The sequence below is a fragment of the Oncorhynchus kisutch genome, linkage group LG12 (assembly GCF_002021735.2).
Source record: "Oncorhynchus kisutch isolate 150728-3 linkage group LG12, Okis_V2, whole genome shotgun sequence".
NCBI classification, from domain to species: domain Eukaryota; kingdom Metazoa; phylum Chordata; class Actinopteri; order Salmoniformes; family Salmonidae; genus Oncorhynchus; species Oncorhynchus kisutch.
In genome coordinates this window covers 43,434,606-43,548,531 of record NC_034185.2, presented here as the reverse complement: position 1 = coordinate 43,548,531, position 113,926 = coordinate 43,434,606, and the positions used below count along the sequence as shown (strand labels likewise).

At 41.8% G+C, this 113,926-nt stretch overlaps 3 protein-coding genes across 3 annotated transcripts; 1 reads left to right on the top strand and 2 right to left on the bottom strand.

Annotated features, from left to right (window-relative positions):
* The first annotated feature begins 22,737 nt into the window (after positions 1–22,737).
* LOC109901027 (uncharacterized protein C4orf54-like) lies at positions 22,738–44,983 on the top strand. The gene is made up of 2 exons (XM_020497005.2): positions 22,738–27,688; positions 40,440–44,983. The coding sequence occupies exon 1, from the start codon at positions 23,076–23,078 to the stop codon at positions 27,666–27,668; it is 4,593 nt and encodes a 1,530-aa protein (XP_020352594.1). The 5' UTR covers positions 22,738–23,075; the 3' UTR covers positions 27,669–27,688; positions 40,440–44,983.
* A 2,392-nt stretch (positions 44,984–47,375) lies between these two features.
* Positions 47,376–90,622, bottom strand: LOC109901026 (microsomal triglyceride transfer protein-like). Its single transcript, XM_020497004.2, has 17 exons — positions 90,421–90,622; positions 88,376–88,566; positions 86,109–86,252; positions 83,922–84,029; positions 83,269–83,525; positions 82,771–82,921; positions 82,242–82,399; positions 81,686–81,854; positions 78,131–78,238; positions 77,381–77,593; positions 74,623–74,834; positions 63,557–63,654; positions 63,217–63,338; positions 59,698–59,925; positions 59,246–59,370; positions 48,560–48,730; positions 47,376–48,412 (listed from the first exon to the last, which is right to left on the bottom strand). The coding sequence occupies exons 1-17, from the start codon at positions 90,479–90,481 to the stop codon at positions 48,265–48,267; spliced, it is 2,664 nt and encodes an 887-aa protein (XP_020352593.1). The 5' UTR covers positions 90,482–90,622; the 3' UTR covers positions 47,376–48,264.
* A 968-nt stretch (positions 90,623–91,590) lies between these two features.
* Positions 91,591–95,016, bottom strand: LOC109900327 (protein TBATA-like). The gene is made up of 4 exons (XM_020496017.2): positions 94,635–95,016; positions 94,261–94,342; positions 93,313–93,469; positions 91,591–92,708 (listed from the first exon to the last, which is right to left on the bottom strand). The coding sequence occupies exons 1-4, from the start codon at positions 94,665–94,667 to the stop codon at positions 92,489–92,491; spliced, it is 492 nt and encodes a 163-aa protein (XP_020351606.1). The 5' UTR covers positions 94,668–95,016; the 3' UTR covers positions 91,591–92,488.
* Positions 95,017–113,926: the final 18,910 nt, after the last annotated feature.

Genomic DNA, 113,926 nt, shown 5'->3' with positions numbered 1-113,926 from the left:
CCTTCCTCACGATGCTGTCTGTGTGAGTGGACCAATTCAGTTTGTCTGTGATGTGTATGCCGAGGAACTTAAAACTTGCTACCCTCTCCACTACTGTTCCATCTATGTGGATGGGGGGGTGTTCCCTCTGCTGTTTCCTGAAGTCCACAGTCCATCTCCTTAGTTTTGTTGAGTGTGAGGTTATTTTCCTGACACCACACTCCGAGGGCCCTCACCTCCTCCCTGTAGGCCGTCTCGTCGTTGTTGGTAATCAAGCCTACCACTGTTGTGTCGTCCGCAAACTTGATGATTGAGTTGGAGGCGTGCGTGGCCACGCAGTCGTGGGTGAACAGGAGTACAGGAGAGTGCTCAGAACGCACCCTTGTGGGGCCCCAGTGTTGAGGATCAGCGGGGAGGAGATGTTGTTGCCTACCCTCACCACCTGGGGGCGGCCCGTCAGGAAGTCCAGTACCCAGTTGCACAGGGCGGGGTCGAGACCCGGGGTCTCGAGCTTGATGACGAGCTTGGAGGGTACTATGGTGTTGAATGCCGAGCTGTAGTCGATGAACAGCATTCTCACATAGGTATTCCTCTTGTCCAGATGGGTTAGGGCAGTGTGCAGTGTGGTTGAGATTGCATCGTCTGTGGAACTATTTGGGCGGTAAGCAAATTGGAGTGGGTCTATGGTGTCAGGTAGGGTGGAGGTGATATGGTCCTTGACTAGTCTCTCAAAGCACTTCATGATGACGGATGTGAGTGCTACGGGGCGGTAGTCGTTTAGCTCAGTTACCTTAGCTTTCTTGGGAACAGGAACAATGGTGGCCCTCTTGAAGCATGTGGGAACAGCAGACTGGTATAGGGATTGATTGAATATGTCCGTAAACACACCGGCCAGCTGGTCTGCGCATGCTCTGAGGGCGCGGCTGGGGATGCCGTCTGGGCCTGCAGCCTTGCGAGGGTTAACACGTTTAAATGTCTTACTCACTTCGGCTGCAGTGAAGGAGAGACCGCATGTTTTCATTGCAGGCCGTGTCAGTGACATCCTGGTCCGTGACTGGGCTGGGTTTCTTCCTGTAGTCCGTGATTGACTGTAGACCCTGCCACATGCCTCTTGTGTCTGAGGCGTTGAATTGAGATTCTACTTTGTCTCTGTACTGGCGCTTAGCTTGTTTGATAGCCTTGCGGAGGGAATAGCTGCACTGTTTGTATTCAGTCATGTTACCAGACACCTTGCCCTAATTAAAAGCAGTGGTTCGCGCCTTCAGTTTCACACGAATGCTGCCATCAATCCACGGTTTCTGGTTAGGGAATGTTTTAATCGTTGCTATGGGAACGACATCTTCAACGCACGTTCTAATAAACTCGCACACCGAATCAGCGTATTCGTCAATGTTGTTGTCTGACGCAATACGGAACATCTCCCAGTCCACGTGATGGAAGCAGTCTTGGTCAGACCAGCGTTGGACAGACCTCAGCGTGGGAGCTTCTTGTTTTAGTTTCTGTCTGTAGGCAGGGATCAACAAAATGGAGTCGTGGTCAGCTTTTCCGAAAGGGGGGCGGGGCAGGGCCTTATATGCGTCGCGGAAGTTAGAGTAACAATGATCCAGGGTCTTTCCACCCCTGGTTGCGCAATCGATATGCTGATAAAATTTAGGGAGTCTTGTTTTCAGATTAGCCTTGTTAAAATCCCCAGCTACAATGAATGCAGCCTCCGGATAAATCGTTTCCAGTTTGCAGAGAGTTAAATAAAGTTCGTTCAGAGCCATCGATGTGTCTGCTTGGGGGGGATATATACGGCTGTGATTATAATCGAAGAGAATTCTCTTGGTAGATAATGCGGTCTACATTTGATTGTGAGGAATTCTAAATCAGGTGAACAGAAGGATTTGAGTTCCTGTATGTTTCTTTCATCACACCATGTCACGTTAGTCATAAGGCATACGCCCCCGCCCCTCTTCTTACCAGAAAGATGTTTGTTTCTGTCGGCGCGATGCGTGGAGAAACCCACTGGCTGCACCGCTTCGGATAGCGTCTCTCCAGTTAGCCATGTTTCCGTGAAGCAGAGAACGTTACAGTTATGCTCTGGTTAGAGTCGCGTTGTTCAAACTGGCGAGAGCTTTCCGAACTACAGGTTAGCTGATGACCGGTTAGCTGAAGACCGCTAGCATAGCTGGTGGTTAGCTGGCTAGCTTCAGTTGAGGGGTTCCGAAGTAACTATAAATACTTTAGGAAAAATAGCTACATTGGGTGAGGCGGGTTGCAGGAGAGTATTTGGAAGCTTAGGTTTAGCAAAATGTTTTTAAAGAGATATGCGGAGAAAAAACGAAAAAGAAACGATATATACAGGGACACGACAGGACAGGACGACTTACTGCTACGCCATCTTGGTAGAACGGAACCTTGGTAGAGGTGAGGGCAGACACGGGGGAGGCCAGGGTGCTGTAACCCTGGATATAGCGGCAATAAAAGTTGGCGGACCCCAGGAAGAGTTGCAGCTGCACCCTGGACATAGGCTGGGGCCAATCTACCACCGCTTTCACATTCTCAGGATCCATCTTGATGCTCCCAGCAGAGATAATGTAGCCCAGAAAGGGAATGGTGGACCGATGGAACTCACACTTTTCCGCCTTAACAAATAACTGGTTCTCCAGAAGGCGCTGGGAAACCTGCCAGACATGGAGCACGTGTTCTTGGGGAGAGCGGGAGAAGACGAGGATGTCATCAATGTAGACGAAGCCGAACCGGTTCAGCATGTTGCGGAGAACGTCATTCACCAAAGCCTGGAACACGGCAGGGGTGTTGGTGAGGCCAAAGGGCATGACCAGATATTCATAGTGGCCACTGGCCGTATTGAAGGCGGTCTTCCACTCATCCCCCTTTGATATCCGCACCAGGTGGTAGGCGTTACGTAGATACAGCTTGGAGAACACCATGGCCCCCCAAGGAAATGAGTGGTAGTGGATAACGGTTCCTTACCGTGATGTTGTGGGGTCCCGGTAGTCAATGCACGGGCGCAGGGTCTTGTCCTTCTTCTCCACGAAGAGGAACACTGAGCCAGCGGGAGAGGAGGGACGGATAAATCCAGTAGCAAGGGAGTCCCCAATGTAGTCCTCCCCAATGTAGAGCTGGATTAGCTTCCGGGCAGCTTTCCTCCCGGAGAACTAGGCATCAAAAACTTTCCTCACCTCTCCCATGATCCCCTCCAGGCTCACGCATATGGACGGCTGTTCTTCCCATACAGTGGTAACCCAGGTGAGAGCCCTTCCAGACATCAGGGTGATGAGATAGGCTATTTTGGAGTAATCCGAGGGGATGGAGGAGGGCTGAAACTCAATAATGAAGGCACACTGAGCTAAAAATGCTAAGAGGTGCTCGGCTCTCCATTGAAGCGTTCCGGAGGAGGTAACCGGGGCTCCCGGGAAAGTGGAGTGGCTGGTGGGGCAGCGCTACTAACCTCCGAGTTGCTGAGGGGCAGTGGGGTTACCACCGTGGCAGGCTGCCCCCCAGATGAACCGCGGAATTGCTCCAGCAGCATGTTCATGGCACTCAGCCAACGTTTGGACTCCCTCCATCAGCCCACGAAGCTGACTCCGAGGCGGGCTCGGAGTCAGGACAGGCAAGGGTCAAAACCAGGAGGGCAAGAAAAGAGAGGGAGTCTTAACAAATCACATAATAAGTTACATGGACTCACTCTGTAAGAAATAATAGGGTTTGACACCCATTCCTCTGTCCCCCATACATACAACATGTATAAGGTCCCTCAGTCAAGTATTGAATTTCAAGCACAGATTCAATTACAAAGACCAGGGGAGCTTTTCCTCATAAGCTTCATAAAGAAGGGCAGCGATTAGTACATGGATAACCATAACAAATCAGACATTGAATATCTCTTTAAGCATGGTCAAGTTAATTTATTTTTTATGACATTTTTTATTTAAACTTGATTTAACTAGGCAAGTCAGTTAAGAACAAATTCGTATTTACAACGACGGCCTACCAAAAGGCAAAAGGTCTCCCACGGGGATGGGCGATTAAAGATACAAATATAGGACAAAACACATCACGATAAGAAAGACACAACAACACTACATAAAGAGGGACCTAAAGACAACAACATAGCATGACAGCAACACATGACAACACAGCATTGCTATCCACACCACATGACGACAACAATGTTAGCAACACAACATGGAAGCAGCACAACATAGTAGCAGCACAAAACATGGTACAAACATTATTGGGCACAGACAACAGCACAAAGGCAAGAAGGTAGAGACAATGTTACGGATACAGTTATCCTGTGTGTGTGTGTATCCTGTGTGTGTGTTTCTTTTCTCTCCTTCTCCCCTCACAGGTGAAAATCATCACTCCCCAATCAGTCAACAATCAATCATCAATCAGAAGACACACCTCCTCCTATTTCCTACCCTATCACAGTTCCTTCCCCATGGTTTAAAAACCCCATCATTTGTTTGCTTTAGAGCTCAATCTCTCTGTAAATGCCATGTCTGTAGGTCTCTGTGTTTCACTCTCGCTTTGTGTCTTAACCTCTCTTTTGTTTGAGCACCTCCAAATCACTTTGTCATCTCCTGTGAGTATTGTTTTTGGTTATGGTGTTTGTTTGTTGCTGGTGGGAAAAGGGGGATACCAAGACAAGTCGCACATGGGCATACACTACCCGTAGGTGAACTTTGTTAAATACACTAGTTAGAACTGGGCGGACCACCCACTGTATTTTTGGTTAGTTAGTTAGCTGTTGTTAAAGTAGGCTAGTCTAGCTTAGGGGTGTTTTTTAATTTGTTTCTTTCCTTGGGTCCAGCTCAGCCCCTTTTCCTGCTCCCCCCATTACCGTGTGTTTATAAATAAACTTTGAGTTTGACGGTAGATTTCAGTTGTCCTGGTTATTTCGTTCACACTTTTACTTTGTCACAATTCTAATTTGCATGAGTTATGTTACGGGTCTCATTACCATCCCCCCCTAGACTGTCGGGCCAAAAGGGATTCGTAACATAAGTGGGGGCTCATCCGGGATCTGTCATAACTGACACCCATGCCGCTCATGTAGATTGTTGTAGTGGTATAGTTCAGTGTTGAACGTCATAGCTGAAGTAGCATTAGTGTTTGCTATTTTCTTTGGCACTTGTGAAGTAGTGTAAAATGACAACTTTTGATTTGAAATCCTTTTTGGATAACCCTTCGGGAGGTTTTTGACAAATGTCGTAGAGTTGATTTAATGACCTTGGCTGACCATTATTCAGTATCGATTCCGCAGAGTTTAGTTAAGGCAGAGGTTAAACAGCTAGTATTAAATGTATTGTTGGAAGAGCAGGTGCTTGTGTTACCGCTGCCTGAGTGTACTACCCCTGTAGGGGATGTTGCTGCTCCTGTAAGCCCATTGGTGTCTGATAATGAGGGAGAGGCTAAAACACCAGCCACATTGTCCCGTTTTGATCCACTCTCCCCACTGTCAAATGGTGATGCCAGGAGGGATGTCCGTTTAGCACAGTTCCAACTGGAGGTGGAAGAGAGAGCTCAGACAACAATGCATCACGCGAAGCGGCCACAATAATTATGCTGTGGATGATGTATTAAACTACCTAGATACATCAAAGATAGTCTTCCTTCTGAATACAGCTCCAGGACAGGAATAAACTGTTCAGGAATGTTACCATGAGGCCATTGCTGATTTAAAAAAAGTTACAGAGTTCAATGGCTGTGATGGGAGAAAATGAAGGATGGATCAACAACATTGTAGTGAGTCCAAAATAATGGCTTAAATTGCAAATATACAGAACACAAATATTGTATTCTGGTTGGCCCTGTCCAGAGGTATCGTCGGACGGGGCCACAGTGTCTCCCGACCCATCCTGTCTCAGCCTCCAGTATTTATGCTGCAATAGTTTGTGTCGGGAGGCTAGGATCAGTCTGTTATATCTGGAGTATTTATCCTGTCTTATCCAGTGTCCTGTGTGAATTTAAGTAAGCTCCCTCTATCTCTCTCTCTTATTCTCTTTCTCGCCCTAGGACCATGCCTCGGGACTACCTGGCCTGATGACTCCTTGTGGTCCCCAGTCCACCTGGCTGTGCTGCTGCTCCAGTTTCAACTGTTCTGCCTGCGGCTATGGAACCCTGACATGTTCCCCGGACTTGCTACCTTGTAAATAAAAATGTGTTCTTAACTGACTTTCCTTGTTAAATTAAATTATAAAAAACTTAAGGCCTTAAGTTTTTTTTATTTAAACAAGGAAAGTCAGTTAAGAACACATTTTTATTTACAATGACAACCTACAAACAGTGGGTTAACTGCCTTGTTCAGGGGCAGAACGACTGATCTTCACCTTGTCAGCTCAGGGATTCGATCTAGCAACCTTTCGGTTACTGGCCCAACGCTCCAACAGCTAGGCTACCTGCCACCCCCATGTTTAGGGCAAATCAAACACAACACATCACTGAGTAACTGCTTCCTATATTCAAGCATAGTGGTGGCTGCATCATGGTATGTGTATGCTTGACATCGGCAAATGCTTGGGAGGTTTTCAGAAAAAAAAGAAACAGGATGCTGCTAAGCACAGGCAAAATCCTTGATGAAAACCGCTTGACACTGGGAGAGGAATTTACGTTTCATCAGGACAATAACCTTCAACAAGACCAACTGGAGTTGCTTAACATGAAAACAGTTCATGTTCCCGGACTTAAGTCTGCTTGAAAATATATGGCAAGACATGACATTTGCTGTCTAGTCATGAACCCCAACATCTTGACAGATCTTAAAGAATAATGGACAAATATTGCACAATCCAGTTGTGTAAAGCTCTTAGAGACTTACCCAAGAAGAATCACAGCTGTAATTGTTGCCAAAGGTGTTTCTAACATGTGATGTTACTCATTACTCATGTTACTCATTAGACAACTTTATTTTAGTTATTTCATTTCTATCAATCTTAAAAGCTTTGTTTTTTTGACTGTGTATTTTGTGTAGAACGTTGACATTTTTTTTTACAGTTAAATCCATTTTAATCCCACTTTAACATAAAATGTGAGGAAATCCAAAGGGTATGAATAATTTTGCGAGGCACTGTGTGCATATTTCATTCATTCATTCATTGACTTGTGGACAAAGCACTGTTTAAGTGGAAATGTTGTCCTAAAATGGATTTTGTACATATAGTCCACCACAAGGGGGAAGTAGATTGTAATATAAGGTATGGTTCACTGGAATACTCCAATTAGAGTAAAACCACACACTGTAAAATGTGCATACCATCAAAGAATGGGCCAGCAATTTTTTTTTTTTAATGAAGCAAATGCACCCCATGACATTTTCACATGCAAATAATCTTGATTCCTACAGTATGTTCTCAAAGAATGTGCTCAAGGAATTACATTCCATAAGGGAAACATTACAAGACAGCTGGGGTGTGTTCACTTCGCTTTCTACATAGTGTAATGGTTTGTACCGAATGACACGTTTCCCCAAAACAGCTCGTACAGTAATTACCCTCTGGGACCTACCATATTCACAACGTTTTTCAACTGATTGTTCTGTAGAGTACAGTTTACATTGAATTAAAATCAATTCAAATTTTTTTGGTCACATACTGTCACGCCCTGAAAGCTGTTTATTCTCTATGTTTGTTGTTGTTGGGGCGTGATAGTGACTAGGGTGGGTCATCTAGGTGAATTGTATTTCTATGTTGGCCTGATATGGTTCCAAATCAGAGGCAGCTGTATATCGTTGTCTCTGATTGGGGATCATGTTTATATAGCCATTTCCCCCATTGTGTTTGTGGATTCTTGTCTACAGTTAGTTGCCTATTTGCACACCAGTAGCGGCATGTTTCGTTTGTGCTTTATTGTTTTGTTCTATGAGTTTCGGTTTATAAAAAATATGTGGAACTCTACGCAGGCTGCACCTTGGGCTACTCATTACAACGATCGTGACAGAAGATCCCACCAAAAACGGACAAAGCAGCGTTGCCAGGAGGAGTGGACATGGGAGGACATCCTGGATGGAGAAGCTCTCCGGCCTGCGTCCAGGGTCCATCACCGTCCAAGAGAGCAGATGGAGGCAGCGAGAGAGGAAAGGCGACGATACGAGGAGTTAAGTTAACGACGGAAGCCCGAGGGGCAGCTCCAAAACACATTTGGGAGGGGTTACGCGGGGAGATTGGCGGAGTCAGGGTTTACCTGAGCCAACTCTCCGTGGGGAGCGTGTGACCGGTCAGGCACCATGTTATGCGGTGATTCTGCACTGTGTCTCCAGTGCGCATGCACAGCCGGTGCGTTCTATGCCAGCTCCTCGCACTTGCCGTGCGAAAGGGAGCATCCAGCCAGGACGGGTTGTGCCGAATCCGCGCTCCTGGTCTCCAGTACATCTCCTCTGTCCAGGATATCCTGCGCCGGCTCTACGCACTGTATCACCAGTGCGCCTTCACAGCACAGTACGTCCTGTGCCAGCGCCCCGCACTTGCTGGGCTAAAGTGAGCATCCAGCCAGGACGCGTTGTGCCAGCTCTGCGCTCTAGACCTCCAGTGCGCCTCCACAGTCCAGTACGTCTTGTGCCTCCTCTCCGAACTCGCCCTGAGGTGCGTGTCGTCAGCCCGGTGCCACCTGTACCGGTCCCACGCATCAGGCCTCCAGTGCGCCTCCACAGTCCATGATTAAATGCGGTGGTACGTGCTTTCAGTTTTGCGCGAATGCTGTCATCAAGCCACAGTTTCTGGTTAGGGAAGATTTTAAAGTCACAGTGGGTACAACATCTTCTTCTATACACTTCCTTGTAAACTCGCTCACAGAGTCAGCGTATATGTCAATGTCATTCTCTCAGGCTACCCAGAACATATCCCAGTCCACGTAATCAAATAAAAAAACATTGTCACATGTGCCAACCTTACGAGTGTCAGTATTCCCCTAGCGGTCATGATTTGGGGCTGTACAAATGTTTGATGAATTAGAATAATTGGTTATGCTTATTAATAGAAGGGGAGGGGTTATAAGACCCCCTCCCTCCTTACATTTATAGGGTCCTAGACTACATACAGATTAACAATATATATATCCAATTTATAGTTTTACAATTGTTCCACAGTTTTCTCAATCTCTCTCACACTCATTCACTCACTCTCTCATAATGTGTGACTGAGACAGAACTCTGCAGCGGAGTGTGGGAGATTAGACTACTCAGACATTCCACAATAAATCAACTTTGGGGAGGGGACATTTTTGCCTAGATTTTAGATAAACACAAACTATGTTTGTATAGCTATGACATAGTCAGTGACATCACTAAGGTGGGACTTTGGTTTAATAAAACAACTTGAGGCCTTTTGTTTGATGCAGAACTTAGTCAGCAACATTCGTGCTATGTTCCTGTTTGTCAACTTCTGTCTGCAATTACAGTAATAAAGGTTTTTGAATGATTTAATTAAAGATATTGTCATAATGCTAATTTCACCAATGAGTAACTGATAAGGAAACGAACCCTAACATGAGCCCCTAACCAACAATGCAGTTTAAAAAAAATATGGATAATTATAAGAAATAAAAGTAACAAGTAATTAAAGGGCAGCAGTAAAATGACAATAGCGAGACTACATACAGGGGGATACCGGTACAGAGTCAATGTGCTGGGGCACCGGTGTTGAGGTAATATGTACATGTAGGTAGAGTTATTAAAGTAACTATGCATAGATGATAACAACAGAGATTAGCAGCGGTGTAAAAGAGGGAGAGAGCGGGAGGGCAATGCAAATAGTCTGGGCTATTTGATTAGCTGTTCAGGAGTCTTATGGCTTGGGGGTAGAAGCTGTTTAGAAGCCTATTGGACCTAGATTTGGCGCTCCATTACTGCTTGCCATGCGGTAGCAGAGAAAACAGTCTATGACTAGGGTGGCTATAGTCTTTGACAATTTTTAGGGCCTTCTGACACCGCCTGGTATAGAGGTCCTGGATGGCAGGAAGCTTGGCCCCGGTGATGTATGAGGCCGATTGCACCAGCCTCTGTAGTGCCTTGCGGTCGGAGGCCGCAGTTGCCATACCAGGCAGTAATGCAACGGCCCCATTCTCTCGATGGTGCAGCTGTAGAACCTTTTGAGGATCTGAGGATCCATGCCAAATCTGTTCAGTCTCCTGAGGGGGAATAGGTTTTGTCGTGCCCTCTTCACGACTGTCTTGGTGTGCTTGGACCATGTTAGTTTGTTGGTGATGTGGACACCAATGAACTTGAAACTCTCAACCTGCTCCACTACAGCCCCGTCTATGAGGATGGGGGTGTAATCTGCCCTCCTTTTCCTGTAGTCCACAATAATTTCCTTTGTCTTGATCACGTTGAGGGAGAGGTTGTTGTCCTGGCACCACACGGCCATCTCTCTTACCTCCTCCCTATAGGTTGTCTCCTCATTGTCAGTGATCAGACCTACCACTGTTGTGTCATCGGCAAACTTAATGATGGTGTTGGAGTCGTGCCTGGCCGTGCAGTCATGAGTGAACAGGGAGTACAGGAGGGGACTGAGCACGCACCCCTGAGGGGCCCCCCTGTTGAGGATCTGACGCGCCCCCTACCACCTGGGGGCGGCCCGTCAGGAAGTCCAGGATCCAGTTGCAGAGGGAGGTGTTTGGTCCCAGGGTCCTTAGCTTATTGATGAGCTTTGAGGGCACTATGGTGTTGAAGCAATCTTGAAGCGTGGAATCTGATTGGTCAGACCAGAGTTGGATAGACCTAAGCACCGGCGCTTCCTGTTTTAGTTTCTGCCTAGAGGAGGCGATCAACAAGATGGAGTCATGGTCAGATTTGCCAAAAGGAAGGTGATGTAAGCATCGCGGAAGTCAGAGTAGCAATGGTCGAGCGTGTTACTCGCTCGTGTACTGCAATCGATATGCTGATAGAATTTAGATAGCCTTGTTCTCAAAGTAGCTTTGTTAAAATCCCCTGCTACACTAAATGCAGCCTCAGGATATATGGTTTCCAGTTTGCAAAAAGTTCAGTGAAGTTCCTTGATGGCCGTCTTGGTATCTGCTAGCGGGGGGGGGGGGGGGTATACACGGCTGTGACAATTTACCGAAGAGATTTCTCTTGAGAGATAATACGGTTGGCATTTGATTGTGAGAAATTCTAGGGCAGGTGAACAAAAGGACTTGAGTTCCTGTATGTTGTTACAATTACCCCATGAGTCGTTAATTATGAAACATACACCCTCGCCCTTCTTCTTACTGAAGAGATGTTTAAGTCCTGTGGGCAGGCTGCATTGAAAATCCCCCTGGCTGTACGGACTCCGACAGCATGTCCCCAGCTAGCCATGTTTCCGTGTGTTACAATCCCGGATATTTCTTTGGAAAGCAACTCTTGCCCTGATTTTGTCGACTTTGTTAACTAGGGATTGGACATTAGCGAGTAATGTCGGAAGCGGTGGGTGGTGTACGTGCATCTGAAGCCCCACTAGAAGATCGCTTCTGCACCCTCACCTCTGGCGGCGTTGTTTTGGGTCGACCTCTGGAATCAGTTCAAATGCCCTGGAAGGTGCAGGCAAAGGGTCCGCTTTCGGAAAGTCGTATTCCTGGTCGTAGTACTGGTAAGTTGACATATCCAATAGTTCTTCCCGGCTGTATGTAATAAAACGTAAGGTTTTCTGGGCTAATAATGTAAGAAATAATACATAAAAAACTAAATACTAAGGACTAGAAGTGAAGCTGCCATCTCTATCGGCGCCATCTTCTCCTCAACATTGCACACCGTTCTGTCATACTGAACACAACCCTGTACTACTCTCATGGAGGTATTTATAAATCATATTAGTTCCCATTCTTTTGTAATTGTAGCTTGCAGATTTTCTCGGAATCAACAGAATTTAGATAGGTTGTGATAACTTGAGACCAGTAATGAAAATTATGGACAAACTGATTTGGGAGCAACTTAACGTTAATAAATGGTTGAACATTCAAAGTTAAAGCCATGTATTTAGTAGTTAGTTTAGTTTAGAGTTTTTTAGTCACATGCACAGGGTCGTGGATGTAATGGCAGGGTACAGTGAACTTCTTAAGCTCTGAGCTCCAACAGTGCAGGTCAAAGTGAAGTGAATGAAACAATAATAATAAAAATAATAACAATATATACAAACATATTTACAACTGTAATAATGATAAATGTCCATTGCGGGGTGGGGGCAGGGTAAAATTTCAATTTTGGGGGGAAATAAAATGTCCATAGGGGAAGCAGTAGGGGGAGGGTGGAGGAGGAAATCTAGGGGGCTGGAATGGGACAGGGGAAGACCTGGCACCACACTGTCAGAGTGCCTACCTCCTCTCTGTAGGCCTTCTCGTCATTGTTGCTAATCAGGCCTACTACTGTTGGAACTGTGTGAGGCCAAGCAGTTGTGGCTATACAGGGACTGAGAGGGGGCTGAGGACGCACTTTTGTGGGTCCCCCATGCTGAGGATCAGTGTTGAGGAGGTGATGTTGCCTACCTTCACCACCTAGGAGTGGCCCGTCAGGAGGTCCCTGATCCAATGCATACGGAGGAGTTCAGTCCCAGGGCCGTGAGTTTTGTGGTGAGTTTAAAGAGCACTATTTTATTGAAGACCGAGCTGTATTCGGTGAACAGCATCCTCACATATGCATTCCTTTTAGTCCAGGTGGGCGAGGGCAGTGTGCAGTGCATTGGCGATTGTGTCGTCCATGGATCTGTCGGGTAGGCGAATTGGAGAGGTTTGAGTGTATCGGGGAGGGAGGAAGTGATGTGGTCTTTGACTAGCCTCTTGAGCACTTCATGATGACGGAGGGAGGTGTTTAGTCCCAGGGTCCTTAGAGTCGGTAGTCCTTCAGTTCACTTACTTTCCCTTTGAGGCACTGGAGGTACTCAAGTTTATGATTGAACATTGGCGAGAACTATGCTCGGTAATGGAGGACTAGTCGCTCGGCGCCTCAATCTCACTAATCTCACCTAAGACCCCCGTCTGCCTCTCCGTCGACGTCTTTGTTTCCTTCTCTCTGGTAGGACTCCCAGGCTACCCCGGCGCCTCACCAAAGGGGCTAGATCACCGTTCCGCCGTCTCCGGGAATTTGGGAAGGTCGGTTGGACGGTGAGTACACCGCGATTCATATTCCAATAGTTCTACCCCGGTGTATGAAGAAATGCACGAAACAAACTAGAAAATTTGAGAAAAACACACACAAAAACACTAGAAAAAGTAGAAACCTGCAATGTTTTGTAGGAGATCGAGGCAAGGCCACCACATTTGTAGGAGCCATCTTGCATCGGCGCCATCTAGGCCTACACATATGTACCGTGACTGTGTGAATTCAAATCCCAATCCCACTGCAATGTGGTGGCATTTATTTCCAGTCATTCTGTCCATTATTCCAACAAAACAATAACTATTTGTAGAACAATTTGTAAATATATGTAATAAGTAGCTAAACATATAGCCTAACACATACAGTACTTGAGGATTGCCCAACAGTGCCCTCTAGAGGTTGTTTTTCACTTTTATTTACCGTATTTACCTGGTAATTTAATCCTGTAGAAATGGGTAACAATTGGTAACTATTTGGTATCAAATGTTGCCTAGTAGTGCTTGTTGTAATGAATCCCAAAGAAACAAACAACTAATTAATATGTTATTATTACTGTGTAATTACCATGTTACCATGTCATGTCGTGGTACTTTTCTGTCCCTTAAAACAAATTGCTACCAGAATCAGTGTAAATAGTGGGAAATGTAGTGTTCATTAAATATATACAGTGGCTTGCAAAAGTGTTCACCCCCTTGGCATTTTTCCTATTTTGTTGCTGTAACGACGTTCTTCGTTTGAAATAGAGTCGGACCGAAATGCAGTGTAGTGGTTAATCATGACTTTAATGAACAAAGTGACACATGAAATAACTTATGAATACAAAAAAACAAACGGAACGTGAAACCTAATTACAGCCTATCTGTTGACACTACACAGAGACAGGAACAATCACCCACGAAATACAAAGTGAAACTCAGGCTACCTAAATACGGTTCCCAATCCGAGACAACGAGAATCACCTGACTCCAGATTGAGAACCGCCTCAGGCAGCCAAGCCTATACTAGACACACCCCTAATCAACCACAATCCCAATGCCTACAAAAACCCCAATAAGACAATACAATAACCCCATGTCACACCCTGGCCTGAACAAATAATTAAAGAAAACACAAAATACTAAGACCAAGGCGTGACAGTTGCCTTACAACCTGGAATTAAAATTGATTTTTGGGGGGGTTTGTGTCATTTGATTTAAGACAAAATAAATAAGACAAAAAAACAGAACTTGAGTGTGCACAACTATTCACCCCCCCAAAGTCAATACTTTGTAGGGCCACCTTTTGCACCACATTACAGCTGCACATTACAGGGCCACCACATTACAGCTGCAAATCTCTTGGGGTATGTCTCTATAAGCTTGGCACATCTAGCCATCGGGATTTTTGCCCATTCTTCAATGCAAAACTGCTACAGCTCCTTCAAGTTGGATGGGTTCCGCTGGTGTACAGCAATCTTTAAGTCATACCACAGATTCTCAATTGGATTGAGGTCTGGGCTTTGACTAGGTCATTCCAAGACATTTAAATGTTTCCCCTTAAAACACTCGAGTGTTGCTTTAGCAGTATGTTTAGGGTCATTTTCCTGCTGGAAGATGAACCCCGACCCAGTCTCAAATCTCTGGAAGACTGAAACAGATTTCCCTCTAGAATTCCCCCATATTTAGTGCCATCCATCGTTCTAACCAGTTTTCTAACCAGTTTCCCAGTCCCTGCCGATGAAAAACATCCCCACAGCATGATGCTGCCACCACCATGCTTCACTGAGTTCTCGGGATGATGAGAGGTGTTGGGTTTGCGCCAAACATAGCATTTTCCTTGATGGCCAAATAGCTCAATTTTAGTCTCATCTGACCAGAGTACCTTCTTCCATATGTTTGGGGAGTCTCCCACATGCCTTTTAACGAACACCAAACGTGTTTTTTTATTTAAGCAATGGATTTTTTTCTGGCCACTGTGGAGTGAACGGCTTAAAGTGTTCCTATGGACAGATACTCCAATCTCCGCTGTGGAGCTTGGCAGCTCCTTCAGGGTTATCTTTGGTCACTTTGTTGCCTCTCTGATTAATGCCCTCCTTGCCTGGTCCGTAAGTTTTGGTGGGCGGCCCCTTTTTACATTTTTGGAAATAAGTTATTTTTTATTATTTTACTTCACCAATTTGGACTATTTTGTGTATGTTCATGTTACATGAAATCCAACTAGAAATCAATTTAAATGACAGGTTGTAATGCAACAAAATAGGAAAAACACCATGGGGGTGAATTCAAGGCAATATATACACTAATATACACTGAACAAAAATATAAACACAACATGTAAAGTGTTGGTCCTATGATACATGAACTGAAATAAAATATCCCAGAAATTGTTCATGTGTACAAAAAGCTTATTTCTCTCAAAATGTATGCACAAATTTGTTTACATCCCTGTTAATGAGCATTTCTCCTTTGCCAAGATAATCCATCTACCTGATTAAACAGCATGATTATTACATACTGTAGGTGCAGATTGTGCTGGGGACAATAAAAGTCCAAAACAGGTTTATAGAAATGTTTGCAAATGTATTAAATGTAAAAAACAGAGATACCTTTTTTACAAAAAGCAAAATTAAGGCAGTTATGCAATTTTAAAAACATTACAATACATTCATAACAGATTTCACAACACACTAAGTGTGTGCCCTCAGGCCCCTACTCCACTACCACATATCTACAACACAAAATCCATATGTAGGTGTGTGTATAGTGTGTATCTTATCATGTTTGTGCATGCATGTGTCGGTGCCTATGTTTGTGTTGCCTCACAGTCCCCACTGTTCTATAAGGTGTATTTGTATCTGTCTTTTGAATCTGATTCTACTGCTTGAAAGAGTTCCATGTAGTCATGGCTCTATGCACTACTGTGCACCTCCCATAGTCTGTTATGGACTTGGGGACTGTGAAGAGACCTCTTGTGGCATGTCTTGTGGGGTATGCATGGGTGTCTGAGCTGTGTGCTAGTCGTTGCTTTCAACATGTCAATACCTCTCACAAATACAAGTAGTGATGAAGTCAATCTCTCCTCCACTTTGATCCAGGAGAGATTGACATGCATATTATTAATGTTTGCTCTCTGTGTACATCCAAGGGCCAGCAGTGTTGCCCTGTTCTGAGCCTATTGCAATTTTCCTAAGTCCCTCTTTGTGTGACAAGACTTGAGCCTGTAGGACCTGCCTTGTTGGTAGGTTAAGAAGGTAGAGCAGTGCTTTATTATGGACAGACTTCTCCCCATCTTATCTACAGTTGTATCCATATGTTTTGAGCATGACAGTTTACAATTCAGGGTTACTCCAAGCAGTTTAGTCACCTCAACTTGCTCAATTTCCACATGATTTATTACAATATTTATTTGAGGTTTAGGGTTATGTGAATGATTTGTCCCAAGTACAATGCTTTTAGTTTTTGCAATATTTAGGGATAACTTATTCCTTGCCCACCATTCTGAAACTAACTGCAGTTCTGGCCTGGTTTACATTATGTTTCCGAATGACATCACCAAGAGGTAAAATATTTAGTGAAAACAATAGTAGTCCTAAAACAGAGTCTTGAGGAACACCGAAATTTACAGTTGATTTGTCAGAAGACAAACCATCCACAGAGATAAACTGATATCTTTCTGACAGATCACTAACCTTTGATGATCTTCATCAGATGACACTCAAAGGACTTCATGTTACACAATACATGTTTGTTTTGTTCTATAGAGTGCATATTTATATCCCCAAATCTCATTTTACATTGGCGTGTTGTGTTCAGTAGTTCCAAAAACATCTGGTGATTTTGCAGAGAGCCACATCAATTTACAGAAATACTCATTATAAATGTTGATGAAAATACAAGTATTATACATGGAAATATAGATAGACTTCTCCTTAATGCAACCGCTGTGTCAGATTTCAAAAAAGCTTTACGGAAAATGCAACCATGCAATAATCTGAGTACGGCCCTCAGAGAACCAACAAGCCAAAAAGATATCGCCATATTGTGCAGTCAACAGAAGTCAGAAATAACATTATAAATATTCACTTACCTTTGATGATCTTCATCAGAATGCACTACCAGGAATCCCAGTTACACAATAAATGTTTGATTTGTTCGATAATGTCCATCATTTATGTTCAAATAGCTACTTTTGTTAGAGCGTAAACAAATCAAAACTCACGAAGCGCGTTCACTAGTTGCAGACGAAATGTCAAAAAGTTCCGTTACAGTCCTTAGAAACATGTCAAACGATGTATAGAATCAATCTTTAGGATGTTTTTAACATAAAACTTCAATAATATTCCAACCGGAGAATTCCTTTGTCTTCATAAAAGCAAATGGAACGGGAGCTACCTCTCATGTGAATGCGTGTGACTGCTGGCAGACCTCTGACTCATTTCCCTCTCATTCAGCCCCCCTTCATAGTAGAAGTCTCAAACAAGTTTCTAAAGACGGTTGACATCTAGTGGAAGCCTTAGGAAGTGCAACATGACCAACATCCCACTGTATCTTCAATAGGGGCTGAGTTGAAAATCGACCAACCTCAGATTTCCCACTTCCTGGTTGGATTTTTTCTCAGGTTTTTGCCTGCCATATGAGTTCTGTTATACTCACAGACATCATTCAAACTGTTTTAGAAACTTCAGAGTGTTTTCTATCCATATATACCAATAATATGTGTAACAGTATAACTTTAGACCGTCCTCTCGCCCATACCTGGGCGCGAACCAGGGACCCTCTGCACACATCAACAACAGTCACCCACGAAGCATCATTACTCATCGCTCCACAAAAGCCCGGGCCTTGCAGAGCAAGGGGAACTACTACTTCAAGGTCTCAGAGCAAGTGACGTCACCGATTGAAACGCTATTTAGTGCGCACCGCTAACTAAGCTAGCCATTTCACATCCGTTACATATGCATATATTAGCAACTGGGACTGAGGAGCAGGTAGTTTACTCTGGGCACCTCTGGCCACCTTATTCATCCAAGCTACTCAATACTGCCCCCAGCCATAAGAAGTTTTAAGTCAGGTTTCCTTGATATTACGAAAGGTGTTCTCCAAAGGTCGATTTTGGGCCCTGTACTATTTACTATCTATATAACAATAATGGTTTGTCTGTAAGTAATTGTAATCTCCACTTGTATTTGGATGATACAGTTGTGTATTCTGTAGCCCCTTCTGTTGACATAGCTCTTTCAGAACTCCAATCTGCTTTTTTTTTTGCTTTGCAGAAAGTTGAACTGAAAATGGTACTTAAATGCAGGTAAAATGAACTATATGTTATTTTCCAAAAAGCTTTAAAATGTATATGATGAAAATGCATATGTACATTGGGTGGTGCCCATATCTGGGTATCTAAATATCTTGGTATCTGAATTGATGAAAAGCTTTTTTTCAGAAAGTATATTGATGAGTTAAGAAGTCATGAATTAAAATGTGCTTCCTTTATAGGAATAGGGCATGCCATTCGTTAAATAGCAGAAAACACATATTTCAGTCGATATTCCTTCCAGCTTTAGACTATGGCGATATCTATTGTCTATATAAATGGAGATGCCACTGTGTCTAAGCCATTGGATGCAGTTTATCATGGCGCATGTTGCTGTATTACGGGCGATAGGTTCAGTACACATGACTAAATTCTGTAGGCTGGCCCTCTCTGAAGTCTTGTAGATCAATGCACTGCTGTCTTTTTGTTTATTAAGCAATCTTATGCAAACTTCCGTTATACCTTACTTACGTCATTGTTAAATTACAGAGATACGAGTTACCAGACCCGATCACAGCGATGGCTAACTCTAGAGGTCCCATTGATCACTACGTAATTATGCTGCCAGCAGCATACCACCCTGCATACCACTGCTGGCTGTGATTGGGGACACTGCACTGTGTAGGGTGCTGTCTTTCGGATGGGACGTTAAACGGGTGTCCTGACTCTCTGAGGTCATTAAAGATCCCATGGCACTTATTGTAAGAGTAGGGCTGTTAACCCTGGTGTCCTGGCTAAATTCCCAATCTGGCCCTCAAATCATCACGGTCACCTAATAATCTCCAGTTTACAATTGGCTCATTCATCCCCCTCCTCTCCCTGTAACTATTCCCCAGGTCGTGGCTGCAAATAAGAACGTGTTCTCAGTCAATTTACCTGGTAAAATAACAGATAAATAAATTAGGCAAATCTGCATTCAGTATGTATGTAACGATTTGCAGATCTTTCTGCACCTTGATGTTGTTACCGGTAGTGCAGTTCAAGTTGTTCAAGTTGTTAATGGAAGACCTCATTGTTGAGGAATGTGATTGCTTTTTAAATTGCTTTTAGTGTTGTGTTTTTATTACGTTTATTGAGGCATTGGTCTCAATTTGACTTCCTGCTAAAATAAAGCTACATTTAAAAATATTTAATGAATAAACAATGATAAGGCCAAACATTTTGGTTCGATATACAGTGTTGTTGTTCAGTTCCCTAAAGCGTCCATTGTACAACTGCACAAGACTGCCCCTTCCACAAGCTCTGGAGAAAATAGTTGTTGTATGTTCCAACACTGTATGACAGAAACTGATCAACTATGTTATGAGCTATTTTGATTTTGTAAATATATAGTCTCCGATGACAGACTTGCGTAGCTGGTTAACACACACACTGTCATGCCCGCTCTATCCCCTTGTACTGTTTGGATTCGGACCTGTTCACTGAACCCCTGCCTGTCCTGACCTTGAGCCTGTCTATCCCCTGGTACTGTTTGTACTCTGACCTGGTTTATGAACTTTCGCCTGTCCCCGACCTGCCTTTTGTCTACCCCTTTTGGTATAATAAATATCGGAGCTCAACCATCTGCCTCCTGTGTCTGCATTTGGGTCTCGCCTTCCATACAAGTCTTTCCATTTCAAGTATTTGAAATATAGATCTAAATTTGTGACATTTTAGTATAGTAAATGGAGCCATTTTAAATTGTTTTTGGTGTGAGAGAATCAAATCGGATTACACATTTTGTGACCTCTGACATAATGGTTCCTTCCCTTGCATTGATAAAAAATCTCATCAGATGAGTTTGAGTAAATTCATTCAGAAATCCATTGATCTTTTGAATGGGACTACATATCATTATGAACATTACCTACATTATAACATTATTTAGGTTATTCAAAAAAATATGATATACTTCCTGTGGAACATTTGCCCATGTGTTGGTGTATTTGTCTGTGTGTGTTTATGTGTGAGGGTTTAAAAGATCTCCACATAGACTGTTCAGGGCTTTGATTAATGTTGGTCATGATTTAACACCTGCTGTTTTAATGTGCCCACTGTAAGTAACTGATCCCAACATGCTTGCATGAGGGGCGTCCCCATTTTAAATAGCTGCCTAAATTTATCAGCTTTGTGGAGGTCATTTAAACATGTGGGTGTGTCAGAGAGTTAAAGAACCCACTCATAACTGACACCAAGACACCTTAGAGACAAATGCAGTCAAACCCCCACACCTCTCCCTCATGTTATCAAAGCTAGAGAGAAAGGTGGTGGGTGTCAAGAGTTTAAATATTCCCTATGAGTGACAGGAGCTGTTAGCTGGAGCTCCTCTCACATGCAGAATGTGGCCATGTTCCAGAGCATGAAAACTGTAATGTATCATGGGTAAGTTGTGACTGACTGATCTACAAATAATAATGAGTTGTTATTTATGATGCAATGTGATTTGTAGATTCGGCAGTTTCCTGCACCCCTTCACAGAACTGACCAGACAGTATAGGTGAAACAAAAGCAATATGGCTGAAACTAGGTGAAGGTATTGCATAACACCCACCCAGTCGCCTGTGATGACAAGTGAACGAGAGCAGAAGGGAGGGGGCAGAATTTTGGAATGGAATGAGGCCCGGTTCTACCCCCACACCCCTCAGTTTGATGTCAAGTTAGAAGCCAGAGGGACAGTCATTCCTTGTCACGAGGCTGTGCCTGTGCCTCATCTGCATATCCTGCTTACTTTCATTTATTGTGGTTTCGGAAAAATAAGAGGTATACAACTGTGTGTGTGTGTGTGTGTGTGTGTGGTCACAAAGGCTTACCAGGGCGTTAATAGCATCTTCATAAGCACTACATAAATGCCTCAGAAATCTTGTTTTGGAAAACAGCTGAGGGATGGGGCTGTAGAAATGTAACTCATTTATAAGCTATATTCTTCAAGAATCAATGGCTACTTAATGTTAATTTAAAATATCATCAATGTCTTATTTCTCCATTAGGCCTACTGATTCATTACTGAGCTCTGGCCACCAGTCAATGACTGAAAAGTTAGAGGAAGACAGATCAACAAAGGAGCTCAAACAATATAGCATCTATTCAGAAAATGTGCCAGGGAACATCAATGTTTTATATTTGAATAATGGTTATTCTGCAGAAATGTGTGTTTGATGTCCACTGTCCCCCGATAATGTTTTTGGCATTTCGGATGAAAACGTTTGAATACCACTGCTGTACAAATTTGGACATTTTTTTCATCATGTTTGTCACCAATATACAGTCAGGTCGATCGCAAAGTCCATACATACTGTATAAGATGAGAAAAACATATACTATTGTTGACGCATTGGATCGCAGTCCATGCTGTGAGTTCCACGATGGAACTTATTGGACAACCTCCCCGGTTCTCTTTATTTGCAGCTGTTGAAAATCGTGGGTGGAGCATTGATAGCATTCAGCTGTCAAAAAATAGTTGTAGTCCAATGTATTGCAGCTATCACATAAATACAGCGAATAAGAGCTGAAAACTATTTCGGTTTCTAATATCAAAGTAGTCTAGCAATTTTGTTAATTTGTTAGAGACATTGATGCTCTGCATTTCTGATCTCCCCTTTCTTTAGAAAATATTTCCTTCCGAAATGTATTTATTTACTTAGAAGGTATTTATTTCGAAAGTATAGAACGAAAGAAAGAAAGTTTTCTAGGAAAATTAGCTGTTCTTCTAGGAAAGGTGACGCACATTCCATGTCCTTAACTGCGCTTTGGGCATACAGAAGCTGACGCGACAATTATCTTGGAAATAGGAGGAAGCTACAGTAGCGTTATTAAAAACCCCTTTAAAATATTTCGAAAATATATATATATTTTTTTAACTTTTTAATTATGAGTTAAATTAGGACCTAATATTTTTCATAAAGAGTAGGCCTACTGTGCAGTCAGCGAGTACCTGTGCTGTGCGGCACTGAGATTTAGCTCCATGCACGGCTGATAAAAATAGCGCGTCTTCCATTCCGTCATCTTTTATAGCCTATGTGTCACATATGCAAGTGTTTAAGGCAACACTATAGAGCTTTGATGTTTACGTTTTAGTATCTAATACACTGCATGGGCGCACCAAATATTTATTAGAAAATACAGTAACACTTTGGGTATTCTGTGGCTGTGCATAATTCATTGTAATTTGGTACAGGGGAGATCATGTTCACGCGCATTCCACAAGGGTCCACATGGTCATTCGTCTCTCTCTCTCTCTCTCTCTCTCTCTCTCTTTCTCTCTCTCTCTCTCTCTCTCTCTCTCTCTCTCTCTCTCTCTCTCTCTCTCTCTCTCTCTCTCTCTCTCTCTCTCTCTCTCTCTCTCTCTCTCTCTCCCTCTCTCTCTCTCTCTCTCTCTCTCTCTCGATTGTGCACCGCTACGTTATCAAAGAGAGTAGCATCAAGGAGATTAGCATGTAGTCCTAAATTCGCACGCTGTGGCGAAGGTTTGACCCCAGCCTCTGCTAATGTAGCTGATATGTCATCCGAAATGTTACTCGAGCGTTATACAGACAACCGTCATCGAGAGAAGCGGTGAAGAGCAACAGCTCCATGCGCTGAGAACGGACAGCGGAATATTCAACAGAGTGCATTTGGAATTCCGAGGGCAACTAGACTGACCCCCCTCTCACTCTCCCTCCCTCCTTCACTCCAGTCTCTCCCTCGTGCAGAGTTTTCCGTCCTGTGTCAGGATAACATCGCTATAACAGAGCATTTCTGGCGGTAAGAAACGGCACAAATGGAAGCAGTTGAGAAAACTCTCACTTACCGAGACAACACCGGACCTTATAGAAAGCTGCTCCCTGGAAATAAAGACAAGGACAAGTGCAACCCTAAAACAAAAAGTGACGAATACAATTATGTTGATTTGAATGACTCAATTGATATGAAATCAGAGGTCACAAAAACGGTTAAAGTGGCTTTTACCGGTGACGGTAACCAACTGGCGGTATTCAAATGCAACAGTGATACGTCCGGAGAGAGGAGCCCCAGGATTCGCGAGATTGATGACAATGTGGATAAAATCTATGAGGTAAAATCCAAGGACAAGTCAGCAGATAGGCCTGTATCGGAAGATCCCCCCATGGACACGTCTTTGACAGAATTTAACAGCAATGTGGACTTGGAGAATGACAATATGACAGAACTCCAGAGCGAAATTGTGCCTCGTGATAATAATGTCCCCAGCGAGTGTGAGGAGTTACAATACACGGACATGTATTTGAACAGTAAATCCGAATCGGACGATTGTGAGAGCGTAGTATTGTCGGACCATTGTGCGCCTGATACCGTGATAGACGAATCGCACTACATTACAACGCACGAAATCCAACTGACAGAGCTTGACCATGATGTCGATTATGATTTTGGACGGGGAAGCTGTTGGGATATTGAGGACGATAATCTGGTTTATTCATTTGTGGATTATGCCTCTTTTGAAAGCGATGAAACAACAGAGGGGACTTTGATAGGCCTCGTGGATGGTAGGAGCCTGGCGAAAGTGAAAAGCAGTAAGGCGCAATATAATAATGTGCACCAAAGTGTTGCTGGTTGTGCAGTTGTCAGCACTGGGAGTGAGTTTTGTGACTCTGACAAATGCCCCAGCTCAGATGAAAGCATTTGTAAAAACCAAAATGGTAGTGGGAATTCAGCGGGGCAAATTCACCTGTCAATCAAGACCTCATCCACAGCGATAAACGACTATAACAATACAATTGAAAATGAAAACATTTGTTATCATACCAAGCATGTGGGAGACAGGAGTCACTTCTTTTTTACAAGCACTGACGCCAGAGCGGAAGCCTTGTGCGATAGATCCCAATATTTTATCCCAGCCCCGGGACGCCAACACTTTGCAACTAAATTAAGAGGGAAAGATGTTAACGAATATTCCAGCGGTGCGTCCAGTTCAATAAGTGAACTGGACGACGCTGATAAAGAAGTGCGTAATTTAACCGCGAAATCATTTAGGAGTTTAGCATGTCCCTATTTCGATGCTATACATTTGAGCACTTCAAGTGAGTCTTCAATGTCAGAATATGGGCTTGGTTTAAACAAGTGGTCAGCTTTCGTTGACCTTAAATATGGTAACATGTCACAGGGCAGAGAGCAAAATCTAATCGCCCAAAAGAGTGCAACTGCAACATTTGAAATGAGCAAGAACGCAGAGTATAAGAGTATAAATGGTATTGCCATAAGCAGTAAGAAAGGTCCCCAAACCAATATGTTTTCTTTGAATACAAAAATATCTAGTCCACAACATGCATCTTCCTCTACCCAAAACGTAGAGTTTACAGGCCCATTTGAACCAGGCAGTGAGGTTATCACTTTGACCAAGACATTGGATTTTCGCTGTAATGTTGAAGCGGGGTCACCTGAACGCGGGAAACCTCCCAAATATTCAGAAAATGCCTCAGGAGCACGTTCCATGGATGAAGTTCCCGGCACCTTGCCAGCAGAGCCAGAATATGAAGTGAACTACCAACACAGTGACGCGGGTGATAGCATGGAAGGCACACATAAGAAGGCAAGTTTCGCATCAAGTCTCTTAAAAAATGTAATATCCAAAAAAATGCAAGTTGAACAGGAGCGCAAGATGGAGAGGGGGGAGATACGGGACACGCATCCCACGCACTCCCCATGCTTTCAATGCAAGGATCAAGATGGGGTAAGAGAGAGGGATACAGAGAAAGGCGTGCATACTAGTCAAACCTCAGAATCGGGTTCGGGATACACAAGCAATTCTTCTGATGAACAAGGGGCTGTGGACCTTAGACCTAATTCCTGTGACCCCAAAGAAGAGCTTACTGAGGCATTAGAAAGCTTTCAGACTATAAATGAGGCACGATTAGATTTTCAAAAGGATGCATGCGAGCCCACAAGAGGATCCCTGAGCCATAGCCAAAACAGCGCATTCAAATCATGGAGGGATGGTGAGCCAGAGCCCCAAGAGAAACATGAAATTCGTACCATTTTAGATGGGACACCCTCGACAACAGATTATACGGGGGAAAGGGAGTTAGACTCCAGAGTTGTAAGTAGCAAGCTAACTAAATTGTCACACTTGTTTGTTCCAAGTTCCCAGCTTCTCCCCAAAGAAAATAAATTTAAAGAAAAGGTGTCAGACAGTACTTTAGTCGGTGCGCAAAAAGAGCAACGGGGGTACGGGGAGAGAAAGTTTAGACCTGACAACAATGCAGGAATCGTGAAAGGGTCAAAGGCACCCGAGATAAAAATACGTCTGAGGAGCGTAAAAGAAAACAAATGCAATCCACTAAATATTGACAAATTGTTAACCCCTAATATAAGTTATCCAATAAAGTCAGCAGCTGACTCCAAATGTCAGGTGCTGCCAGCGTCAGATAGAGTGCCACACTTTACGGTTAGGGATATAAGGGACAATAAGTGCAAGTTTCAGACGCCAATTCATCAGGTTAGAGACGTGCGTAAATTGGTCAAGAGTTCATATCGTTTAGTCTCAGTGGATAACAGCGAGAGTAAAGGCGCAGTCGCCTCTGCTGCTGCCTCATTACGCGAAGACAATAAAGGTTCTACGAAAGAATCCGATAAGAAATCGCCTCCCTCTTCAATTGTAATAAAATGTCAGTCTGTAAATACAAATAGCAGTACTAAACAGCGTGTGCTTGTAACCGAGGCTCCAAAGCGGAGACAAATTGAGAACGATAGGTCATCCCCCAAACCATCTCCAGAATGTGCCAAAAATGAACCCATGTCGCTGCACAGGGCGACGGGCAGACCTCCAATTGGCTTCGCAAAACAGCCAAACACAGATCAGTCCGAGGCTAAACAAAAGCAGGAAAAAATAGTCGAGGCAGGTGAACGCAAACCGGAGTCGAAAATACCAAAACAGGTGGCATTAGAGAAACTAAAGGCTGCCGTTAAAACAATGGAACAGCTTTATGTTTTTGACAGAAATGAATGGAAGCGCAAGAGCCAGGCTCCCTGGCCTATTACAGACAGTCATGTTCTGTCACTTATTGCTAGAGAGGAGCATGGTGGCCCCGAGGAGCCAGGTGCAGCAGGTGGCAGGGAGAGGCTTAGTACAGCGATAAACACAGACAGGTTGCCAGAAACATGCAACATTAAAGAAGAGAAAGGTTGTCTAAGAATAATCCATGTCCCATTAACAGAGGACACCTTTAAAACCCAGTCACATCAAAGTAAGACGTTTAGTAACAAAAGCGTGTTTAATTTGGCGAACAGCATTAAGACAGCTGTCAGTAGCAGCAGCTCTAATAGTTGGAATGGGCCACAAACCTGTTCTCCATCACATGCAACCTCTATGGTGAAAAGCATTAGCTCTAAGACCCCGAAAGCTCCACTGTCATTGAAAATATCCCCCCCAAAACGAGCCCTTGTAGACAGGGGAAGGTTCAAAAGCAGCCCCACCACAGAGACTCCACCACAGTCCATAAAATCTGGCAATCCAGACTCTGAAAACTACTTAACAATACCTGTAGAAGGCAGGAGTGTTGGTCAAATGAAACTGCCCATTCAAGAGCAGGTATTCCCAAGCAGCCCTGCCGCCAGTCAACCTGGCATCACCGACACCAAGAGACACAAGCATAATTCTATCCAGTCCCTCAAACAGTCCCCTGTTGTCATAGAGACGCGGGCCCCGGATACCGCCACTACCGCCACCATCTACCACCACTCTCGACCAGTGGTCAAGCAAGGAACGCCCCAGCCGCAGGTGTTCTGCTTCTCCCCCTCCATTGCCCCCTTGCCCACCACCCCTTCGGGGGGAGACCCCTTCCAGCGTATACAGAGGAAGATGCTCTTTGATCCCACCACCGGACAATACTACCTGGTAGACACGCCGATTGAGCCAGTCACCCAGTGTCTCTTCCACCCTGAGATTGGCCAGTATGTGGACATGCCCATGCCTATGCCTCCGCCACTGCCAGTGACCCCCATGTCCGTATCCCCCCTGGCACTGAACCCGGGAGGGATGTACGCACCCACCTACATGATCTACCCGGGGTTCCTCTCACCCACACTTGCTGCCCAGACGGTGATGGCACCACAGGTTGCAACCCACATGGTGTCCCAATTAGAGGAAGAGAGTGGGGAGACGGCTCAAGGGAAATACACCCTGGTGAAGGAGGGTAACATGATGGGGGCAGAGAGCCCCTACTACAGTGCTACGGGAGAGTCAGTGCCGGCATCAGTGCCCGTCACCCAGGGGAGTGCGGTGACGTCAGAAGGGAAACCAGCGGTCATCAGCATCACGTCGCAGCAACGCCCGAGAATCATCGCACCGCCCTCCTTTGATGGGACGACCATGAGCTTCGTGGTGGAGCACCGGTAACCACTAAGGGAATATACACAGTGAGTCACATTGGGTGTTTCCTTCTCACTCATGCTTGTACCACTTCAAAGCTGTACAGTCTGTGGCTGGAATACAACCTGAAATAACTCGTATAGATATATTATATTGACAACATGCAAAGAGCCCACTCTGTATTGGAATACCACCAAACATGGCATTAAAATGTTTACATAGTGTCTTAGTGTCATAGTGTTTCAACTCCACTTTTTGACCGCATAAAGAGCAGTTGAGTATTCTCTCTGTATGGCCCCGATTCCGAATTTGGAAATGAAGCCTTTCCTACGCACTTCTCAGTAGTTGGTATTCAGACTTGCCTTATCGGAACGGGCTTTACAGGGGTGGTTCCCTTGCGCGCGCTGAATAAATGTAATTCAACCGCTGAAAACCCTCCGACTTGCACGCCAACAGATTTTCTCGTGGAGTTTTCATTCATTAGGGTTTTCAGGTCATTTATCTTAAGCCATCCCTTTAAATACGGTGTTCTTTTTAGTTAGAATTTTAGCGACACTCAATAGAATATATAGAGATGACGGGTTCAGAATACTAGGGATCAATGAAAGAAAGCCATCTAAATAGGCTAAATGCATATCGTCTCCATTTCAGCACCAATTGGTAGATAAAAATACTCAGATCTTTATATTATTTAGTTTTAGGAAAATAATTATGAATCATAAAAAGCAGGTTGGAGATTATTTACTCACAAAATAAAGAAAACTTTGGTTTGATTAAAGATGCTCTGCCATTTCCCAAACTGGTCTCAAAGCATTTCGTATGATTCTGTATTTAAATAAGAGATACTCCATTTAGTATGATATGTAACGTTTGGTATGGTTACATAAGATAGTTGGTTAGTTTTGGCAAAATCTAAAGTAGTGTTGTTGGTCAGGGTGGATAGGTGGGCATATACAGGGAATGTTTAGCAACCCAAAGGACAACTTTAGAATTTTAGCTAATTAGCATATTTCCAACTACTTAGTCATTTGTATCTACTTTTCAACTACTTAAATTTTACCTTTATTTAACTAGGCAAGTCAGTTAAGAACAAATTCTTATTTTCAATGACGGCCTAGGAACAGTGGGTTAACTGCCTGTTCAGGGGCAGAATGACAGATTTGTACCTTGTCAGCTCGGGGGTTTGAACTTGCAACCTACTGGTTACTAGTCCAACGCTCTAGGCTACGCTGCCGCCCCTTAACAAGCTAGCCCTTCCCCTAACCCTAACCTTAACCCTTTTAGCTAACTCTTCCCCTAACCCCAACCTTAGCCCTATAATTATTTCGTAAATTCGTAACATATTGTACGTTTTGCAATTCATAACATATAATACGAATTGTAATTTGTAACATATCATACGTGTAATGGGTAGACATCCACAAATTAATACAGACCATACGAAACGTATGATTTACATACAGAATAATATTACATTCTCTGAGACCAGGTTGCAATTCTGATTGCAAAATTCTAAGAGTTGAGTTTGTGACAAAACAAGCAAGTATAGTGTAGAGAATCATTGTACAGCTGTGAAATATTTTTTCCATTACCAAAAGTATTTTCAGCTGTTTGAAACTGGTGTAAAAAAACGAAAGTGAAAGATGCAAAAATGAAACTTATGAACTGGAAGCATAGAAATAGAACACATATAACATATATAACGTTTCTTAGACTTGCTTTCAATGAGAATTACAGATACACACATAGTTATGTGAATTTGGTCAGATCACCCAAAAAGTTACATATTGCAGCTTTAATTCTGAAAATGGCCAAATTCAGTTCTTCGACCCATGATAATGTTGGAATATTAGTGTACATAGAATTATAATAGGGAGAATAGTGTACAATAGTAGGCTATACCCTCGTCTATTGCCTGCATTAACCATGACACGGCGAAGTACTGTGCCAGGCGTTGGGTTCAAACTGTTATGGCTTGGTCTGTGCTCCGCTCCATAATATTTTAATTAGCCTACATGTCTTTTCTTACATTATCAACTGATTCTCAGCAACAACCACCCCACCGTGACGGCGTTTACAGAGGAAGCAAATTAAGTTAAATGAAACAACTGTAAATGTAATGATAATGTAGGCTTTCCTAACTGAAGGGAACTAACAGTAAATTGACAGTTGAATATGTGCTGTTACTGACGGTCGATACTGACAGTGGCTAAATATTTAACGTGATATAAATAGGAAACAGAGAAAGCCAGGGTAGCCTATAATTCAGATATTCAAGAGTGCCCGACCCTGCAGGTTAGAAGGCTGTAAAATTTCAATTCTGCATAATGGCACAGCATTTCACAGCTTTTTACACTTGGAACCATCAGGATCACTCGACCTTATTCATGGTTTCCGTGCCCATAAAGGTGGTGGAATTATGAGAGAATTAAGTCAAGGTCAAAATACGATGTATCTGTAAACACACCTCCGCCACACCTTCATTTCTTAGATCTCCACCCCGAATGAATAGCAGGTGAATGGCATGCTTAAGTTCAAGGTCAGAATAGAGAGAAAAGTGCATAAAAATGGAATTATGGTGCATTTATGTGCACTTAACTTGGGTTGGAATCGGGCCTTATGAGCCTTATGAGAAATAATAGTTCAGATTTGGTTTGAGATTAGTGTGAAGAAATTAAGAAATGTACAATTCCCACCAAGTTGGTTAAAGATATTGAATGAAATCTTAAGCACCAAATTCATAACATATTGTACGAATTGGAATTCGTAACATATACGAATTGCAGGGGGGTATATTTTTTTGGTAAGTGGTTTTGCGACAGTTTTCATAAAGCCTTTAATTAATGCACCATTATTGCATTAGTATTAAAAGTGCCATGCCTCCCCCCGCCCTCCCATAAACTTTAAGATGAATGAGGAATTTTAGATATTATGAATTAGTATAATGAATGATGAGCCCAGATTGACTTGGCACTTTTCTTATAAGTCCCCTGAATTGTATTTTATTTTACATTGCTGTCTCCATTGGTATTTACTTGGTATTTACTAAGAAATTATATGGTAACAATGGGTACTTTCTGGTAATCACTTCAAATAAGTAAACAAAATTGGTAACTAATTATCTGGTAGCAGGTGTCTACGTGGTACCAGGTGTCTTAAACTCTGATGCCCTCTGGTGGCATTTTCTAAACAATGTATAATATTGTATGCTATCCTCACAAAGTACATTTTGGTTCCTAAACTATGTCCTACAACCACATGCTTAGTATTGTTAGAAAGGTAAGAACTGAGGAATTCTGATAAAAGTGTCAATGTGACTACTAGATACAGCAGGCCAAAAATCCTGAATTCCCCCCCCCCCCCCCCCCCCCCCCCCAACCAATTACTGTAAAAAAAAAAAATCTTTATTAACATAAATGTACGATCTTTAACCTAATGGTGGCTCTCTAAACATGCACAAATTCCCATAGGAAGGTCTGATTCCCAGTTTACCTACTAGACCAGTGGTTCCATGCTGTTTTTTTTTTTTAGGAACTTATTTTTTCAACATACTCTTGAATGTTGTAACAATAGAATGCACTAGTGGAATCCTCTTGTCATGTCAGTCATTGCATACCGTAGATAGTTATTTATAACTTTCCAGAAATGTCCATATCAAAATAGCCCATGTCAACTAAAGTTTTTTAGGTTTTTTAGCCTATAGATTTTGTTGGAATGTTCGAGTCACTCAAATTTCACATGAATACACATTAGACATGGCAAAATGTATAGAATTGCAAGATAATTTGCTTTAAAACTGGAACATTTTCTCTACACCTCTTGACAAAATGTGTAGAATTGCATAAAATAAGATTTTAAAACTGCAAAATGTTCTCTCCGTCAACAAGATCGGTGTGAACAGTTTCCAATATGTCATGAACAGTGCTTGTACCCATAGAAATAGATGTGGCATGTGCATGGGGGGAGCGGGATGCTCCCCTGTGCTGGAAGGGGGGCCTGAGTGAGAAAAACATTGGCAGCCCCTGCACTAGATAGCTGTATGTGATCACATGTCTCTTGGCCACTTTAAACCGGTTGCGTCTGGTTTGGGTAGTGAGTCACTGTGCCAAAATGGCTGAATGGATTTTCAAGCCTGACATCTTAAATTGAACCTAGCAATGAGGCCTTTCAAGGTATCCAGATTGTTTATTGAAATAAGATACAGACAGGTGAAGAAATGTCTAACTTATTTTCCAATTCACTTTCCCTATTGTAAAACAATTGAGATAGATCAACGGCACATGTGGAGAATGTGTAACCAATGTGAAATGGCTAGCTAGTTAGTGGTGTTGCGTGCTAATAGCGTTTCAATCGGTGACGTCACTCGCTCCGAGACCTTGAAGTAGTGGTTCTCCTTGCTCTGCAAGGGCCGTGGCTTTTGTGGAGCGATGGGTAACGATGCTTCGTGGGTGACTGGTGTTGATGTGTGCAGATGCAGATGTGTGCTGGGTTCAAGCCCAGGCAGGGGCGAGGGGACGGACGAAGGTTATACTGTTACAAATGCATACAAGGTAATGTGGGTGGAGAAGGAAATGCATTGCTTTTACAATGAACATCAAGGTATACCCTTTCCATGCATACTAAATGTTTGCAGTTTTGGTGACTTGAACGACATTGCATACTACGAATATAGGTCATGATTTATGGCCTTTATGGGGAGAGGTAGGGGTGGTGGTGTCACGCATGTCACGCCCTGACCTTAGAGAGCTTTTTATGTCTCTATTTTGGTTTGGTCAGGGTGTGATTTGGGTGGGCATTCTACGTTCTTTTTTCTATGTTTTTGTATTTCTTTGTTTTGGCCAGGTATGGTTCTCAATCAGGGACAGCTGTCTATCGTTGTCTCTGATTGGGAACCATACTTAGGTAGCTTTTTCCCACATGGTTTTTGTGGGTAGTTATTTTCTGTTTAGTGTTTTGCACCTTACAGGACTGTTTTGGTTTTGGTTTCGGTTTCGGTTATTCCCTTTGTTATTTTTGTTAGTGTTCAGTTTCAATAAAAAGCATGAACACTTACCACGCTGCGCTTTGGTCCAATTCCTCTTCTTCAGATGACGAAAACTGTTACAGTGGAGGGTTTCTTATGAAATTGCCAGCAGTAAGATTTGAGTTCAATTCCCAAAATGACAAGGGCTGTAGCTTTCAAATGATATGTCACTTTCTATTTTCAACAAAATAAATGTACAGGGCCCAAAACAACTGCTCAGAGTTTAACAGGCTAAGTAACATATGTGTACTTCATAGGTTATTGCTATAAGTAAGTATAAGTACCATCTAACAATTACATTTTGTAGTAAATATTTGGTAATCTGTGTGCAATTATATAAAGCTCAATTAAAAGGGCTTTTTGATTAATATTACATTTACACACATGCCATGTTCAGAACTCTCAAATGAATGCATTTCTAGTAAGAGACTGAAAATAAAAACGTTTTGATGTAGTTGTAGGAATGGAGGGTTCCATACTTTCTAATGTGTAATGAGTCATTCCTTTAGCCTTAGCAAATGTACAGTTGAAATAGGCCCCATAATTCCTTTACAACATGACATCTAATAGCTGGTACGAGGTCGTCAATGTTTGAGTCCCTGGATGTGGGCCAGCCCAGCGTTTAGAGGCATGTGGTTTTGTGCAGACGATTTGATGTACTACATTATGTCGGCCAGCATGTTTGAGTTGTGCCCGTAACAAATGGCAAACTGCTAGTTTTACGACACACCCCGGGGGTAATTCGACTCTGGGTGGGATCTGGTTGGACTTGTGGTCCGGGATAGACAGTTCCCTTTCTCTGCATTACACACTGGCGGGCTATTTCCATAGTACGAGTGTGTGTTTACAAGTTTATTCTCAGGGTTTGACACTTGTCACATAAAGGTGACCTGAACAATTGTGCTTTAACAGAGCCCTCATGCTGTCTAAGCTGATCGTTATTCCATGGACCACTGGCTGATTTAAACAATGAATAAGGTTGAGCAACCTGTTGGTTCCAAGTGGAATAAAATCTACTTAATTTTTTCCCAATAGAAATAGCACCATTCTCCATGCACTGTAATTACAGTCATATGGCAGCTAACTGAAGAATATTAACATATGTGACTCACCACCTGGATATGGTCTTATGTAGTAAAATGTGAAATGGTGGTTTTTACATTGGATAAAAGTAGAGATTCAGAGCTACAAAATGCTATATCATATACTGCATTTGAATAACAATGGGAAAGTAATTCTGCTTTGAAAATTGATCAACTTGTAAACTCACTTTTGAGAAAATGGCCTTTGAATGTTTAGCGAAGAGCTCTTCTTTGTCTACATCCATTCAGTATCGTTCACACCCTCTTAAGATTTTGCCCCACCCATCTTGTTTCAATCTCGGATCGCACACTTGATGCTCTGGCCGATGATTTGTTTACTTCTTGATAACATGAAAACAGCCTAATCAGCTCTACTGGCAACAATTCCATTACCCTTTTTTGCAGACGTTTACCGACACCGGCCGTATTCAACGGGTATTGTACACACATCACATAACGTTAGCTAACGAGCCAGCCAACTAATGTTAGCTAGTTAAACAACAATCAACAAAGTGCCAACACTGCCTAACATTAGACTCTAACTAGAAAAGCAAACAGCTCTGGGAAACTAATAATAACGTCTGCTAGGGAGCCAGCCAGCTAACGTTAACTAGCTAGCTAACAGTACACTTTACATAAAGACATATAGTTAGCTAGCCAGGTAAACAATGAACCTAGCTAGGTAAACAACGTTTAAGATCACCCACATCACGTAACGTTAGCTAACGTGCTAGCCAGATAGCGCCAGCTAGTTAAACAACAATGAACAAAGTGGCAATAATGCCACAGTGCTGGGAGCTAACCAACCAGGTCCAGTGTTAGCTAGCTAACATTAGGCTTCAACTAGAAAAGAAAATGGCTCTGTGAAACAAATAATAACGTCAGCTAGGGAGCAAGCCTAGCTTGAAATGAAACCACTTTCTGTCAAAATTAGAAACGTGTAATATCTGAAAATGTAGCTAGCGCTAGACTATCTTACCTGTATACATCATGGACGCGTCTCCCTGTTAGGAATGTCATACCACGGTTGCCCTTAGTTTTAAAGATGTAATCCAGAGACAGGTGTTTTCTCCATCTCTTTAGCTATCATACTCTAATTCCACTGATTTCAAAACTTGATCCTCCAGAAAATGGAGAGCAACACTTATGCAGCTCCACTACACAATACATTTTTTTTAAAGCAGTGTTCGACAGGATTACCAACGCAGACTGACGAGCTCAAATAGACAGACGCCTTCAATATGGCAGACCAATCCGAACTCCTCTCTCGGCATGTCCAGCCCAGCCAATAATGGCTAGTGGGAAGGTTGCTACCTTTTTCCGTGGCTTAACCAACAAGGCTTGTCATTTAGCAATTGTTTTCATATTTACAGATGGCATACAAGTTTGTTATTAAGGCACATAAATGTTCACATGTTCAAGAAGGCATTTCTGCCAAAAGTGCATTTCAATTAAAAAATATATATTTTAAATTCAAACAGCTCTCCTGTGAAGTTGCAACATTATGCTTAGTTTCCTGAATCGGGTCACTTATCAACTTTTCCACAATGGAGTTGATGAAATGCTGTCCTTATTAATCGCAAGGATGAAAATTGGAGCCCTAAGTTATAGGCTTCTGTAGCCATGCGCAAATAACATTAAAGGGGAAAACCTACGGAGTTGATTTGTGATTTCTAGTATGTTTTAATTATATGCCTCGACTTTTCAATGTATAACAAAAAATGGTATCATGTTAAACAATTTGCCATTTTCGGTAGCCACCATCAGTTATACCCACATACTGTATATTTATAACTGTCAGTTTAGTGTTCATTTCCTTAAATTTTGCATCATTCCATTACATACTTAGATTACCTTTCTTTCCTCTGTCACATTTGTGTGGTTGTTCCTGAGGATCGCTAGCAATAGTTGCTCATATTAGGTATGAGATAAATAATTTGGTATATAAGTATTACAAGTTCGACAGTAATTTGGGACATGTAGCCTACATATGTAGCAGTTTAAACTTGTTTGCCTGGCGCCGAGTTCATGACAACTAGAATGTTGTCACCACAGTTCCATGATTAGTGGGTATTATTAGAGTAGATTTATAGCTCTACTGTTCAACCCCCATTGTATACTTTGAATCAAACCACTGTAATTTTGACTCACCAATATATTTAGTGCGTAAAGTCTCTCCAAACCTGTTTTTTTTATATTCATGAATACTTTCCTGACAATAAATAGATAACATACAAGACCAAAGTATTTTTAAATCGACCAATTGGTGCTGAAAAGTAGACAAATATGCGTGTATTTAGGGCTATGTGACTTTCTTTAATTGATCCCTAATATTCTGAAACCGTTAACTACATATATTGTCTGTGGAGAAAATTCAAATTAAACGTACACCAAACTTAAAGGGATGGCTTTAGATAAATGTACACTTTACTTTACGCCAGTATTTCCACTAGTTACCTGGTGTTTGCTAGAAAATGATCTGGTAACAATACTTTCTGGTACTTACTTTAAATAATTATACACAATTGGTAGGCCTACTTGATGGTGCTTGTTTTAGTGAATTCTAAAGAAAGAAAAATGTTTTTCTGTGTTTTCAATTTACCCTATACTTTCGAGGTAAAGTATTCACAAAGCGTCTTAGAGGTGAGTGATGATGTGGAATCAGTTTTCTATTTTAGAAATCGTAATGTTTAAGATTATATTGACTGGTGGGACAATATAATCTTAAATCTGGCAATTTGAATAGCCAGATTGCTAAATAGTCAATGAATGGTACCAAAACTATCTCCACTGACTGTATCTTGCACTGACCCTACGCACACTCACTACTTTGACACTCCCACACAAAGCCCACACACATTCACATACACTATGCACAAACACATAACACACACACACATACATTCACATTACACACAGATGCGCACACTCACCCACTTTTACACTCATAATTTGTTGCTGCTACTCTGTTCTTTATATTGCTCTTATTATCTATCCTGATGCCGATTTTTATTTGTAGTTAAACATCACTGCACTAAAACCTTATAAAATAATGCACAACTAGCATTTTATAGGGACTCACAAAAAAGTGTTATCCTTAAGTACAGTACGTTGGAATAATGTTAATAGTAGGCCAGTAATCAAATCAAATCAAATTCTATATGTCACATGCGCCGAATCCAACAGGTGTAGAAATGTTTAGTGACATGTAATCTACAATATAGGCTATACAATGCCACACTAGCTAGGTTTCCATCCAATTGGCTGACAGATTTTCATGCGAATATTCTAAAATCTGCATAAATAAAATATGCCTATTTTCCCACCAGAGATGTGTTTCCATCAAATTGACTTGTTGCAGATAAAAGTATGTGCATGATGACGTAGTGCAGATAAAAATGACTTTAGCACTTAAATCCTCATGTACCAAATAAAAAATACAAGTTAAATGGGTTTCCATCGAATTTTCACATTCAAGGGAATGTGCCCACTGGTTTGCCAACAGCTTGCAGATACAGTGTGGGTATATGATGAGATTATTATGGTCAAAAGAGCAAGATTATTTTAATTTGTCAAATGGCAGCCAAGCATCGATCATCATGTTACCAGCATAAGACCCGCGATATTTATTAGAAAGGAGCATAAAGCTCACCACCTTGCACTTTCACCACCCTGTGAAGTTCATCATAATTTATTTAATCTGTGGCCTAATAAACTGAATGTTTTCCGGAGTCGTAGTGGGAGGACCACACAACATGTCATCGCGTGACTCCTTGTTTACTCCGATATGATGGTTATTATATAAATATTTGCATATAAGAAGAGCGTTTTCACTGTCATTTATTGCATTATTAAGACACAAAAAAATCCCACCTTGTCTATCGTATTTTGTTTTGTCGACATTTGGAAAGTTTATGACAAATTTGCTGTTTCCATCAGTTCTGTCATGACATTTTTTGTCCGGCATGTACTTTACGGGCATAAAAACGTTGGATGGATTCCTGGTTATTGTGACAAAATACAGTTTAAATGTTGAATATTTATTTCACACAATTTTATGAATTACGTCTACATTTAACTTAATTACATTTATGTAATTTGGGTTCCTCAATATTAAATTGATCATATATGTGAATGGAGATTTCTATTGGCACTGTCCTTCGTGTATTGACATTTGTGGATATATTGAAACTCAAAATCAATTCATAATTCTTCACCTCAATGCACCCTCTCCTACCCCTTCTGTCCTCATCTTCTCTTTCACACACACACACACACACACACACACACACACACACACACACACACACACACACACACACACACACACACACACACGTGTCGGTGTATTGAGACAATTGCGTGAGGGATACATGTCAGCTGGGTCAGTGGCAGGGGAGTCAGATGGGGTTGAGTTGTAGCATTGGGCACGGCTGGGATAGCGACGGGAGAGAAAAGGTCAGGCAATGTAAAGTATTTGTTGTGCTGAGGCAGGAGGAGGGCAGCTGCTGGGAGAGATCAAATGCTGGGGGGAGGGGGGGGAATAGGTGGGTGAGCGAGGCTGCAGCAGGTTAAACTTTTTATAGGTCGCCCCTCTCTCCAAAAAGGGGAGGTGGAGTGGTGCTGACCTCCAGCTCTTACATAAAGGGATAATATACTTTTACTTCGTTTTACTGTATATTTTAATGGTCACACTTTACATTAAGTTGCTCTTATTCCTGTATAATAACACCACACAAAACCTCACACCAAATATTTTGACCATGTCAAAAGACCATGTTATATGAAATGTTAGACCTATGTAATAACGCTGTAATTACTCAAGTAATAATGTTGTTTTATATTATAAGTTAATTTAGTAGTTGCTTTGTAATTGCATCATCAATTATCGGTACATCTGAACAAAACACATGTGGGACAGGTACAGGATGGCAATAACAACTACCGTAGTTGCACCAGGAACACACAATCCCTCCATCAGTGCTCAGACAGTCAGCAATAAGCTATGAGAACCTGGACTGAGGGCTTGTAAGCCTGTTGTAAGGCAGGTTCTCGTCAGAAATCACCGGCAACAATGTCGCCTATGGGCACAAACCCACCATCGTTGAACCAGACAGCAAAAAGTGCTTTTCACTGACGAGTCGCGGTTTTGTCTCACCAGGGGTGATGGTCGGATTCGCGTTTATAATCGAAGGAATGAGCGTTACACCGAGGCCTGTACTCTGGAGCGGGATCAATTTGGAGGTGGAGGATCTGTCATGGTCTGGGGCTGTGTGTCACAGCATCATCGGACTGAGCTTGTTGTCATTGCAGGCAATCTCAACACTGTGCGTTACAGGGACGACATCCTCCTCCCTCATGTGGTACCCTTTCTGCAGGCTCATCCTGACATGACCCTCCAGCATGACAATGCCACCAGCCATACTTCTCTTTCTGTGCGTGATTTCCAGCAAGACAGGAATGTCAGTGTTCTGCCATGGCCAGTGAAGAGCCCAGATCTCAGCCCCCTTTGTTCAGAGACACAATATTCAATTTCTGTTGGTCACATGTCTGTGGAAATTGTTCAGTTTATGTCTTAAATGTTGAATCTTGTTATGTTCATACGAATATTTACATGTTAAAAGTTTGCACAAGTGAAAATAAACGTAGTTGACAGTGAGAGGATGTTTCTTTTTTTGCTGAGTTTAGCATGAATAAATGAACCAAAATCACTTTTAAATGAAAATATGTAAATCATTATTTGAATATGTTGGTAACCCGTAACCCGTATAAAAAATACTTTGATAATACTTTGTCTCAGGCCTCTGACAACACCCATGCCAATATTTCCTCCAAACACCGGCTTCGAGGGCATTATCACTTATATAACAGCATGCTAGTACAATGTTATTGTTGTGGCATAATCCACTACAGCAGTGGATCCCAACCTTTTTTGGTAACTGTACCTGGAGTACTTTTTCGGTTGCTCTGCCTGGAGTACCCTAGAAGTACCCCCTCATGTGCATTTTACCTGTAAGCCTATGGTCTCATGAGTCTTGTCAAGTACCCCCTGTAGATAGGCCAAGTACCCCCAGGAGTCCTAGTACCCCTGGTTGGGAACCACTGTACTACAGCATGCACAATGTTCTGTGAAAAATATCTGGTTTTATCTTCATAAAGACGTCCCTAAAGCTAACATAATGGTGTCCTGTCACTTTGTCAATACTTGAATCAATACAATTAAATAACCTTAAAAAACCTTGTCCAAGCCAGAACAGCCTGTTTCTGTAGTGAGTGTGTGAGGTAGCTTGATGTAAGTACATCTGGACAGAATGCCAGTATATCACTGGGCCTTACCCCAAATTCATCTCCTTAATGTCAAGAGCCAAGCATGGGGTCCCATTTTCTTTTCTTTGCTATGACTCACCGGGGTTTGAACCCCAAACCAATGTCAGGGAGGACACTCCAATCACAAGGCCACTGAATTAGCCTGAATACAATTTCTTGACTAATTAGTATCACACAGGTATAATAGTTAATGTGAGTGTTAAATTCACTGAACCGTTGTTGCAAAAGTGGATGTGGTCAAAATATTGTGTGTGAGGTTTGCCAAGAAAACAAAAACAAATTCAAGCCTTTTCAAATTGACCCTTACCCTGATTAAGTTTTATAACATGTGTCCTGACCACAATCCTTTGTTGTTTTTCTACACAGGAGTGCTTCTTGGGGAGCCTGTCCAGTCATAAGTAGATATTTCATGGTAATCTTCTCACACCCTTCTTCGTACCCAGTCCACCAAATTCCACCTGAACCCACCATGTTTCCAAGCCCAACCACCTGCCACCATCACCGCCCCATCCAACTCTATCCTGCCGGTGGTCGTTGCAGCATGTCTGTATCTGTAAAGCTATGCCTACTACTTGTTTGTAAGGTAGCTAATTGCTTTGTAAGACTGCTTTCGGATCTGTATTTAGATTACAGACCATCCCTTTTTGTTCAAAAGCATTTGGATTCAGGCACTGCAATATTGTGATTCAAAAGGAAATAATGACTGTTTTCCTATTAAGATTCAACATTTTAGACACTTTATTGGGTCCACAAACCATGAATTCAGCATGTTTCCCTTCCTGTGAAGCAGGAATTCAGAACAAGATGTGTTTTGTTTCTCGCAGTTATTGTTGAAAAAATATATTGTAGCAAACAGTATCATTCATCATACAGTAGCATACAATGTACAAGCTGCTATGATTCATGGGAGAATAAGTCAAGATTTCGATTTAAATGGAAGGCCCATAAAAGTCACACGCGCGTGTGTGTGTGTGCGTGCGCGGGTGTGATTGCCCCAACAAAAATATTTAATCAGTAGACATAATCAGTAGACAATAGACATCAGTAGACCCTATTACACCATACATTGGGAAACATTTGCATTTGCAGGTGGGTCAATTCCAATTTAATACATCATATAAATTCAAAATCCAACCCAATTTTTTCTCTTTCTCTCTGAACTAGCTGCACCCATTGTTTCCTAATTTTGCAGGTAATGGCCACACAGTTATTGCATTGTGTGATTTGATGTGCTTTTATTTGACATTCGTATGGCACTCTCTTTGTATGCAAATAATATGAGGATAGACTTAAGAGAAAAGCTGGAGCCCTGGGACCTGCCACATATTTAGTGGTTGTTCAGGGTCAGAGGTTGGCTATATAGTGTATTTGGGGCAAACATTTCCCAAGTAGCTTTAGGCTTAGGGGAGCCAGCTATAGTTGAGACATTTTAGGGGATAACTTCCTCTATAGGTTTTGGCTAACTTTTACACTCATGTGTAAGAGGACAATGATATGGTGCCTGTGTGCACTGTAGGTGTGTAGTAATTGTGAGGTATTATGCATTATGTGAACAGACAACAGGCTGGCGTGCTACTTCAGCGATAGAAAGAGGGCATAGAAGTAGAATACAGAGAGCTCAGATAAATTAGAAATGCATCAGTCAATTCATACATGAGTATTTTTTATTTCAGTTTTCACAATGTTTTGGGTGGTTGCCTACTTGTAAACAGAAATGGGAAAGGAATTGTCTTTCCCTTTGATCCTTTTGTTAAATGGCAATTATTTAAAAAATAATGGATACTGCCAATTCATGCCCATTCTGAATACTTTTAGAATAATTCTGAATGCCAATTGTAAATAATGCTTATTCAAATCAGGACCATGGTTGGGTTGAATTCAAATTTAAATTCAGTCATTTCAGGTTATGATTTGAAATTAAATTAAAAACACTAATCTTGTTCTTTCCTTATGAACAATTATGCAGTGCAACAATAGACACTCATGCTTAGTGCAATGGTGCTTTCTTCATTTTTGAATATGCATACTGTAGGTTGCTGTTTTTCTTGTTTTACAAATTTGAACATACATACAAGGTATGTGGAGCTGCTGGTCAGTCTATGAACCTGAATTGTGTAAAAACATACATTTGAGTTTTCCGTCCGTGACAACATACTGTACAAAAATAGTACCCTGTGAGTTGATTCCACTGTAGAAGAAAGTATAGTCACAGTACAACCCACTGGGCCATGGATCTATAACATTTAAAAAATGTTCACCTGTTACAAAAGGGTGTATTAAATTGACTTATAGTATTTCACCTTCATCATGCAAACATTTGGATTCAAACGTCAAACATGATACCTTTCAAAATGTCAAACCAGAGAAGACTATGTATTTTTTTTATTGTATTTTATTCATTTCTTGTGTTGTTGGTTTTTATGAAATGGTTCATATACTGTGGTATGTAAACTGAATTTCCTTCTTAAGGGTTTGTAATTGCTGTTGGGCACGTTTGTGCACTTGGCAGGCCAGCTAAATTATTTTATTCACCAACCAATAGCAGTGCATACTATAACAGTTGAAAATTGGTTGATGATGTTTCTTGTCCTTCAAAAGGAAATTCGTTACACATTATCCTGATGAATTGTTGAATACTAGAATGTAGTCTAATTGAATTCTGACACAAAGTAGCACATTTTTCTGAACAGTACATTCACACTACTTACAGTGCCTCCAGAAACTATTGAATTTTCCAACATTTTTGTTGTGTTACAGCCTGCATTTAAAATGGGTTAAATTTAGGTTTTGTGTCACACACAATACCCAATAATGTCAAAGTGGAATAATGTTTTTAGAAATGTTTACTATTTCTTTTTTTCCAATTGCATGGGCTCACTCTGTGTGCAATAACAGTGTTTAACATGACTTTTTTAATGACTACATCCTCTCTGTACACCACACATACAATTTTCTGTAAGGTCCCTCAGTCGAGCAGTGAATTGGAAACACAAACCATGGAGTTTTCCCAATACCTCGCAAAGAAGGGCACCTGGCAGGTGGTAGATGGGTAGAAAAAAATCTGACATTGAATATCCCTTTGAGCATGGTGAAGTTATTAATTACACTTTGGATGGTGTATCAATACACTCAGTCACTACAAAGATACAGGCTTCCTTCCTAACTCTGTTGCCAGAGAGGAAGAAAACCGGTCAGGGATTTTACCATGATGCCAATGGTGACTTTAAAACAGTTACAAGGTTGAATGGCTGTGATAGGATAACATGGATAAACAACATTGTAGTTACTCCACAATACTAACCTAATTGACAGAGTGAAAATAAGGAAGCCTGTACAAAATAAAAATATTCCAACAAGGCACTAAAGTAATACTGTAAAAAATGTGGCAAAGCAGTTCACTTTAGGTCCTGAATACAAAGTGTTATGTTTGGGGCAAATCCAATACAACACATTACTAAGTACCCCTTTCCATCTTTTCAAGCATAGTGGTGGCTGCATCGTGGTATGGGTATGCTTGCTTTAAGGACCGGGGAGTTTTTCAGGATAAAAAAGAAACGTAACTGAACTAAGCAAAGGTTCAGTCTGCTTCCCATCAGACACTGGCAGATGACAATAACCTAAAACATAAAGCCAAATCTACACTGGAGTTGCTTACCAAGAAGACAGTGAATGTTCCTGACTGGCCGAGTTACAGTTTTGACTTAAATCTATGTCAAAATCTATGGCAAGACCTCAAAATGGTTGTCTAGCAATGATTAACAACCAATTTGACAGAGCTTGAATACTTTTTAAAAGAATAATGGGAACATGTTGCACAATCCAGGTGTGGAAACTCTTAGAGACTTACATAGAAAGACTCACAGCTGTAATTGCTGCCAAAAGTGCTTCTACAAAGTATTGACTCAGGGGTGTGAATACTTATGTAAATTAGATATTTCTTTATTTCATTTTCAATAAATTAGCAAACATTTCATAAACCATGTTTTCACTTTGTCATTAAGTGGTACCGTGTGTAGATGGATGAGAAAAAAAATCTATTTAATCAATTTTGAATTCTGTCTGTAACAGAAGAAAGGGTGGAATAAGTCATGGGTTATAAATACTGTAATGAAGGCACTGTGTAAATATGTGTATTTAATTTGGTAATGTTAGATGTTCTAGTCTAGCTGACTACAACAGAAATATGTTATTACACTGTCATTACCTTTGTCTCTTCATTGTATGTCCATTTCTGAAAAGTTACATTACATTTTAGCTCAACTTAGCTGATGTTAGAATTTCATAACTTACTGAGTTATAATTTGTCACTAACATGAACAGTCATGATATATGTTAAGCTTAGTCAAAGTGATAACATAATTTAGTAAAGAACTACCCAGACACACTGTAGCATAAATTATGAGTCATTGAATAAGAAATCTCAGTTTACAGCTTCACCTAAGCACAACATCCCTCCCAAAGCCCATAAATCTACTTGCTTTCATGTTCCCTGATGCCCAATGAAAGAAACATTCTGTGTAAATGCTTGCTTTTTGAAAGATGTTGATAAGAATTAAAGACTGATGGGGAAGTCATTTTGCGATGGGAGAAATGTACGTGAATGAATGCATGAGAAAGAATGGCACTATTATGATTGAGTGGCTACATTAGCCTTGGTGTCTGCAAGACAGTTATACAAAAGGGACATTATGTATGTATTGTGAAAGTATTATGCTTTACGTACTTAAGATGGTGGCCTAAGAAGGAGCACGAGACCGGGAGATCCATGCAGAGTTTGTTAGATGAAGCAGTGCCATGTTTGCACTTGCAAGGTGATGGTGATGAAATATGACAAGTAGACTGAGGTGAAAAGAACACGCTGTAGGCCCAAAAGCCTATAAGTGTTTGGAATAAATGAAATTGCAAGCTAATTAACATTGTCTGTTGCGTATGTTGCAGATCCTGGTTGTCTTGCTTGTGTCCATTTTCTTTGCTAAGGTACTTCCATAACATACTGACAGTGATCAAAGCTTTTGGAATTACAGCTATCTTTAAACACACTAAGTGGTGTCCCAACCAGTGTTTTTCTGGTCAATTTGTATAATTTCTGTTGCTGGTAATATGATGTCCCCCCAACCCTTTCCAGCAACTTTCTGCTCTACTGAATCTGCTCCTGAAAAATTGTATCCCGAGAAAAACAAGAGGAGCAAATTGATTTACTTGGAGAGACACATAAAAGTGTTGGAGTCTGCCGAAGGGTGCAAGGTTAGCTTTCTGATGGCCCTGAAACCTCACCCTGCCTGGGCTTAAGTTCAACCTGACAGTTTGCTGGTGTGTTTACATCGTTGCCATGGAGGCAGTGAGACTGGCAGACAACCCCTCGCTCCCAGCTGCTCTCTGTACTTCCTAAAGAATCTCCTATAAGGCCCTGTTGTTGTGCTTGGATGCCAACCGGGGGCTCTGATGTCACAACTGCGACACAAGGCCAGACACGATTTATTGCCTCACCCCGGTCAGCAAATGGGTGCACTACTCATTCAGTGCTCCTTCACACACACTCACTCACTCTCATATCATGCTGATTTCCAAATCAACCCCTGGCCCTTAATTCCTAGCCACTCCGTAGATCTGACAGGATTGGATAGGTGGAGGTGATATGGCGACATTTCCACCCAGCCAATCATAAGACAAGATGAAGCGATTTCCATGATGCTTATATCTCAGATTGACAAGACCGCCTACTGTAGGGGTTAGGGGTAAATTTGGCATCCAGAATCAATGCTCTCCCCTGGATGACATACTTTGCTTATGCTATATGCCATCAACACAAAGTGTCAAAAACATAACAGGACTTGGTTTCCCACATTTGATGTTTTTTTTATACTATAAATCATTACTAAAGCGCAACGTTAATAGGCTTGTGAAATTATTTTTAACCATATCCTGTAAACATACATTGCCTTCAGAAAGTATTCCTACCTATTGACTTATTCCACATTTTGTTGTGTTAAAGACTGAATTTCTCCCATTCTTCCTTGCAGATTTTCAAGCTCTGTTATAACAGGGGAGCTTTGGCTGGGCCACTCAAGGACTTTCACATTCTTGTTCTGAAGCCATTCCAGCATTGCTTTGGCTGTAATCTTCATTTGCACTCTGAAGCTGGTTCTCATTAAGGATTTGCCTGTACTTGGCTCCGTTATTTGTTCCCTCTAGCCCTTGCCAGTCTCTGCCCCTGAAAAGCATCCCCATGCTTCACATTAGGGTTGGTGTTAGATGGGTGATGAGCTGTGCCTGGTTTTCTCCAGACATAGTGCTTTGCATTCAGGCCACAGCGTAGTATTTGTCTCATCAGACCACAGAATCTTTTGCCTTATTCTCAAAGTCTTTCACATGCCTTTTTTGCAAACTGTTGTCATGTGCCTTTTTCACCGGAGTGGCTTCCGTCTGGCCACTCCCCCATAAAGTCCAGATTGGTGAAGTGCTGCAGAGACGGTCATGTTTTCTGGCAGGTTCTCCCTTCTCTGCCAAAGCACTCTCTAGTTCTGTCAGAGTTGTCATTTGGTTCTTGGTCACCTCCCTGACCAAGGTCCTTCTTGTCCGGTTGCTCAGTTTGGTCGGATGGCCAGCTCTAGGCAAAGTCTGGGTAGTTCCATATTTTTTCAATTTCCCAATGATGGAGACCACTGTGCTTTTGGAAACTATATACATGGTTTTCTACCCCAGATATATGCCTCATCACAATTCTATCATCTTGCAGATCTACACTGGCTTACCTGACAGTTCCTTGGAGTTCATGGTATAGTTTCTGGTCGGCTCCAATCAAGTTGTAGTGACATCTCAAGTATGATCAAAGGAAATTGGATGCATTGGAGCTATATTTGAAGTGTCAGAGCAAAGGGGCATGAATACTTATGTAAATTTGATCATTTATATTTCATTTTCAATACATTTGCAAAAACAATTTAAGACAGGTTTTCACTTTGTCATTATGGGGTATTGTGTGTAGATGGGTGAGAGAAAAATATTTAATCCATTCTTAATTCTGTCTGTAACAACAAAATGTGGAATAAATCAAGGGGTATGAATACTTTCTGAAGGCACTATCTGTAAATATCCCTTATGTACTGTACTTCTTCCCATAACTTTATACTATGATTGACATGCGTTAAAATTGTCAACCTGAACAAGCCACACAGAAAATCTATTATTAACTAAAAGACATGTCAGGTAAGCCAGTGTTCTTAGCTTAACCAAGTAGGCACAACGGCCAAGTGCAGGTCAGTAATGTTAGTGGGAAAGGTCAAAAGACAACCAGAATGGAAATTGTTTTTCATATCTTTTTTGAAAATAATCTTACACATACACACTAGTGTAATGCCAGAAAAGCACTGCATACTGTATGTACAATTTCTTATACACTTACAAGCCAATGGGGCATAGTGGTTCCAGTGCACTCTTTGTTGTTGGTACAAAGTACAAACCTAACAAACTGATCTCAAACTACGGTACAAAAAAATATATATCAAAGGTTTAATGTAATAATTATAATATTAAGTCACATTTCTTAGGGATACAGGACCAAATTATGTAAATAGGCCCAATTACAAATACCCATATTACCCATATAAATAGATATGCAAACAAATTCATAAAGTCACCAGAGAAATTCCTGATTTGAAATAAAAACATTGAATTAAGAATGTAAACATGTTTATGTTGTAAAAAAAATTAAATAAAATAAAAAAACTAAATTTCACGTTTTTTTGCCTGTGGTGCGATACAGTAGGTGTTCCTGGATAGCTTTAAAAAAGAATAATAAATAACTCTCCAGACAGAATTTCAAGTAGGACTCATTAAAAGAATAACCTTATTCCACTATTGTCACACTGTAAATAACGCATTGTGTTGTGGGATCGAAAGGGAGATAAATAGTAGTAAACAGCTAACAAGTTAGCCTCTAGTTAGCAATTTTTCAGTAAACTGAACTCCGACGTAAAGCGGTGAAAAAATTGGCCCATTTTCCAATCAGATCAACAAAAAAGGCACACATTTTACAATGGTCATATCTTAGCTAGCTAGCATCCATTTATCGCCTCATACAACACACTGTTTACACTGTGACGTAATAACAAAATAGAGTTGTTGATCCATAACTCTCTACACTCTGCAAAAGATCTTCCATCTTCTTACCGATGGATTGACCTGGAGAAGACTACCAGTCTGAGTCAAACACCCTCTTGCACATGTTGGAGTTCTCCTGGTGGAGAGGGAACTCTGAGCCAGGCAACAGCTGCTTGTGGCCCCTGCGTGACACGTAGCTCTTCCCCGATGGCAGGCTCTCGTATTTTGTTAGGGACTCACTGCAATAAGGGACTATGTCAATTCATGAGCTATGTTATCAGAGACAGCTCAGAGTGGAATTATAATGAGCCATTAACGCATTCATAATTGACTGAAAATACAATGTAGAATTCACTAGGCTGCAATTGGTCTTAGCCCTGGCCTACCTGAAGGGGAAGGTGGTCTTGTCCATCTGCATGCACACCAGGAAAGGGTACTCCGAGAACTGGACTGTGGTGGTAAAGTCTAGAGACGCCTCTGTCTCAAAGCTCACCTCCATCCCAGTGCGCACAAAGTCCATGTCCACAGTCACATTCCCAGTCACCACCATGGCTCCCCTGAAAATAGACACAATTACAAAAACTCATGGATGGATGAGAATAAATGGTTCATTTTCTCAAATGAAGATTCAATTGCATTTTGCAAGTCTTTGACCAGTAAAATGCCTTTTGACTCAACATAAAATGAACAGGTGGTGACTGATGGTAGACAGAGGTGTGACAAAATCTCTTTCAAATTTGAGAATGTCTGAATATGAAACCGCTATCGTCATATTAGTCTGCTTAAAATTTCTAATCAAAATGGCCACTGCCAAGCCATCTGAAAAACCTGTCTGTCTGTCTGTCTGTCTGTCTGTCTGTCTGTCTGTCTGTCTGTCTGTCTGTCTGTCTGTCTGTCTGTCTGTCTGTCTGTCTGTCTGTCTGTCTGTCTGTCTGTCTGTCTGGTCTGTCTGTCTGTCTGTCTGTCTGTGTCTGTATGTCTGTGTCTGTCTGTGTCTGTATGTCTGTGTCTGTCTGTCTGTCTGTCTGTTTGTCTGTGTCTGTCTGTCTGTCTGTCTGTCTGTCTGTCTGTCTGTCTGTCTGTCTGTCTGTCTGTCTGTCTGTCTGTCTGTCTGTCTGTCTGTCTGTGTCTGTCTGTGTCTGTCTGTCTGTCGAAGCATGCCTTGGCAAAGATGTTTGTTCTGTTCCTATAGATAGCCTGCTGGTCTATTATCAGAGGAGAGGAGGTACATTATGACTGCCCCTGATCCATACACCTGCCTCTGCCATTCCCCTCGTTGACTTTGACCCAACACAGAATGCCACCTAAAATGCCATTGCAAAACAAAGACCAAGAAAGCAGCAGAAGTCTATCTACAGTATCTGGATCAGTGTTCCTCGTTTAGGAAGTCATGAATCGAGCAAATGTCATTTCTTCAACTAGTATATTTGAAGGAACAATCCCAATGGCACTGTGATCAGACCAACCAAATCAGATCTTGGGTAACATAATTTTTACTAGACAAAACAACTTGACATTGTCGAGACAAGACCATTAGGCTCAAATAGGTGATTCAAGCACTGGAATTAAATGCCTCATGGTAGGATTGCTGATCTTTAATCAGTTTTGCCTTTTTGAATAAGATTACAACATGGACAGGGGAGACCTGATCCTAGTCGGAGATGCTTTGGGGGAATTCCGACCAGAGTTAAGCGTGTGTAAATGGAACCTAATTCCCTTTTATGCACTTTCCTCTCTATGAGTGTTCCAGCCTTTAAATGAGGATTAGCATTAGAATAGCATGCTATTCACCCGTTACTCGTTTGAGGTTTAGATCAAAGAAATAAAGGTGTGGCGGAGGTGTGTCTACACTGTATTCTGACCTTTACTCCCTCATAATTACACCACCTTTATATGCAATGAAATGATGAATAAGGTTGAGGAATCTGTCGGTTCCATGTGGAACATATAATTTATTTTTTCAGAAAGAATTAACACCATTGTCCATGCAATGTAATTTACAAAAATTGTTAAGAGCTATTGATAAGGGCTAGGTAAATGAGTAAACCATTTGGATAAGTGGATTGTAAATCTAAATTACAATTGTTTTAGATATATTTTACCTTATGAACACTGGAGACAAATGCAAAACCAGTCATATTGTCACGCCCTGGTCTTAGTATTCTGTGTTTTCTTTATTATTTTGGTCAGGCCAGGGTGTGACATGGGTTTATTTATGTGGTGTGTTTTGTCTTGGGGTTTTCGTAGGTATTGGGATTGTGGCTTAGTGGGGTGTTCTAGCATAGTCTATGGCTGTCTGGAGTGGTTCTCAATCAGAGGCAGGTGATTCTCGTTGTCTCTGATTGGGAACCATATTTAGGTAGCCTGGGTTTCACTGTGTGTTTGTGGGTGATTGTTCCTGTCTGTGTTTTGCACCAGATAGGGCTGTTTTGGGTTTTCACATTTCATTGTTTTGTAGTTTATTCATGTATAGTTTTCCTTTATTAAACAAACATGAATCATCACCACGCTGCGTTTTGGTCCGCCTCTACTTCACCACAAGAAAGCCGTTACACATATGGCAGCAAACTGAAGCATATCGACATATCAACTTTTCCACAGTGAAGTTGATGAAATGCTGGCCTTAAACTTGGGATGAAATTTGGAGACCTAGCTTTAGGCTTCTGTAGCCATTTTTGTATTTTTTATTTCACCTTTATTTAACCAGGTAGGCTAGTTGAGAACAAGTTCTCATTTGCAACTGCGACCTGGCCAAGATAAAGCATATCAGTGTGAACAGACAACACAGAGTTACACATGGAGTAAACAATTAACAAGTCAATAACACAGTAGAAAAAAAAGAGTCTATATACATTGTGTGCAAAAGGCATGAGGAGGTAGGCGAATAATTACAATTTTGCAGATTAACACTGGAGTGATAAATGATCAGATGGTCATGTACAGGTAGAGATATTGGTGTGCAAAAGAGCAGAAAAGTAAATAAATAAAAACAGTATGGAGATGACGTAGGTAGAAATGGGTGGGCTATTTACCGATAGACTATGTACAGCTGCAGCGATCGGTTAGCTGCTCAGATAGCAGATGTTTGAAGTTGGTGAGGGAGATAAAAGTCTCCAACTTCAGCGATTTTTGCAATTCGTTCCAGTCACAGGCAGCAGAGAACTGGAACGAAAGACGGCCAAATGAGGTGTTGGCTTTAGGGATGATCAGTGAGATACACCTGCTGGAGCGCGTGCTACGGGTGGGTGTTGCCATCATGACCAGTGAACTGAGATAAGGCGGAGCTTTACCTAGCATGGACTTGTAGATGACCTGGAGCCAGTGGGTCTGGCGACGAATATGTAGCGAGGGCCAGCCAACTAGAGCATACAGGTCTCAGTGGTTGGTGGTATAAGGTGCTTTAGTGACAAAACGGATGGCACTGTGATAAACTACATCCAGTTTGCTGAGTAGAGTGTTGGAAGCAATTTTGTAGATGACATCGCCAAAGTCGAGAATCGGTAGGATAGTCAGTTTTACTAGGGTAAGTTTGGCGGCGTGAGTGAAGGAGGCTTTGTTGCGGAATAGAAAGCCGACTCTAGATTTGATTTTCGATTGGAGATGTTTGATATGAGTCTGGAAGGAGAGTTTACAGTCTAGCCAGACACCTAGGTACTTACAGATGTCCACATATTCAAGGTCGGAACCATCCAGGGTGGTGATGCTAGTCAGGCGTGCGGGTGCAGGCAGCGAACGGTTGAAAAGCATGCATTTGATTTTACTAGCGTTTAAGAGCAGTTGGAGGCCACGGAAGGAGTGTTGTATGGCATTGAAGCTCGTTTGGAGGTTAGATAGCACAGTGTCCAAGGACGGGCCGGAAGTATATAGAATGGTGTCGTCTGCGTAGAGGTGGATCAGGGAATCGCCCGCAGCAAAGAGCAACATCATTGATATATACAGAGAAAAGAGTCGGCCCGAGAATTGAACCCTGTGGCACCCCCATAGAGACTGCCAGAGGACCGGACAGCATGCCCTCCGATTTGACACACTGAACTCTGTCTGCATAGTAGTTGGTGAACCAGGCAAGGCAGTCATCAGAAAAACCGAGGCTACTGAGTCTGCCGATAAGAATATGGTGATTGACAGAGTTGAAAGCCTTGGCTAGGTCGATGAAGACGGCTGCACAGTACTGTCTTCTATCGATGGCGGTTATGATATCGTTTAGTACCTTGAGCGTGGCTGAGGTGCACCTGTGACCGGCTCGGAAACCAGATTGCACAGCGGAGAAGGTACGGTGGGATTCGAGATGGTCAGTGACCTGTTTGTTGACTTGGCTTTCGAAGACCTTAGATAGGCAGGGCAGGATGGATATAGGCAGGGCAGGATGGATATAGGTCTGTAACAGTTTGAGTCCAGGGTGTCTCCCCCTTTGAAGAGGGGATGACTGCGGAAGCTTTCCAATCCTTGGGGATCTCAGATGATATGAAAGAGAGGTTGAATAGGTTGAACAGGTTGAATAGGGGTTGCGACAATGGCGGCAGATAGTTTCAGAAATAGAGGGTCCAGATTGTCAAGCCCAGCTGATTTGTACGGGTCCAGGTTTTGCAGCTCTTTCAGAACATCTGCTATCTGGATTTGGGTAAAGAACCTGGAGAGGCTTGGGTGAGTAGCTGCGGGGGGGGGGGGGGGGGGGGGGGCGGAGCTGTTGGCCGAGGTTGGAGTAGCCAGGCGGAAGGCATGGCCAGCCATTGAGAAATGATTGTTGAAGTTTTCGATAATCATGGATTTATCGGTGGTGACCGTGTTACCTAGCCTCAGTGCAGTGGGCAGCTGGGAGGAGGTGCTCTTGTTCTCCATGGACTTCACAGTGTCCCAGAACTTTTTGGAGTTGGAGCTACAGGATGCAAATTTCTGCCTGAAGAAGCTGGCCTTAGCTTTCCTGACTGACTGTGTGTATTGGTTCCTGACTTCCCTGAACAGTTGCATATCGCGGGGACTATTCGATGCTGTCCGCCACAGGATGTTTTTGTGCTGGTCGAGGGCAGTCAGGTCTGGAGTGAACCAAGGGCTATATCTGTTCTTAGTTCTGCATTTTTTGAACGGAGCATGCTTATCTAAAATGGTGAGGAAGTTACTTTTAAAGAATGACCAGGCATCCTCAACTGACGGGATAAGGTCAATGTCCTTCCAGGATACCCGGGCCAGGTCGATTAGAAAGGCCTGCTCACAGAAGTGTTTTAGGGAGCGTTTGACAGTGATGAGGGGTGGTCGTTTGACTGTGGCTCCGTAGCGGATACAGGCAATGAGGCAGTGATCGCTGAGATCCTGGTTGAAGACAGCGGAGGTGTATTTGGAGGGCCAGTTGGTCAGGATGACGTCTATGAGGGTGCCCTTGTTTACAGATTTAGGGTTGTACCTGGTGGGTTCCTTGATGATTTGTGTGAGATTGAGGGCATCTAGCTTAGATTGTAGGACTGCCGGGGTGTTAAGCATATCCCAGTTTAGGTCACCTAACAGAACAAACTCTGAAGCTAGATGGGGGGCGATCAATTCACAAATGGTGTCCAGGGCACAGCTGGGAGCTGAGGGGGATCGGTATAGCAGGCGGCAACAGTGAGAGACTTATTTCTGGAGAGAGTAATTTTCAAAATTAGTAGTTCGAACTGTTTGGGTATGGACCTGGAAAGTATGACATTACTTTGCAGGCTATCTCTGCAGTAGACTGTAACTCCTCCCCCTTTGGCAGTTCTATCTTGACGGAAAATGTTATAGTTGGATATGGAAATCTCAGAATTTTTGGTGGCCTTCCTGAGCCAGGATTCAGACACGGCAAGGACATCGGGGTTAGCAGAGGGTGCTAAAGCAGTGAGTAAAACAAACTTAGGGAGGAGGCTTCTGATGTTGACATGCATGAAACTAAGGCTTTTTCGATCACAGAAGTCAACAAATGAGGGTGCCTGGGGACATGCAGGGCCTGGGTTTACCTCCACATCACCCGCGGAACAGAGGAGGAGTAGTAGAGGGTGCGGCTAAAGGCTATCAAAACTGGTCGCCTAGAGCGTTGGGGACAGAGAATAAAAGGAGCAGATTTCTGGGCATGGTAGAATATATTCAGGGCATAATGCGCAGACAGGGGTATGGTGGGGTGCGGGTACAGCGGAGGTAAGCCCAGGCACTGGGTGATGATGAGAGAGGTTGTATCTCTGGACATGCTGGTTGCAATGGGTGAGGTCACCGCATGTGTGGGAGGTGGGACAAAGGAGGTATCAGGGGTATGAAGAGTGGAACTAGGGGCTCCATTGTAAACTAAAACAATGATAACTAACCTGAACAACAGTATACAAGGCATATTGACATTTGAGAGAGACATACAGCGAGGCATACAGTAATCACAGGTGTTGAATTGGGAGAGCTAGCATGAGCAAATGACAGTATAATGCCAAACCTACTGAGTTGATTTATGATTTCAAGAATGTTTCAATTATAATATACCTTTCACTGTATTTTTTACAATTTGTATTGTGTAAAATATTAGCCACTATCGGTAGCCACCATCAGTTATACCTACATACATTTATAACGGTCACTGACTTTAGTGTTAGTTTTCTTACATTTTGTATCATTCCATTACATCGTTAGTTTACCCATCTTTTCTGTGTCACATTAGCGTGGCTGTTCCTGAGGACCGCTGGCAATAGTGGATCATATACATAAATAAGAATTTGTTCTTAACTGACTTGCCTAGTTAAATAAAGGTAAATAAATATATTAAGCTAACATATTACAAGTTGTGCAATAATTTGGGACATGTAGCCTATTTTAATCATTCTGGAATGCAGACCAGCAGTTAAAACCTGGAGCTTGGCTCACGATGACTGGACCGTCTTCATCACAGTTCCATGATTGGTGAAAATTATTAGGGTAGATTTTTACATCTACTGTTCAACCCCAATTGTACACTTTTCTCACCTTCCAATATTTCAGGGATTTAACAATTGAATATGCCAACTTTCAGGATGAATCACCAATATATTTTGTGCGTAACAGACTCTCCAAATTTTTTTGGTGTATTATTCATAAATACTTTCCTAACCCTAAGTGATATACAAGATCAGAGTATTTCTTTCATCAACCAATTGGTGCTGAAAAGGACAAGAATATGCGTGTATTTACATGGTTTTCTTTCATTGATCCCTAATACTCTGAACCGATCTCGCCATATATTCTACTGAGTCTGTCGAGAAAATTCTAATTTAAAAAGGTACACCAAATTTAAAGGGATGGCTTTAGATAAATGTACTGAAAAACCTATTGAATGAAAACTCCAAGAGAAAATCTGTTGGCCAGCGGGAGTGTTCAAATTGATTCGGCGCACAAAAGGGAACCAAGCCTACCAAGCCTGTTACTACACACCAGGTAAGTCTGAATACCAACTTCTGAGAAGTGCGCAGGAAAGGCGTGTGAAGGAAAAGGTGTACATTTACTAAAATCCGGCCCTTTATGAATATGGTCCCTGATTCCTGTAAAGCCTTGGAACTGTAAAGCACCCATCTAGATTCTAACAATTCCATCTCCATTTTATCACTGGATGATGTCACATATTTATCTACTTGATCAGTTAGGGCGAGTGATGAGCTCTACAGCAGTCTCACAACTCAATCGCTGGTTGAAAACTGTTTTCTGCCCCTCCCAAAAGATAGAATTTGTAGATATTTGGCCCTCTTTCTGGGACTCACCCTCAAACAGGACCAAGCCTGGCCTGCTGAGGAGTGACGAACTCCATCCTAGCTGGAGGGGTGCTGCATGATGAATTGACTGTGTTAAATGAGGTTACACTAGGGACCATATCCCCCATGCATCCCGCAAAGGCAGAGGTGTTCCTAACATTTACGATAGCAAATTTCATGGGAAAGTCCACAGACCCACTCCAAAAGGCTTTTGGAGCCATCATCGACTCAGTGGGTTTTGTCCAACATGTCTCCGGACCTACTCACTGCCACAGATCATGATCATTAGAAAGCAAATTACAGACTCCTCTTTAAATCTGCGTATTTCTCCAAAGCTTAGTTGTCCTGAGTCTGCAAAACAATGCCAGGACCTAAGATCAAGGGAGACACTCAAGTTTTTGAATCCTATATCTCTTGGCCTCTAAACCTTCAAGCTGCATACTGGACCCTATTCCAACTAAACTACTGAAAGAGCAGCTTCCTGTACTTGGCCTCTCCTATTTTGAACATAAAAAGCGCTTCCCTATCCACCGGATGTGTACCAAACTCACTAAAAGTGGCAGTAATAAAGCCTCTCTTGAAAAAGCCAAACCTTGAGCCAGAAAATATTAAAAAACTATCGGCCTATATCGAATCTCCCATTCCTCTCAATTTCTTAAAAAAAAAAGCTGTTGCGCAACAACTCACTACCTTCCCGAAGACAATCAATTTAATACGAAATGCTTTAGTCTGGTTTTAGACCCCATTATTGCACTGAGATTGCACTCATAAAGGTGGTAAATTACCTTTTAATGGCGTCAGACCAAGCTCCTAGACCTTAGCGCTGCTTTTGATACCATCGATCACCACATTCTTTTGGAGGGATTGTAAACCCAAATATGTCTACACGGACAAGTTCTGGCCTGGTTTAGATATTATCTGTCGAAAGATATCAGTTTGTCTCTGTGAATGGTTTGTCCTCTGACAAATCAACTGTAAATTTCGGTGTTCCTCAAGGTTCAGTTTCAGGTCCACTATTGTTTTCACTATATATTTTACCTCTTGGTGATGTCATTCGGAAACATAATGCTAACTTTCACTGCTTTGCGGACGATACACAGCTGTACATTTCGATGAAACATGGTGAAGCCCCCAAATTCTCCTCCCTGGAAGCCTATGTTTCAGACTTAGACAAAAACTTAGACAAAACAGAAATGCTAGTCCTAGGTCCCAAGAAACAAAGAGATATTTTGTTGGATCTGACAATTAATCTTGATGGTTGTACATTAGTCTCGAATAGAACTGAAGGACCTCGGCGTTACTATGGAATCAGATCTCTCTTTTGACTTACAAAGAATATTTCAGCTTTTTTCCATTTTCGTAACATTGCAAAAATCAAAAACTTTCTGTACAAAAATGATGCAGAAAAATGTATCCATGCTTTTGTCACTTCTAGATTAGACTACTGCAATGCTCTACTGTCTGGCTACCCGGATAAAGCACTAAATAAACTTCAGTTAGTGCTAAACACGGCGGAAAATGTGATCAAATTACTCCAGTGCTAGTCTCTCTACACTGGCTTCCTGTTAAAGCTAGGGCTGATTTCAAGGTTTTACTGCTAACCTACAAAGCATTTACATGGGCTTGCTCCTACCTAACTTTCCAATTTGTCCTGCCGTACATACCTACACGTACGCTACGGTCACAAGACGCAGACCTCCTTACTGTCCTAGAATTTCTAAGCAAACAGCTGGAGGCAGGGCTTTCTCATATAGAGCTCCATTTTTATGGAATGTTCTGCCTATCCATGTAAGAGACGTAGACTCGGTCTTGACTTTAAGTCTTTATTGAAGCTTCATCTCTTCGGTAGGTACTATGATTGAGTGTAGTCTGGCCCAGGGGTGTGAAGGTGAACAGAAAGGCACTGGAGCGACGAACCGCCCTTGCTGTCTCTGCCTGGCCGGTTCCCCTCTCTCCACTGGGATTCTCTGCCTCAAACCCTATTATGGGGGCTGAGTCACTGGCTTACTGGTGCTCTTCCATGAATCACTTGAGCGGGTTGAGTCACTGATGTGATCTTCCTGTCCGGGTTGGCGCCCCCCTCGCCTTTGTGCCATGGCTGAGATCTTTGTGGGCTATACATGGCCTTGTAGTAGGTTGGTGGTTGAAGATATCCCTCTAGTGGTGTGGGGGCTGTGCTTTGGCAAAGTGGGTGAAATCCTGCCTGTTTGGCCCTGTCCGGGAGTATCGTCAGACAGGGCCACAGTGTCTCCCGACTGCTCCTGTCTCAGCCTCCAGTATTTATGCTGCAATAGTTTGTGTGTCGGGAGGCTAGGATCAGTCTTATATCTGGAGTATTTCTCCTGTCTCATCCGGTGTCCTGTGTGAATTTATGTATTCCCTCTCTCCTCTCCTCCTGGCTAGTTTCAACTGTTCTGCCTGCGGCTATGGAACCCTGACCTGTTCACTGGATGTGCTACCTTGTCCCGGACCTGCTGTTTTGGACTCTCTCTCTACTGCTGAATGGTCGGCTATGAAAAGCCAACTGACATTTACTCCTGAGGTGCTGTCCTGTTGCACCCTCTACAACCACTGATTATTATTATCTGACCCTGCTGGTCATCTATGAACATTTGAACATCTTGGCCATGTACTGTTATAATCTTCACCCGGCACTGCCAGAAGAGGACTGGCCACCCCTCAGAGCCTGGTTCCTCTCTAGGTTTCTCCCTCGGTTCTCGCCTTTCTAGGGAGTTTTTCCTAGCCACTGTTATTCTTCATATGCATTGCCTGCTGTTTGTGGTTTTAGGCTGGGTTTCTGTACAGCACTTTGTGACATTTCCTGATGTGAAAATGGCTTCATAAATACATTTGATTGATTGATATTCTCTGGTTGAAATGGCTATTGTGTTTGCATTAACAGGAAGCATCAATCAGTCAACTACTCTAATCTAGAGCTGAATGAAATGTCACCTTCACATATATCTGATGAGACAAGAATAGTCACGTCACCATTCGCGAACATGCTCTATGAATCAGTGTATGAAATGAATCAGTCGTCATTTTTAGATCAATCCTTAACGTCAATCCTCACCATTGTCAATCGTGTATTACCAATTGAGTTTGTAAATGTTGAGCATGTCGGCTTAAGCATAACTTATCTTTAAAATTCAGTTGTTCTATAACACGCATTGGATTGAATTTTGGCCTATTTCTCTAATCTGAGCCCACCAAAAACCTTTTGTCATTATCGTGCGATGATTATTAAAAACTATCCAATGATAAGCATGACTGAGTACAATCAGGCAACATATAAGAAGAATGATCAAATTGAAAAAGTGTTTCTGTTATCATCCTGCCCATCACTATTGAACCCAGGTTCCCTACCTGTTGTTGACGCTGGTCTTTGACTCCCTGTACCACAGGCTGACCTCCATGCCTCCTGAGATGTCGATGGCCAAGCCACCCTGGAACTCGGCATTGGCCTTCAGCCCAGACTGAAGCTGTATGACCTGAAAGAGAGAATGAGAAAACAGGAGTAAAATCACAATAGCTGCTTGCCCGTCCGGGCCAGTGAGTGCTAGTGTCAGAATGGTTTGAAACCAGGTGGCTGAAGAAGGCACTGACAACTCAAATGTGGCCTAGGCGGATACCAACACCTATAATAGTTTAATTGAGTCTATATGAAGAAAATAGTAAAAAAATTCTGAGATATCAGCGACTTTATATGATACAGTAGAACATTTAATTTGTGTGGTGTCATTAAAAAAATACACTTTAAATAAAGTTTGATTGATGGATTGACTGATTAGTTGATTAATTGATTTAAGGGTGCCAACCTGAGAGTGGTCAGTGAGCAGGATCAGGCCCTTTACCACGTTCATGGGCTCGCCGGACATGGAGAACATCTTGGACATGAGGTCACTGTAGCCCTTGAAGAAGGTCACAGGCCGCAGCTGGACGTCGAAAAGCAGAGCCGACATCCCAGCGAAGGACTCCAGGTCCTCCTCGCCTTCGTCCGGCTTGGCCGCGATCAGGGACTCCATGCCTTGGGCCTCAATTGCCACCTGGACAGCGAGAGATCAAATATGGCAGTCAGATCCTAACTGTCATCAAGTCGGCACTGTTGGTTGGTTCATCCTCCATTCTAAGGTGAAGTTGCCCCTAAATACTGATCTTGGATCAGTTTAGCATGTTCTCCAATAAAATAAGCTGTACCTACGGCAAACTTAACCTAAGAGCGTGCAAAATCTTAGCTTCTGCTCTTCTACATGATTAGATGTACAGTGGGTATCATAAGTATTCCCCCCCCTTTGGATTTCTTCACATTTTATTGTGTTACAAAGGTTTCTTTTTTTTGTTGCCAATGATCTACAGAAAATACTCTAATGTCAAAGTGAAAGAAAGAATTATATATTTTTTTTTACAAATTATTTGAACATAAAACACTTATGTTCCTTAGATAAGTATTCACCTCTGAGTCAATACATGTTAGAATCACTTATTTGGCAGCGATGACAGCTGTGAGTCTCTAAGAGCATTGCACACCAATATTTGCCCTATTCTTTTTTAAATTATTCAAACTCTGCCAAGATGTTGGGGATCATGGCTTGACAGCAATGTTCAAGTCTTGCCATAGATTTTCAAGCAGATTCAAGTCAAAACTGTAGCTTGGCCACTCAGGAACATTCACTGTCTTCTTGGCAACTCCAATGTAGATGTGGCCTTGTGTTGTAGGTTATTGTCCTTTTGAAAGATAAATTCCTCTTGCAGTGTTTGGTGTAAAGCAGACTGAAGCAGATTTTCCTCTAGGATTTTGCCTGTCCTTAGCACCATCGCTTTTCTTTTTATCCTAAAAACCTTCACAGTATTTGCCGATGTCAAGCATACCCATAACATGATGCAGCCACCACCATGTTTGAAAATGAGGCAGTTACTCAGTGATGTGTTTTGTTTCCCCCATACATTTGCAGTTAGGCCAAAAAAGTGTATTCCTTTGCAGTTTTTTTTGCAGTATTACTTTCGTGCCTTGTTGCATACAGGATGCATGTTTTGGAATATTTCTATTCCAAAAAGAATAAAAACTGTCAGACACTGCATTTTCCTAGAGGGAAACCTGGTTTGAGGGGGAAACCTTTCCACCAGACACTGGAAGATGGAATTCACCTTTCAGCAGGACAATAACCTAAAACACTTAAAAAGGTCAAATCTCCAATGGAGTTGCTTACCAAAAAGATAGTGAATGTTCTTGAGTGGCTAAGTTACATTTGGACATAAATCTGCTTCAAAATCTAATGGCAAGAGCTGAAAATGGTTGTCTAGCAATGATCAACAACCAACATGAACTTTGAAAATAATAAATTGGAAAATGTTGTACAATCCAGGTGTGGAAAGCTCTTCGAGACTTATCCAGAAAGACCCACAGCTGTAATCACTGCCATAGGTGATTCTAATGTGTACTGACTCAGGGGGTTGAATACTTATCTAATAAAGATATATTAGTGTTTTATTTTTCATATTATTTCTTTGTTTACAAATGTTAGAATCCCCCTTCCCCCCACTTTGACAGTCTTTTGTAGATCATTGACAAAAAATTACAATTAGGCCTCCCGGGTGGCGAGATTCTGGGTTTGAGCCCAGGCTCTGTCACAACCAGCCGTGACAGGGAGGCCCATGGGGCGGCACACAATTGGCCCAGCTTCGTCCGGGTTAGGGAGGGTTTGGCTGGCAGGGATATCCTTGTCTCATTGCGCACTAGCGACTCCTGTGGCAGGCCGGGCGCAGTGCACGCTGACCAGGTCGCCAGGTGTACGGTGTTTCCTCTGACACATTGGTGCGGCTGGCTTCCGGGTCGGATGGGCATTGTGTCAAAAAGCAGTGCGGCTTGGTTAGGTTGTGTTTCGGAGGACGCATGGCTCTCAACCTTAGCCTCTCCCGAGTCCGTATGGGAGTTACAACGATGAGACAAGACTAACTACTACCAATTGGATACCACAAAATTGGGGAGAAAAAAGGGGGTAATTTTTTTATGTCTTTTTTAGACAATTAAATTAATTTTAATCCCACTTTGTAACAACAAAATGCGGAAAAAGTCAAGGGATCTCCATATCCGGCTTCTTCACCTGCGGGATTGTCTAAGACCAGCCACCCGGACAGCTGATGAAACTGGGGAGTATTTCTGTCTGTAATAAAGCCCTTTTGTGGGGAAAAAAGTATTCTGATTGGCTCCCCAGTGGGTGGGCCTATGCCCTCCCAGGCCCACCCATGGCTGGGCACCTGCGCAGTCATGTGAAATCCATAGATTAGAGCCTAACAGACGTATTTCAATTGACTGATTTCCTTATATGAACTGTAAAATTCTTGAAATTGTTGAAAATTGTTACATGTTGATACTTTTGTTCAGTATAGTTAGCGCTAGATACCTGGCTAATAGCCAGCCCTTGAGATGCCTAGTTGACTGAAATATCTGTGACTATTTACCAGTTGTACACTCATTCTCCAAGTGTCAGGGGGTTTTTGTTTGGGGGATATCTGTTGACACGGCAGGAGACGAGGGATGTTTAGAAAATTCTGACTGTCAATTGCGTCTCTCTGCCACTTGCTACTGTAGGTCTCTGGTGAGCTAGTTTGTTTCACCTTTCTATGTCCTGGGCGGAGTTTCCCGTTGGACAGAGTAGTGAATTAATGCGCTGCCAACAAGCCAATTCTGGGGGAAAAGGCAAACATAACGAGCATACATGAATTACTCATGATTCCACTTGTTCGCAGAGGTAGGCATGATTAGCACTCAGATCAAGAAGCCTCCTGAGCATCGATCAATGCTGGGAACGCAATAATAAATGGGTAAACGATAATTAACTGAATAAAAAGGTGCGTAAACGCTTTTTCACAAATAAACAAGGTACGTAAATGGTGTTTACCCTCCACCTGGTTTGGTCTGGCAAACCCCATTCATAAACATAAATATCTTGCCAGGAAGAATTATTCTTTATAATAGCTACATTTGCCCGGCATTTTAGCTATCCAATTGACCTTTGTTGCGCCTAATCAGTCAGTTCTGTAGCTGCCTGGCAACAGTGTGGGTGGAATGAGTGAGCTCGCCTGGCAACCAGTCTGCATGTAAATTAGATCATATCTCATATTAACATGTTTGATATTTTCCTGTTCTCTTCTTGTTTTAATTAAAGTATTTTCAACTACAAACTTGAGAAAAGGTATTCCAGTACTTGAATTTCAGAGAGCCAAACTCAAGTACTTTAAGCACCTCAAACACCTTGTGAGAACCCTGGAATACTTTATGAAGGCACTGTAAATATAATAATTTCTTCATTATCAATTCACAAATTAATTCTCATTACCTGGAGGCCATGTAGCAGGGCGCCATTACTGGCTCCGTAGATGTTCATGTTGCTCCTCCTGAGGACCCCAGAGCCAGAGTACAGAATGTCCAGACTGTAGGTGGTAGTGGCATCAGCGGTACCTGCAGGAAGTTGATTTAGTGATAAATATAATTATACAGTACATAAAATGGAACCTGTGACTGTGTCTCATGGCAGCAATGACTAATCAACAAGACTATGAAATTGATCCATATATGATTATATCACATAGCTGTATTGATTATTCTTTCAAATGTACAAAAAAATCCTTAGTTTTTCATTTATATTGAACAGGAGAAAGGTGGAGGGGGCCACTTACGTGCCATGAAGCCAGAGAAAGCAGAGGATGACCCAACCTTGGAGAAGCGGTCATAGTTGTGGGAGATCATGTCCTTCATGGCTTGCCGTAGAATTTTGCTGGAAATTGGAGTGACCAATAGAAATGAAATGGTAAATAATGCATTGTGTCATTTCGGAGTCACTTTTATTGTAAATAAGAATATAATACTTCTACATTAATGTGGATGCTAGCATGATTACAGATAATTCTGAATGAATTATAATGATGACTGAGAAAGTTAGAGGCATAAATATCATACCTCCCAAAAATGCTAACCTCCCCTTTTATTGTAATGGTGAGCGGTTATGTCTTTGGGGTATGATATTTGTGCGTCCATAACTAACGCACTCATCATTATTCACGATTCATTCAAGATTATGCGTAATCACGCTAGAATCTACATTAACGTAGAAGTGTTTAGAAACATATTGTATTCTTATTTAAAAGTGACTTCAAAATGACAAAATACATTTACCTATATCTATTGGGCACAAAATAATATGAAACATCCAGCAAATGTATCCAACATGTTTGTAGAGTCACAAGCTTGATGCAATCATTGTGTGCTAGGAATATGGGACCAAATACTAAACTTTTGACGACTTCAATACACAAGACAACAATAAGCAACACAAACATTGGCACACAAACACGCATACACAAACACACTATACATGGATTTTGTACTGTAGATACAGTGGTGCAAAAACGTATTTAGTCAACCACCAATTGTGCAAGTTCTCCCACTTAAAAATTAATTTTTTCTTAATTTTCATCATAGGTACACTTAAACTATGACAGACAAAATGAGAAAAAAAATCCAGAAAATCACATTGTAGGATTTTTTATGAATTTATTTGCAAATTATGGTGGAAAATAAGTATTTGGTCAATAACAAAAGTTTCTCAATACTTTGTTATATACCCTTTGTTGGCAATGGCAGAGGTCAAACGTTTTCTGTAAGTCTTCACAAGGTTTTCACACACTGTTGCTGGTATTTTGGCCCATTCCTCCATGCCGATCTCCTCTAGAGCAGAGATGTTTTGGGGCTGTTGGACTTTCAACTCCCTCCAAAGATTTTCTATGGGGTTGAGATCTGGAGACTGGCTAGGCCACTCCAGGACCTTGAAATGCTTCTTACGAAGCCACTCCTTCGTTGCCCGGGCGGTGTGTTTGGGATCATTGTCATGCTGAAAGACGTTTCATCTTCAATGCCCTTGCTGATGGAAGGAGGTTTTCACTCAAAATCTTGCGATACATGGCCCCATTCATTCTTTCCTTTACACGGACCAGTCGTCCTGGTCCCTTTGCAGAAAAACAGCCCCAAAGCATGATGTTTCCACCTCCATGCTTCACAGTAGGTATGGTGTTCTTTGGATGCAACTCAGCATTCTTTGTCCTCCAAACACGACGAGTTGAGTTTTTACCCAAAAGTTATATTTTGGTTTCATCTGACCATATAACATTCTCCCAATCTTCTTCTGGATCATCCAAATGCTCTCTAGCAAACTTCAGACGGGCCTGGCTTAAGCAGGGGGACACGTCTTGCACTGCAGGATTTGAGTCCCTGGCGGCGTAGTGTGTTACTGATGGTAGGCTTTGTTACTTTGGTCCCAGCTCTCTGCAGGTCATTCACTAGGTCCCCCCGTATGGTTCTGGGATTTTTGCTCACCGTTCTTGTGATCATTTTGACCCCATGGGGTGAGATCTTGCGTGGAGCCCCAGATCGAGGGAGATTATCAGTGGTCTTGATGTCTTCCATTTCCTAATAATTGCTCCCAGAGTTGATTTCTTCAAACCAAGCTGCTTACCTATTGCAGATTCAGTCTTCCCAGCCGGGTGCAGGTCTACAATTTTGTTTCTGGTGTCCTTTGACAGCTCTTTGGTCTTGGCCATAGTGGAGTTTGGAGTGTGACTGTTTGAAGTTGTGGACAGGTGTCTTTTATACTGATAACAAGTTCAAACAGCTGCCATTAATACAGGTAACGAGTGGAGGACAGAGGAGCCTCTTAAAGAAGAAGTTACAGGTCTGTGAGAGCCAGAAATCTTGCTTGTTTGTAGGTGACCAAATACTTATTTTCCACCATAATTTGCAAATAAATTCATTAAAAATCCTACAATGTGATTTTCAGGATATTTTTCTCATTTTGGCTGTCATAGTTGAAGTGTACCTATGATGAAAATTACAGGCCTCTCATCTTTTTAAGTGGGAGAACTTGCACAATTGGTGGCTGACTAAATACTTTTTTGCCCCACTGTATGTGGTAGTGGTGGAGTATTGGCCTGAGGGCACACAGTGTTGTGGAATCTGTGAATGTATTGTAATGTTTTTAAAATTGTATAAACTGCCTTAATTTTGCTGGACCCCAGGAAGAGTAGCTGCTGCTTATGCTCTTTTCATGAGATAGACGGACCAGGTGAATCCAGGTTAAAGCTATGATCCTTTATTGATGTCACAATCAATAAATCTGTGAATGTATTGTAATGTTTTTAAAATTGTATAAACTGCCTTAATTTTGCTGGACCCCAGGAAGAGTAGCTGCTGCTTATGCTCTTTTCATGAGATAGACGGACCAGGTGAATCCAGGTTAAAGCTATGATCCTTTATTGATGTCACAATCAGTGTAGATGTAGGGGAGAAGACAGATTAAAAAATAATGTTTAAGCCTTGAGACAATTGAAACATGGATTGCGTATGTGTGCCATTCAGAGAGTGAATAGGCAACAAAATATTTAAGTGCCTTTGAACAGGGTATGGTAGAAGGCAGTGTTGTATTTGAGACCACCTAAAGCGAGACGGATTCAAGACCAATACCGGAGCAAATCGAGTCTGAGTCAAGACCAAGACCGGGGGGTCTCTGGGGAGATTAAGCTAGCTAGCTAGCTAATTCAGCCATTGGCTAGGCCATCAGAAGAATTGGATCCTGAGTTCGTAACCCCCAGAGCAATTGAACTTATCCCAGAGGCTGCTCTAAGACGCGGGTGAAGAAGATGTATTCGGAGTGGAGTTCTAGTGCGACTCAGGTGGCGGGCACACCCTCCACCGCTTCCGAGTATATTACTCGCTAATGTTCAGTCTCTGGACAATAAAGTAGACGAGCTCAGGGTGAGGATCTCCTTCCGGAGAGACATCAGGGACTGCAACATACTCTGTTTCACGGAACCATAGCTCTCTCGGGATATACTGTCCCCATCCACACAGCCAGCTGGGTTCTCAGTTCATTGCGCAGACAGGAATAAAGAACTCACCGGGGCGGGGGTGTATGTTTCATAATTAACTACTCACGGTGTGATTAAGGTCTATTCAACGCTGGTCTGACCAATCAGAATCCATGCCTCAAGATTGTTTTGATCACGTGGACTGGGATATGTTCCGGGTAGCCTCAGAGAATAACAAGGTGACTGAGTTCATCTGAAAGTGTACAGGGAATGTTGTTCCCACTGTGTTTATTAAAACCTACCCATACCAGAAACTGTGGATAAATGGCAGAATTCGCGCAAAACTGAAATCACAAACCACCACATTTAACCATGGCAAGGTGACTGAGAATATGGCTGAATACAAACAGTGTAGTTATTCCCTCCATAAGGTAATCAAACGGGCAAAACGTCCATACAGAGACAAAGTGGAGTTGCAATTCAACGGCCCCGACACGAGACTTATGTGGCAGGGTTTACAGACAATCACGGACTACAAAGGGAAAACAAGCCACGTTGCAGACACAATGTCTTGCTCCCAGACAAGCTAAACACCCTCTTTGCCGTTTTCAGTGCCACTGACGCGGCCTGCTCCTAAGGACTGTGGGCTCTTGTTCTCCGTGGCTGAGGTAAGTAAGACATTTAAGCAGTTTAACCCTTGCAAGGCTGCCAGCCCAGATGGCATCCCTAGCCACGTCCTCAGAGCATGTGCAGGCCAGCTGGCCGGAGTGTTTACGGACATATTCAAGCTCTATCTATCCCAGTCTGCTGTCCCCACTTGCTTCAAGATGTCCACCATGTCTTTATTGGGTACAGGAACAAAGGTAACTAAACTAAATGACTATCGCCCCATAGAACTCACTTCTGTCACCAGGAAGTTCTTTGAGAGGATATTTAAGGATCATATAACCTCCACCTTACCTGACACCCTAGACCCACTTCAATTTGCTTACTGCCCAAATAGATCCACAGACGATGCAATTGCCATCGCACTGCACACTGCCCTATCCCAACTAGACAAGAGGAATACCTACGCCAGAATGCTGTTCATTAACTATAGCTCAGCCTTCAACACCATAGTACCCTCCAAGCTCATCATTAAGCTCGGGGCTCTGGGTCTGAACCCCACCCTGTGCGAGGTCGCACCCAGGTGGTGAAGGTAGGAAACATAATCTCCACTTCGCTGTTCCTCCACACAGGGGCCCCACAAGGGTGCGTGCTCAGCCCGCCACTCGTACTCCATGTTCACCCATGACTGCGTGGCCATGCACGTCTCCAACTCACTCATCAAGTTTGCAAACTACAACAGTAGTAGGCCTGACTACCAACAATGACCAGATAGCCTACAGGGGGGTGGTGAGGGCCATGGCGGAGCAGTGCCAGGAAAATAACCTCTCCCTCAACGTCAACAAAACGAAGGAGCTGATCGTGGACTTCAGGAAACAGCAGAGGGAGCACGCCCCTATCCACGTTGACGAGACCTCAGTAGAGAAGGTGGAAAACTTCAAGTTCCTCAGTGTACACATCACTGATGATTTGAAATGGTCCACCCACACTAACTGACTGTGAATATATTTTATGGGTTTTGCGATTGTGTAAAAATCAAATCAAATTTTAATGGTCACATACACATATTGAGCAGATTTTATTGCGGGTGTAGCGAAATGCTTGTGTTCCTAGCTCCAACAGTGCAGTAGTATCTAACAATTCACAACAATACACACAAATCTAAAAGTTAAATAATGGAACTAAGAAATATATAAATATTAGGACGAGCAATGTCGGAGTGGCATTGACTAAAATACAGTAAAATAGAATAGTTGGGCTGGGCGATATGACGCTATACAGTTGAAGTACACCTTAGCCAAATACATTTAAACTCAGTTTTTCATGCCTGATATTTAATCCTAGCAAAAATTACCTGTCTTTGGTCAGTTAGGATCACCACTTTATTTTAAGAATGTGAAATGTCAGAATAATAGTAGAGAGAATGATTTATTTCAGCTTTTATTTCTTTGATCACATTCCCAGTCAGTCAGAAGTTTTGATAAACAATTGAAAGGCAATGCTAACATGGGTCAAACGTTTTGGGTAGTCTTCCACAAGCTCCCACAATAAGTTGGGTGAATTTTGGCCCATTCGTCCTGACAGAGCTGCTGTAACTGAGTGAGGTTTGTAAGCCTCCTAGCTCACACACGCTTTTTCAGTTCTGCCCACAAATTTCCTGTAGGATTCAGGCCAGGGCTTTGTGATAGCCACTCCAATACCTTGACTTTGCTGTCCTTAAGCCATTTGCCATGACTTTGGAGGTATGCCTGGGGTCATTATCCATTTGGAAGACCCATTTGCGACCAAGCTTTAACTTCTTGACTGATGTCTTGATATGTTGCTTCAATATATCCACATAATGCGTGGTCCCATGGTGTTTATAATTGCGTAATATTGTTTCTACAGATGAACGTGTTATCTTCAGGCATTTGGAAATTGCTCCCAAGGATGAACCAGACTGAGGGAGATTTTTCTGAGGTCTTGGCTGATTTCTGTTGATTTTCCCATGATGTCAAGCAGAGGCACTGAGTTTGAAGGTAGGTCTTGAAATACATCCACTGTACACCTCCAATTGACTCAAATGATGTCAATTAGCCTATCAGAAGCTTCTAAAGCCATGACATAATTTTCTGGAATTTTCCAAGCTGTTTAAAGGCACAGTCAACTTAGTGTATGTAAACTTTTGACCCACCGGAATTGTGATACATTGAAATATAAGTGATATAATCTGTCTGTAAACAATTGTTGGAAAATATACTTGTGTCATGCACAAATTAGATGTCCTAACCGACTTGCCAAAGCAAACTATAGTTAACAAGAAATTTGTGTGGTTGAAAAATGAGTGAATGACTCCAACCTAAGTGTATGTAAACTTCTGACATCAACTGTATATCGTGTGACGATAGACATTTTTCTATCGTTTCATATTATGCTCTATCGTTTATTTCGATGTGTCGCAAACCACTCTTTACGGCAATATTTTGTGTCAATTGAACAATACTTTGCAGAAATTTGCAACACAAACAAACATGGAGGAGAGTGAACGTGACACAGAGCATGGAGACATGGAGCTTGTACCTAAAAGAGGGGCTACGTCGGTCGCATGGACTTGGTTTGGGTATGAAAAGTCTGACACGGAGCAGAAAACCACCCTCTGCAAAATATTACGCAGGCCGGTAATCGACAACAGGCTCAAACACCATTAACCTCTTACCACCTACGCAAGAATCATGTGAAACTGTACGGAGAGAGTCTATGGATGACACCCAAAAAAGTACAGTCAAGTGCTCAAAACAACCCCCCGACTCAGATGTTGCAAGAGGCTTTTGCCCGTGGCATACCATATGGCAAAGAATCACGAAGATGGAATGAGATAACAGCTGCCGTTACAACTTACATCTGCAAAGACATGGCCCCAATTTACCTCGGTCGAGAAACGGGGGTTTCGTGAGTTTCTGCTAACACTCGACCCAATGTACCAAATGCAAATTGATATGTGACACATATTAATGTCAAACAGGCAAGCATGTTTCGGACTAGCTGATCCATTACAATACATATGATATGAGTAAAGCAGTATGTAAACATTATTAAAGGGACTAGTGTTCCATTAATAAACGGGTCAGGGATTCCATGTCTATGTATATACAGTGGGGCAAAAAAGTATTTAGTCAGCCACCAATTGTGCAAGTTCTCCCACTTAAAAAGATAAGCCTATAATTTTCATCATAGGTACACTTCACCTATGACGACAAAATTAGAAGAAAAAAATCCAGAAAATCACATTGTATGATTTTTAATGAATTTATTTGCAAATGATGGTGGAAAATAAGTATTTGGTCACCTACAATCAAGCAAGATTTCTAGCTCTCACATACCTGTAACTTCTTCTTTAAGAGGCTCCTCTGTCCTCCACTCGTTACCTGTATTAATGGCACCTGTTTGAACTTCTTATCAGTATAAAAGACACCTGTCCACAACCTTAAACTGTCACACTCCAAACTCCACTATGGCCAAGACCAAAGAGCTGTCAAAGGACACCAGAAACAAACTTGTAGACCTGCACCAGGCTGGGAAGACTGAATCTGCAATAGGTAAGCAGCTTGGTTTGAAGAAATCAACTGTGGGAGCAATTATTAGGAAATGGAAGACATACAAGACCACTGATAATCTCCCTCGATCTGGGGCTCCACGCAAGATCTCACCCCGTGGGGTCAAAATGATCACAAGAACGGTGAGCAAAAATCCCAGAACCACACGAGGGGACCTAGTGAATGACCTGCAGAGAGCTGGGACCAAAGTAACAAAGCCTACAATCAGTAACACACTACGCCGCCAGGGACTCAAATCCTGCAGTGCCAGACGTGTCCCCCTGCTTAAGCCAGTACATGTCCAGGCCCATCTGAAGTTTGCTAGGGAGCATTTGGATGATCCAGAAGAAAATTGGGAGAATGTCATATGGTCAGATGAAACCAAAATATAACTTTTTGGTAAAAACTCAACTGGAGGTTTGGAGGACAAAGAATGCTGAGTTGCATCCAAAGAACATCATACCTACTGTGAAGTATGGGGGTGGAAACATCATGCTTTGGGGCTGTTTTTCTGCAAAGGGACCAGGACGACTGATCCGTGTAAAGGAAAGAATGAATGGGGCCATGTATCGTGAGATTTTGAGTGAAAACCTCCTTCCGTCAGCAAGGGCATTGAAGATGAAACGTGGCTGGGTCTTTCAGCATGACAATGATCCCAAACACACCGCCCGGGCAACAAAGGAGTGGCTTCGTAAGAAGCATTTCAAGGTCCTGGAGTGACCTAGCCAGTCTCCAGATGTCAACCCCATAGAAAATCTTTGAAGGGAGTTGAAAGTCCGTTTTGCCACGCAACAGCCCCAAAACATCACTGCTCTAGAGGAGATCTGCATGGAGGAATGGGCCAAAATACCAGCAACAGTGTGTGAAAACCTTGCGAAGACTTACAGAAAACGTTTGACCTCTGTTATATACCCTTTGTTGGCAATGACAAAGTATTGAGATAAACTTTTGTTATTGACCAAATACTTATTTTCCACCATAATTTGCAAATAAATTCATAAGAAATCCTACAATGTGATTTTCTGGATTTTTTCTCCCCCATTTTGTCTGTCATAGTTGAAGTGTACCTATGATGGAAATTAGAGGCCTCTCTCATCCTTTTAAGTGGGAGAACTTGCACAATTGTTGGCTGACTAAATACTTTTTTGCCCCACTGTAGTTGTCATGACGTTGGCCTGGGGGTAGGTTTATGACAGTCATAAATACCTCTTCCCCCCTTTTTTCTCTCTCTACCCTACTGATGTTACATTTGCAAACCCCATAGAGATTCTGGGAACATCAGAAGGTGGGGGGAAATTAACTATATTCTGGTAATCCGACCAATTAAACATATGCGGTGGTACTTAATGAATATGATGTCAGTTCGGTTGTCATCTGAGACATTCTCATCAATGATAAGATGACAAAGTCTACAGTGGAAAGTCTACATATCAGAGTTATCGGATTCACATGGAATTGTTGTTCAATTTAAATGTTTGAATATGAAATGATTTGTGATGGGATGAAATGTGATTTTAGCTTCTAAAATGTGAGAATTGGGTTTTCATAAGGTTAGGGCTCTGCTCAATCAGTGGCCAGCCCCAGTGAAGAGTCATGGGTTATAAAAAAAACTTTTCAGTCACAGCCTTCTCGCTCCACTATATAAAGCCTTGACGACAATATAACCTCCTGTTCCGAGGATGTGAGGACGACGGTCCGATGTCAGAATGGTTCAGATAATAACTACAGAACGAAGCCAACATCAGCGTGAGTTTTGGTTGTGAATGGTATGAACTTTGAACTCTTATTCAGCCTTCCATCTACCACCAACCTACTGAAGTGCAGCTCAGAGTAAATATTTATTGCATTTTCCTTTTCCAAATGGGAGGTAATTTAGAATGCATAAGATACTGTATTTACGATAGCACAGTTTCTTCCTTTGTTACTCAGTCTTGCCGCTCTTTCACTCAAACCCAGCCCCTTTTCTTTTGTGTAACAAGCTGTCATATCTGTTCCGCCCGCTAGGGCCATTTTCCTTTATGATGTAATTTGTAATCAAGTTATGATTCATTATGTGTATGTGTAATTCTGTGTGATTAGTTAGGTATTTAGTAAATAAATAAACCCAATTTTGTATTGCTGATTCAACTTGTTAGCCAGGGTTCGTGAAGATAACCAAGAATGTACAACTTTAAGAAGAGACTGAATTAAGGTGACGATTAATATTGACTGCTATTGATGTAAAATATTACTAGGTCTTTAAGAGTTTATTCAGAAGATAACAGCTCTACAAATATTATTTCGTGGTGCTCCGACTCTCTAGTTAATTACATTTACATGAGCCTCTAAGGTGCAGTGTTGAGTAACAGGGTGGTAGCCGGCTAGTGATGGCTATTTAACAGTCTGATGGCCTTGAGATAGAAGCTGTTTTTCAGTCTCTCAGTCCCAGCTTTGATGCATCTGAACTGACCTCGCCGTCTGGATAATAACGGGTTGAACAGGCCATGGCTCAGGTGGTTGATGTCCTTGATGATCTTTTTGGACTTCCTGTGACATCGGGTGCTGTAGGTGTTCTGGAGGGTCGGCAGTGTGTCTCTGGTGATGAGATGGGCAGCACCACCCTCTGGACCATCACAGAAGCTCCTTTGTGCAGGATTTCTCTATTCTACTACATAATTGAACAATCGTGTACCCCCACTACGCATCAGTAGGGATTAAGAAGTATGGATACACCACTGGCCCTTTGTGTTTAAGGAAAGTGCACTCTCCTACATGAGTGCGCTGGTATTACGGTTGCTGTCCTTTCAGAATCACAAACCTGTCACACACTGAAGGCCTATAGGTTTGCCACTGCGCAAACATGTCTATAATAGATATAAAGGCTGTTAAGATACTGTTTCAAGAAAGGAGTGTATATACTTGGCCTGGCAAAGCGGTTTTATGCATTTTTTTTTACTACGCTGGTCTCGGCAAGAAGTTACGAGTCCGCACTGTCCGAGAGCGAGTCAAGACCAAGTACAAATGTATCCGACACAAGACCGAGACACTCAATATGTGATCTCGAGACTGGACTGTTAGTAGGTGCCAGGTGCACAGGTTTGTGTCAAGAACTGCAACGCTGCTGGGTTTTTCATGTGCAACAGTTTCCCGTGTGTATCAAGAACGGTCAACCACCCAAAGGACATCCAGCCAACTTGACACAACTGTGGAAAGCATTGGAGTCCAACATGGGCCAGCATCCCTGTGGAACGCTTCCGACACCTTGTAAAGACAATGCCCCAATGAATTGAGACTATTCTGATGGTGGGGTGGGGGGCTATGAGTCTATTCTTGATGTTTTGTACACTCAAGTCCCCTAAAATGGGGGGATTACATACATTGCTGTAGTTTCTAAAAGGTTCAACTAATACCCTCAATTAAAACTGACAGTCTGCACTTTAACCTCAAACATTGTATAATTTCAAAACAACAAAATGTGTCACTGTCCCAATACTTTTGGAGCTCACTGTAAGTAATGTCTGCCTTCAATTTAGGATTTTAATTAAATAAAATGAGTGCCTGCTGGTCTAGCAAGTAACACCACTGCCTGCACCACATATACACCACCCCAGTGTGGGTACGAATCCCAGCCCAATTGCCAGTCTCCCCACTCATTTAGTGCTGTTTCAGTCTGAATAAAATGAAAATAACAAAAAAATCATCAAATCAAAGGTAAATCCCATCACCCACCTGGCAGGCATTTCAAAATGGAGGATGTCCTTGACCTTGGAAAGCATGTACTTGTTCAACTCTTTGGGAAGGTTTCCAATGGACAGGAGCACATTCTTCACCTCCATGTATGAGGGGTTGCTGCTAAAGATGACATCCGCGGCTGCTGCCCTCACATTCTTCTCGTAGACCCGGCGGTTCTGGTGGTACACTCGGTTCACCGTCTGCTTCACCTGAAATGGAGTGAGGCACGAAAACAGTTTAAAAGATCAGTTTTGGTGGCCAGGCTGGTCTAGTGCGGGCACACATCTATGATGTTGGCATAAGTTTGAACCCGACCTAATGCCCTTTAACACAACTTCTCTCTATAGTTCCCCACTGCTATCATCCTTTCAATAAAATCTGAAAATACACACACACACACGTGGCCAAAAGTTTTGAGAATGACACAAATATACATTTTCACAAAGTCTGCTGCCTCAGTTGGTATGATGGCAATTTGCATACTCCAGAATGTTATGAAGAGTGATCTAATGAATTGCAATTAATTGCAAAGTCCCTCTTTGCCATGCAAGTGAACTGAATCTGAATTCTCTCGTTAACACAAGTGTGAGTGTTGATGAGCACAAGGCTGAAGATCACTCGGTCATGCTGATTGAGTTCGAATAACAGACTGGAAGCTTCAAAATGAGGGTGGTGCTTGGAATCATTGTTCTTCCTCTCTCAATCATGGTTATCTGCAAGGAAACACGCGCAGTCATTGCTTTTCACAAAAAGGGCTTCACAGGCAAGGATATTGCTGCCAGTAAGATTGCACCTAAATCAACCATTTATCGCATCATCTAAAACTTCAAGGAGAGCAGTTCAATTGTTGTGAAGAAGGCTCTAGGGCGCCCAAGGAACTCCAGCAAGCACCAGGACCGTCTCCTAAAGTTGATTCAGCTGCGGAATCGGGGCACCACCTGTACAGAGCTTGCAGCAGGCAGGTGTGAGTGCATCTGCAAGCTCAGTGAGGCGAAGACTTTTGGAGGATGGCCTGGTGTCAAGAAGGGAAGCAAAGAAGCCACTTCTCTCCAGGACAAACATCAGGGACACACTGATATTCTGCAAAAGGTACAGGGATTGGACTGCTGAGGACGGGGGTAAAGTCATTTTCTCTGACGAATCCCCTTTCCGAATTTTTGGGGCATCCGGAAAAAAGCTTGTCCGGAGAAAACAAGGTGAGCGCTACCATCAGTCCTGTGTCATGCCAACAGTAAAGCATCCTGAGACCATTCATGTGTGGGGTTGCTTCTCAGCCAAGGGAGTGGGCTCACTCACAATTTTGCCTAAGAACACAGCCATGAATAAAGAATGGTTCCAACACATCCTCCGAGAGCAACTTCTCCCAACCATCCAGGAACAGTTTGGTGATGTCTTTTCCAGCAAGATGGAGCACCTTACCATAAGGGAAAAGTGATAACTAAGTGGCTCGGGGAACAAAACATCAATATTTTGGGTCCATGGCCAGGAAACTCCCCAGACCTTAATCCCATTGAGAACTTGTGGTCAATCCTCAAGAGGCGGGTGGACAAACAAAAACCCACAAATTCTGACAAACTCTAAGCATTGCAAGACCAGAGGACATTTCTCCAAAAAGTACGATCTTTGTCCCCATGTGCAGTTGCAAACTGTAGTCTGGCTTTTTTATTCCAGTTTTTGAGCAGCGGCTTCTTCCTTGCTGAGCGGCCTATCAGGTTATGTCGATATATGACTTGTTTTACCGCGGATAGAGATACTTTTGTATCTGTTTCCTCCAGCATCTTCACAAGGTCCTTTGCTGTTGTTCTGTGATTGATTTTCACTTTTTGCACCAAAGTACATTAATCTCCAGGAGACAGAATGCGTCTCCTTCCTGAGCGGTATGATGGCTGCGTGGTCCCATGGTGTTTATACTTGAGTAATATTGTTTCTACAGAACGTGGTACCTTCAGACGTTTGGACATTTCTCCCAAGGATGAACCAGACATAGGGAGGTCTACAATTTTTTTCTGAGGTCTTGTCTGATTTCTGTTGATTTTTCCATGATGTCAAGCAAAGAGGGACTGAGTTTGAAGAAAGGCCTTGAAATATATCCACAGGTACACCTACAACTGGCTCAAATGATGTCAATTAGCCAGCAGAAGCTTCTAAAGCCATGACATCATTTTCTGGAATTTTCCAAGCTGTTTAAAGGCACAGTCAATTTCGTGTATGTAATCTTCTGACCCACTGGAATAAGTGATATAATCTGTCTGTAAACAATTGTTGGAAAAATTACTTGCGTCATTCACAAAAATATCCTAACGGACTTGTCAAAACTATAGTTTGTTAATTAACAAGAAATTTGCGGAGTGTTTGAAAAATGAGTTTTAATGACTGCAACCTGAGTGTATGTAAACTGTAAAATTCTTTATAAATTAAATTAGCTAACATTTATAAAAAACATTTTTCCTTTGTCATTATGGGGAATTGTGTTTAGATTAATGAGGAAAACAAACCATTTAATATATTTTAGAATAAGGCTGTAGCATAAAAAATGTGGGAATGTCAAGGGGTCTGAATACTTTCCGATTGCAGTGTACATACAACAGTATATACAGTGCATTCGGAAAGTATACAGACCACTTGAATTTTTCCACATACTTTTGGTACTCTCTGTGTCTATCGAAATAAGATAAATATATCTAAATATATGGCTCTGGGAATGGCAATCCAGCTTCCCTCATGAATGGTTGTCTGGCTATTCCAATGGCCTCACCTCATCTGTGATGAGGGCGACGTCGTATCTCTGCAGGGCTGTGAGGGAGATGGTGCAGTATGCCCCGACCTCCGACTCAGCATATTTGGAAAACAGGGGAATGGCCTCGGGCAGCAGGGAGTTCTTCAGCGCTAGCAGGTACATCTGAATGTCTGACTCCACCTGCGTACTGTCGGGACCTTCCAGAATCATCTTCTTCACCTCAACCACAGTCTGCGTTGGACATGGGACAAAAACACACACAATAAATCAGCCAATGTATAGTTCCTTTTAAGAATTTGTGACTTTCTTTGGTGCATTTCACAACAGGATCATTTCTGTATATTTTCAAGCTATCAGACACAGCTACCTCTCACTACTGTTTCACTTCACTATTCCAGTCTGGCATTCTAATAGTGTCACATTTGGCTCAGTTAAAAAAGTCCAATCAGTATTATCTTGGTTGAAGAAGATTCAATTGCTTAAAAGGGACATTTAAACACATTTTACTTCATATTCATCAATGCCTACTCATAGTTGGTTAAAATCATATGATGCACAACAAGATGACGTCATAGGAAACACTTATATTCATCCATCTTTTGAACAATGAAACAGAAAAACGCCATTTTCACATTTGATGACGTTGGGGTGGTGCTTGAGATGATTAACATGAAGTAAAAAATAATGTTTTAATCCTTTTAAGAATTTGTTTTGTACAACTCCCCTCATTATAGACACGGGCTAAACATATTAGATAGCTTTACTCACTGGTAGCTCGCAACCTCCTTTTTGACAGAGTTTGTGCACAATGGCACCCAAGATGATCACCACCGATTCTTTGATGTCTTTACTGCCAATCTTGCCCTTTGAAATGTCCTGAAAAAAAACAATGTGTCATTATCATCATATGATTTATCATCATACAGTACCCAAAAAACATGATTTTAAATAAAATTGCAATTTTGGAAGTCATTAGAGACACAATCTAAGAGAAGGAGAAACAACTGCCCCACAAATAATGTATGTGTTCAAATCAAATCACATTTATTTATATAGCCCTTCGTACATCAACTGATATCTCAAAGTGCTGTACAGAAACCCAGCCTAAAACCCCAAACAGCAAGCAATGCAGGTGTAGAAGCACGGTGGCTAGGAAAAACTCCCTAGAAAGGCCAATACCTAGGAAGAAACCTAGAGAGGAACCAGGCTATGTGGGGTGGCCAGTCCTCTTCTGGCTGTGCCGGGTGGAGATTATAACAGAACATGGCCAAGATGTTCAAATGTTCATAAATGACCAGCATGGTCGAATAATAATAAGGCAGAACAGTTGAAACTGGAGCAGCAGCACAGTCAGGTGTTATTTCCTTTAACAGGACATAGTCAGACTGAGCCACAGAAATGCTACAATCAAATATGTCATGAAGGGTGCATTGGAAGCGCTGGGTCGTGATCAGTATGGAGAAAACATTTTCAAATGGCAAGGTTGAAAAATATTTACACTACCAGTCAAAAGTTTGGACACCTACTCATTCAAGTTTATAATATATTTTTTTAAAGTATTTTCTACATTGTAGAATAATTGTGAAGATATCCCAACTATGAAATTACATTATTCCATATAACAAAAAAAAAAGTGTTAAACAAATCGAAAAACATATTAAAAATGTAAGATTCTTCAGAGTAGCCACCCTTTGCCTTGATGACAGCTTTGCACACTTTTGGCATTCTCTCAACCAGCTTCATGAGGTAGTAACCTGGAATGTATTACAATTAACAGGTGTGCCTTGATAAAAGTTAATTTGTGGATTTTCTTTCTCTTCTTAATGCGTTTGAGCCAATCAGTTGTGTTGTGATACGGTAGGGGTGGTATACAGAAGATAGCCCTATTTGGTAAAAGACCAAGTCCATACTATGGCAAGAACAGCTGAAATAAGCAAAGAGAAACGACAGTCCATCATTACTTTAAGACATAAAGGTCAGTCAATCCAGAACATTCAAGAACTTTAAACATTTCTTCAAGTGCAGTCGCAAAAACCATCAAGCACTATGATGAAACTGGCTCTCATGAGGACTGCCACAGGAAAGGAAGACCCAGAGTTATCCTCTGCTGCAGAGGATAAATTCCTTAGTGTTACCAGCCTCAGAAATTGCAACCCAAATAAATGCTTCAGAGTTCAAATAACAGACACATCTCAACATCAGCCGTTCAAAGGAGAGTGCATGAATCAGGCCTTCATGGTTGAATTGCTGCAAAGAAACTACTACTAAAGAACACCAATAAGAAGAAAAGACTTGCCTCCCGGGTGGCGCAGTGGTCTAAGGCACTGCATCGCAGTGTTAGCTGTGCCACCAGAGACTCTGGGTTCGAGCCCAGGCTCTGTCGCAGCCGGCCGCGACTGGGAGGTCCATGGGGTGACGCACAATTGGCCTAGCGTTGTCCGGGTTAGGGAGGGTTTGGCCGGTAGGGATATCCTTGTCTCATTGCGCACTAGCGACTCCTGTGGTGGGCTGGGCGCAGTGCACGCTGACCAGGTCGCTAGGTGCACGGTGTTTCCTCCGACACATTGGTCTGGCTGGCTTCCGGGTTGGATGCGCGCTGTGTTAAGAAGCAGTGCGGCTTGGTTGGGTTGTGTTGCGGAGGACACATGACTTTCAACCTTCGTCTCTCCCGAGCCCGTATGGGAGTTGTAACGATGAGACAAGACAGTAACTACTAACAATTAGATACTACGAATTTGGGGAGAAAAAATATTTTTTTAAAGAAGAAAAGACTTGCTTTGGGCAAGAAACACAAGCAATGGACATTAAGACTGGTGGAAATCTGTCCTTTGGTCTGATGATTCCAAATTTGAGATTTTTGGTTCCAACCGCTGTGTCTTTGTGAGACACAGAGTAAGTGAATGGATGATCTCCGCATGTGTAGTTCTCACAGTGAAGCATGGAGGAGGTGGTGTGATGGTGTGGGGGTGCTTTGTTGGTGACACTGTCGGTGATTTAGTTAGAATTCAAGGCACACTTAACCAGCATGGCTACCACAGCATTCTGCAGCAACACACCATCCCATCTGGTTTGCGCTTAGTGGGACTATCATTTGTTTTTCAACAGGACAATGACCCAACACACCTCCAGGCTGTGTAAGGGCTATTTGACCAAGAAGGAGAGTGATGGAGTACTGCATCAGATGACCTGGCCTCCACAATCACCTGACCTCAAACCAATGGAGAGGGTTTGGGATGAGTTAGACCACAGAGTGAAGGAAAAGCAGCCATCAAGAGCTCAGCATTTGTGGGAACTCCTTCAAAACCGTTGGAAAAGCATTCCAGGTGAAGCTGGTTGAGAGAATGCCAAGAGTGTGCAAAGCTGTCATCAAGGCAAAGGGTGGCTACTTTGAAGAATATAAAATATAAAATTGATTTTGATTTGTTTAAACCTTTTTGGTTACTATATGATTCCATGTGTTATTTTAGTTTTGATGTCTTCACTATTAATCAACAATGTAGAAAATAGTAAAAATAAAGAAAAACCCTTGAAGTAGTAGGTGTCCAAACGTTTGACTGGTACTGTATGTATAATAAACAAATGTACCAACACTTGCACTTGACCCCCCCCCCCCCCTTCTAGCTCTGACTCTACTGATAGCTACATTATTGAGGAAATATTTACTTTCTATGCCTGTGATATGTGGTTGTCCCACCTAGATCTCTCAAGATGAATGCACTAACTGTAGGTCGCTCTGGATAAGAGAGTCTGCTAAATTACTAAAATGTAAAACATTGTGCTAATGTTCTTACTGAATATTGCCCTGATGATGAGCATAAGGGTGCTTTCAAACCAGAAAAAAATGGATACGTGAAAAGCACAGTAAGTCAATGATTTTCACTGGGAGCCGTGCGTTGGGGGAGGGTACAGTGTTGTGCTGCGCAGTCCGTCAGAAGTCACAATGATGCATTTTTGGGCTCCCGAGTGGCGCAGAGGTCTAAGGCACTGCATCTCAGTGCAAGAGGCATCACTGCAGTCCCTGGTTCCTATCCAGGCTGCATCACATCCGGCCGTGATTGGGAGTCCCATAGGGCGATGCACAATTGTCCCATTGGCTGGGGTAGGCCGTCATTGTAAATAAGAATTTGTTCATAACTGACTTACCTAATTAAATAACGGTTAAATAAAACAAAACATCTGTCTAACCAATTGAAAACATTTAACTGACTTTTTACCAAATAATTTCTCCCCATCCTGCTGTGTTGGACATGATTTTAATTTATTTTGATTTGAAGGCACCATAAGATGTAGAGTTTGAGCAAGAGTCAGCCATTGGCCACTCACCACCAAAGCCTGGAGCATTCTCTCGTTGGGGTGCGAGGCAAAGCCGCAGGCATACAGGAACCTCTCCTGCAGAACCATGCCTTTGGGGTCGGCAAAGTTGAGGAACTGCAGCATGGCGTCCAAGGAATCGGGTGTCTGGGACGAGGTCACGGCGTCCACCACCTGAGGTCTGCAGACCCCAAGAGAGTTGGAGAGAGGCGGTGAGTCAGAAGTCATATCTAAAATGGCACCATATTCCCTATATAGTTAACTATGTGGCTCTGGCCAAAAGAAACATGGGGCGAGAGACAGACAGCAAGGAAACGGGGTGAGGAGTCTCTACATCTCATAAGAAAGCATCAAAGCCTGAGAGAGAGAGAAAAAAAGACAGAAAAATAGGAGAAAATGAGAGATCGAGAAGAGAAAGAGTGATATTAGAGAAGTGAAAATAAAGAGAAGAAAAAGGGAATGAAGCGGGAAAGACAAAAAAAGAGGAGAGCTAGAGAAAGAGGCAGACAGAAAGAGAATGAAAAGGAGGGAGAGAGAGACAGAGAGGTGGGAAAGTGCTAGGGATTACAAGGCAGTCTTGCTGGAGTGCTTCAGCACTTGGAGGATCTCGTCCTTGGAGGCTTTCCTTATGCTCTGGATGAGAGCCAGGAAGCTTCGGGGAGCGATGGCCTTAGACAAGCTATCTGGTTCAAACTGCTTCTGGACTGCTTGCCAGTGCTCAAACAGCTAGTGGGATGGGCAGAGAAAAGGAAAAGAAAGGAAAAATAGTCATGTATTAATTAAATGTTTGGTTGGCAAGGACATGTATCGACAGTGTGGTATAGTGTTGGCAAATGCAGACTACTAATAAGGGCAGCTTTTCACACTATTGTAACACCCGTACTCTGATAATTTAATTCTAGCACCATTGCAGCAATCAACCAGGCCAGCATAGTTTTGCCCTGCTCTGCCCTTTTTCATTATTCTTTAGCAAAGAGTAATTTTTAAGCATTTGTTTTGACAGTATATTGGAACCTTTCAGAGGGAAAAGTCAGTGTCCAAGGTTGACAACAACCTGAAGCAATTTCTTTGCTTTATTGCTTCTCACAACCACTCACCGATTGACAGCCCTTGCATTGGGATTTGACCTTCTCAGCTGCCACACCAACAGCAAACAATTTCTCATCAAGTGATTTGACAACACTGGCAACATTCTTCCCCGCAGCCTCAAACGGCCCAGCCTCAATTGCTACCAGTGTCAAGCTTTGCCTGAGGACAACATAAACAAACAAATCCATCAATCAGTTTCTGTTCCTTTGCTATTGATGTTCTCAGAAAGCCTATTCAATCAATAAGTGAAAAAACAACATTACTTTCACAATGAAAAATGCATGTGTTGAATTAGTGTAGTAAACAAAAGAAGAAGAAAATAAACTATTGCCTCAATGTTTACAGGATATGTTTTTCACCATTAACATTCCATTGGACTCCCTTGTGTCTTATATTTCTTAAAACTGCATTGTTCGTTAAGGGCTTGTAAGTGAGAATTTAATGGTAAGGTCTACAATTGTATTCGGAGCATGTGACAAATAACATTTGATTTGTGCCAACCTTACCTGGACACTATTTTAGCAGCGGTGGTGCGGCGTGCATTGACTGCTAAGATGTGAGTCTCCTTGGCTATGGCTGACTTAATGAAGCCATCCTCCAGGGTGAAAACAGTGACAGAGCTGGACTCCCCACTCACGCCCAGGACCTGAATGTAGGTGGTGAAGCCGGTCTCTGCGGTCTTGCAGGTCTCCAAAGCCTTGGTCCTTGTCACCTGGCCCTGGGCAGCCTTATACTCTACCGTACACCTCCCGGACACGTCATTCTGTTCCCAGACCAGATAGATCAGTCAGCCAACCAAGTACTCATACAGAAAACCATTGAAAAACAGTTTTAAGCAATTGTTTGAATGATTTACATTGAGAATTCATAAAATTGTATTTTACAGTGCATTATTTTTTTATATATATTTTTGATGACATGATATAATGGCAATTACATGAGTATCCACTTATTACTTTTTGGTTTCTCTAGGAATCATTGAAACAAAAATCATACATTTAATCAATTTAGTACACGTGGTGATTACCAATTGAGTTTATTAAAAATTACCCAAAAGTAATTTCTCTTAGTAAGTGCCTGCTTAAATATGATTGTAGAGTAAAACATTTAACTGTTTCCATGATTTCCTATAACTGCATATGTATTTGATCTCATTTACCTCTATGACCTTCCCAGATCTGCATTGCACCTGCAGCAGGCTGGCCACACCCCTCTTCAAGTTCTTAATGGAAGCAGGCTCCGCCTTATAGCAGTAAAAGCTGCTCACCTGAAACAGAGGAATGGATTCAACAAACAACTCAATACGATACGAAAGTGACTTCTTATTTGCTGAAAGTGTGCATAGTAACAATGCACTAGAGTCAAATGACAGGGAACAGTGACATAACTGTAGTTTTCTCAGATTAACATTATCTAAGTGCCTCAGATAATCATGAGATGTCAACAAATGGAAAAGGGTCTGACTTCATAGGATCTGACTGAACTTCATCTTGAGGGTGTTCCTTGCGAGGGAGTTCCTTTTTTCTTGGCAAGGTATGCACATGGCATTGCGCAGGGGCCAATATGAGTGCCATTTTCTTGTCAAGGAATGCCCACGGCAAGGAACGCAACCCAAGACAAATTCTGCAGTCAGACACTATCAAACAAATGTCTTATTCACTTTCCCAGCATATTCCACTCAACTCAGGGCATCATACTATAAATCACACTTTGAGGCTTAGATTAAATGACTAGATTGATTAGGCTTTATTTACTATATTTGTTAAAAACTATAACCTTCTTTAACCTTATTTGTCCATATTCAGCCTTTATCAACTCAATAGTGATAGAAAGCTTTATTTGAAAAACCATGTCTAACATTGCAGAGATTGCAGAAAAAAAAGTCTTAAATACAATACAGAAGTACAAAGGTTGCAGACAATAGATCACATTGTAGTAAAAACAAACACATCATCACCCTAAGGTCACCATTATCACAAAAGTTTCAAAATCTTTGTCACTCGTTCATTATCTTACACTCACCGGGAAGTTTATTAGGTACATAGGTGGCTCCTACAGACAGTGAGTCACGTGGCTTGTAATATGAAGCAGGCAAACAGGCATCAAGGCATTCAGTTACTGTTTGATTGAACATTAGAATAGGCAAAACAAGTGACCTAAGCATCTTTGAGCATGGTATTCTGGGTTTTTCACGCACGACTGTGTCTAGGTTTACAGAGAATGGTGCGACAAACAAAAACATCCAGTCAACGGCAGTCCTGTGGGCGAAAACTGCTTGTTGATGAAAGTGGGCCAAGGAGAATGACATGAATCATGCAAGCTAACAGACATCCAATCTGCATCAACTGTGTGATGCCATCTCGTCAGCATGGACCAACATCCCTGTGGAACATTCCTGTGGAATGCAAAGGGGGGGGGGGGTTCCGACTCGGTAGTAGATGGGTGTATCTAATAAACTGTCCGGTGAGTGCATGTAATCACTTATTATAGTCTGTAATACTATGAGATACATTTAGTTTCAATATGTACAGTCCAGTGCTAAATTGTTACTGTTTTCATAACAGATTTAGCTGATCACAATGCATTCAACAGGACATTCACTGATCAACTGGTTCAACTATTCACCTCACCCTGTCTGTGTCATCAAGGAACGGGGCCCCTTTGCCACGCCAATGCCCCCACACTTGTCTCCCGTGGGATCTGATAACCGGACGGCCGGCAATCTGAAGGGTTGACCTTTGCACATACACACCATCTGTCTGGTATTTCCCCTTCCAGCGTCACCACACTAACACATTGCCAATTACAGCTCCATTAATAGTCCTCGGAAATATGGATGTCGTCAAGGATGCTCCGGAAATGGCTCCCATACTAGATTACGTATTTTTTTAAATCTTAACTGATTGTAGTAAAAGTGATGGTTGATATAGAAATACATGTAAAATTGAACAATACTTTTATGACTATTGACCTATGAAGATATAACAACAAAAGTACTACAATGGTAGAAAAATAGCTATTTGTAGTATATCTAGTATACTTCTGGTAATAATTAAACACCCTACTACCTACACATGTTACTACATCTACCTATGGCAGATAATCTCCACTACAGTATACCCAAAGTACATTTGTGTTCCTAGTAACTGCCTTAAATTCAATCAATAATTTAGCATTATGCATCGATAAAAACATACAGTAACACTTTACTTAGCGCCTGCAGGTATAATGCATTATGATCCGTTCTAATTCTTTTTTAGACCTGTTATGAGCATAAATGAGCCCCTTTATAACGTCTAATAACTGTTTGTTTCCATAGACACAAACCAACATCCACAGCTCTTACCTTTCCGTTTTTCAGGTGCACCATGAACGGCCTTTCCAGTGCTGCCAGCTTCTTCTCTCCGAGAAGGCTTTGCGTTGTTGCGCCCTGGAATATGTTCTTCTTGGCTGAGCGTGGGGCCACATTTTTTATCTTCACATTTGAGATCTGTGGATGGGAATGGAAGAGCTTGTTAGATGATCTGGAGGACAAAGAGGAGGAGGACATAGACATGTTAAGAAAAAAGGAGGAATTTATAACATGGATGCATGTTCCTCAACGGGCAGAAGAAAAGTTAGTGACTAAAAAGCTTAGGACATTTCAAGCAGCTCAATATCAATATTCTCCATAGAATACAACCAGAGTGGAAGGTATAGACTTCAAATAGTATTTGAAATCTTTTTTTTAAATGTCAGTGTTTGGTTTAGCCTGTCTGGAATTCCAGGCAGGCATGTTGGCACTTTTGAGATGACTGATTTTGGGCCAGGCACGCACAATTAAGCACAACTTAAGTGTAACAGAATTCAAATACTATTTGAACCCAGGCCTTTTTAAATACAATTTATAAAACAGACTCCCTGAGGGGCCTGTCTGAGAACTTAAGTACTATTTTTACACAATCAGACCAGGGCTTTTTCTATTTGTGCCAATTACAGGGGACATTAAGAACCTCTTTCCCAGGACCACTTTCCCAAGACCACTTTCCCAGGATCATATCAATATGTGGTTGAGTTTTCTTTCCTTTCACATTGTAAACAATATGTTGCGTGTATAAACTCCAACATGTACCCTCCCAAAACAAGAAGTGTTTTCAATATATATATATCCCAGGGAAACATTAAACCAGGTTTGACAAAAACTGTCTCTGTCTGACCCTGAATGAATCAACCCCTAACCCCTACTCACTGCCTTCTCTGCGTTTGTATAGATCTAAAAAGACTGGATAGGTCTAAGTGTTATGGTGAAAGTCCCAACTAGGTGAGGTAGGGTTACTGCCATAAACCAGTTACACATATCCAATACTCTCAGATCTATATATGGTCTAGTGGCTGGGGTTTCAACGGTGGATTTGGGATTCAGGTTAATCTATCCAACATATATTTAAGTCATTTAGCAGACATTCTTATCCAGAGCGACTTATAGTTAGTGCAGTGGTCACCAACCGGTTGATCGCGATCAATCTTTTTTTTATTTTACCTTTATTTAACTAGGCAAGTCAGTTAAGAACAAATTCTTATTTTCAATGACGGCCTAGGAACAGTGGGTTAACTGCCTGTTCAGGGGCAGAACAACAGGTTTGTACCTTGTCAGCTCGGGGGTTTGAACTTGTAACCTTCCGGTTACTAGTCCAACGCTCTAATCACTAGGCTACTCTGCCTCCCCAATGCCTTCAAGGCATTCCATGTCATTCACCAAATATTTATGTAGAAAAGCCAACGAACGATAAAGGCTGGCGCTCCTTTTTGAAATTGTGTTGCGCTGTTGCCGGTAGGTGCACTTGACTCAAAAGTCCTGCGCACCGGGTAGCAAAGTGTTCCCATGAGACAAACTCCGCCTACCTGGCAAATCTGTGACTAAATCGAGTGCACCTACTGCGCTGCCCAATCGGATAGCTCAAATCACAGTGGCTACAGAGCATCCATGACCCTGGCCACAGCCACGTTTAATAGGCTACTAGCCTATGTAAGATTGAATAACTTTTAAAACCATGACCACAGAGAGACTCAACGAATACAGCTGTTTTTATGAGTGAGTTCATGTTCAAGTTTATATTCAGCACTGTCACTGTTTTTATTCAACACTATTACAAAACGCGCTCCTCCGTACTTCCGCTCGGGCTGCAGCTGCAATGAATGAGTAGCCAAGTATCGATAGCCCTGCGGTTTATTATTATTAGCAGCTTGTCGTGTCAATTTTAATATTAAGGAATATTTAACTTTCTCTGGTCATAGGAACAACATGAATTTGTGCATGAGGCAGATGCGGTGCGATTCGAGTTTCGCCATCAGGTGGAAGACGGTGTCCCCTCTCTCTGGTCAGTCTCACTGGAGGAAAGGAAGGAGAGAGTAGGGACCGTGAGAGGCGGTTGGAAAAAATAGTTTGAACTCGGAATTCCAAGTCAGAAACCCGGGCATCTTTCTAGAGCTCTGACTTTTCGACCTGAAGATCACTGATGTCGTGATTTGATCTCGTTGACCATCAGATGCAGGTACCATCAGTCCAGTACATTTTCCCTCAATGTAGCTATCAGCAAAGTCAGGGTGAGGGGGTGGTGCTGTGGGATTATTTACCACCAGTTGTATGAGCTGGTCGTCCTTGCTGCTGGGGTCTCTCCACACTAAATTGACATCCACGTCACTGGAGATCCTATAGCCAGCACTGCCATCTTTTGACCCCTTGGCCCTGTCCACCAGCACCTCCGTGGTGTAGCTGAATTTGTACAACCGGTCATTGTTCAGCCTGGGTCCAGCAGCACCAGCACCTGAAACAAAAGGAGGGGGCATGCTGGAATCACAGCGTGATATCAAAACGCACAGTGATATGAATGACTTAGTAGGGCAGGGGTTCTGTTTTCTTTTTGAGCCCCACTAGGCCTTTTCAAACTGCATTCTCTTAACCCAGGGATATCCTTAACCCTGGGTTAAAATTAGCCCAGGGCCAGTTAACGTCCTTTTACACAAGCATTTGTTAACCCTGGCTAGTTGAAACCAACTGTCACTTTTCTGGAGTAGAATATTCCTGTGTCACTTTTCTGGAGTCAATTGGGTGACAACCCAGGGTGTTTTCACTAGGCTAAGAGCAGTTGGAACATGGCTACGGAAACCCTGAGGACCCCAAAGGGTTGGGAGTCACTTAGACCAGGTGTTTCTCAATATAAATCAAGGTCTTTCATCAGTAACTGCACATTGTCAGTAAGCTGATTAACACTAAAGGGCCCTCACTGCTGAGTGAGATGTCTGTCAAAACAACTCCTAAAAAAATTATTGGTATATACCATTAAGCAGTGATTGAATTAAGGTATTTTCCTCAGCAGTCAATTACTTCCCTTTGTATGTCAATCATTACAAAAAGGCATGAGTTCAGATTGGAGGAATTAATTACTCTGTTAGATTTGTAATGTCTTGGCAACAATTAACCGTTTAACCATTACACACATTACCTAGTCCCCTGGCTAATTGCTACTGGTTCGACAGAGAAAGATCAGGCAGGTGGATGAGACTGTGATACATGTAAAACCATGTGTAGCTTTGGGCAAAATACTTCCAAAAATCCTATCCTCTGTAGCAGATTATTTAAAACAGACAGTAATATGTATACATCCTAGATTCAGAAGGTGAGAAGGTGAGCCCTTCATGGTGGTGCAATTGCAGCTTGTGATATTGTGTCGTTATTACGAGAACCCTTGTAAGCTAAACCTACGATGGTCTACGTTTCTGATGGACACAATCAACACTGGAGACAGTGAACGTTGTGGGTGGACTATTAAAGTCCTCTATTGCTCTAATACAGTGTAGCATTCCAAAACAAGACTGACGTGTCACTTTCGAGTTGCATCACCAAGTGCTGAATCAAACATACAAAATCTGTCACAGACAGCTGTATTCAACCACTTTGTCAACTACCTCAGTTTCTACTGACCAAGTTGAACATTAAAGAATTTAATTAATATTGCCTATGATTAATAGATATGGCACCCAAAGAAACTACTTTACCACCACCAACTACAGTAGTATCCACAATACCTACCCTGCAGGTTGTCTCAAATGTTTAGGGGACTAATTACTATTGGTTGTGTACTTAAATGTTTATTTAACTAGGCAAGTCAGTTATGAAACAAATTCTTATTTACAATGAAGACCTACCCCGGCCAAATCTTAACAACGCTGGGCCAATTGTGCGCCGCCCTATGGGACTCCCAATCACAGCCAGTTGTGATACAATCTGGAATCGAACCAGGGTCTGTAGTGATGCCTCTAGCACTAAGATGCAGTGTCTTAGACCACTGCGCCACTCAGGAGCCCACATTACATCATCAGGAAACTCTATGTAACTATTGAATTTAGGAACGAACATGTTTTGTGAATCTCCAGCGAAAGTGATTTGTTGGTTTCTTGGCTGTTGCAAGACCATTCAAAGGTTTTATTACAGAAGTTCCAAGGTCACTGACTGTAGGCCTAGAGCCCAACTCCTTGACTGTAAGCCTAGAGCCCAACTCCTTGACTGTAAGCCTAGAGCCCAACTCCTAACATACTCTCTAAGCAAATCACAAACCAACACAATATAAAACAACATATTCATCACACATATCGGTACATGAAAAAACCCAATAACTCACCTCTATTAGAAGCAGAAAATGAAGATGTCATGCAGAGCAAGAGCACAAAGAGAGCTAACATTTTGCACTATATATTAGGAGCAAGAAGGTGATTGCAGGTAAAAGTTTACTGAATAGGCGCTCACAGGCCAGAAAGAAAGGCTCAGCTACCTGAAGCTACTCAAATTATGTTAAACGATGTGGAGGGCAGAATCCAAACTCCACGCTCAAGAACTAAGTACGAGATAAAGAGCAAATCATTAACTTGTAGCGCAGAGTTTTAACAATCCCTTCAAATATCGATAGGTGCAATGCCCACTGTCGCTGGGGGATACGGGACTACACCTAATAGTCCCGTATCCCGTGTAGTAACGGGATACGTTACTACACCTAATGATCGGATGATAGGCTTATCAACAGCGCATGCACACATGCGAATTGACATCGATATTTCGTCCTCAAGCAGTAGCCTATCATGATAAAATCAGCGAGACAATTACATATAGGCTAAAACAGTAGTTTCACAGCAGTAGCGATACTTCCGAATTTGGCCCAAATTTAAGCAACAAGTTTAAAACAATAAAACTCCACATTTACAACGTACGTCTAAAGTGGTTAAACTATGGTGACATTTACCCCTCGGTTGTGAGACGGCGTCAATTTGAGATTGAACCTTTCACCTAATTTTGCATGTCGGTAATAAACAGATTGACATTGTTGCACACACGGTTGAACGAAATTGACTATACACGTCACACTATAACTGCCAGCATATGAGCCAATGGTAAGTATTTATTTTTTTGCCGTGCTTGTGTGCGGTTTGGGGGAATTTGTAAGCACCAGCTTGAGGTCAGTTTTGCGTTTCCCCACTCTAATGGTAAGGATGGATGTGGGGACATGTGGGGAGTGGACGCTGACTGATCCGTGACCTGTGACCCCCCATTCCCATCAGGGATAAATTGATCTGGGTTTACATTATAGATTATTCATATATTTGATTACATTGCGAGGGAAAGGGAAATAACAGTTCTAGAATTTATCAAGCAGTGAAGTAATTTCCTTGACAGTGAAGTCGTTTTTATAATTGTCTTTATTGGAGAATCCTATCTATATATATTTTTTGAAGCTCATATGCTTCTACTGATTAACCATAAACAAAGTATCTCACACTTCGGAAAGGAATATGGAGGCCTCCTTTCAAGGTGATACTTCTCTGATTAGATCAACTCTGTCATCAGCGACAACACCACAATGATTAAATGAGATTTTGCATGCAGCCCTACTTCATCGATGTCTGGATGAATGTCATTTTGAGTGATTTCCAATCAATCTATTGTATTCATTAATAGGCATTCATTGGTTCACTTTATTTTTTCATGCATTTGGGGAAAAATTGAGATATATACAGATATATTGAGTACAGATCATATTGTCTTTATAATCTTTCAGATGATGTTATTCTTTTGTTCTGAACAATTGTCAGTCTAGAAATACTGGTAGTGGTGCAGTATGTGGTATGTGGTAACACTTACATTACATTGCCATTATTACTGTGTAACTACTTATGTAATTGCAGTGTAAAAAGTATTGTTGTAACTAATGATTACACTGTAGCAATAACTCTAACGTTAACCCTACCCCTAACCCAAAGTAAGTAGAGCGTAATAATGAGTAATTAACCATACTCAGACTGTAATGACATAAAAACATTACACAGTAATAAGGGCACTATAGCGAGTAAAACTAGAAGACATCAATCAAGTCTGAGTATTTTTTTGTTGTCTATCACAATTTCAAGTCCCATTTTAACTCCCTTTCCAACTCAATCAAACACTCATTCAAAATCTAATTCAAACCAAATCATAACAAAATGACAACCAGAATGACTACCAATTGCTGAGTAAGACATGTATTGAGATGCACAGGAGGGGTTCATTTATTAGAGCACAACGTTCAGACTGTTGCAGATAGAAATAAAATCACTAGTGCTGATACAATAACCTATTCAACATGACAGACAATGGTATCTATTCTACATCATACATTTCTATCTGAACGTTCAGTGACGTTGCAACTTTGTTGTTGTGTTTTAAGTCACGAGTGAGCCAGGTGCCTGCTGGGTATAGTTGGGCCAATCGGCCTGGAACACTTCAGGTTGTGTGTGAGGCATCAGGGCCCACTTGGTGCACCGTAGGACCACCTTCTGGTTGAGGTGACACATGGTGGGGCTATCCAGGGTCCTCTGGGTACTCAGGGGTCTGGCGCTGTGCTTCTCCCTGGGGGTCTTGAACTCTGCTCTCTCTCTGTGTCTGCATCCTCCAGGGAATGGTGCATTATAGATAGACAGAACTCCAGATGTTGAGTTAATCAATCAACATATCAATTAATAGGTAAATTAATTATATTATTTGTCAGCACATAACCTTGGAGACTCATCTGAGTCACAGTTTGACATCCTTTCTAGGAAATGATCTCTGTGAAGTGTAAAGATAATGCATTTTGTAAATGCATTACAGGCTGTCCTTTTTTGCATAGGCAAATGTATTGCAGTGGGTAGCAGTATTGATATACAGCACCTATTGCAGGGGTGCACAACTTACAGCATTTGTCCAGGGGGAAGTGGCAGCCAGATATTGACATGATTCAAGGGGCAAGAAAATAGTTATAGCTCGATGTCCCCACACATCATCAATTACTTTTTAGGCCTGTATGCTGTGAAGTGTGCAGCCAACTTGCAAGGTACAATGGTTCCAAAACACCATTTTTTATCTGTGATCCACTAAAAGTGTTTGCCATCTTCAAGTGACCCAACAATTAAAACACAACCATGGTTTCAACAATCAATCCTCCCAGCTAACAACATTTGGCATAGGTGTCTTACAATGATGTAATTTTCTGGTTGGAAACACTAACCTGGTGGTATCCTTCTCACTGATCAAAGCCATTCTGGAGGCAGGAGGGAGGTTTTGAACCTTCTTCACTGTCAGCTGCTCTCTTCCTGGAGCCTCATAGGCTGAGACAGGGTCCTTGGCCAGGGCGGAACACAGCAGACTTAGAACCTGGTCCTTTTCTGGACAAAAGTAAATACCACCACAGGTTAAAGGCATAACAGATCAATGTTTACATCCTGATGGATATTAGTAGGGGCTTGGGATTATGGTCCCAATTAACAGTGGTGGAAAAAGTACCCAATTGTCATACTTGAGTAAAAGTAAAGATACCTTAACAGAAAATGACTCAAGTGAAAGTCACCCAGTGAAATATTACTTGAGTAAAAGTAAAAGTATTTGGTTATAAATATACTTAAGTATGAAAAGTAAATGTAATTGCTAAAACGACATTACAGAGTACTTTTGGGTGTCGGCGGGAAAAAAATAATTAAAATGTACATAATTTTATTTAGGAATTGTAGTGAAGTAAAAATAAAAGTTGTCAAAAATATAAATAGTAAAAGTACAGATACCCCAAAAAACGACATAAGTCGTACTTTCAAGTATTTTTACTTAAGTACTTTACACCACTGCCAATAAAGACTATTTTGGGGACTTTTAAAGTCTTTGTGTGAGTGCATCTCGCTAATCTGCAATACTCTTGGTTCATTCTGCCTGTGGCAATGCTAATTGCTGAGTCTCACTTTAATGTTGTGTTCGAATGTTTCTTGATAATGTACCATTTTGTTACTGTTAATATGGCTGATGCTCTCACATTTACTTTGGGGTATGAATAATGAACTATCTATCTAATCTTGTCTTTCCCTCACTATGCTTTGAAAGCTGGATTTCAACAACTAGAAAAGGGCTCTAGATAACAGTGACTGCATGCTAAATGGATTGGTGTATATGTGCAGTCCAGTGCACTTACCTCTTTGACCAGCTGTCAGAATCCATTGCTGGACATCCCATATAGACTCAGTCTGCAGTATCTGACACAACATATCAATCACCTACAATATATAAGAGAGTGTTCAAACTATGTCATAACATGTTACAAGCTGTAACTCAAAGGCCATCATGAAGGCAACCTATAACTGAAACATGCAAGTTGCAATTGTTTTTAACATTCCTCGCAGATATACAGTGTGCCAACATAAAAAAATACATTAAAATTGTGAATCAACGTTGTTTCCATGTCAATGAAATGACATTGAACCAAGATGGAATAGATGTTAAATTGATGTCTGCCCAGTGGGAAGTGCCTTGGAATTCTTTTCAAACATGAAGAACTCTAGTGCTCACCGTCAGCTGTAGTTTAAGGTTCCCCTCTGTCATCTCTAGAACCCCCGAGGGCTGACACACAGCTGGACTCGGGGAAGAAGGGGACACCACTGCCTGGAGGTCCGAGGGCAATGGGGTAACAACCAACAATCCTAATTTTAACTCTAATCTTAACCCTAACTCTTAACTAAACCTAAACCTCAAACCAAACAGCAATTGTTTTCACCAGACACAGAATGTGCATCTATAACAACACACATTTCTTTTGTGGGTATTTTACCCACTTCTTCTCCCCAGTTTCGATCTTTTCTCATCGCTGCAACTCCCCAACAAGGTCGGGAAGTGAAGGTCGATTCATGCGTCCCCCTAAACATGACCCGCCAAACCGCGCTTCTTAACACCCGCCCACTTAACACGGAAGCCAGTGTATCAGAGGAAACACTGTTCACCTGACGAGCGAGGTCAGTCTGCAGGTGCCCGGCCCGCCGATAGAGCGCGGTGAGCCAAGTAAAGCCCCCTCGGCCTATCCTGGCAAATAACTATGTTTAATTATTACGTGATTAAATTAATCGTGTAACAAGGAACTCAGTAATCTTGGGGCAACACAGCAAAAGTTTGTTTAATGAGTTACCGTTTCCCGAATTAACTCAAGAATATATATCGTTATCATATTAGTCCTCCATTAATAATTATTACCTTGTATCAGTCTCGTTCTGAACGTCATGAATGACTTCAAATCTGCACGAGCCCTAGTCTAAATGATGATTCAGCAATACACAAATTAGCTTAATTATTTATTTACTAACTAAATAATCAAGCAGAATTACATACACACAGGATAGATTATACTTTGATTACTAACATAATACAATGAAAAGTCCTGTGTGGACTAACCCCCTTATGACGGCTTGTTACACAATGAAAGGGGTGGGGAACAAAAGAGCGGGAAAAGGAGAGACAAATGAATTCAACTATCGTACATACAGTTGAATAATATGCTCATCGTAAATATGGATATTTAGCACCCTAACAACCGCTCATTCGGATTTAGAAATGCACCATCAATTTACACTTAGATGTCTTTGTCGTCTCTCTGTTGAAACCCCTTGATCCGTCTGTGACGAATAATTCAACAGAAAGTCTCTGGTTGTGTAAGTCTCTGGTTGTCCACCAGAGATCACAATGTCCTTAATAGTTTAATCGTTTTCTTAATAGGCTTTCTTTGTTCTGAAAGTGTTCATTAGACTGGATACATCAGACATTGCAATGGTCGTTTGATAGGGAAATGTTCTTCTTTTCTCTTCTTCGGTCAAGTTTCCTAGACTACATTACATGCAGAGCTGCAGGCGGTGCATGTCTTAGTCTAGTCTTCTTCTTCTCTGTTGAGTTTCAGAGGGTTTTACCATTTCGTAACATTCAGCTCACGCTGGCCTAGTAGTTTTAAACAATTTTACACGCCAGTAGCAACCGGGCAATGTACTGGTCTAATGTAAATTTCATTAGCAGTCCTTTTATGCACTCGCCTTGGAAGGTGGTTCCATCACATTGCCACAATGTCTGTGTTCACCGTGGGCATGGTTAACCTCTCTTGGGTAGGGGGCAGTATTTTGACGTCCGAATGAAAAGCGTGCCCAAAATAAACTGCCTGTTACTCAGGCCCAGAAGCTAGGATATGCAAAAAAAATTGGCCTAACTGTAAGGGTTTTCTTCTGGTGAAAGAGAGGAGGACCAAAATGCAGCGTGGTGGTTATTCATGTTTTTAATAAAGACATGAACAGACTAAACAAAACAAGAAAAGTGAAAACCTAAACAGTCCTATCTGGTGCAAACACAGTGACAGGAACAATCACCCAACAAACCCAACACAAAACAGGCTACCTAAATATGGTTCCCAATCAGAGACAATGACTAACACCTGCCTCTGATTGAGAACCATATCAGGCCAAACATAGAAATAGACAAACCAGACACACAACATAGAATGCCCACCCAGCTCACGTCCTGACCAACACTATAACAAGGAAAACACATACGAACGATGGTCAGAACGTGACACTAACACAAGTCCTCCCAGATTGCAGTTCCTATGGCTTCCACTAGATGTCAACAGTCTTTAGAAAGAGTTTCAGGCTGTTTTTTTTTTTTAATTTGCCAGAAGTTGTAGTTTTTCTAGGTGGCTCCCATTTTGGCTGTAGTGTTTCCAAGCGCGTGGAAGAGAGTTCTTTGGTATTTTTCTCCGGTAAAGACAATAATGATTCTCCATCTTAAATTTTAGCGTTTATTTACATATTAGGGTAACTAAGGTTTGATTATAAACGTTGTTTGACTTGTTTGGAAAAGTTTATTAGTAACGTTTGGGATTCATTTTGTATGCATTTTGATGGAGGGAAACTGGGTGGATTATTGACTGAAGCGCGCCAGCTAAACTGAGTTTTTATGGATATAAAGGACATTATCGGACATTTTGGAGTAGGCAATAGGCAATGTGTGCGCACGTAGGCCTAAGGGCTCTTTGGAAGGAGATATAGATGTTTGCCTTATCCATTGAATATCGTTAAATGGTGTACACTAACCCTAAGATAGGCCTAGTTATAACAAACATGTTGTAGCTAGCTAATCTATTTTTTATTGGCTTCAACATGGAAATATGAATTGACATACACTGCATTCGCGTTTCGGAAATTCACTGCATGTTAGACCCATGGACAATTTCACATTGCCCAAACGTTATAATAAGATTAACCTACCATCATCACCTGATATGGCCTGTTAGTGACTTTGCAACGTAAAAGGGAAACAAACTAATAGGAAAATAGCCTAGGCTACAAGCAGATTCAGCACCAAGGACAGCGATCGGAATTCCCATGATTTGACAGTTAGGTCCAACAGATGAAAGTGGAATATGCTATTTTTTTATGATAAAGGAGACACAATGAGACGTCTATTGTAATAACTTAGTGACTGTAGGAAGTCTGTTTGGGAACACTGACATCTTTCATTCAATTGGCATCGCACATAGGCCTAACGAGTCCAAACTTTTTACAGAAGCTGAACGGGAATGCCTGTTGACTGTTTTGCTGCTCGTGATATTTTAAAAAACAATCTCATTGCTTAGGCACTATCTTTGAAACTATAGGCTATTTTTGCAAAACTCTACACACTAACCACAAAACCTTACACCAACCAGAAAAACATTATACATCTCTTGCTAAAGCAAACAATTCTTGCATGACCCCTGATCGATGTCTCCACAAGCCTCCTCCATTGCCTGTAGAAGGGGTACTGGGGCTGGAGGGGGGGCTGGCGATCATACATCTTCCAACGTCATTCAGAGAAGAATTCTTCAATAGGATTCAAGAACGGAGAGTATGGAGGGAGATTGAGTGAGATGAAAAGTGGGTGACCTGTGAACCAATTGCAGACTACAGCAGCCCGGTGGAAACTAACATTGTCCCTGTTGATAACGTACCTGGGCTGCTCTGGCCCCTGGTCATTAGGGATTAGTCTGTTGTGGAGGGTGTCCAGAAATGTGATAATGTGTGCGGTGTTGTATGGGCCTAGGATTGCATGATGGTGAAGGATGCCGTTTTGACTAATAGCCGCACACATTGTTATGTTGCCACCATGTTGTTCTGGGACGTTGATGATGGCACAGTGTCCAATGATATTTCTGCTACAGCCGCTTGTTTATGCAAGGTTGAAACCTGCCTTGATCCACATATATGACTCTGAAAGAGACAAGACAAAACAATGTAGCCCAGTACGAAAGACAGGGATCAGTCAATATGATGTAGCACCATACACTTCCAGATCCAACACCGATGATAGGATAGCATAGCTTACATATTCATATCTCAGTTGTTTTACACGGTCTGAGTTTCTTTCAAAGGGGACTCTGTACAGCTGCTTCATCCTAATTGTATTGTGTTTCAGTAGACAAGACATTGCAGAGAGACTCACTCTGTTGACGTATTGGAATATGATGTTATCTGACATTATGTGGTCCTGCAGGTCTCCGAGTCTGATGCAGTTATTTGCAATGACCGTATTTACAATGTGGGTCTCCTGCTCTGGGGTGAACAGTCGACCTCTTCCACCAGATACTGTTTTTCTTGCAGTTCTGTAAAAACATTTGAATGGTTTTAGTGATAGATCCTTCTCATTATGAAAGTACAGTACATATTACTGTACCAGTAAGACTACAGCACTTCTCATATCGAAATATTCGGATGATACCTGCAACAGTATAGTGGCTCAGATTTGGTTGAACCCGTTGCCCAGCCTCCCTCATGCTCATCCCATGGTTGACAACATGGTCAACCACAGTCACTCTGATTTCATAAGTTATTGTGTTCCTGACTCCCGTTCCTCTTTCTCTTCCCAGTCTTCTTCTTCTCCCCATCCTACTTCACCTCTTCCTTCTCCTCCTCCTCCTATTCCTTTTCCTCTTACTTCTTCACCTCCTCATCCTCCTCTTCCTCCTCCTCTAGTTCTCACCCCTCTTACTCTCTGTCCAATATTGGCCTCAATTGTTGTCCAACCAAATGTTTACCTGTGGCCTATTTACAGTGAGGAAAAAAGGATTTGATCCCCTGCTGATTTTGAGTTTGGAATCTAATTGATTGATTGCTTCTGTGGACAGGTGTATTTTATACAGGTAACAAACAGATTAGGAGCACTCCCTTTCAGAGTGTGCTCCTAATCTCAGCTCGTTACCTGTATAAAAGACACCTGGGAGCCAGAAATCTTTCTGATTGAGAGGGGGTCAAATAATTATTTTCTGGATTTTTGTTGTTGTTATTCTGTCTCTCACTGTTCAAATAAACCTACCATTACAATTATAGATGGATAATTTCTTTGTCAGTGGGCAAACGTGCAAAATCAGCAGAGGATCAAATATTTTTTCCCCTCACTGCTCAAGCTCTGATTTATAAGTGAACTCATTATCTAAACGTTTTTTCACATGTGTCAATGTGGAAAGGCAATTGGCGAAATAGTGTAGCAATGTAGACCAATGTTTACAGTTTTGCTATAAGTGTGTTATTAAATTGCAAACTGAGTAAAACAGTGAGTTGTGTTTACAGTTTTGAAAAAAGTGTGTTATAAAATTACAAAGTGAGTGTAAAGCAGAGAACGTGGATTCAGTTTGGCACACTTGGTAAATGCATTGGCTACAAGTTTGAATGGTTTCAGAGATAGTGCTTCAAGAATCACCGTTAGTGTTTAAGCATTCTGAAAAAACTGTAATACAAAATGTTATATAGGCTACTATTAACTGATGGGACTGACTGATTGGTTTTGATTAAATTGGCAGTAAAGCAACAAGAGAAGAGGGTGTGTTATTGCTCATCCATCTACTTAGTATGCTATAGGCGTACCATCTACATTATTTGAATTTAATCTTGAGTGTGACAGGAAAATGATTGTGTTACTGTAACATGGCCTTGAGATCACGTTCTGAATATTCATAACAACCATGAGCCGTAAATAGCTCAAAGTAACAAAATGTTAGGAATCAAAAGACAATTTTAAAAGTAGGTCAGTAAAAATCCAGTAAGCTACATGAATGACAGATACATGTATATAGAATACTCACTTATTGTCCCTGAAAGGATCGAAAATTGGTCTCTGACATTTTGAAGAATCAAAAGATCTAGTGGGAAATATACAAATATTGTCTAAATGAGTTAACAGAAAGTAGCACATTGAGCCTATAGCCTTTAAGATGACAATCACAACCAAAGAAAAAGCCACTACATGCAAGAAGTGGTGTTCACTTGCACCTGTTTTTGTGATTTATTAATGTGTCCTAGCTGATAATGTGTATTGTGTAAAGCCATCACACATAGACAACCGACAGACCCAATGCAACTCGATCACAAAATATAACCCATTGTAACCTAATTAATCAGTATCCTTTTATAATTGTGTAATAGGTCAATTAAGTAATTCATCAGTGAAACGTTCCCTACCTTTTCAAAGTCACAGGAATTTGCCATCTACTTCCGCTCTTCAGATGTGGATGCCATTCCATTTTAACGTCCGCCCATCTCTAAAACACTGCTATAACATTAGCTAATGTTAGCTAACCTTACAAGACAGGATATTTAATTGATTTGATTATTTATTCATGTATTATTGTGTATATGTTGATCTTACATGCTAGTAAAAAAACTTATGGAAGTAAATGTGCACTTTTATATTGGGTGGACTGCATCTATGAAAAACATTGCCATAGCTTATAGTAACATCAAATTATTGTATAGCATGAGAGATTCCCTAAATAAGGGCTACGAGTATAAAGCCAAATTTAATTTTAATAAACAGCGACTGCCTTTCAAAAGCAATTAATTCCTTTGAAAACTGCCTATTTGTCTTCGATATAAGTCAGAAGCAGTTATTTTAGTGTCAAAATTGACTACAAAATGTAAAAAGGAGAATTTTTGTCATAAAGTCAGTCTAGTCAAAAACGGAGTTTGGAAAATCCATGTGTCACAACGGGTAAATAAAAGAAGGTTGGGTTTTGATTTGACAATGTCCATTTACCCACTAACATGGGGTGAACAGCTGCGGTGATTGCTCTCTATCCAAAGCATAGACAGTGAGACAGGCCTGTCCAGCAGGTCCGATTATTATTAGATTTGTTTTAAATAAGAAAACAACATGTGACACATTTTTTTACTTGATAAATACTGTACCAAACACCTTACTTGGATGTAAAATATCTCAACTAAAACATCCTCGGCAAAAACATCAAAATTCATTACAGAGTTATCTTAGATTTATTCTGGGGATTTTGAGGATGTGTCTCATGGGGGACAAACAAAATTAACGTAATTGGTCAGGAAACACACCTCCAAGACTGAAAACTAGTTTTTCTAATGAGCAACAGAAAAACACACGTGCCAATCAGCTTTTTCAGTGGCTCTTCAGTGACTACCTCATGAAGCTGGTTGAGAGAATGCCAAGAGTGTGCAGAGCTGCCATCATGGCAAATGCTGGCTACTTTGAAGAATCTCAAATCTCAAATATATTTGTTTAACACCTTATTGGTTACTAGATGATTCCATATATGTTATTTCATAGTTTTGATGTCTTCACTATTATGTAGAAAATAGTAAAAATAAAGAAAAACCCTGGAATGAGTAGGTGTGTCCAAACCTTTCACTGGTACTGTATATATATCCATTGCTTCTTGAAGAATATAAGAATATATTTTTCCTCTCTCTACCCAACTGATGTTACATTTTCAAAACCCTTGGTTAACATAGAGATTCTGGGAACATCAGAAGGTGGGGGGGGGGGGGGGGAATGAACTATATTCTGGTAATCCGACCAATTAAACATATGCGGTGGTACTTAAATGAATACGATGTCAGTTCGGTTGTCATCTGAGACATTCTCATCAATGATAAGATGACAAACTCTACAGTGGAAAGTCTACACATCAGAGTTATCGGATTCACATGGAACTGTTGTTTAATTTAAATGTTTGAATATGAAATTATTTGTGATGGGATGAAATGTGATTTTAGCTTTTAAAATGTGAGATTTGGGTTTTCTGCTCAACCAGTGGCCCGCCCCTGTGAAGGGACATGGGCTATAAAACTTTTCAAACACGCCCTCCTCTCCCTTCCTATATAAAGCCTTGACGAAAATGTAACGTCCTGTTCCGAGGATGTGAGGACGACAGTCCGATGTCAGAATGGTTCAGAACGAAGCCAACATCAGCGTGAGCTTTGGTTGCGAATGGTATGAACTTTGAACTCTTATTCACTACAGAAGTGATACCTCCTAGCCGTTGAGTTAGCAACAGCCGCTGCAAACTAGGGTTAGGAAGGAACAGACAGAGTATCCCGTCTATCACACAGCGACGTTACTACAACGTTTCCAATTTACCACCAGAGACATTCTTCAAAGGACAAAGGACTCGGTTTGGCAACACGGCCTTCCACCTACCACCAACCTACTGAAGTGCAGCTCAGAGTAAATTTATTTCATTTTCCTTTTCCAAATGGGCAGTAATTTAGAATGCATAAGATATTGTATTTACAATAGCACAGCATCGCCCTTTGTTCCTCAGTCTTCCCGCTCTTTCACTCAAACCCAGCCCCTTTTCTTTTGTGTAACCAGCTGTCATATCTGTTCCGCCCGCTAGGGAGGTTTTCCTTTATGACATAATTTGTAATCGAGTTGATTAATTATGTGTATGTGTAATTCTGTGTGATTAGTTAGGAATTTAGTAAATAAATAATTAAACCCAATTTTGTATTGCTGATTCAAATTGTTAGCCAGGATTCATGCAGATAACCTTAAACCATCATCTTTAAGAGTTTATTCAGAAGATAACAACAACTTATTTCGTGGTGCCCCGACTCTCTAGTTAATTACATTTACATAATTAGCTCAATCAGCTAATATTAATTACGGAGAAATTATTTTATAGAATAGCATGTCATATCACTTAATCCGTCATAGCCAAAGTCTCTTTGAGAATGAGAATCCAAAATATAAAGCTTGTTTTTCTCCAATGTTTGTAAACATTATAAATGTAAACAAACACTGTATAGCCTCATAACATGGTTAAAACAGTAATGTTTTATCATGAATGGTCAGTCCTTGTAACGGCTTTCTTCCTGGGAAGGAGAGGCGGACCAAAATGCAGCGTGGTTAGTGTTCATGTTCTTTAATAAGAGACATGAACTAACTACAAAACAATAAATGTGAAAACCGAACACAGTCTTATCTGGTGCATAGACACAAAGACAAGAAACAATCACCCACAAAACCCAACACAAAACAGGCTACCTAAATATGGTTCCCAATCAGAGACAATGACTAACACCTGCCTCTGATTGAGAACCATATCAGGCGAAACATAGAAAGAGACAAACCAGACACACAACATAGACTGCCCACCCAGCTCACGTCCTGACCAACACTAAAACAAAGAAAACACAAAGGAACTATGGTCAGAACGTGACAGTCCTTGCATCCATAGCTCTGTCTATTAATCTGAGAGTGGTTACATTTCTCCCGGCCCATGCCTCAGTTTTTTACCAAAACAGAGGTGGGCGACCTGTTTTGTTATTGTTTCATCTGTGGATTTGCCCTTTAAACAGCTACATATTATCAAGATATCAAATTATCAATAACAAAAAGTTGAACAATAGGGCTATATAAAATGCAGCATATGGCATTCATTCTTCACATGTAAATAGCACTTTTCAGTAGTGCTCAAAGCATGCCATTCCATGAGCGCAGCATTTATTTTTCAACTCGAATCAATGAGCCCAATCATAAACAACAGAATAGGGCTGGCTAAGAAGTCCTTAGTTTTGGAGTTATGCTCACGTAAAACAATTTGGCTAATCTATACTTCCATATTTCCAAGTCCTATCCTTGAAGATCAAGTGGAATAACATTTATTGGAATGACTGAAATTCTGATAGATTTGGTTTTTAATATTATTATATGTAGTAGAAAGCGTTGGGTTAGAAGAAGCCTACATAACCAACCCATAAAGTTAAATTTAACATCTATATAACCTGCTATGTAACCTTTTAAAATAGATGTAGTTATATTGGTAACATACATTTTTGTCTTCTTCTAATGCCTCTTAAGAGGAAAGTAATCTAAAAGTAACAATGTAATCAGATTATGTTACTGAGTTTGGGTAATCCAAAAGTTACGTTACTGATTACAATTTTGGGCAGGCAACTAGTAACTAACAGATTACATTTACATTACAGATTTACATTCAACCCTGCTGGCCGGTCACTTATCAATGGTGGTTATGAGATTAGCCTGGTGGAAGTAACCTGATCGCTGCGTTCACCTTTCTACACTGAACAAAATTATAAACGCAGCATGCAACAATTTCAACAGTTTTACTGACTTACAGTTCATAAAAGGAAATTAGTCAATTGAAATAAATTAATTAGGCCCTAATTCATGGATGGTACATGACTGGGCAGAGACGCAGCCATGGGTGGGCATGGGAGGGCATAGGCCCACCCACTGGGGAGCCAGGCCCAGCCAATCAGAATTTGTTATTTACCCCACAAAAGGGCTTCATTACAAGACAAACTGGCACAGAGAGACAGGAAACACTGGGATAAATACACTATTGAAAATAAGCGACACCTGGAGGGGGTGGAGACAATCACAGGGACAGGTGAAACAGATCTTCCTAGGATCAGATCTTCCTATTCCTTCTTCCTAGGTTTTGGCCTTTCTAGGGAGTTTTTCCTAGCCACCGTGCTTCTACACCTGCATTGCTTGCTGTTTGGGGTTTTAGGCTGGGTTTCTGTACAGCACTTTGAGATATCAGCTGATGTACGAAGGGCTATATAAATACATTTGATTTGATTTGATTTGATCAGGGCGTGACACCAATTCTGTTCGAAATTATGTATCCATTCAGCTCCCAGCCAGGTAGGGATTTGATCTGCTCCGAATAGTGAAGAGTGGCTTTCCCCAGCTGCATCTAATGCAACTCCCCGTGCACGGCGAACCTGGGTTTCACTGGGAACAATCAGAAATATGAAGTTTATCGTCACATTCTCGTCGCCAAAATTGTTGTGGAATCATTGAAGTCAAAAGGAGAGACTTTCATATTTCTTCAAAACAAGTCAACTTTATTATTGAACTTTTGCAGTAATGGAGCCTGTCAACAAACTCCGCCGTAGGTGATTCGTTAAGAGCCCAACCAGCAGGACTAAGCCACAGCATTTTATAGCAAATTCTATCCTCCTGGATATTCATGACAAATCACAGATGAGAGAATTTAGAATACTAAACCTAGAACGTACAATATTAAAACCATTCATTAAAGAAACTGGAGACTGGTTCTCCCTGTCACCACAGACAGGCCCACAGACTCTAATCATGGAAAGGGAATGTTGTTTTATCACCATTCCATTGTAAATCCACTGTCAGTGTTAAATCTCCCAGAGGCCCACTTTCAGTCCACACACACAGATTAGAGTGTTCTAAAAACCCTCTATTCTGTTGCATAAAACAACCATTTGATGCAATAACAGTATTATAACATAATCTTGTCATTTCTGTTCTGACACAACACACTGCTTGGTCTCTGACCTCCTCCCTATAGGCTGTCGTTGGTGATCCGGCCTACCACCGTTGTCTAATCTGCAAATGTAATGATTGTGTTAGAGTCTTGCGTGGCCACACAGTCGTGGGTGAACAGGGAGTACAGGAGGACCTAAAAATGCACCCTGAGGGACCCCCGTGTTGAGGGTCAGCGAGGCGGATGTGTTGTTGCCTACCCTCATTACCTGGGGGCAGCCCATCAGAAAGTCCAGGATCCAGTTGCAGAGGGAGGTTCAGTCCCAGTGACCTTAGCTTAGTGATGAGCTTGGAGGGCGCTATGGTGTTGATTGCTGAGCTGTAGTCTATGAACAGCATTTTCACTAAGCATTTTCATCACTGACAATCTGAAATGGTCCACCCACACAGATAGTGTGGTGAAGAAGAAGCAACAGCACCTCTTCAACCTCAGGACATTGAAGAAATTTGGCTAAGACCCTCAAAAACTTTGACAGATGCACAATTGAGAGCATCCTGTCGGGCTGTATCACTGCCTGGTATGGCAACTGCTCCGCAAACACAGGGCACTCCAGAGGGTTGTGCGGTCTGCCCAACGCATCATCGGGGGCAAACTGCTTGCCCTCTAGGACACCTACAGCACCCGATATCACAGGAAGGTCAAAAAGATCATCAAGGACATCAACCACCCGAGACACCCGTCATCCCGCCATCATCCAGAAGGCGAGGTCAGTACAGGTGCATCAAAGCTGGGACCGAGAGACTGAAAAACAGCTTCTATATCAAGTCCATCAGACTGTTAAATAGCTATCACTTGCTGGCTACCACCTGGTTACGCAACTCTGCACCTTAGAGGCTGCTTCCCTTTATACATAGACATGGAATCACTTTAATAATGGAACACTAGTCACTTTAATAATGTTTACATACTGCTTTACTCATCTCAAATGTGTATACTGTATTCTATTCTACTGTATTTTAGTCAATGCCACTCAGACATTGCTTGTCCTAACTGTTATATATTTCTTAATTCCAATATTTTACTTTTAGATTTGTGTGTATTGTTGTGAACTGTTAGGTACTACTGCACTGCTGGAACTTGAAACACAAGCATTTCGCTACACCCGCAATAACATCTGCTAATACAGTGCCTTGCGAAAGTATTCGGCCCCCTTGAACTTTGCAGCCTTTTGCCACATTTCAGGCTTCAAACATAAAGATATAAAACTGTATTTTTTTGTGAAGAATCAACAACAAGTGGGACACAATCATGAAGTGGAACGACATTTATTGGATATTTCAAACTTTTTTAACAAATCAAAAACTGAAAAACTGCAAAATTATTCAGTGCAACAAACTCTCTCCAGAAGTTCAGTGAGGATCTCTGAATGATCCAATGTTGGCCTAAATGACTAATGATGATAAATACAATCCACCTGTGTGTAATCAAGTCTCCGTATAAATGCACCTGCACTGTGATAGTCTCAGAGGTCCGTTAAAAGCGCAGAGAGCATCATGAAGAACAAGGAACACACCAGGCAGGTCCGAGATACTGTTGTGAAGAAGTTTAAAGCCGGATTTGGATACAAAAAGATTTCCCAAGATTTAAACATCCCAAGGAGCACTGTGCAAGCGATAATATTGAAATGGAAGGAGTATTGCAAATCTACCAAGACCTGGCCGTCCCTCTAAACTTTCAGCTCATACAAGGAGAAGACTGATCAGAGATGCAGCCAAGAGGCCCATGATCACTCTGGATGAACTGCAGAGATCTACAGCTGAGGTGGGAGACTCTGTCCATAGGACAACAATCAGTCGTATATTGCACAAATCTGGCCTTTATGGAAGAGTGGCAAGAAGAAAGCCATTTCTTAAAAGATATCCATAAAAAGTGTTGTTTAAAGTTTGCCACAAGCCACCTGGGAGACACACCAAACATGTGGAAGAAGGTGCTCTGGTCAGATGAAACCAAAATTGAACTTTTTGGCAACAATGCCAAACGTTATGTTTGGCGTAAAAGCAACACAGCTCATCACCCTCAACACACCATCCCCACTGTCAAACATGCTGGTGGCAGCATCATGGTTTGGGCCTGCTTTTCTTCAGCAGGGACAGGGAAGATGGTTAAAATTGATGGGAAGATGGATGGAGCCAAATACAGGACCATTCTGGAAGAAAACCTGATGGAGTCTGCAAAAGACCTGAGACTGGGACGGAGATTTGTCTTCCAACAAGACAATGATCCAAAACATAAAGAAAAATCTACAATGGAATGGTTAAAAAATAAACATATCCAGGTGTTAGAATGGCCAAGTCAAAGTCCAGACCTGAATCCAATCGAGAATCTGTGGAAAGAACTGAAAACTGCTGTTCACAAATGCTCTCCATCCAACCTCACTGAGCTCGAGCTGTTTTGCAAGGAGGAATGGGAAAAAATTTCAGTCTCTCGATGTGCAAAACTGATAGAGACATACCCCAAGCGACTTACAGCTGTAATCGCAGCAAAAGGTGGCGCTACAAAGTATTAACTTAAGGGGGCTGAATAATTTTGCACGCCCAATTTTTACGTTTTTGATTTGTTAAAAAAGTTTGAAATATCCAATAAATGTCGTTCCACTTCATGATTGTGTCCCACTTGTTGTTGATTCTTCACAAAAAAAATACAGTTTTATATCTTTATGTTTGAAGCCTGAAATGTGGCAAAAGGTCGCAAAGTTCAAGGGGGCCGAAGACTTTCGCAAGGCACTATATGCATATGTGTATATGACCAATAAAATGTTATTTTATTTGATGTGGGTTCTTGGGTACAGGGACTATGGTGGTCTGCTTGAAATACGTACTGTATGTAGGTATTACAGACTCAGTCAGGGAGAGGTTGAAAATGTCAGTGAAGACACTTTCCAGCTGGTCAGCCCATGCTTTGATTAAGCATCCTGATATTCCATCTGGCCCTACAGCTTTGGGAATGTTAACCTGTTTGCAGATCATACGCACATTGGCTATAGAGAGTGTGCTCACACAGTCATCTGGAAAAGATAGTGCTCTCATGCACAGTTCAGTGTTGCTTGTCTCGAAGCTAGCATATAAAGCATGTAGCTCGTCTGGTAGGCTTGCATCACTGGACAGCTCTCAGCTAGGTTTCCCTTTGTAATCCGTGAAAGTTTGCATGCCTTCCCAAACCCGACAAGCGCCAGAGCCAGTGTAGTAGGATTTGATCTTAGTCCTGTATTGACACTTTGCCTGTTTGATGGTTTGTCGCAGGGCATTGTGGGATTTCTTATAAGCATCCGGATTAGTGTCCCGCTCCTTGAAAGCGGCAGCTCTAGCCTTTAGCTCAATGCAATTGTTGCCTATGGCTTCTGGTTGGGATGTGTACAGTATCCGTCAAAGTTTTGGACACACCTACTCATCCAAGGGTTTTTATTTATTTTGACTATTTTCTACATTGTAGAAAAATAATGAAGACATCCAAACTATGAAATAACACATATGGAATCGTAATCAAAATATATTTTAGATTTTAGATTCTTCAAAGTAACGACCCTTTGCCCTGATGACAGCTTTGCACAATCTTGGCATTCTCTTAACCAGCTTCATGAGGTAGTCACCTGGAATGGATTTCATTTAACAGGTGTGCCTTATTAAAAGTGAATTTGATTAAAGTAACTTGTTGGAAAGGTGGCATCTTCTTATGGTGCCACGTTGAAGGTCACTGAGCTCTTCATTAAGGGCATTCTACTGCAAATGTTTGTCTAATGAGATTGCAGGGCTGTGTGCTCGATTTTATACAGTTGTCGCTGAAATAGCAAATCCACTAATTTAAGGGGTGTCCACATACCTTTGTATATACTGTATAGTGTAGGACAGACACTTCAAAACCAGATTTTTTTTTCTTCTGTGATTCGCCATTTAATAATGTGTTATTCAATGTGTTTCTATGGGCTATTGTAGTAAAGGTCAAATTTAATATTTTATCAAATCATTTTTTCATATTTAACCTACAGGGGTCCTAAAATTAATAAAGGAAAGGTGAGACTGTCAAGAACATGATGGTGTTCTCCGTTATGCTCCATGACCCCCACAAGCATCATGGGAATCGTCTGAATTCGGTACCGCCGATATGCCAACTTCTGTCTGTGGTGTCCGAACAGTTTGGGCTACACATTAATATGGCCCCTCTATGGAAACTGTTTACTCTCATGAACACGTACATGTTGGTTGTATTTGCTTTAGGACGCCCACAAGCCTCACAAGAGTCGTCTGAATGGAAGTATACACTGAGTGTACATAGACTGACCAGGTGAATCCCAGTGAAACCTGTGATCCTTTACTTTTTAAATCTACTTCCATTAGCGTAGTTTTAAAGCCTTGACACAATTGAGTTATTAATTTTGTATGTGTGCCATTCAGAGGGTCAATGGGCAAGACAAAATATTTAAGTGGCTTTGAATGGTGTATGGTAGTAGGTGCCAGGCATACCAGTTTGTGTCACGGGCTGCAATGCTGCGTGGTTTTTCATGCAGTTTTCCGTGTGTATCATGAATATTCCACCACCTTAAGAACATCCAGCCAACTTGACACAACTGTGGGAAGCATTGGAGTTAACATGGGCCAGCATCCCTGTGGAATGCTTTTGACACCTTGTAGAGTCCATGCCCTGACGAATCGAGGCTGTTCTGAAGGCGAAAGGGGGGGTGGGTGAAACTCAATATTAGGACTACCAAAAAAAACGACCAAAAAAATGTCTGCAGCATTGAAGGTCCCCAAGAACACAGTGGCCTCCATCATTCTTAAATGGAAGAAGTTTGGAACCACCAAGACTCTTCCTAGAGCTGGCCGCCCGGCCAAACTGAGAAATTAGGGAGAAGGGCCATGGTCAGGGAGGTGACCAAGAACTTAATGGTCACTATGACATTGCTAGTGCACGATGGGACAAAAACATCCCGGCTGGCCACACCCTCCCCTAACCCGGACTATGCTGGGCCAATTGTGCGCCACCCCATGGGTTTCCCAGTCGCGGCCGGCTGCAACACAGCCTGGGATCGAACCAGGATCTGTAGTGTACGCAGCTAGCCCTCCTCCTTTATGTGGTATCATTACGTCAATGGTTTCCTCTGTCCTTCAAAATCAGTCTATTCCGGTGGTCCCTTCAGAAGTACAGAGCAGGTGGTAAGACCGGTACTTAATGGTTCCCAAGAGCGATGGAGCGTTGCTTCCCATCTTGGACTTGTGTGTTTTAAACGAACATATCAAGGTTTGCAAGTTTAAAATGCTTACAATTTGCTGGCTATTGCAGTCACCGGCTATTGGTAGTCAAAGTCATTTAAAAAAAACTGTAATGCAGTTGAATAGTAATAATGACATGAACATGTGTTGGGGTCAGTGGCGACCCGTAATTCAGGGTAGGTTGGGCAGAGCCCCACATTCTTTTTTTTGGGGGGGGGCTTGTCTTTTTTGCATTAATACTTGTCACATATCAGTTTGCAAACAATGTAAAAAAAAATGTTTTAAACTAATATATCAATGAGTTAATAAAGCCACATACAAACATGGTCTCTTTTTTGTTTTCTTGAGTAAGGCAGCTCCTAGCTCAGTGCTTTCTGTGGTGGTGGGGCAAGCCAGCAGAAAAATGGCTCAGTGTTCTGCCACTCATGGGGACACTACGTCACAGCCAAGTCCAAGGGTAGAGCTAGAAAATTCTAGCCCCTTGGGTGCTGCCCTAGAGTTACATTAGAAGTGCCCATCCAAGAAGGCTCAAGGTCATTGGCCACAGATAACATGATGTCAAATCACATTGATTGGACTGATCATGTCAACATCATACTTTGAAAATCTTAGCTATCAGTCATCATCATGAATCAAGTCGACAATCTACTGGCAAATCCGTTTTAATCCTTGTCATATGAAGATAAATTATAGATTCGGTGCTCATCAGCCATTGGATATAAACATTAACATTACACAACAAGTTTGAAATTGCAAATTCAACAATGAGTGGTTTGGACAGAATCAGTGACAGTGGCTAACTGCAAGCATTGCAAAGCTATCACTAGCCTGCTATTCAGAGGAGTACTGTGTGGTCCCAAATCTGGGATCAATGGGCTCTTTTCCAAGTTAAAATAATAAACATTCAACATTGGTCATGCTGTCAAGGACGCATGATTTGTGTCGCGCTCAAAACAACTGTTAACTTGTAACTGCGAAAACTTGACTTCAGTGAGTTCATGACAACTGGGAAATCAGGAAAAAACAAGCTCTGACTGGGAAAATAAGTTTTGAACTGTCATCCAACATGGAATCGTAAATCCGGCCTCTTTCTAGAGCTACGAGCTAAAAATCAATGACGTCATCATGATTCGATCTTGTTTTTTTCAGAGTTCCCAGTTGTTTTGAAGGCACCATAAATCCAGAGAATGACAGACTTTGATGACAAAATTTGCCCACGAAGGACCGCCGCGCCACCTAGTTCAAGTGAGCACAGCACAACAAGGTGAGCCCAAAAATGTATTGTAGGCTGCTGCATAAATTATGCAATATGCTAGGGAGATATGTATACTGAAGCTATGAAAGTAATAGTAAGTGTATGTTGTATATATAGTAAGATGTTAGTAGCCCATGTGCCTCACCCTAATAATTTGGTCTATATACACCTCTTAATTTCGTCTACTGTTCTGACTTGGTGGTGCACACGTAGCCTACCTATAACCTGCTTTAGAGAAATGTAATCATCAATCAATGTAAGAGCTTTCATTGTCTGCTTATGTGCCTCGTTTATTTATCCTACGGTTCTGACTTGGTGTACAAGGAGAATACTTTAAGAACGGCCCATGTTCTGAATTCTGTCGCTGTACATTTCAAAAGTGCAAAACAAATAGTTATATTGACTTTGTCCGTCCGAGCTCGCTCATTAATGTCTTAATCAAAATTACGGATTGCCTCTTATCCACTTGTCGTGCCCTTATGCCATAGTTTGTACATCTCAATTGTCATTAGAAACCACATTTGTTTAAGCAAGTCAGCCATATAAGCTATGTTTTTTTTAAAGGCAGTAAATGAGGCTGAATGAACTGTTTCGCTGCCAGACAAGGCTCCGCTGATAACCAGGTGTAGCAGTGGTGTTACGGATCCCTCTGGAACTTTCATTACGCACACCTGGCCCCTATATTCCCAGTGATGACAAATTGTATAAGTGTGTCCTTGGTTCACCATTGTCCTGTCAATTATTGTTACAATGTCCGTTGGTACGTGTGAGTACCTGTGCTGTGTTTTGGCTTTCGTGCCATTGTGGATTGCGCAGATGATTACGGGTCTCGTCCCGTGTGTTAATCATTGTGCACTTGTTATTTATTTGAGGGAACTCCTCGCTCTTTTGTTTGGGTTTCTACCCTGTGTTTTGTATACAGTTCGTTTGGTCTTCGTCCCCGTGCCTTTACACAACATGCCATAATTTGGGTGTAATACAAAACCCTATTACGCATTCCTGCACCTATCTCCCGACTCATTCATACCAATGTGACAAGTGGTAAGATGTTCAGACTCCTGTTGGGACAGCTTTATGTAGGCCCCCAACAGTTTGTGGGCACTGTTTGTCACCAATATAGTGCAATTAATGTATTGTTTAGTGTTGTGTTGTGTAGTGGCTTTGCTGGCATTCATCCCACAAAGTTTTTATTTTTGCCCCACCAATATTTACATGGTAAAATTGCCACTGGTTGGGGTTTGTCACAGTTTCTGTTTTATTTGATTGTTGTTTCCTTGGGTTACCGCTGGAGGGCATCCTTACCTTGTTTTTAGTTTGCAGGTTACACTGATTATTACTTATGGGATTCACCTGTGTTTAATTACCTTCTTTGTTCACCTGGTTGCCTTGTTATTTAGGTTCCTCAGTTGGCCTGTATCTTTGCTTAGGTCTCATGTTTTATTAGTGTGTTCTTGTGCGGTTGCCATGTTTCTGTTAAGACTAAGTAAAAGATCTGGATTTACCCTTACGTCTGCTTGCTGTGTTGCTCTGTGCCTGGGTTCGAGTTTGCACAAGCATTATTGTTACAGTAGACCTAAGCCATTAATGAACCCAGCAGAGATTTCTCAGTCATCCGAGGAATATTCCATGGGCTCTCGCCCACCATGGAACTGTGATTGGCCGCCATGAGGCTGCAGACATTGTCGGATGATTTAAGAACTCTTGTGTCTGCTCTGTAGACAGGACAGGTGGGAGCAACGGCTGCTGCACCTGTGACTGTTCC

What these genes read in the sequence shown, in the direction of transcription:
- LOC109901026 (XM_020497004.2), bottom strand. Translation starts at nt 90,481, where the DNA reads ATGTTAGCTCTCTTTGTGCTCTTGCTCTGCATGACATCTTCATTTTCT. An exon ending in TCGCCCTCATCACAGATGAG is followed by an intron (nt 74,835 to 77,380) that starts GTGAGGCCATTG and finishes ACTCCATTTCAG; the next exon opens with GTGAAGCAGACGGTGAACCG. An exon ending in AAGACCACCTTCCCCTTCAG is followed by an intron (nt 48,413 to 48,559) that starts GTAGGCCAGGGC and finishes CCCTTATTGCAG; the next exon opens with TGAGTCCCTAACAAAATACG.
- LOC109900327 (XM_020496017.2), bottom strand. Translation starts at nt 94,667, where the DNA reads ATGACAGAGGGGAACCTTAAACTACAGCTGACG. An exon ending in ACCTTAAACTACAGCTGACG is followed by an intron (nt 94,343 to 94,634) that starts GTGAGCACTAGA and finishes TATATATTGTAG; the next exon opens with GTGATTGATATGTTGTGTCA. An exon ending in AGTGAGAAGGATACCACCAG is followed by an intron (nt 92,709 to 93,312) that starts GTTAGTGTTTCC and finishes TGGAGGATGCAG; the next exon opens with ACACAGAGAGAGAGCAGAGT.
- LOC109901027 (XM_020497005.2), top strand. Translation starts at nt 23,076, where the DNA reads ATGGAAGCAGTTGAGAAAACTCTCACTTACCGAGACAACACCGGACCT.